This window comes from Stegostoma tigrinum, chromosome 41, assembly GCF_030684315.1.
Source record: "Stegostoma tigrinum isolate sSteTig4 chromosome 41, sSteTig4.hap1, whole genome shotgun sequence".
NCBI classification, from domain to species: domain Eukaryota; kingdom Metazoa; phylum Chordata; class Chondrichthyes; order Orectolobiformes; family Stegostomatidae; genus Stegostoma; species Stegostoma tigrinum.
Window position 1 is genome coordinate 2,109,289 of NC_081394.1, and position 143,293 is coordinate 2,252,581.

General features: G+C 52.3%; 1 protein-coding gene across 2 annotated transcripts; it reads left to right on the plus strand.

Annotated features, from left to right (window-relative positions):
• The first annotated feature begins 29,992 nt into the window (after positions 1–29,992).
• LOC125448449 (B-cell lymphoma 3 protein-like) lies at positions 29,993–84,534 on the plus strand. 2 transcript variants are annotated; one of them, XM_048523774.2, is made up of 9 exons: positions 29,993–30,610; positions 37,860–38,034; positions 46,359–46,467; positions 73,937–74,138; positions 78,062–78,150; positions 78,823–78,900; positions 80,152–80,319; positions 82,696–82,831; positions 83,809–84,534. In XM_048523774.2, exons 1-9 carry the CDS (start codon positions 30,031–30,033, stop codon positions 84,366–84,368), a joined length of 2,097 nt encoding a protein of 698 aa, XP_048379731.2. In that variant the 5' UTR covers positions 29,993–30,030; the 3' UTR covers positions 84,369–84,534. The 2 variants fall into 2 exon arrangements, with proteins under 2 accessions (XP_048379731.2, XP_059497240.1); XM_059641257.1 differs by having other exon boundaries at positions 82,696–82,798.
• Positions 84,535–143,293: the final 58,759 nt, after the last annotated feature.

Sequence of the window (143,293 nt, forward strand, 5' to 3'; positions counted from 1 at the left end):
TTTAGCTTTTATTAATAGAGGGATCAAGTTCCGGAACCAAGAGGTTATGGTGAAGCTGTACAAAACTCTGGTGAGGCCGCACTTGGAGTATTGTGTACAGTTCTGGTCACTGCACTATAAGAAGGATGTGGAAGCTTTGGAAAGGGTGCAGAGGAGATTTACGAGGATGTTGCCTGGTATGGAGGGAAGGTCTTACGATGAAAGGCTGAGGGACTTGAGGCTGTTTTCATTAGAGAGAAGAAGGTTGAGAGGTGACTTAACTGAAACATAAAATAATTACAGGGTTAGATAGGGTGGATAGGGAGAGCCTTTTTCCTAGAATGGTGGCGGCGAGCACGAGGGGGCATAGCTTTAAATTGAGGGGTGAAAGATATAGGACAGATATCAGAGATAGTTTCTTTACTCAGAGAGTAGTAAGGGAATGGAACGCTTTGCCTGCAACGGTAGTAGATTCGCCAACTTTAGGTACATTTAAGTCGTCATTGGACAAGCATATGGACGTACATGGAATAGTGTAGGTTAGATGGGCTTGAGATTGGTATGACAGGTCGGCACAACATTGAGGGTTGAAGGGCCTGTACTGTGCTGTAATGTCCTATGTTCTATGTTCTATCGTCATTGGCAGTGCTAGGGTGTTTCAATGCAGACAGAAGTCAGGAGACAATATATAAATGAGATAGTAGGCGGAATAATCCCGACTGGTACAGCAGAGAATCAGTAAATAATCTCATCGCAAAGGTCTGTCAGTGAGAGTCTCCTTAGTCAGAGCTGAAACTCATCACCTGAGCCCCTTTGTAAACTAGACTCAGGGGTGGGTCTGCAGAACTGCCCGTCCAGGGTCGGGAACGAGCTCACAGCTACCTGGGTTGGGGCTATACTCCCTGGAGGGCTGGAGGCTGAGGGGTGACCTTATAGAGGTTTATAAAATCATGAGGGGCATGGATAGGGTGAATAGACAAGGTCTTTACCCCAGGGTGGGGGAGTCCAAAACGAGAGGGGCATAGGTTTAAGGTGTGAGGGGAGAGATTTAAAAGGGACCTGAGGGGTAAAGTTTTCACACAGAGGGTGGTGCGTGTATGGAATGAGCTGCCAGAGGAAGTGATAGAAGGGCCTGAGGAAGGGTCACCAGAACTGACATGTTAACTCTGTTTTTCCCTTCGCAGATGCTGCCGGACCTGTTGAGCTTTTCCAGCAACCTCTGTTTTTGTTCCTGATTTACAGCGTCCACAGTTCTTTCGGTTTTAATGAAGGAACTAGTTCATATGTGCTCCCCCCACCCCCACCCCCCCAGTACTGGCTACTGGTTGCACTCTGGCGTTCAATAATAAATGAGGTTCCCTTGCGTTTGGGCTTTCTCAGTCGTGACCATAGAGTAGACAGGAAGAGACAGCTCCCAGCGGGCTGGGAATCAATGAGTGGAGGGAGAGGGTGGGTGTAGATTTAAGGTGGGGGTGTGCAGGAGGTTCCATGGGGAAACAATTTTGACCCAAAGGGTTTTGGGAATCTGTCTATAAGCGTGAGAGAGGCAGGAAGCTTCACCACATTGAAGAGGATGTGGAGGTGCCAGTGTTGGACTGGGATGGACAAAGTCAGAAGTCAGATGATGGCCAGGTTATAGTCCCATGGTTTGTTGGGAATCACGCAAGTTTCCGCAGCACTGGCTGTGTGATTTCAAATAAACCCGTCAGACTATCACCTGGTGTCGTGTGACTAGTGACGTTGAACAGGTATTGTGATGTGCCCTTGCAATGCTGAGGTTTACAAGAAGGAGTGGCTCAGTGGTTAGCGCTGCTGACTCACGGTGCCAGGGACCCACATTCAATCCCACCCTCGGGCGACTGTCTGTGTGGAGTTTGCACAGTCTTCCTGAGTCTGTGTAGGTTTCCTTTGCGTGCTTCGGTTTCCTCCCACAGTCCAAAGCTGTGCAGGTTAGGGTGGATTGGAGGTGCTAAATTACCCATAGTGCCCAGGGACATGCAGTTTAGGGTGGATTGGCCATGCTAAATTACCCATAGTGCCCAGGGATGTGCAGGTTAAGGTGGATTGGCCATGCTAAATCACCCATAGTGCCCAGGGATGTGCAGGTTAGGGCGGATTGGCCGTGCTAAATTACCCATAGTGCCCAGAGATGTGCAGGTTAGGGAGGATTGGCCATGCTAAATTACCCATAGTGCCCAGGGATGTGCAGGTTAGGGTGGATTGGCCATGGGAAATGCCAGGATAGTGTAGAGGGATGGCTCTGGGTGGAATGCTCCCTGGAAGGTAGGTTTGGGTTTGTTGGCCAAATGGCCTATTTGCATGCTGTGGGGGTTCTAGACATAGAACATAACAGCACAGCACAGGCCCTTCAGCCCTCGATGTTGTGCCGACCTGTCATACCGATCTGAAGCCCGTCTAACCTACACTATTCCATGTACGTCCATATGCTTATCCAATTCTATTATCCGATTCTATTTAAAAATAACTTGATAGTCTGTCTCCACAGCACAGTGGGGCTGCAGAGTGAGGGAGGGGCTTGATGGGGAGGGCTCACAGTCACACAATGTTGCTGGCCATCAGGATGTGTTTGAGCAGACATTGAGCTAGGGGATGGAGGGGAGAGGAAGCAGTGGTTCGTGAGACCACAATCAGACAAGAAAGGTGCTTTTGTGTATGTATTTACAAACGCAGTGTGAGTTGAATTCACACGAAAATGTGCGTTAATATAGCACTCTTAACACCTCAACCACTCCCAGCCCGAATGTGGTAGAAGAACTGAGGGTGAAGTGTTCAATGAAGTCAGTTTTTAGTTAATGCTGGGAGAGAGAGAGAGAGAGAGAGAGAGAGAGATGGAGGGAGCGAGGCACTGGGGATTACAGAGGGAGTTGCTGAGCTCAGCTCCCCCAACAGCTAAGGACATGGACCCCAGTAGAGGAGCAATGGGAATCAGGGGATGCTAGAGAGACCAGGATTGGAGGGGGTTACAGAGATAAGGAGGGGGTTTAGGGGCTGGAGGGGGTTACAGAGATAGGGAGGGGGTGTAGGGGCTGGTGGGGGTTACAGAGATAGGGAGGGGGTGTAGGGGCTGGAGGGGGTTACAGAGATAGGGAGGGGGTGTAGGGGCTGGAGGGGGTTACAGAGATAGGGAGGGGGTGTAGGGGCTGGAGGGGGTTACAGAGATAGGGAGGGGGTGTAAAATATCTGACCAATTTTTTAAATTCATTCATGCGATGAGGGCATCATTGGCCGGGCAGCATTTATTGCCCATCCCTAATTGCCCCAGAGGGCAGTTAAGAGTCAACTACATTGCTGTGGGTCTGGAGGCACATATGGGTCAGATCAGGCAGGATTGCAGTTTCCTTTCCTTCAGGACATTAGTGAATCAGATGGGTTTTTGCAACAATCGACAATGGATTCATGGTCATCATTAGCCTCTTCATTTCAGATATTTTATTGAATTTGAATTCCACCTCTGGCGGGATTCGAACCCAGTTTCCCAGAACATCATCTGGGTCTCTGGATTAACAGTCCAGCGATAATACCACTAGGCCACCGTTCCCAACGTTCTGTAGCAGATATTTATTCATCCCCACCACCAATAAATATCAGTTGGTAAACTAATGGCAGACTCATCATCCCTGTTGTGTTTGTGGGATCTTGCTGTGCTCATATCAGATGGGAAATTTCCTTACTTGCAAAGCTCTGAAAGTGCACTCTTGATTCCCTGAGGTGATGTGGTCGTTCAATCCTTTCTCTTTTTCCATCTGTCTCTCTCCCACTCTCTCTCTCGCTCTCTTTCTCACTCTCTCTCTCACTCTTTCTCATTCTCTCTCTCTCACACTCTTTCTCACTCTCTCACACCGTTCTCTCTCTCACTCTTTTCACTCTCTTTCTCACTTTCTCACTCTATCTCTCACTCTTCTCTCTCTCATTCACTCTCTTTTCACTCTTACTCTCTCGCTCTCTCACTCTCTCTCTTTCTCTCTCTCTCTTACTCTCTCACTCACTCTCTCTCTCTACTTTCTTTTTCTCTCCATCTCTACTTTCTGTCTCCTTTTCCTTCTCCCCAGCTCTGTTTCTTCCTGCTTCTGACATTTTTGACACAGTGAGATGAAGAATGGTTTGGGAGAGATAGGTTTCTCCATTCAACGAGGATGATTGGGCCCCGAATCTAAGGAATGATATCCTGGCATTGGAGATGGTCCAGAGAAGGTTCACTTGCCTTTCCTGGCGATGGAGGGTCTAATGATGAGAGATTGAAGAGTTTGGACCTGGACTGATCAGAGTTCAGAAGAATAGAAGAATAGAATTTGATTAAAATCTACGAGATTCACTGGTGGAATCGACAGGGTTGATGTAGAGAGTTTGCTTCCCCTTGTGGGAGAGTCTAGGTCCAGAGGGTATAATCTCAGAATAAGGGGGTCACACATTTAAGGCAGAGATGAGCAGGAAATGCTTCTCTCCGAGGGGAGTGTATCTGCGGAATTCTTTACCGCAGAGGGGCTGTTGAGGCTGGGTCATTCAGTATATTCGGGGCTCAGAGCAAGGGATTTTCATCAGTAAAAGGGGGAGGGGGGACAACAGGAGGAAAAGGGAGGAAAGGAGCTGAGCACGATCAGATCGGCAGCCACCAAATGACGGAACGGACCTGACGGGCCGAATGGTCCTGCATCTTACGGGCAACTGGAAACGATGTGCAGAGTGCACTTACATTTCCAGCGAAGTCCAGGGATATGCTAAAACATTGATGAAAAGGTAACTGAACTGCCCGTTCCTATCTCTTCTGGTCTTGACCCATGACACAGTATCTGAAAGAATGAACACACCAGCCACCCCTCCCCACCAAGTATCCAGTTTCGATTGAGCCTTCTGATTGTCCACTGAAGCATCAGAAATCTACCTGCGATTCTGTAACTTCTCCCAAGGACAGACAAAATGGAAAAGAGTTAGCGTCCAGTTCTTGAGGAGGAGTAGCTGGTCATGATTTCTTTGGATTAATGCGCCTCACTGTCTCTGCTGTAGACACTTTGGTTTGAGTATTTGTGCAAGAACATGAGAAGTAGAAGCAGGAGTGGGCTATCTAGCCCCTCGAGCCATCCCATAAGATCGTGGCTGATCTTCCATGGACTCAGCTCCACTCAGTCAGCCACTCGCCCTAACCCTTAATTCCTCTACTGTTCAAAAATCTATCAAAATACATTCAACGAGGGAGTCTCAATTGGGCAGGGAATTTCACAGATTCACAACCCTTTGCGTGAAGACATTCCTCCTCAACTCAGTCCTAAACCTGCTCCCCCTTTTACTTTGAGGCTATCCCTCTCCCAAGTTCTAGTTTCACTCGCCACTGGAAACAGCCTCCCCGCTTTCACAAAGAAACCTACAATACAGGAACAGGCCCTTTGGCCCTCCAAGCCTGCGCCGATCAAGATCCTCTGTCTGACCAGTCATGTATTTTCTAACGGTCTGTGTCCATTTGCTCCCTGCCCATCCATGTATTTGCCCAAATATATCTTAAAAGACACTAACGTGTCTGCGTCTACTACCTCCGCTGGCAACGCATTCCAGGCACCCACCACCCTCTGTGTAAAGAACTTTCCACGCATATCTCCCCTAAACTTTCCTCCTCTCACTTTGAACTCATGACCCCTAGTAATTGAGTCCCCAACTCTGGGAAAAAGCTTCTTGCTATCCACCCTGTCTATACCCCTCATGATTTTGTAGACCTCAATCAGGTCCCCCCTCAATCTCCGACTTTCTAATGAAAATAAGCCTAATGTATTCAACCTCTCTTCATAGCTAGCACCCTCCATACCAGGCAACATCCTGGTGAACCTCCTCTGCACCCTCTCCAAAGCATCCACATCCTTTTGGTAACTCTGCACCCTCTCCAAAGCATCCACATCCTTTTGGTAATGTGGCGACCAGAACTGTACACTGTACTCCAAATGTGGCCGAACCAAAGTCCTATACAACTGCAACATGACCTGCCAACTCTAGTACCCAATACCCTGCCCAATGAAGGAAGGCATGCCGTATGCCTTCTTGGCCACCCTATTGGCTTTCCATCTTATCTATTCCCCTCATAATTTTTTACGTTTCCACCCCCGTAGGGTGGGTTGGCCATGCTAAATTACCCATAGTGCACAGGGATGTGCAGGTTAGTGTGGGTTGGCCGTGCTAAATTACCCATAGTGCCCAGGGATGTGCAGGTTAGGGTGAGTTGGCCGTGCTAAATTACCCATAGTGCCCAGGGATGTGCAGGTTAGGGTGGGTTGGCCATGCTAAATTACTCCAAAGTATGTTTGCCAATCTGGGAGGTTTTTGACCCTTTCCTAGGCCCTCAGCCCTAACCTGCACATCCCTGGGCACTATGGGTAATTTAACACGGCCAATCCACCCTAACCTGCACATCCCTGGGCACTATGGGTAATTTAGCACAGCCAATCCACCCTAATTTGTACATCCCTGGGCACTATGGGTAATTTAACACAGCCAATCCACCCTAATTTGTACATCCCTGGGCACTATGGGTAATTTAACACGGCCAATCCACCCTAACCTGCACATCCCTGGGCACTATGGGTAATTTAGCACAGCCAATCCACCCTATCCCGCACATCCCTGGGCACTATGGGTAATTTAGCATGGCCAATCCACCCTAACCTGCTTATCCCTGGGCATTATGGGTAATTTAGCATGGACAATCCACCCTAACCTGCTTATCCCTGGGCACTATGGGTAATTTAGCATGGCCAATCCACCCTATCCCCCACATCCCTGGGCACTATGGGTAATTTAGCACGGCCAATCCACCCTAACCTGCACATCCCTGGGCACTATGGGTAATTTAGCACGGCCAATCCACCCTAACCTGCACATCCCTGGGCACTATGGGTAATTTAGCACAGCCAATCCACCCTAACCTGCACATCCCTGGGCACTATGGGTAATTTAGCACGGCCAAACCACCCTAACCTGCTTATCCCTGGGCACTATGGGTAATTTAGCACAGCCAATCCACCCTAACCTGCACATCCCTGGGCACTATGGGTAATTTAGCACGGCCAATCCACCCTCACATGCACATCCCTGAGCACGATGGGTAATTAAGCACGGCCAATCCACCCTATCCCGCACATCCCTGGGAACTATGGGTAATTTAGCATGGCCAATCCACCCTAACCTGCACATCCCTGGGCACTATGGGTAATTTAGCATGGCCAATCCACCCTAACCTGCTTATCCCTGGGCATTATGGGTAATTTAGCATGGCCAATCCACCCTAACCTGCTTATCCCTGGGCACTATGGGTAATTTAGCACAGCCAATCCACCCTAACCTGCACATCCCTGGGCACTATGGGTAATTTAGCACGGCCAATCCACCCTAACCTGCACATCCCTGGGCACTATGGGTAATTTAGCACAGCCAATCCACCCTAACCTGCACATCCCTGGGCACTATGGGTAATTTAGCACGGCCAATCCACCCTAACCTGCACATCCCTGGGCACTATGGGTAATTTAGCATGGCCAATCCACCCTAACCTGCTTATCCCTGGGCATTATGGGTAATTTAGCATGGCCAATCCACCCTAACCTGCTTATCCCTGGGCACTATGGGTAATTTAGCACAGCCAATCCACCCTAACCTGCACATCCCTGGGCACTATGGGTAATTTAGCACGGCCAATCCACCCTAACCAATGTTCCAGCACTTGCAGCAGCACTAACCACTGAGCCACAACCCTGTATTATAACGTGATACCTGAAATCTTTTGACTGAATCACTCATGATAGTTCTGTTCCCTTTAGGAGAGACTTGATTTCACTGGAGAGTGTGTGGAGGAGACTTCACCAGGATATTAGCTGTGCTGGAGAGCGATTAGTTACCAAGACAGCCTCGATAGCATTGGAGTGATTCGGCTTAGAGCAGAGAAGGGCAGAGCTGACTGAGGTGTACAAGGTTATGAGGGACATGGTGAGGTCATGTTGAACAGAATTCCACCCCTCAATGGAAGGATCAATACTCAAGGGGGCATCGATTTGAAGGTCCAAGACTGAAGTTTTAATGGAGTTTGAGGAATCGTGTTTGTTTTTCAAAGACACCCTCATGTCATGTCAGGAATCTTCACAACTCGCGAGGTTCACCAATCTGTTCGCCTCTCTCGATCTTGTTCCTTTCACAACCTGTAACTGCACGTTCCTCTCTGCTCTGTCCAGCAGCCCACCTGGCCCCCCATCGCACCCCCAGCTCACGCTTCAAATCCCTCAGTGAGATCTTCCTCTCAGCCTCCTACTCTCTAAGCAGAACGCTCCCAACTCCTTCAATCCTCTCTCATGACATTGTGATTCGACTTACCCAAAGGAAAGCTGCCCAGCAGGAGCTCAATATAGTTCAATAACATAGTGTAGTCTTAAGAGTTTCAGAGTCTTAGAGTCATACAGCACGGAAACAGACCCTTCGGCCCATCCAGTTCATGCTGAAAACAATCCGAAATTAAGCTAGTTCCCATCTGTCCGCTCCTGGCCCATATCCCTCCAAACCTTTCCTATTCATGGACTTATCTAAATGTCTTTCGAACGTTGTCACTGTACCCACACCCATCACTTCCTCTGGAAGTTCATTCTGCACATGAGCTGTTCTTTGTGTCAAAAAACATTTCCCCTCACTTCTTTTTAAAACCATTTTTTGTCTCACCTTAAAATTATGCCTCCAGTCTTGAAATCCCCCAACCTTAGGGAAATAACACCTGTCACACATTTATCTATACCTCTCATGATTTTATAAACTTCTAGAGGGTAACCTCACAACCTCCTACGATCCAGGGACAAAGATCCCAGCCGATCCACCTTCTCCTCATAATTCAAAACATCCATTCCCAGAAACATCCTGGTAAATCTTTTCTGAACCCTTTCCAGCCTAATAGTACCCTAACCTTGAGCAGGGAGACCAGAGCTGGGCACTGTGCTCCAGAAGAGACCTCATCAACGTCCCATAAAACCTCAACATGATGTCCCAACTCCGAAACTCAAATGTCTAAGTAATCCAAGTGTAATTTTTTTCCACTCTCCTTCAAATCCTTTCCAAACCCCCATCTCACCCCAAATCTAATCCATGGTTATTAAAACAAATATTTGGTGAGTAGGTTCTCCTCAAGCGAGATCCTTTATCAATTTATACTTTTCTGCTAGACATTCCCTATGCCAATATTCTCTGCTCCTGGGCTCCAAATCCCAGCCTCTGGGGTCAAAACACATCTGGCTGGGTCAACCTTCCCCCGAATGCCTCAGAGCAAGCAAGCTCAAATCAGCTTTGAACTCCCCTTCCCAACAATCCCAGCTTCTCAAGCCAATACATAAAGATAGCATAGTTGTTGGTCAAAGACAGAGGGATGAAGAGCCTGGTGAAGGTGGAGAGAGAGAGAGGGAGAGAGAGGGGCAGGTTGAGGAGGTGGAGGGCACGGACGTTTGTAAGAGGCAGGATAATTCTACAACGCAAGGCGAACAGACAGCTAAAGGCATGACCAGAAATGGTAGAGCGACGGGCTAGGAGATTGGGAAAATCCAAGAGATCCAGGGGAATGCTTGGAGGTCAAAGAGAGAGCGAGAGATATCAGAAAAAGGGGGCAGTGCAGCACATGAACAGGCCCATCAGCCTGGCAAAACTAGAGGGAGTTACAAAGATAGGAACAGGTTTGGGATCTGCAGGGGGTTACAGAGATAGGGAGAGGGTGTACAGGCTAGAGGAGGTCACAGGGATAGGGAGGGATGTAGGGGCTGGAGGGAGTTACAGAGATAGGGAGGGGTGCAGGGGCTGGAGGAGGTTACAGAGATAGGGAGGGGGTGTAGGGGCTGGAGGGGGTTACAGAGATAGGGAGGGGGTGTAGGGGCTGGACGGGGTTACAGAGATAGGGAGGGGGTGTAGGGGCTGGAGGGGTTACAGAGATAGGGAGGGGGTGTAGGGGCTGGAGAGGGTTACAGAGATAGGGAGGGGGTGTAGGGGCTGGAGGGGGTTACAGAGATAGGGAGGGGGTGTAAGGGCTGGAGGGGGTTACAGAGATAGGGAGAGGGTGTAGGGGCTGGAGGGGGTTACAGAGATAGGGAGGGGGTGTAGGGGCTGGAGGGGGTTATAGAGATAGGGAGGGGTTGTAGGGGCTGGATGTGGTTACAGAGATAGGGAGGGGGTGTAGGGGCTGGAGGGGGTTACAGAGATAGGGAGGGGGTGTAGGGGCTGGAGGGGGTTACAGAGATAGGGAGGGGGTGTAGGGGCTGGAGGGGTTTCTTTTTAATTAAGAACTTTACGGCCCTGACAATGACCTCATCACTCCCGAATCATGTCTCGGAGGTTTGAGTTATAAACAAAGGCTGGGACGTTTTTCACTGAGATGTTCAGGAAAGAATGAGGCTTGCAGGTAGAGTTGCTGTAATTGATTTTTCCCGAGGCTGGGGGATTTCAAGAACAGGAGGTACATTTTAAGGTGACAGGAAGAGAGATTTAAAAAAGACAGGAGGGTGATATTTTTACACAGAGGGTGGTTTGTGTTTGGAATGAGCTTCCTGAGGAAGTGGTGGGTGTGGGTACAGTAACAGCGTTTAAAAGACATTTGGATAAGGAAATGGATAGGAAGAGTTTAGAGGGATATGGGCCAGGAGCAGGGTGGTGGGACTGGTTTAGTTTGGGATTATGGACGAGGTGGATCGAAGGGCCTGTTTCTGCACTGTAGGACTCTATGACTCTTAAATATTGCCGTTGCATCCACTTCTACCAACTGTGTAACTCCCTCCACCCCATACACCCCCTCCCTATCTCTGTAACCCCCTCGGGCCCCTACACCCCCTCCCTGTTTCTGTAACCCCCCTCCAGCCCATACACCCCCTCCCTATCTCTGTAACCCCCTCCAGCCCCTACACCCCCTCCCTATCTCTGTAACCCCCTCCAGCCCATACACCCCCTCCCTATCTCTGTAACCCCCTCCAGCCCCTATACCCCCTCCTTATCTCTGTAACCCCCTCCAGCCCCTACACCCCCTCCCTATCTCTGTAACCCTATCCAGTCCCTACACCCCCTCCCTATCTCTGTAACCCCTTCCAGCCCCTACATCCCCTCCCTATCTCTGTAACCCCCTGCAGCCCCTACACTCCCTCCCTGTCTCTGTAACCCCCTCCAGCCCCTACACTCCCTCCCTATCTCTGTAACCCCCTCCAGCCCCTACACCCCCTCCTTATCTCTGTAACCTCCTCCAGCCCCTACACCCCCTCCCTATCTCTGTAACCCCCTCCAGCCCCTACACCCCCTCCATATCTCTATAACCCCCTCCAGCACCAACACCCCCTCCCTATCTCTGTAACCCCCTCCAGCCTCTACACCCCCTCCCTATCGCTGTAACCTCCTCCAGCCCCTACACCCCCTCCCTATCTCTGTAACTCCCTCCAGCCCCTACACCCCCTCCCTATCTCTGTAACCCCCTCCAGCACCAACACCCCCTCCCTATCTCTGTAACCCCCTCCAGCCCCTACACCCCCTCCCTATCTCTGTAACTCCCTCCAGCCCCTACATCCCCTCCCTATCTCTGTAACCCCCTCCAGCCCCTACACCCCCTCCCTATCTCTGTAACCCCCTCCAGCCCCAACATCCGCTCCCTATCTCTGTAACCCCCTCCAGCCCCTACACCCCCTACCTATCTCTGTAACCCCTGCCAGCCCCTACACCCCTCCCTATCTCTGTAACCACGTCCAGCCCCTACACCCCCTCCCTATCTCTGTAACCCCCTCCAGCCCCTACACCCCCTCCCTATCTCCTTAACCCCCTCCAGCCCCTACACGCCCTCCCTATCTCTGTAACCTCCTCCAGCCCCTACACCCCCTCCCTATCTCTGTAACTCCCTCCAGCCCCTACACCCCCTCCCTATCTCTGTAACCCCCTTCAGCCCCTACACTCCCTCCCTATCTCTAACCCCCTCCAGCCCCTACACCCCCTCCCTATCTCTGTAACCCCCTCCAGCCCCTACACCCCCTCCCTATCTCTGTAACTCCCTCCAGCCCCTACATCCCCTCCCTATCTCTGTATCCCCCTCCAGCCCCTACACCCCCTCCCTATCTCTGTCACCCCCTCCAGCCCCTACACCCCCTTTCTATCTCTGTAACCCCCTCCAGATCTCTCACCTGTTCCTACATTTGTAACTTCCTCAGGTACTTACCCTGCTCTCTGTGAAAAACCCTGCCTCTCACATCTCCTTTCAATGAGCCCCCTTTGACCTGAAAGCTCTGTGCACTCCAAACTGACTTCTCCGCTTGATTTTTTTTGTAAACCTCTGTCAACTCACCCCCTCATCCTTCAACATTCAAGCGAAAACAAACCAAGTTTGTCCGATCTCTCATCACATCCAATCCTTTCTGAACCGTCTACGTCCTGGCCAACCTGGAGATAGTGTGAACTGCTGTTCCTGGAGTCAGAGACAGCCCAGTGCGGAGCTGGAGGAACACAGCGTGGGGCTGGAGGATCACAGCGTGGGGCTGGAGGAACACAGTGTGGGGCTGGAGGAACAGAGTGCGGAGCTGGAGGAACACAGTGTGGGGCTGGAGGAACACAGTGTGGGGCTGGAGGAACAGAGTGCGGAGCTGGAGGAACACAGTATGGAGCTGGAGGAACACAGTGTGGAGCTGGAGGAACACAGTGTAGGGCTGGAGGAACACAGTGTGCGGCTGGAGGAACACAGTGTGGGGCTGGAGGAACACGGTAGGGAGCTGGAAGAACACAGTGTGGAGCTGGAGGAACACAGTGTGGGGCTGGAGGAACACAGTAGGGAGCTGGAGGAACATAGTAGGGAGCTGGAGGAACACAGTGTGGGGCTAGAGGTACACAGTGTGGAGCTGGAGGGAACAGAGCAGGGCCAGGCAACGTCAGAGGAGCATCTGAAGAAGGTTCCCAAACTGAAACGTCACCTTTCCTGCTCCTCTGCCTGGCCCCCTGTGCTCATCCTCCTGACTCTTTCCTGTATCCCCTCCAAACCGTCGCATCCCTCTGGTAGTGTGGCAAACAGAAGTGTACACCCTCTCCCAAATATGGCCTCACTATAGCTCTGTACCGCTGCAACATGACTTGCTGATTTTCAGACCTTCTGTCTTGCCCAATGAAAGCAAGATGAGAAGACATCCACTTGTGTTTATGGCCTAGGTCCCTGTGTCCCATGATTCTGACCTATTGCCTGGTGGATTTGCATGTTGCGTTCATTGGAATGGATGAGGCTTGACCTGGGGCTATGGCTGTGCTCTTCCTGAGGAGGGTCTTTGAATCTCTGTGACTTTCTCGGGGGGCGGGGAGTTGGGGGGGGTGGGGGGGGGGGTCAGACTTTTTTAAGTCTTGGAAGCAGGAGACGAGTGAAATTTCGAGTTGGTTTATTGTAGTCACGTACACCTGCGTACGTTGCAAAGATTTGTTTTGTGAGCAGTACAGGCAGATCATAGCAAATAAGGACATACAGCTCACAGGGGCGCTCAGACAGGGCACGGCATGCGGTTAACAAACCAGGAAGTACTGGAGGACAGGAGAGTGCATGGAGCTGATCCCTGGAAGGCATGCCTTGTTGAGAAAAGGTTTCCCAAGATGTTACCTGTGATGGAAGGTGTTGGAAGGAGAGGCAGAATAGGCTGGAGTGAGAGACGACGACAGAGTTTTAAATAAACGAGAGGGGCACAGATAAGGAGAGTAGCACATGTTGTTTCCTTAAGGTGGGGGATTTCAAGCCTAGACGGCTTATTTTTAAGGAGAGAGGACGAGATTTAAAAAAGGACATTGGGGCAAATATTTTACACAGAGGGTGGTCCGTGTGTGGAATGAGCTTCCTGAGGAAGTGGTCGGTGTGGGGAACAGATACAGCGTTTAAAAGACATTTGCATAAGGTCATGGGTGGGAAAGGTTTGGAGGGATACGGGCTTGAACAACAGGTGGGACATGTTTAGTTTGGGATTACGGTCAGTACAGACTGCTTGGGCCGAAGGGTCTGTTTCCGTGCTGTGTGGCTGTAGACTTATCAGCTAATTTTTCAGTCATATCCTAGAACACTGCCAGATCTCCTTGCAATGTCCTTTCATGCAGTGTAACCATCATTGGCCAGGGAGGAGAGTTTATTGTCCGTCCCTAACTGAGCAGAGAGCATGCGAAACTCAACCCCATTGTTGTGGGTCTGGAGTCACATGCGGGCCCAGAGTGGGGAAACATGGCACGGTGGTGCAATGGTTAGCAATGTTGCTTCATGGCGCTAGGGACCCGGGTTCGATTCTACCCTCCGGTGACTGTCTGTAGGGAGCTTGTACATTCTCCCCACGTCTGCGAGGGTTCCCTCTAGGTGCTCCAGTTTCCTCCCACAGTCCAAAGACATGCAGGTTAGAGTGGGATTGGCCTTGCTAAATTACCCATCGTGCCAAGGTGTGTGCAGGTTAAGGTGGATTGGCCATGTTAAATTACCCATAGTGCCCAGGGATGTGTGGGTTAGAGTGGATTGGCCGTGCTAAATTACCCATAGTGCCCAGGGATGTGCGGGTTAGGGTGGATTGGCCGTGCTAAATTACCCATAGTGCCCAGGGATGTGCAGGTTAGGGTGGATTGGCCGTGCTAAATTACCCATAGTGCCCAGGGATGTGCAGGTTAGGGTGGATTGGCCATGCTAAATTACCCATAGTGCCCAGGGATGTGCGGGTTAGGGTGGATTGGCCGTGCTAAATTACCCATAGTGCCCAGGGATGTGCAGGTTAGGGTGGGTTGGCCATGCTGAATTACCCATAGTGCCCAGGGATGTGCAGGTTGGGGTGGGTTGGCCATGCTAAATTACCCATAATGCCCAGGGATGTGCAGGTTAGGGTGGGTTGGCCATGGTAAATTGCTGACAGTGTCCTGGGATGTGTTGGTGCGCTAGCCATGGGAAATGTGGGGTTACAAAGGTTTGGTGGGATACCCTTCAGAGGGTTGGTGATGGGCCGAATGGCCTCTTTCCGCACAGTGTGAATTCGAGGACACCCTTCCCTCAAGGGGTTTGACTGACAATCGAACTTGGTTACGCACTCTGGAGTTTTAATGAATTTGAATTCCGTCATCGACCCGTGGCTAGATCCGAACCCAGATCCACAGAATGTAGGCCTAGAGCTCGAGATTGCTGAACCAGCCAGTTCTATCATCTACACTACCTCGCGCTGTCACCAACCCCAGCCATATCAGGCTCAATAGACAATATACAATAGGTGCTGGAGTAGGCCATTTGGCCCTTCGAGCCAGCACCACCATTCATTATAATCATGGCTGATCATCCACAATCAGTGTCCTGTTCCCGCCATATCCCCATAACCCTTGATTCCACTATCTTTAAGAGTTCTATCCATCTCTTTCTTGAAAGTATCCAGACAGTTGGCCGCCACTGCCTTCTGGGGCAGAGCATTCCACACATCCACCACTCTCTGGGTGAAGAAGATTTTCCTCAACTCTGTTCTCAACGGCCTACCCCATATTTTTAAACCGTGTCCTCTGGTTCGGGACTCCCCCATCAGCGGAAACATGCTTCCTGCCTCCAGAGTGTCCAAACCCTTAATAATCTTATACGTCTCAATCAGGTCCCCTCTCATCCGGCTAAACTCAAGCATATTCAAGCCCAGTTGCTGCAATTTTTCCAGGGAAGACGTGTGGTGCAGTGGGGGGAGGGGATGAACTGGGCTGGTTTAGGGATGCAGTGGGGGAAGGGGAGATTTTGAAACTGGTGAAGTCCACATTGATACCATATGGCTGCAGGGTTCCCAGGCGGAATATGAGTTGCTGTTCCTGCAACCTTCGGGTGGCATCATTGTGGCAGTGCAGGAGGCCCATGGGCCTCACTGCACCACACAACCAGCCCAGCTCTTCCCCCCCACCCACTGCATCCCAAAACCAGTCCAACCTGTCTCTGCCTCCCTAACCGGTTCTTCCTCTCACCCATCCCTTCCTCCCACCCCAAGCCGCACCCCCAGCTACCTACTAACCTCATCCCACCTCCTTGACCTGTCCGTCTTCCCTGGACTGACCTATCCCCTCCCTACCTCCCCACCTACACCCTCTCCACCTATCTTCTTTACTCTCCATCTTCGGTCCGCCTCCCCCTCTCTCCCTATTTATTCCAGTTCCCTCCCCCCATCCCCCTCTCTGATGAAGGGTCTAGGCCCGAAACGTCAGCTTTTGTGCTCCTGAGATGCTGCTTGGCCTGCTGTGTTCATCCAGCCTCACATTTTATTATCTTGGAATCTCCAGCATCTGCAGCTCCCATTATCTCTCATTTCAAGCTCCCATTGCTTATGATGCCTGTTGCAACAAGATGTAATTTCATGATGGCTTGGAGCTGTAGCAGGCCAGGCCAGGACCAGGTGGGCCCGGACTGCGAGAGGACTCTCTTGCAGTGGGCTGAAGCTGCGACCGCAGAGGGATGCAGGGGATCACACTCAACCTGTCCCACACCACGAGGATCAGCTTCCCCCCCCATCATCGCCCGGTAAAAGAGGTGACCGGATTGGAGAGGGTGTGGTGCGGATGTGTGAAGGAGCGAGCAAGGAGAACATTGGAGGAACTCGGCAGCTCTGTGGGCAGAGAAACAGAGTTAACATTTCGGGTCAGCTGGGACTCTCCTTCACAACTGAAAGGGCTGCCGTAGAGGGAGCTTTACTCTCAAACTAACCCCCTGCTGTGCCAGAGCTGGGAGTGTTTGATGGGGGGAATAGTGTAGAGGGAGCTTTACTCTGTATCTAACCCCATGCTATCCCTGTCCTGGGAGTGTTTGATAGGGGACAGTGTAGAGGGAATCTTACTCTATGTCTAACCCCGAGTTGTCCCTGTCCTGTGGGGGTTTGATGGGGGACAGTGTAGAGGTAGCTTTACTCTGTATCTAACCCCGAGCTGTCCCTGGGAGTGTTTGATAGGGGGGCAGTGCAGAGGGAGCTTTACTCTGTATCTAACCTGGTGCTATCCCTGTGTCTGGGAGTGTATGATGGGGGGGACAGTGTAGATGGAGCTTTACTCTGTTATTAGCCCCGTGCTGTCCCTGTCCTGGGGGTGTTTGATGGGGGGCACAGTGTAGAGTTGAGCCTGAGTATACCACAGGCTAAGAGCTCACTTCTGAACAGAACCGTGGTGGAACGGAGAGGGAATGGGCAGAATTCTGACCACATTGAGCTTACCGGAGCGTGGCTATATTGCGAGGAAAAGCTTCTTCTTCCATAAGGACACATAAAAGGTTACTCTGTCCCGCGTTTCCCGGCTGCTTCAGAGCCACATTTTGGCAGGCAGTCATACTCCGAAGGGATCGGCAGAGAGGAACAGGCCAGGATCTGATTAAACCAGATTCCCAATCTGTGAAATCTCCCCACCTCCCTCTGTATCCTCCTGGAAGACCGGGAGATCAGCCAGCTCAGGAGGGATTGGGCTGAAGGCTTTGTTCAGATGTCATTCCAATTCGGGAGACCCTGGCTCAGAAAGGATCGTTCTCACAGAGTGAGAGAGAGAGAGAGAGGACTGGGGAAAGTCCCCATGATCTGGATCCAAGATTTTCCGGAACTTGAATGCTTCTTTTGTGGCATGCCAGAGGACGGTAGTGTGCCACCCTTCCTTTAACCCTTACCACCCCCCCAACACCGAAACCCTCTCCACTTTCCTTCCCAACCACACTCTTCCCCTCTCCCCCCGACCCCCGAAAGCCCCTTGTATCCCAGCTCGTGCTCCCGAGCACCCTTCCTTGAAACCTCAGCGATGAGGGTGGGCTGCATCCAGCGAGGGAGTTTTGGGCCCAGTGTGAGAATTGGCGACTCGAGCGAAGGCTGCGTTGCTGCACTAGGCCCGAAAACCGTGTTGGAGCAGCGGTGGCTTCGGGTTTGGGCCCAGGTCACGGCCAGGCAGCGGAGGTGCAGAGAGGGCTCATGGTGGCGAGGGCATTGCTGGAGGGTCAAGTATCAGTTTTTGTCAAGGCAGCAGAAAAACGGTGCCAGGCCTCCAGGCCTAGGGCCCAGCGTTTAACAACTAGGACTGTATCCCTGGAGACGTGTAAAGCATTGAAACAGACTCTTCGGCCCAACCATCAACCCAAACTCAACTAGCCCCACCTGCCTGCTCCTGGCCCATATCCCTCCAAACCTTTGCCCACATATATATTGCCTTTCTGTTTTCTTTTGTTTCCTGCCATTATGTTTATTTCTGGTTTATATTTCTGTGTTTTAAATGGAGCCAAGAAGCAGCGACACTGTACTGAGAGTTTTCACCATGAGAAGGCACATGTGGCGATAAGTAAATTCAGTCAAATTGAGGAAGTCAGCCCTGCTCTCCTCTGGAGGCGTGAAAGCCAGGATTGAGGGCGCCAAGAGGTTTCTAAAAGGGAGAGGGGATGGCCTGGACTGTTAATCCAGAGACCCAGAAAATGTGCCAGATCCCTCACCGTTTTCAACAATTTACCCGAGACCCAGTGCTGCCTTCACAACAGATTTCTTCAGTAACTGTGAAAGCGAGGTGTCCTGACCCGAAACGTCAGCCTTCCTGCTCCTCTGACGCTGCCTGGCCCTGCTGTGTTCGTCCAGCTCCACATGCTGTGTTAGACTGTTTTCCATGTGGTTCTGAAACACTGGACCCGAGAGCAGTGAAAGGGGAGGCTTGCAAATTTGGCCGACTTCAACTTGACCGCCCTCCCCTCAAAACCCAAATAGACACGCACAATTCCCATCCATGCAGCTCAGAAATTGAGTCTTTGGCCCATCTTGTCCAACCAGGTTTCTCAACCTGGACTCATCCCATTTGCCGACATTTGGCCCATGCCCGTCTAAGCGTTCCTGAAATACCCCCACAGAGGCTGGTATCGTGTCACCAAGTCCCCCTTTATTTACAAATGGAGACCCCTTGGCACTGACCCAGCTCCCTCAGAGCAGGCTCTCAGAGCTGACCCTCCTGTTTCTATCTGTCGGCCAGGGCTCCCTGATTGGACCAGGTTAACAACACCCCCAAATCAGGGAACTCATATTCCAGGACGCCCACGTCATTTTAATCATGAGAATTTCTTATCCACGTCCCCATCCAGATGCCTTTTAAATGCTGTAACTGTACCAGCCCCCACCACTTCCTCTTGCAGCTCATTCCATACACGCACCACCCTCTGTGTGAAAAAGTTACCCCTCAGGTCCCTTCTAAATCTTTCCCCTCTCACCTTAAACCTGTGCCCCTCTAGTTTTGGGCTCCCCTACCCTGGGGAAAGACCTTGTCTATTCACCCTATCCATACCCCTCATGATTTTATAAACCTCTATAAGGTCACCCCTCAGCTCCCAACGCTCCAGGGAAAATAGCCCCAGCCTATCCAGCCTCTCCCTGTAGCTCAAACCCTCCAGACTCGGTAACATTCTTGTAAATCTTTTCTGGACCCTTTCCAGTTTAATAACCAGAATTGAACGCAGTATTCTAAAAGTGGCCCTAACCAATGTCCTGTACAGCCCCAACATGACCCTCCCAACTCCCTATACTCAATGCACTGACCAATAAAGGCAATCTCACAATTAAGACAGACAAAAAAGACAAATGATTTGCTCCACACATCGACAGGTTATGACTTTCGCTGGGGAGTATTCCAGATCTGAAAACAGTCATTGGACCCTAAAGTTTGCCTCTGCTTTCTCTCTCCACGGACCCAAAGAATTTCTCCAGTTTTCGGAAGGGAGACTGTTTAAAACAGGCGTTGGCGGTGCCAAGACAGAATCACAGAATCCCTACAGTGTGGAAGCAGGCCATATGGCCCATCGAGCCCACAATGTGCGCCCAGAAGGGCATACCCCCCACACTTCTACCCTATCCCTGTGATCCTGCATTTTTTTTCTCCTCCCAATGGCTAATCCCTGGACACTCTGGGGTGATTTAGTGTGGCCAATCCATCCTAACCTGCACATCTAAACTTTTCAAAGCTGCAATGAAAACTCAGCTCGCGGGACAGAAATCATGTCAGGGCCTCCTCTGAATTAGACAAAGGAGAACATTGACATGCACCAGTTCAATTGTCTCAAGGAGAGACCACAACCTGCCGTTGTGAACTGTGGTTATGTTTGGGGTGTGGAGCACCTGCAGATTTACTATAGAGTCACACAGTTATACAGCTTTGAACGCACCTTTTGTTCGAACCAGTCCAACATCATCCCAGACTAAATTACTAAAACAAAAGTTGCTGGAAAAGCTCGGCAGCATCTCTCAAGAGAAGAAGGTAGAGTTAACTCTCGGGATGCTCAGAACTGAGGAAGGGTCACCAGACTCGAAACATTACTTCTGATATTTTTTTCCTTCACAGATGTTGCCAGGCCTGCTGAGCTTTTCCAGAGACCTCTGTTTTCCTGATTTACAGCATCTGCAGTCCTTTCTATTTTTCCCAGAGGAAACTAGTCCCACCTGCCTGCTCCTGGCCCAAATCCCTCCAAACCTTCCCTACTCATCTACTTATCCAAATGTCTTTTTAACGATGTAACTGTACACACATTCACCACTTCCTCTGAAAGTTCATTCCACACACGAACCACTCTCTGGTATAAATTGTTGTCACTTTTTAAAATATCTTTCTCCTCTCACCGTAAAACTATGCCCCGAATTTTGAAACCCCCATCCGAGGGAAAAGACACCAGCCATTCCCCCTATCCATGCTCCTCATGATTTTATAAAGTGGCCTCTCAACCTCCTACACTCCAGTGAAAACAGTCCCAGCCTCTCCAGCCTCTCCCTGTAGCTCAAACCCTCCACACCTGGCAACATCCCGGTAAATCTCTCACGAACCCTCTCCAGTTTAATAATGTCCTTCCTGTAACAGGAAGACCAGAACTGGGCACCGTGCTCCAGAAGAGGCCTCACCCACGTCCTGTACAACCTCACCATGACGTCCCCAACTCCTACACTCAAAGGTCTGAGCAATGAAGGTAAGTGTGTCTTAACCCCCCTGTCTATATGTGAGACAAACTTCAAGGAATTATGTACCTGAACCCCTAGGTCTCTCTGTTCTACAATGCTACCCAATGCCCTGCTCTTAATTTCATAAATGTTGCCTCTGTTTCTTTTACCAAAATGCAAAAACCCACAATTATCCAAATTAAACTCCATCTGCCCTTCCTTGGCCCATTGAACCAAGGGACGAAGATCTTTTTGAAATCTTAGAGAACAGTCTTCTCTGTCAACGATGCCATCAATTTTCCTGTCATCCCCAAACTTACGACTCATGTCACTTATAATCTTATTCAAATCATTTATATAGAGATGACAAACAACAGTCAGCCCAGCACCCACCCCATGTGACACCAGGCTGCCCGGAGCCCTGGGTACCAGGAGCAGAAGTTCCAGGATGTTGACCCAGTCACAATGTGGATGTTTTTCCAAGTCACGGGGCAGAGCACGGAAGGGAGGGGGATTTTGGGAAGGTGGAATTAGCCCTTCCGAGTTTGTTCCCACTATTCTGAAATAACCATTAGCCTGAAATGGACTTCCTGTGGTGTGAGCAAATTCCTACGGCAGATTGGGAAGAGGGACGTGTCTAATTGGAACAAACATCATGTTTCCCAGTCCTCTCGAGATCAGAGACATCATGTAATTTTAAACATTCTAATCTGTGGCATTCTGCCAGATTCCGAAGAACTTTTCCTGAGGCCCGGGAGACTGCTGGAAAATAATGAAATCTTTCTGAGTCGTACTTACTGCCCCGGGGATGTGAACGTGACACTTCGAATAAGTTACAAATACTTGTTTCTGTAACAGGGATCTTGAACAGCCGGGAAAAATCCTGTGCAATTTCAGCTTCTGTTTTAGTCCGATGTCAGTGGGAGCTTTTCCCAATCATCATTTTACAACCGTTAGATAGTGCCCGCTCCCTCTGCCCTGACCCTCCAACAGTGCCCACTCCCTCAGCCCTGACCCTCCGACAGTGCCCACTCTCTCAGCGCTGACCCTCCAACAGTGCCCACTCCCTCAGCACTGACCCTCCGACAGTGCCCACTCCCTCAGCACTGACCCTCCGACAGTGCCCACTCCCTCAGCACTGATCCTCCGACAGTGCCCACTCCCTCAGCACTGACCCTCCGACAGTGCCCACTCCCTTAGCGCTGATCCTCCGACAGTGTGGCCTCCCTCAGCCCTGACCCACCGACAGTGCGGCTGTCCCACAGCACTGGCCCTCCAACAGTGCCTGCTCCCTCAGCACTGACCCTCCAACAGTGCCCGCTCCCTCAGCACTGACCCTCTGACAGTGCCCGCTCTCTCAGCGCTGACCCTCCGACAGTGCCCACTCCCTCAGCGCTGATCCTCCGACAGTGCAGCCTCCTTCAGCCCTGACCCACCGACAATGCGGCTGTCCCTCAGCACTCACCCTCCGACAGTGCCCACTCCCTCAGCGCTGACCCTCCAACAGTGCCCATTCCCTCAGCACTGACCCTCTGACAGTGCGGTTTTCCCTCAGTACTGACCCTCCGACAGTGCCCACTCCATCAGCACTGTCCCTCTGATAGTGCCCACTCCCTCAGCAATGACCCTCCAACAGTACGGTGCTCCCTCAGCGCTGACCCTCCAACAGTGCCCATTCCCTCAGCACTGACCCTCTGACAGTGCGGTTTTCCCTCAGTACTGACCCTCCGATAGTGCCCACTCCATCAGCACTGTCCCTCTGATAGTGCCCACTCCCTCAGCACTGACCCTCCGACGGTGCCCACTCCCTCAGCACTGACCCTCCAACAGTTCCCACTCCCTCAGCACTGACCGTCCAACAGTGCGGCACTCCCTCAGCACTGACCCTCCGTCAGTGCCCACTCCCTCAGCACTGACCACCCGACAGTGCCCACTCCCTCAGCACTGACCCTCCGACAGTGCCCACTCCCTCAGCACTGACCCTCCAACGGTGCCCACTCCCTCAGCACTGACCCTCCGACAGTGCCCACTCCCTCAGCACTGACCACCCGACAGTGCCCACTCCCTCAGCACTGACCCTCCGATAGTGCCCACTCCCTTAGCACTGACCCTCTGACAATGCAGCTTCTTTTTTTTCAGGTGCCATTGAGACGTCCAAGAATGTACGTTTCCTGACTGGGGCTGTTAATCTGGTCCAATCAGGGAGCCCTGGCTGACAGATAGAAACAGGAGAGTCAGAGGTTCACCTCACTCTGAGAGCTGCCTCTGAGGGAGCTGGGTCAGTGTCAAGGTCTCTCCCTGTGTAAATAAAAGGGGGACTTGGTGGCAGGGTACTAACCTCTGGGGGTATTTCAGAGGCCCAGGGGATTTGTCCACCTTAACGCGCTTTAAGGCTGTAAACTCCTCCTCTCTGGTAATGTGTATGCCGCCCAAAACATCCGCACTAGTTTCCCTTCTTTCCTTAGCATCCACAATTTTCTCCTCAGTGAAATTCTCCCCCATTTCCTGTGGTTCCGCACTTACATGGCCATGCGTATCTTAAGGGGACCTATTCTCTCCATCGCCACTCTTTTAACATAGCCTTAGAACCTCTTGAGATTATCTTTATCCTTATCTGCCAGATCCAGCTCATACCCTCTTTCTGCTTTTCTGATTTCCCTCTGAAGTGTGCTCCTACACTTTTTATAGTCACCTAGGGATTCACTTGAGCCTGATAGTTTAAACCCAATGTATGCCTTCTTCTTTTTCCTGACCAGACCTTCAATATCCCTCGTCTGCCAGCTTTTTCCTTCCCCCAAACAGGGACAACACTGTCCCTGGACACTTGATATCACATTTTTGAAAGCTTCCCATTTACCAATCATTCCTTTTCCTTCAAACAGACTCACCCAATCGATGGCTGCTAGATCCTGCCTAATAGCCCCCGAATTGGTCCTGCCCCAGTTTAGCACTTTAACCTGTGGGCCTGTCCTATCTTTTTCCATAATAACTGTGCTAAAACTAAGAGAGTTATGGTCATTGGACCCAAAGTGCTCTCTGACTGACACTTCAGACACTCGCCTGACCTCATTTCTGAAGAAGAGCTCCAACGTTGCACCCTCCTGAATCGGACCCTCTACATATTGATTTAGGAAATTCTCGCTTGAGAACTTGGAGCCTTCACCCAACGGAGGAGCAGTGCTCCAAAATAAACCTGGAATAACAAGGTGTAGAGCTGGATGAACACAGCAGGACAAGCAGCATCAGAGGAGCAGGAAAGGTGACGTTTCAGGCCCTAGACCCTTCTTCATCAGAAGAAGGCCCATTTCTGAAGAAGGGTCGAGGCCCGAAATGTCAGCTTTCCTGCTCCTCCGATGCTGCTCAGCCTGCTGTGCTCATCCAGCTCCACACCTTGTTATCTCAGATTCTACAGCCTCTGCAGTTCCTACTGTCTCTGAATCAATTTAGTTTCTCAGCTATTTCTTTGCTCCCCATTATAAATTGCCCTGTTTTTTTGTCTGTAAGGGAATTACATTCATTTCTATGAATTTTTTCTCTTCACATACCCACAGAACCTGTTGCAGTCAGCTCTTATTTACCCAAAAGCTTTCGCTCATTGTTTATTTTCCTCTCCTTAATCAATCTCTTAGTCCTTCTTTGCTAGTGACTGAACTGTTCCCAATCCCTATGATTAATCCTTTCTCTTGCCAATTTGTTGGTCTCTTTTGACAATGGATACCATCTCTAACTTCTCTTGTAAGCCATACTTTGGCCACTGTTCTCTTATGCCAAACAGCGATATATTCCCGCTCCATCACTCTTCAAATGTTTGCTGTTGCTTATTTCTTTCAATAACATTTCCCAATCCATCATGGACAATTCGCACCACTGTAGTTCCCCTCACTGAGATTCAGTGTTCTGGTCTCAGAATCAGCTAACAGGCTCTCCATCTTCAGGAAGAATTCAATATCATATTGTGACCGCACATCCCCAAGGGGGTCTCTCACAACTCCATCACCCGTGACTCCTTTCTCATTGAGTGATACCCAGTCGAAGATGGCCAATTTGTTCCTCAATGCATTGGCCCTGAAAACCATCCCATGTGCAGCGCGGTGGCTCAGTGGTTAGCACTGCAGCCTCATAGCGCCAGGGACCCGGGTTCGATTCATACCCTCAGGTGACTGTCTGTGTCGAGTTTGCACATTCTCCCTGTGTCTGTGTGGGTTCCCTCCGGGTGCTCCGGTTTCCTCCCACAGTCCAAAGATGTGCAGGTTAGGGTGGATTGGCCATGCTAAATTACCCATAGTTCCCAGGGATGTGCAGGTTAGGATGGACTGGCCATGCTAAATTACCCATAGTGCCCAGGGATGTGTGGGTTAGGGTGGATTGGCCGTGCTAAATTACCCATAGTGCCCAGGGATGTGCAGGTTAGGATGGACTGGCCATGCTAAATTACCCATAGTGCCCAGGGATGTGCAGGTTAGGGTGGATTGGCCGTGCTAAATTACCCATAGTGCCCAGGGATGTGCAGGTTAGGGTGGATTGGCCGTGCTAAATTACCCATAGTGCCCAGGGATGTGCAGGTTAGAGTGGATTGGCCGTGCTAAATTACCCATAGTGCCCAGGGATGTGTAGATTAGGTGGGTTACAAGGTGAGGGGTCTGAGTGGGATGCTGTGAGGGTCGGTGCAGACTTGTTGGGCCGAAGGGCCTGTTTCTGCACTGTAGGGATTCTTAGTATGTACTTCCTAGGAATCCCTTCTCCAGTATTGTGACTCATTCAGTTTGCCTGAGCGATACGGAGATTAAAGTCACTTGTAACTAAATGATCCTGTACTACACATCTCTCTGATTTCATGTTTCATTGCCATTCCCAACATCTCCAGATAAAGGTCTATCTACCAACCTCACTAATGTTTTTGTCACCCCTTGGTATCTCTCGATTCTACCCACACAGATCCTGCATTATCTGAGCATATATTTTATCTTAATATTATGCACACTCCCTCTTTTGCCAGTAACCCAAATGCCCCACATCTTCCTTTTTATCCTCAATCTGCATGTCCTGAATATTGAATCTCCCAGGATGTTCAGTTCCTATCCCTGGTCACCCTGCAGCTGCATAATGCCTGCTGTAATCAGCCCCGTTCGCATCTCTTCCACTTTGTTTTGAATGGTCAGTGTGCTCAGGCACAAAGCTGGAACGTTCATCATTTGCACATTTCTTGTTCCAGTCCCACCGTTTGTTTATCCCTTGTTTGATTCGGAACCAAGATCATGAGTGAGAGCGAGAGATCGAGAAACAGCCAACCGGGTATGGAGAAAGAGAGACAGAGAGGAAGAGAGAGAGACAGAGAGAGAGGGTGGGAAGAGAGATGGACAGGGGGGTATGGGCAAGAGAATGGGGAAGGGGGAGAGAGAGGGGGAGGAAGAGAGAGAGAAAAAGAGAGGGAGTGCAAGGGAGGGAGGGAGAGGGAGCGGATGCGGGGGGAGAGGGAGCACGAGGAAGAGAGATGGAGGGAGAGAGAGAGAAAGTAGTGGGGAGAGAGGGAATGAGGGATAGAGAGAGAGGAAGATAGAGAGAGGGAGAGGGGGAGAGAGAGAGAGAAAGGAGGGAGAGAGGAGGGGAAGAGAGAGAGGGGGAGGGAAGGAGAGAGAGAGGAAGAGAGAGCGAGTGAGAGAGTGAGAGTAAGAAAGAGAAGGGGGCTGCTGAGAGTCAGGGAGATGGAGATAGCTGCAACAAAAAACGGAATTTGCTGGAAAAGCTCAGCAAGTCTGGCAGTATCTGTGAAGAGAAAACTAGAGTTAATGTTTCCAGTTCTGAGGAAGGGTTACTGGACCCAAAAAGTTAACTCTGATGTTTTCCTTCGCAGACGCTGCCAGACCTGCTGAGCTTTTCCAGAAACTTTCAGTTTTTGTTCCTGATTTAGAGAATCCGCAGTTCTTTTGGTTTTTAGGGGAAAGCTGCAGTGGGTCAGGGAAAGATGAGGAGGGGAAAGAGAGACAGAAAGATGTAGTGAGGGATGGGAGAGAGAGAGAGACAGAGGCACAGTGAAGGCTAGAAGAAGGAGAGTCAAAGAAATAGAGAGAGAGAGATGGAAACAGAGAGAGATGGAGAGAGGGAGAGAGAGAAAGAGGTGTGAAGAGAGACACACAGTGACAGAAGGACAGTGGAGAGACGACAAGAGCGAATGACAGAAAAAGAAGTTGCAGGAATATCTGAGAGTGACATAAAGTGACAAAAACAGAGTTGAGAGAGAGAAAGGGATAGAGAGAGACATTGACTGTGTGTGTGTGTGTGAGAGAGAGAGTGAGACACAGAGCAAGAGAAAAAGGCTGACAGAGAAACAAGACATTGAGGAGGGAAAGAGAGAAAGCAACAGACAGTCAGGGAGAGGGACAGAGATAGATCGAGTGGGAAGAAAGACAGAAGGACAGTTTCAATGCTTCAACCAATGCGATTCTGTGTAATTTTCCATCTGATCAGCAGAGGGAGCAAGCGGACAGATCAGCCAAAGTACAGTCAATATTACTCTCAAATGCTGGCACAGGTAGCTGGGGAGGGAGCGGGTAAAGGGTTAATAACCCTCATTGGGTACAGGTTGCCCGGTGTCTGTAACTGGGGATGGAGCGGGTAAAGGGTTAATTACCCTCACTGGGAACAGGCTGCTCTGTGTCTGTAACTGGGGGAGGGAGCGGGTAAAGGGTTAATTACCCTCATTGGGTACAGGATGCCTTGTGTCTGTAACTGGGGAGGAGGTGGGTAAAGGGTTAATTACCCTCATTGGGTACAGGATGCCCTGTGTCTGTAACTGGGGAGGGAGCGGGTAAAGGGTTAATTACCCTCACTGGGAACAGGATGCCCTGTGTCTGTAACTGGGGAGGGAGCGGGTAAAGGGTTAATTACCCTCACTGGGAACAGGATGCCCAGTGTCTGTAACTGGAGAGGGAGCGGGTAAAGGGTTAATTACCCTCATTGGGTACAGGCTGCCCGGTGTCTGTAACTGGGGAGTGGCAGCAAAATGAGTTCCCAAAGAAACGTTCCCAAAGGCTATCTATAAATAATTGCAGGTCTGGGGAATTGGAAATCTGCCCTGTTCCTGGATCTGTTATCTCTTTCTGACTATATCAGCAAATATTCTACCTCTCTGAATCTGCCTTTGATCTGTTGACCATCAGAAGCCAGGAAAAAGAAGGCAGGGATCATTTGAGAGTTCCCGGAATTTGAACTGTCATTTAGATTTGTCTGGATGGGAGGAGTTTTGAACCGGGTACTGCAGGGCCTTCCTTCACCCACTGTAGGTCGGGGTTGGGCTCAGCAGATTCCTGCTGGTGCCTGGATAATCTTTCAGCTCCCGAATCCTCACTGCTTCCCGGGCAGAGGCAGCGAGCAATCTGGGGGTCAGTGTGCACCTAATCTGCACTTGATTCAGTCTCAGCCTGGATTCGGTCTGAAATCGACGGACTCAACCTGAACTCAGTGTGAACTTAGAGTAATTCTGAAGTCAAGAGCCTGGGCTCACTGCGGACTGGCTCTTGGCTCAATCTGGACTCAGTCTGAACTCAATGTGACGTCAACCTGGGGAGAGGCAGAATTCAAACAGTAGTCAGTCTGGATTTAATGTGGACTGTCCCTGCTGAGTCTGAATGCAATGTAAAGTCGCTCTGGAGTCTGATCTCAGTGTGGAGCTGGTCTGGACTCAAGAGAGCTGGGCAGGGGTGATAGAGAGAGAGAGAGAGAGAGAGCTAAATAAGGAGGAGAATGCAAGAGAGCTAATGTCACAAGAGACCATGATTGAGAGAGTGAATGAGAGAGAGAGAGAGTTCCCGAGTGGTCGAGAACAGGAAAAGTGAGGATATTTCCCCCTGGACTGGACCCTGATCCTGAACTGGGACAGGAAGGAAGAGACTGGGAGGGGGGGAAGGCTGGTGCTTTGCCGGGTGGGGGTGGGTGTGGGCTGGGAAGGAGTGATTCCTGAGAGCTGGGAGGTCGCTGCTCGCTAAATGAGCCTGCACCAACCTGCAATCTCCCAGAGCGTTCCTCAGGCAGGACCCTCCCACCCATTGCATGGGAGTGGGGGTAGAGACCGCGAAGGCGGGGGCAGGGGAGGGCTGAAGGAGACTCGGCGAACTATTCCCTCGGCTAACCCTCCCCTTTCCTGCTGCAACCAGCTCCAATAATAAATCAGCAGCGAATTGGGGAAGTCCCTCCGTGCTATTTTCTTTCATTTTAACTTCCGACGCGTTCATTGTGAATTTGTACTGAGTCTGTGTGTGTGTGTGTGTGTGTGAGAGAGAGAGAGAGACACGGAGAGTGAGAGCGAGAGAGAAAGAGAGAGAGAGAAAGAGAGAGATACACAGAAAGACAGAGAGAGAGAGAGAAAGAAAAGGAGGCAGAGAAAGAGAGAGAAACGGAGAGAGAGAGAGAAAGACAAAGTGAGAAACCGAAACAGAGTGAAAGAGAGAAAAAGAGAGTGAGAGAGACAGAGAGACACAGGGGCAGAGAAACAGACAGAGTGAAAGGGGCAGAGACAGAGAGAGAAAGAGAGACTTGGAGAGGAATAGAGAGACAGAGAGAAAGAAAACAGAGAGAGAGAGATAGAAATAAAGAAGGAGGGCAATACAGAGACAGAGAGATCTTCTGTGCAGCATTAACAAGAGCTGCAGGAGTCTGATTGAGAGCAGAGGAGAAAAGTGCCAGGATTCTTTGGGGTGGCAGTGCCAGGATACCCGGGGGGCAGTGCCAGGATACCCGGGGGACAGTGCCAGGATACCCTGGGAGGACTGTGCCAGGATACCCAGGGAGGACTGTGCCAGGATACCCTGGGAGGACTGTGCCAGGATACCTGGGAGGACAGTGCCAGGATACCCAGGGACGACTGTGCCAGGATACCCAGGGAACTGGTCAGACTGTTTCTTGACCCATGTTTCTCACATTCTCAGGCACGGTTCTGATATACCCGCCCATCGCTAGCTGAGCCAGTTTACTGGCCTGTGTGTGTGTGTGGGTGTGTGTGTGTGTGTGGGTGTGTGTGTGGGTGTGTGTGTGGGCAGAGGGAGCACACACGAATCGAGATCCCAGGCAAGTGGCTCCTCTCCCTGTACCCACCCCCCACCCCAGCCCCAGCCCAACCCCCTCCCCTAACCCTACCCCCACCCCTGCTCCCATGTGCGTAGACCCTTGCTGTTTGGTCCCCACTGCTGGACTGTTGGCACCCCCTGCAGCTGGGCACATGGAAGGGCATGAGGCCCCAGCCCCGCTAGACCTGAGGATGAGGCGGGTGGCAGGGGATCAGCAACAGCAGGAGGAGGAGGAGGCGGATGAGGGCGACTCCCACAGGCGGCTGGGCTGCAGGAGGAGGCTGAGGAGCCCCCAGGACAAGGGGCAGGCAGAACGCTTGGGTGGCGGAGGGGGCAAGGATGCCCCCCGAGCAGAATGGGCCCGCCCGACCACCCCAGAGGGAGCGGCCACCCAGCGGGCGGACAGGCTGGGCATCTCCCTGCCCCCCAGGAAGAGACCCTACCGCGAGGCGGACCAGGGGAAGTACCCCAAGCTGGAGGATAGGGAGAGCGTGCTGCCTCTTGCAGTCGAACAGCTGGAGCCCCCCAGGATGAAATCCGAGCCGGAAGAGTTGCCCATCTGCCGGAGCAGGCCGAGGACCCCGTTCCTGGTTCCCGCTGCCAATGGATACCCTCTAGTAGAGTCTGTCTACCTGCCCTACGCACTCCAGCTCCCATACTATCCAGGTAAGGAATGGTGTTGGCTTATCAGCTACGTGAGGCGGCACGACAGTGGTTGTGTTCCTGACAATTGTTGAGGTGGGGGGAGGGGGTTGGGTAGGGAAGCTCCTGTTTTGGGGGTGGAGTGGGGAGGGGAGCAGTTAGTCTCAATTGATCCAACCCCCTCCCCTCCCTTGGGAACATGACCCACTCAGTGCCCCCCCTTACCCCCACCCACTAGCCACCAGCCACCACCCTCCCTCCCTGCCTCCGACCATGAGAGAACAAAACATTTCCCTCTGCGATGCCACCACTGCCCACCAGCTGAACCCAGTCACAGCGCGGATATAGGCCCTTCGGCCCCACCACACTGCCCGTGCTGGCCAGGTTTCCTAGGCTGAGTTGGATCTCGCTGCCGTGGCCTCCAATGAGGGTTGGGTGCTGAGGGGTAAGTGGGGTGGGGGGAGGCAAGGGTTGGGGGGTGTCACTGATGAAGGGTCTGTGCCTCTGACACTCCCCCCACCCCCTTCCCAGACTGTGCACCGAGCCAGAGTGGCCCATCTTGTTATAATTCCATTACTGGTGAAATCGGCATCTCTGGTTGGGTCCAATATTTATTGCCCCATCCCTAATTGCCTCCCCCCGCCTTGAGAAGGTGGGGGTGACCCACAGTGCCCCTCAGGCTGGGAATTCCAGGATTTTGACCCAGCAAGGAGTGGGCGGCCTATTTCCAAACCAGGATGGGGAGTGGAGGGGAACTTGCAGGGGGCTGCTCTGTCCTGGATGGTGTTATTCTGTATTTGTCGGATGTCAGTGAGGACAGGGGAAAGGTTTCAGCTGGTATTTCAGGGCTAGGGTGAGAGTTTATCAGCGCCAGAGCTCAGGTCAAACCCTGCCCGCCCAACCTCGCGATCTCAGGGACCACAGGCTGAGGGGAGTGGGCGGAGAGGGCAATGAGAGAAACAAGATCAGAGGAGAAAGTGGTTGAGATAGAGAAACAAACTGAGAGAGTCAGGGACAGACAGAGAGAGAAAGAAGCAGAGACAGTGCAAATGAATGACAGGGAGTGGGTGAGAGAAAAAGTGAAAAAGAAAGAGACAGAGCAGGAAACATCGAGAGGGAGGAAACTCAGATTGGGAGACACAAATGCTTGGGGACAGAAACAGGGAAATGGACAGAGGGATAGAGAGAAGGAGGGAGTGACAGCGAGAGGGAGCGAGAGATAGAGGCAGGGAGGTGGAGAGAGAAAGAGAGGGAGTGATAGTGTGAGGAAGAGCAGGAGGGGAGAGAAAGAGAGGGAGTGACTGAGTGGGAGCAAGGGAGAGAGAAAGGGACAGAGAGAGAGGGAAAGGGAGTGACAGCGAGAGGGAGAGAGGGACAGAGGGAGGAAGAGAGAAAGAGAGGGAGACATTGGGTGGAGTAGAGAGTGGGAGCGTGATGAAGTGAGAGAGTGATGGAGAGAAGGGGAGATGAGAATGATGTGGTGATTGTAACAAAGTCAGCCAGGTTGACCTCATTAGAATATGAGTTCCCCACTTTGGAGTGTTGTTAATCTGTTCTAGTCAGGGAGCCCTGGCTGACAGACAGAAACAGTGGGGTCAGGGGTTCAGCTCACTCTGAGAGCTGGCCCTGAGGGAGCTGGGTCAGGGTTAGGGACTCTCCACGTGTAAATAAAGGGGGACTTGGTGGCAGGGTACCAGCCTCTGTGGGGGTATTTCAGTGGAGAGCAAGGGAAGGCCAGGTAATGAGAAAGAGAGAGAAAGCAGCAGAGCCCATTAGAGTGAGGGGAAAGGGTGGAAGGATAGAGAGAGGGAGCTGGAAAGTACAAAGTGGAGGCACTAAGAAGGATAGAGAGCAAGAAAGAGACAGAGAGAGAGAAAGAAAGGGAGAGGGGGACAGACAGAGACAGAGTAAAAGAGTGAGGGGGGAGACAGAGGGAGAAAGATAGAGAAACAAGGATGCTCAGGAGTGAGAGCTGCTGTAAAACTGCGATTCCCGTCGTTGAGTGAACGAATTGGGTAATGTCATAGTGTCCCAGTTAATCTCTCACATCATCCCAAACTATATTCACAGTTAGAATGGAGGGTACAGTGCTCCCTCAGCACTGACCCTCTGAGAGTGCCCACTCCCTCAGCACTGACCCTCTGAGAGTACCCACTCCCTCAGCACTGACACTCCGACAGTGCCCGCTCCCTCAGCACTGACCCTCTGAGAGTGCCCACTCCCTCAGCACTGACCCTCTGAGAGTGCCCACTCCCTCAGCACTGACCCTCGGACAGTGCCCACTCCCTCAGCACTGACCCTCTGAGAGTGCCCACTCCCTCAGCACTGACCCTCTGAGAGTGCCCACTCCCTCAGCACTGACCCTCTGAGAGTGCCCGCTCCCTCAGCACTGACCCTCTGAGAGTGCCCACTCCCTCAGCACTGACCCTCTGAGAGTGCCCACTCCCTCAGCACTGACCCTCGGACAGTGCCCACTCCCTCAGCACTGACCCTCGGACAGTGCCCATTCCCTCAGCACTGACCCTCCGACAGTGCCCGCTCCCTCAGCACTGACCCTCCGACAGTGCCCGCTCCCTCAGCACTGTGAGATGGTGGTTCCCGATTTGACAGTGTTCCCTGAGAGGGATGCTTACTCAGAGACATCTGACTGAGAGGGGAGAGTGACAGCTGCAGTACAGTGTCCTGGCCTGTGTATGTATCCCTGCTGACAGTGTTGGGCCCTGAGAGTAGGGTTTCCGCACTGGTGCACAGTGTGAACGCTCACGTTCCTGCCTTCCTCTGTGGCTTTGCAGGCACATGTGAAAGTTCAGATGGGTTTTTCCAACTTTTTGCTTGTGAGTTCCCCAAAGATTGAGACCCTTGTTTGAATTGCAGCCCGTCCTGACCACACAATATGCAGCCCGGCCCTGCTGAAATTATAATGCCTTCCAAATTCCCCTCGCGTTTGCTCAACAGATTTACTGTATGTACCTGCTTACAATCAAGTTAGCTGTTAGTGTTCAACTGCTGAGAGCTACATTCAGCTTGGACTGTGTTATCATGAACAGCATTCCCCCCAATCAAACAGTCCCAGGGACAGGGACAGCACGGGGCTAGATACAGGGAAAAGCTCCCTCTACACCGTCTCCGATCAAACACTCCCAGGAAAGGGACAGCACGGGGATAGATACAGGGAAAAGCTCCCTCTACACCGTCTCCGATCAAACACTCCCAGGACAGGGACAGCACGGGGATAGATACAGGGTAAGCTCTCTCTACACTGTCCCCCCAATCAAACAGTCCCAGGGACAGGGACAGCACAGGGCTAGATACAGAGTAAAGCTCCCTCTACACTGTCCCCATCAAACACTCCCAGGACAGGGGCAGCACGGGGCTAGATACAGGTTAAACCACGGGGTTAGATACAGAGTAAAGCTCCCTCTACACTGTCCCCCCCCCATCAAACACTCCCAGGGACAGGGACAGCATGGGGCTAGATACAGGGTAAAGCTCCCTTTACACTGTCCCCCCTGTCAAACACTCCCGGTATCATGACAGCACGGGGCTAGATACAGGGTAAAGCTCCCTCTACACTGCTCCCCCCCATCAAACACTCCCAGAGACAGGGACAGCACTGGGTTAGATACAGGGTAAAGCTCCCTCTACACTGCTCCCCCCCATCAAACACTCCCAGAGACAGGGACAGCACGGGGTTCGGTGCAGATGTTGGGGAGATCGCTGTTGACCGTCCCTGCCCTTCCTCTCTCGGCGTCACTCTGCTCCCTGTTACCACATTCGCTCGTCACTTCTGAGAAGCTGAGAGACCGGTTGGTTGTTTGTAGCTAAATGTTTGAGGCCACCCAGGTCCTGCTCTGAGTTTGTGGTGACATATGCAAATCTGAGTTAATTATCTGAGTTCCCATGTTGCCTTTCACAAAATTCATGCTGACAATTGGGAATTCAGTGATATCTGACTGAACACGATACTCCAGGAAATTATGCTCAACGAGCGAGATTGAGTCACAACATTTATGATATGAAATTTCTACAGCTTGCTACACCTCGCTCTCCAAACAGCACTGCCCCCAATCCTGTCATCCCACCGCTCGCTCACTTCTCATGTTGTGGATTTCCACTCCATTCGTTCAGGCCAAATCCCCTTTTGCATTTCTCCCCTGCTTTTGCTCATCCACGATTTGGATCTCCCTCCCAACCTCTCAATTCCCTCTAGCCCTTCGACACTATCCAGGACAGAGCAGCCCCCGCTCGATTGGTCCCCACATCCACAAACATTCACTCCCTCCCCGCCACCGACGCTCAGCAGTGTGTACCATCTACAAGATGCTCTGCAGAACCTCACCAAGGCCCCTCAGGCAGCACCTTCCAAACCCACGGCCACTTCCATTGGGAAGGACAAGGGGCAGCAGTAACATGGGAACGTCACCCCCTGCAAATTCCCCTCCGAGCCCCTCCCCCTCCTGACTTTACTATTGATAGAGTAGAATCCCTACAGTGTGGAAAGAAGCCGTTCAGCCCAACAAGTCCGCACCGACCCTTGGACTGTCCCACCCAGACCCATCCCCCTAAAACCCCCCAAACCTGGGCACTATGGGTAATTTAGCACGGCCAATCCACCCTAACCTGCACATCCCTGGGCACTATGGGTAATTTAGCATGGCCAACCCACCCTAACCTGCACATCCCTGGGCACTATGGGTAATTTAGCACGGCCAAACCACCTAACCTGCACATCCCTGGGCACTATGGGTAATTTAGCATGGCCAATCCACCCTAACCTGCACATCCCTGGGCACTATGGGTAATTTAGCACGGCCAACCCACCCTAACCTGCACATCCCTGGGCACTATGGGTAATTTAGCACGGCCAATCCACCCTAACCTGCACATCCCTGGGCACTATGGGTAATTTAGCATGGCCAACCCACCCTAACCTGCACATCCCTGGGCACTATGGGTAATTTAGCACGGCCAATCCACCTAACCTGCACATCCCTGGGCACTATGGGTAATTTAGCATGGCCAATCCACCCTAACCTGCACATCCCTGGGCACTATGGGTAATTTAGCACGGCCAATCCACCCTAACCTGCACATCCCTGGGCACTATGGGTAATTTAGCATGGCCAATCCACCCTAACCTGCACATCCCTGGGCACTATGGGTAATTTAGCACGGCCAATCCACCCTAACCTGCACACCCCTGGGCACTATGGGTAATTTAGCACAGCCAATCCACCTAACCTGCACATCCCTGGGCACTATGGGTAATTTAGCATGGCCAATCCACCCTAACTTGCACATCCCTGGGCACTATGGGTAATTTAGCATGGCCAATCTACTCTAAGTTGCACATCTTTGGACTGTGGGAGGAAACTGGAGCACCCGGAGCATGTGCAAACTCCATACAGACAGTCGCCCGAGGGTGTGATTGAACCCGGGTCCCTGACGCTGTGAGGCAGCTAACCACTGAGCCACTGTGCCGCCCTGGAAATATATCGCCATTCCTTCAGTGTCGCTGGCTCAAAATCCTGGAATTCCCTCCCTAAGGGACATGGATGTTGCCAAAATGCCATGTCCAAACATAGAAACATAGAAAATAGGAGTAGGCCATTCAGCCCTTCAAGCCATTCAATGATCATTCAACTCAGTCCGCCATTCCCTTCGATCTCTTTCTCCCCAAGAACCATCTCTAACTCCTTCTGAAAATTATTCAATGTTTTGGCCTCAACTGCTTTCTGTGGCAGAGAATTCTGGGTGAAGACATTTCTCCTCATCTCAGTCCTACCCAGTCTCCTTAAACCATCCCCCCCACCTCTCCCGTTTCCAGACTCTCCCAGTCATCGGGAACATCCTTCCCACGTTGACCCTCTCGAGTCCAGTTGGACTTTAATCGGTTTCCATGAGATCTAGCCCATCCCCAACCTCACACTCTTCTTATCTCCAGTGAATGGAGAAGTCTCTCTTCCTCCGTCAGCCCTGCCATTCCCAGAAATCAAACTGGGAAACCTTTCCTGCCCTTCCTCCATCTCCAGAACCCTTCTTCCTCAGGTAAGGTGACCGCACGCTGCACACAGAGTATTCCAGGGGCTGGCTTCACCAGTGATGTCCACGAACCATGAAGCAGCCTGTGTGTGGCAATGCTTCGCATTCTGCTCGCACGTTTGTTGTTGCAACACCTGAAGTTCAAATCCCTTGTCCTTACCAATGAATCCTTCCGGTTTCGCCCTCCCCATTTCCATCCGTCTCCTGTTGGTCCTTCAGCTTCCCAAAAGCCTCACTCCTCTCCAGAACCTGCCTGCCCCTCTTCGAATCGCACTCAGACCCCCATTTAAGGTGTTTCTGAAAGCCAACACCATTCACTGTGGTCTTTTACAACTGAGATATGGTCTGAGAGACAGCGGGAGCTGCCGATGCTGGAGTTAGAGATAACACAGTGTGGAGCTGGAGGAGCGGAGCAGGAAAGCTGACGTTTCGGGTCAGGAACCCATTTCAGAAGAAGGGTCCAGACCAGAGACGTCGGCTTTCCTGTTCCTCTGATGCTGCCTGGCCTGCTGTGTTCCTCCAGCTCCACACTGTGTTAGATGGGAGATATGGTCTCTTTGCTTTATCTTGTGGGAAAACTTGGTTTAATTACATTTCTTTTGAGTGCTTTCTGATGTTAAGAGGGTTACACAAATGTTTGCCACTTGTTGTTTACAGAGATACGTTAGTCAAATCATTCACACTGTCCCCCCATCAAACGCACCCAGGACAGGGACAGCACGGGGTTAGATACAGAGTAAAGCTCTCTCTACACTGTTCCCCCATCAAACGCACCCAGGACAGGGACAGCACGGGGTTAGATACAGAGTAAAGCTCTCTCTACACTGCCTCCCCCATCAAAGACTCCCAGAACAGGGACAGCATGGGGTTAGGTACAGAGTAAAGCTCCCTCTACACTGTTCCCCTACCAAGCACTCCCAGGACAGGGGTAGCATGGGGTTAGATACAGAGTAAAGCTCCCTCTACCCTGTTCTCCATCAACACTCCCAGGTCAGGGACAGCGTGGGGTTTGATGATGGGCAAGGAAATTAAGAAAGAGATTTGCATTCCTCTAGCGCCTCAGGGCTACCAAAGTGCTGTTACAAGCTCCCTGTCGTCCATGTTGGTCGTTGCCAGGCAACTGATTGGGCGTTTTGGGTTTGAGTGGTGGTCGGCGGTGGGTCCTCCTTCGTTGTTGACGTTGTGTTTCTCTCTTGCTTCCCCCCCCCCCCACCCCACCACCTTCTGTCAGGAGTGAGCCTGCCATCCTCATCCTTCCCCATCTGCCCCGTGCCGACGCACCCTCTGCCCCTTGGGGCTGTCCCCAGCGCTTACCACCCTGGAACGTGCTGCATTGTCCACTCGCAGGAGGAGATGCTGTCCTCTGACATCGCCATGGCCACCAGGCAGGATGAAGATGGGGACACGTGAGTCTGGGGTTCGGCCCCTTTCATGTCTGGGGTTGGGGTGGAGTCCTGAGGGAAATCACCAGACACACTTTTGACGGCTTTCCCACTCTGTGGAAGGCTGGGGTGGGGTGGCTGAGCGGTCAAGGATGGGGCAAATGCCAACTGGAACCTCGGCCTAGTCCTGGGCCTGAGGCCTGCTATGAAATACTTGCGGGATGGGTGGTTCTGTTCGAAAGTTCCTGACAGAGAAAGAGAGAGGGAGATTTGTGAAGCTCAGAACTAGTTCTATTCACCTGGGACCTGGGTGTCGCTGGCTGGGCCCAGCGTTAATTGCCCCCGTCCATAGTTGCCCTCTTGAGAAGGTGGGGATGAGCTGCCTTCATGAACCACCTGCAGCCCACCTGCTGTGGGTTGACCCACAATGTCCTCAGGGAGGGAATTTCAGGACTTTGATCCAACGATGCGGAAGGGACTGACCGCTAATTATTTGAGACCTCACGCCCTGTTCCCTCTCCCCCTTGCTCTGTCTCCGTGCCTTCCTTTCTCTCCATTGCTCCGTCTCCCTCCCTTTCCACACCTCTGCCAGTTTCTCCCTCTCTTTCTCTCCCCCTCCCTCTCTGTCTCTGTCTGTATTTCTCTCTCCTTCTCCCCTTCCCACTCTCTTAATCTTTCTCCAGCCCTTGACATCTCTGTTTCCTCTCTCTCTTAATCTTCTTTCACTCTCCAACTCCTATCTCTGTGTTTTTTTAACACGCTCTCTTTTTCTCTTACCCTCCACCTGTCTCTCTCCCCACTAGTCTATCTCTTTCTCCTCTGCTCTTTCTCCCTTTCGCTTTCTCTCTCTCCTTCTCTTCCCTGTCCCAACATCTCTTTCACCTTTCCCTTCTCTCTCTCTCGCTCTCGCTCTCTCTTTCTCTCTCTGTCTCTCTCTCTCGCTCTCTCTCTCTGTCTCTCTCTCTCTCTCTCCCTCTGTCTTTCTATCCTTCTCTGTTACACTCTACCTTCCAAAGAACAGAGTATACAAAATGCGGGCTCCCAGTTCCTGGGAACTTCCTTTGGATCATCAGGACAGGACCCTGTGAGATAGTAGTAGATGGGTGAAATGGATGCCGGGTAACAGTCGCCCACCTATTCGACTGCCCCGTGCCTCCTTCCGTGGCCTTGGAGAGAGGGATGCAGACAGTGAGAGAAGGATGGAGAACGTGCGGGAGAGAGGAATACGCCAGGAGGTGGGCTCGGGGCGGTGGCGGGGGATGGTGCTGAGGACAGGGACGCAGAGAGAGTGAGGAAATATTGCAGGGGTGGGGTGAATAACGGTGAGAAAGGTGAGAGATGGAGAGATAGAGAAATAGCGAGATGCACAGAGAAATGGGTAGATGAATGAAAAAGATGGACAGACTGATGTTTGTATACAAGATGTTTGTATGCACACTGCCCGGTGTACAGGCTGTGCCCGGTGTACAGGCTGTGCCTAGTGTACAGACACTGCCCAGTGTACAGGCTGTGCCCAGAGTACAGACACTGCCCAGTGTACAGGCTGTACCTGGTGCACGGACGGTGCCCGGTGTACAGGCTGTGCCCAGAGTACAGACACTGCCCAGTGTACAGACAGTGCCCGGAGTACAGGCTGTGCCCAGAGTACAGACACTGCCCAGTGTACAGGCTGTGCCCGGTGTACAGGCTGTGCCCGGTGTATGGACGGTGCCTGGTGTACAGGCTGCGCCTGGTGTACAGGCTGTGCCCGGTGTATGGACGGTGCCTGGTGTACAGGCTGTGCCCGGTGCACAGACGGTGCCCGGTGTACAGGCTGTGCCCAGAGTACAGACACTGCCTGGAGTACAGGCTGTGCCCAGAGTACAGACACTGCCCAGTGTACAGGCAGTGCCCGGTGTAAGGACTGTGCCCAGTGTACAAGCTGTGCCCGGTGTACAGGCTGTGCCCGGAGTACAGACACTGCCCGGAGTACAGGCTGTGCCCGGTGTGCAGGCAGTGCCCAGTGTACAGGCAGTGCCCAGTGTACGGACGGTGCCCGGAGTACAGGCACTGCCCAGTGTACAGGCAGTGCCTGGTGTACGGACGGTGCCCGGAGTACAGGCAGTGCCCGATGTATGGGCACTGCCTGGCAAATAGGCTGTGCCCAGCGTATACACAGCTCCCAGAGTACAGGCAGTGCCCAGAGAACCGGCAGCGCCCAGCTTGTAGACTCATTTCAATCCAGTCACCAAAACATGCTTTCATTCCTTCATTTGCTGAAACTAAACTGTGAAGAAATATTTGGCCTGACTCCAGGTTAGCTGCTCAGATGACAGATTGAGATTAAGGGAAGTGGAAATCTGTAATATTCCCCCCTCCCTGTCGTTTCTCTATTCAAGCCCAGAGCCCAGAACTACGGGGAAAAAATATTTGGTGTGAGGTTAGAATGCAAGATTGATTGAGCTAAAATGTTTGTGTTTAAGTGTGTGAGAGTTTGTGAGCGTATAAGTGAGTGAGAGAGTGTGAGTAAAAGTGGGGTGTAAGTGTGCAAATGTATGTGCGTTTCAGTGCCAGGAGGTGTATGTCTGTGTTTGAGAGTGTATGTGTGAGTCCGCCTGTCTGCTTGTACCATCTGTGTGTGTTTGCCTGTGTTTGAATGTGTATGTGTGATAGTCTGTGTGGGTGTCTGAGAGTGTGTGTGACAGTGTGTGTGTATATGTGTTTGTATGTGAGTGTGAGTGAGCGTGTGTGTGTATCTTGACAGTGTGTATGTTTGTGCATGTATCTGTGTGTGTGTGTGTGTGTGTGTGTGTGTGTGTGTGTGTGTGTGTGTGTGAGTGAGTCAGTATATGCAAGAGTGTGTGAGTGTGACTATGTGTCTGTGTGAGTGAGTGTCTGTGTGTGTGTGAGTGAGCGTGTGTGTGTGTGTGAGTGAGCATCTGTGTGTGTGAGCGTCTGTGTGTGTGAGTGAGTGTGTGTGTGTTCGTGTGTGTCTGTGCGTGAGTGTGAGTGTCTGTGTGTGTGAGTGAGTGTGTGTATGCAAGAGTGAGTGTGTGCGAGTGAGTGTGCATGTGTATGTGTATGAGTGAGCGTGTGTGTGTTTGTGTGTGTGTGTGAGTGAGTGTCTGTGTGTTTGTGTGAGTGAGTGTGTGTGTGTGTGTGAGTGTCTGTGTGTTTGTGTGTGAGTGTGTGTATACAAGTGTGTGTGTGTGTGTGTGTGTGTGTGTGTGAGAGAGAGAGAGAGAGTGTGTGTGTGTGTGTGAGAGAGAGTGTGTGTCCGTGTGTTTGTGTGTGTGTGTATACAAGAGTGTGTGTGTGTGTGTGTGTGAGAGAGTGTGTGTGTGTGTGTGTGTTTGTGTGTGTGTGTGAGAGTGTCTGTGTGTGTGTGTCTTTGTGTGTGTGTGTGTGTGTGTGTGAGAGAGTGTGTGTGTGTGAGAGAGTGTCTGTGTGTGTGTGTGAGAGAGTGTTTGTGTGTGTGTGTGTGTGTGTGTGAGAGTGTGTGTGTGTGTGAGAGAGTGTGTGTGTGTGTGAAAGTGTGTGTGTGTGTGTGTGTGTGAGAGTGTGTGTGTGTGTGAGAGAGTGTGTGTGTGTGTGAAAGTGTGTGTGTGTGTGAGTGTGTGTGTGTGTGAAAGTGTGTGTGTGTGTGAGAGTGTGTGTGTGTGAGAGTGTCTGTGTGTGTGTGTGAGTGTGTGTGAGAGTGTGTGTGTGTGTGAGAGAGTGTGTGTGTGTGTGTGAGTGTGTGTGAGAGTGTGTGTGTGAGAGAGTGTCTGTGTGTGTGTGTGTGTGTGAGAGAGTGTGTGTGTGTGTGAAAGTGTGTGTGTGTGTGTGTGTGAGAGAGTGTGTGTGTGTGTGTGTGAGTGTGTGTGAGAGTGTGTGTGTGTGTGTGTGTCTGTGTCTGTGTGTGTGTGTGTGTGAGAGAGTGTGTGTGTGTGTGAGAGTGTGTGTGTGTGTGTGTGAGAGTGTGTGTGTGTGTGTGTGTGTGTGTTTTCTCTGGTTTTCTGGCCTGGGGACTGTGTACTGCGTCCGATGCAGTTGTTGATAAGTGGATGTGCCTGCGCTGTGAGAGAATGGGGATTCCCCCTGCCTTACCCGACACCACAATGACACACAGCCCCACCGCACAGAGACAAAGCACAAACTGCCAGGCAGCCGCCAGTGACATCAGCTCTCTCCCTTTCTCTCTGCCTCACGTTAACCATTTCCTCATTTGCTGTGAGTGCGGTCAGCCTTTACCCGAAGCCAGGGTGGCTTCTCCAGACCAACAGCTCAGCTCTTGTCGCTGTACGAGCTTCGAGAAACAACACTTCCTCATAATTTCACCTCTTCTGTGTTGCTTGTTGGCTTCACTTTCTCAGTTAACTGGCCCAGCTTATCCCGTCCCCTAGCTTGCCCCATCGTCAATCTCTGTCTCTCTCTCTCTGTGAATGCTCCTTAGGACTGACCTCTTCGGACTGAGATTGTGTCGAGGTGGTGGGTGGTGGGGGGTTGTGCAGGGGTCAGAACTTGACCTTGTAGCGCTGGTGCGAACAAGCCCCCCTGCAGAAGGTGCCGTATAAATGCAGGTTGGTGTGGCGTTGCCCCCCCCCCCAAAAGCTGTGTCAAACTACCCCCTCCCCACCCCCCACTTGGTGTTAAATCTGTCGCTTGCACATGTGGTGCTTCAGTGCAAGGGAAGCGGAGAGAGACAGCAGAAAACCAGCCCTATTGAGTCAGCTCGGCTAAGAAGTAAGATTGTGGCTGATCTGGCCGTCCTCAGCTCCACTTTCCTGTCTTTTCCCCCAATTTAACCCGAAATTCCCCTCCTTACTGAGTCAGGCTTGAATATACTGAATGGCCCAGCTTTCACAACCCTCTGCTGTAAAACAGCTCACAGGTTCACTCTTTTCTCGGAGAAGAAATTCCTTGTCATCTCTGTCTTAAATGGGTGACCCCTTACTCTGAGAAAATGTCCGCTAGGTCTCAGACTCTCCCACACAGGGGGAAGCAGCCTCTCTCTGTGTATCTCCTTTCTCAAGCTGTCTCTTATACTTTTCAGTGAGGTCCCCTCTCAATCTCTAAACTCCAGTGAGCACAGGCCCAAAAGACTCAACCTCTTCTCATAAGACATCCCTCCATTCCAAGGATCGACCCACCAAACTTTCCCTGCACTGCATACAATGCCAGTCTATATTTCCTTAGATACGAGGCCCAAAACTTCTCTCAGTGTTCCAGCTAGGGTCCGGTAATGCCTTGCAGAGTTTCAGCCAGACATTCCAAACTTCTATATCCCGTTCCCTTTGGGATAAAGACCGACATTTCAATTGTATTCCCTATTCCCTGGAACGCCAGCTTGGATGAGGACTCCGAGACCGCTCTGTTCGGCGTCTTCCTGCAGTCTTTCTCTGTGTAAATAACACTCATCTGCTCTACTCTTCCTGCCAAAGTGCATCACCTCACAATCTGCTACAGCGGCTAAGTCTTTGACTGAACCAGTCGATGTCCCTCTGCAGATTCCATCTCGTCCTCAACGCTTGCCTTCCTGTCAACTTTTGTATCATTAGCGAGCTTTCTGATAATACGTTCACTTCTTTCGATTGTAACTAATTGAGTCCCCAGCACTAATCCTTGTGGCACTCTGCTCATTAACAGGCTCCCATCCTGAAAACACCTCTCTTTATCACAACACTGTCTGTTATTTTTTCGCCAATCCTCCCTCTCTGCCAATAGAAAACCCTCAAAACCATTCCTTTTCCTTTAATTATTATATTGAGTAATGTATGTTCCCTAGTGATACTTGCTAAGCTAACTTGCTGACAGTTTTCCTTCATTGCACTCCCTTTACAAATAAAGGTGTTCCATTGGCAGTTTTCCAACCCTTCGGACATTCTCCAGAGTCTGAGGTAGATTAAACACAGAAACAGAGAAAATAGGAGCAGGCCATTCGGCCCTTGTGGAATGCACCACCATTCCATATGATCATGCAATCCCATTCCTGCTTTCTCTCCATGATACCCTTTTGTCAGAAGGGCCGTGTCCAGCTCCCTATCTATCCTACTGGCCCCGACAGCTTCCTGTAGGAGAGAATTCCACAGGTTCACATCTATCTGAGCGAAGAAATTCTTCCTCATCTAAATCCTGAATGGCCTACCCCTTATTCTTAGACTGTGACCCCGAGTTCTGGGCTTCCCCAACATCAGGGAACATTCTTCCTGCATATGGTCCGTCCAGTACCATTGGAATTTTACATGTTTCTATGAGATCTCCCCGCATTCTTCTAAATTCCAGTGAGCACAGGCCCAGTCGATCCAGACTTTCCTCATATGTCAGTCCTGCAATCCCGGGAATCAGTCTGGTGAACCTTCTCTGGGCTCCCTCAGCAGTGAGAATGTCCTTGCTCAGGCTAAGAGACCAAACTACCTCACCAAGGCCCTGAATAACTACAGCAAGACCAGTGTATCCATTATTCATTCATAGGATGAGGATGTCGCTGGCCAGGCAGCATTTATTGCCCATCCCTAATTGCCCAGGGGGCAGTTAAGAGTCAACCACATTGCTGTGGGTCTGGAGTCACATGTAGGCCAAACCAGGTGAGGATGGCAGTTTCCTTTCCCAAAGGACATTAGTGAATCTGATGGGTTTTTCCCAACAATTGGCATTGGAGTCACGTCATCATTGCACACTTAATTGCCTAATATTTTGTTGAATTCAAAATTCTACCATGTACAGGTTTAGAAAAGGGTTGCCAGAAGATTCCTGGGTATCGGGATTAATGGCCCAGTGGCTGATATCATGAGGCAATCAGCGGACCAAAAGATACGGGGGCAGCGATAGGCCTTTCAGCCCATCAAGTCTGTTCTGCTCTGTTTCTCAGCCCCATTCTCCTCCCCGTAGTCCTCCATCCCCTCACGAACCTGTCTACCTCCGTCTCAAACACACTCAATGGCTTGCCCTTCCCAGTTCCCTCTGTGGGAATGGGTCTGACAGTTTCGCCCTCCTCGAGCTGAAGAAATCCCTCCTCATCTCAGTTCCACAGGGTCATCCCTTTACCCTGAGGCTCCGAGAACCTCTTATGACCTTCTCCATGTACATGCTTCCCTTGAGCTACTACCTTCAGAAAAGCCAGGATGTATCCCACCAGATCAAGGGGCCCAGGGCCCTTTCATTTCCCTAGAACTCTGCTATTGAGTGACAGCAGCGCAATTTTCACCTTGTGCCACGAGATTATCGGGTGATTTTCGAACAGAATTGATGTTTTCAATTGAGGCAAAACGAGGATTTATCAGATGGAAATGTTTTTGCTTTTGCCATTGCTCGATGTGAGGGAGATGAATGAAATGAAGCCATTTGACGACAGGGAGACAGAGAAAGACAGACGGGCCGCTGTTGCTGCATCGATACGGGTCAATGGTGGCAGGATTGGGTGCAGATTTGGTCACATTGTTTAAGGAGGCTGAATGGCCTCCAGTTCCTGTGTAACAGGCTGTAGGAGGTTGGGCTGAACGGCCTCCTGTTCCTGTGTAACAGACTGGAGGAGGATGGGGCTGAATGGCCTCCAGTTCCTGTGTAACAGGCTGTAGGAGGTTGGGCTGAACGGCCTCCTGTTCCTGTGTAACAGGCTGGAGGAGGATGGGGCTGAATGGCCTCCAGTTCCTGTGTAACAGGCTGGAGGTGAGGGCTGAATGGCCTCCTGTTCCTGTGTAACAGGCTGGAGGAGGGGGGCTGAATGGCCTCCAGTTCCTGTGTAACAGGCTGGAGGTGAGGGGTGAATGGCCTCCTGTTCCTGTGTAACAGGCTGGAGGAGGGGGGCTGAATGGCCTCCAGTTCCTGTGTAACAGGCTGGAGGAGGGGGGATGAATGGCCTCCTGTTCCTGTGTAACAGGCTGGAGGAAGAGGGCTGAATGGCCTCCAGTTCCCGTGTAACAGGCTGGAGGAGGAGGGGGCTGAATGGCCTCCTGTTCCTGTGTAACAGGCTGGAGGAGGACGGGGCTGAATGGCCTCCAGTTCCCGAGTAACAGGCTGGAGGTGGACGGGGCTGAATGGCCTCCAGTTCCCGTGTAACAGGCTGGAGGAGGATGGGGCTGAATGGCCTCCAGCTCCTGTGTAACAGGCTGGAGGAGGAGGGGCCTGAATGGCCTCCAGTTCCCGTGTAACAGGCTGGAGGAGTGGGGCTGAATGGCCTCCAGGTCCCGTGTAGAAGGCTGGAGAAGGGGGGCTGAATGGCCTCCTGTGTGACAGACAATGTGTGATCTTTGAGGGCCGAATGAAGCTGTGTCAGCTTTGATTTTATTGGAGAGTTTGATGTTTGGTGTTACACGGTTCGAGCTGTGGGCAGCAGCGGGTGTGAACCCAGCACCGATTTCACTCTGTGTTTGGCTTCTCTTTGTATTCAGGCCTCTGCACATTGCTGTGGTCCAGGAGGACAGGGCTATGGTGGAAAAGCTCATCCACCTCCTGCAGCTGGGGAGAAAGGACCTGGATATTTACAACAACCTGAGGCAGGTAGGAGAATGGATCCTGAAAAAACCGCGAGTGAAAGATTAACATGCACCCACATGACAGAGGCACATTGGAGAGAAACAGTGCGCGCGCGAGAGAGAGAAAAATACACATAACAGACACACACTGTCGAGAGAGAGAGAGATGAGACTGAGAGAGGCAAGTGACAGACACACGGAAGAGAGAGAAAAAAGAGATTAATGCATACACATGAGAGACAAGAGAGATAGAGAAGAGAGAGACACACACACATGAGTGAGGGAAGGAGGAGAGATTAACACACACACAGGAGAGGAAGAGATGAGAGAGAGAGACTGAGAAAGGAGAGAGAGAGGCATGAGAGAGAGTGAGAGAGACAAGAGTGAGATCAGTAGATTCGCCAACTTTAGGTACATTTAAGTCGTCATTGGACAAGCATATGGACGTACATGGAATAGTGTAGGTTAGATGGGCTTCAGATCGGTATGACAGGTCGGCACAAGGGCCGAAGGGTCTGTACTGTGCTGTAATGTTCTATTAACACGTACACATGAGAGAGAGTGAGAGGGAGAGAGAGAGAGAGAGACAGGAGAGACACGTGAGAGAGAGAGAGAGAGAGATGCGAGAGACAGAGAACGAGAGACAGATTGATACACACGTGAGAGAGAGGAGAAACAGGGATAGACACATGGAGGAGAGGGAGATATACACATGCAAAAGGACGGCAAATAGACAGGAGAGGGACACACAGGACAGAGAGAGGGAGAGACACACGCACGTCGAGAGAAAGTGTTCTGGTGCATTAAAAAGATCGTGTGTACAAGGGTACAGACTTAAGGCAATTTGCCAAAAGATGTGGTGATGTGAGAAATTAGTCTGTTTCACATGGTGAGTTAGTCAGTGTCGGGAACACACTGCCTGGTGATGTTTCAGAGATAGCAGGAACTCCAGGAGCTGGAGAATCTGAGGTAACAAGGTATGGAGCTGGATGAACTCCAGGAGCTGGAGAATCTGAGGTAACAAAATGTGGAGCAGGCCGAGCAGCATCAGAGGAGCAGGAAAGCTGACATTACAGGCCTAGACCCTTCATCAGAAATGAGGAAGGGGAAGGGGCATCTGAAATAAATAGGGAGAGAGGGGGAGGCAGGCAGAAGATGGATAGAGGAGAAGACAGGTGGAGAGGAGACAGACAGGTCAAAGAGGTGGGGATGGAGCCAGTAAAGGTGAGTGTAGGTGGGGAGGTGGGGAGGGGATAGGTCAGTCCAGGGAGGACGGACAGTTCAAGGGGGCGGGATGAGGCTGGTAAGAAGGAGATGGAGGTACGGCTTGAGGTGGGAGGAGGGGTTAGGTGAGAGGAAGAACAGGGTCGGGAGGCAGGGATGAACTGGGCTGGTTTTGGGATGCACTGGGGGGAGGGGAGATTTTGAAGCTTGTGAAGTCCACATTAATACCATTGGGCTGCAGGGTTCCCGAGCGGAATATGAGTTGCTGTTCCTGCAGCCTTCGGGTGGCATCATTGTGGCACTGCAGGAGGCCCATGATGGACATGTCATCTAAAGAATGGGAGGGGGAGTTAAAATGGTTTGCGACTGGGAGGTGCAGTTGTTTATTGCGAACCGAGCGGAGGTGTTCTGCAAAGCGGTCCCCAAGCCTCCCTTTGGTTTCCCCAATGTAGAGGAAGCCACACCGGGTACAATGGATATAGTATACCACATTGGCAGATGTGCAGGTGAACCTCTGCTTAATATGGAAAGTCATCTTTGGGTCTGGGATAGGGGTGAGGGAGGAGGTGTGGGGGCAAGTGTAGCATTTGCTGCGGTTACAGGGGAAGGTGCCAGGTGTGGTGGGGTTGGAGGAGAGTGTGGAGCGAACAAGGGAGTCATGGAGAGAGTGGTCTCTCCGGAAAGCCGACAGGGGTGGGGATGGAAAAATGTCATTGGTGAAGAAGTCGGATTGTAGATGGCGGAAGTGTAGGAGGATGATGCATTGTATCTGGAGGTTGGTGCGATGGTGTGTGAGAACGAGGGGGATCCTCTTTGGGCGGTTGTGGCAGGGGCGGGGTGTGAGCGACGTGTAGCGGGAAATGCGGGAGACGCGGTCAAGGGCGTTTTCGACCACTGCGAGGGGGATGTTGTAGTCCTTGAAAAATGAGGACATCTGGGATGTGGGGGAGTGGAATATCTCATCCTGGGAGCAGATGCGGCAGAGGCGAAGGAACTGGGATAAGGGGATGGAATTTTTGCAGGGGGGGTGGTTGGGAGGAGATGTATTCTAGGTAGCTGTGGGAGTCGGTGGACTTGAAATAATTATCCGTTTCTTGATGGTTGCCCGAGATGAAGACAAAGAGGTCCGGGAAGGTGAGAGACGTGTTAGAGATGGTCCAGGTGAACTTAAGTTTGGGATGGAAGGTGTTGAAGTGGATAAACTGTTCAAGCTCCTCATGGGACCACGAGACGGCACCAATACAGGAGGAAGAAGTGGGGTTTAGCACCAATTTAGGTGTGGAAAAGGGACTGTTCCACGTAACCTACAAAGAGGCAGGCATAGCTTGGGCCCATGTGGGTACCCATGGCCGCCTCCTTTGTCTGTAGGAAGTGGGAGGAATTGAAAGAGAAGTTGTTGAGGGTGAGGATGAGCTTGGCTAGGCGGATGAGGGTGTCAGTGGAGGGGGACTGGTCGGGTCTACGGGACAGGAAGAAGTGGAGGGCCTTAAGGCCATCTGCATGAGGAATGCAGGTGTATAGGGACTGGATGTCCATGGAGAAAATGAGGTGTTGGGGCCCGAGGAATTGGAAGTTCTGGAGGAGGTGGAGGGTATCGGTGGTGTCACAGACATAGGTAGGGAGTTCGTGGACCAAAGGGGAGAAAATGGAGTCCAGATAGGTGGAGATGACTTCGGTGGGGCAGGAGCAGGTGGAGACAATGGGTTGACCAGGACAGGCAGGTTTGTGGATTTTGGGAAGGAGATAGAAGCGGGTGGTGCAGGGTTGGGGAATAATAAGGTTGGAGGCTGTGGGTGGGTGGTCACCTGAGGTGATGAGGATGTGGATGGTTTGGGAGATGATGGTTTGGTGCTCGGGGGTGGGGCCATGATCACGGGGGTTATAAGAGGAGGTGTCGGAGAGTTGGCCTCGGCAGTGCAATGGGGGAAAGGTTCCGAGGGAGCATCGAATGTTTATTTGGGAAGGAACAGCGCGCGGGGTGGGGATGGACTTAAGGGGGATGTTGCGTCAGAATTCTCACTGGAGAGGTGGTGCAGACATGATGGGGCGAATGGCCTCTCTCACTGCACTGTCATGATTCTGTGTGTTCTTCAGTGACCTTCTGGAACAAGGTGGAGGAAATGAGATTTGTTTTACATAAAGAAAACAGTCTCCTTCCACCTGAGTAGTGAGTAAAACGACATTCACACCAAACTGGCTTGGTTAATGAGTAATGCATTGTCATGAGGTAGTGCCTGCTTCCACACAGATACACCCAACACAGGAATCCCAATTAACATTTGAGAGGGGCAGGTCAGGCTGTTCTCGCTGAGAAAACAGGAGCAAAGGGAAGCTCGAGTTTAATTTTACATTCGTTACATTTTAAGCCTTTCACAGCCAAGGCCAGGATCAGGACTTAGCCATTTTCTGAAAAGTTCTGGGAGGTTCAGGTCAGTGTCAAAGATGGCTGTTTGCAGCACCAACGCTGGATGAAGCAGAAACCGCGGGATACAGCTTGCAGGTCATTGAGGTAGTTTTCCATTTCGAACTCTTTGCGGAGAAACATGGAAAATAGGAGCAGGAACAGGCCATTCGGCCCCTTGAGAATGCAACACCATTCACGGCATGAACATGGCTGATCGTGCAATCTCAGTATCCCACACCCACTTTCTCTCCATGATCCCTTTAGTCTCAAGTGCCACGTTCGGCTCCCTCTTGAATATGTCTATCGAACTGGACCCAACAGCTTCCTGTGGGAGAGAATTCCATAGGCTCACAACTCTCTGAGTGAAGAAATTCGTCCTCGTCTCAGTCCTGCATGGCTTACTCCTTATTCTTAGACTGTGAGCCCCTAATTCTGGACCTCCCCAACATCAGGGAACATTCTTCCTGCATCTGGCCTGTCCAGTCCCATCGGGATTTTACATGTTTCTCTGAGATCCGCCCCCCCCCCCCGCCACCTCATTCTTCTAAATTCCAGCGGGTAGAAGCCCATTCGATCCAGACTTTCCTCATGCGTCAGTCCTACCGTCCAATCTGGTGAACCTTCGCTGGGCTCCCTCAATAGCAAGAACCTCAGACCAAAACTACACCCAATGCTCAAGGTGTGGCCTCACCAAGACCCTGTATAACTGCAACAAGACATCCTCAATCCGATACTCAAATCCTCTCGCTATGGAGGCCAGGATGCCATTAGCTTTCCTCGCCACCTGCTGTGCACCCATGCCAACTCTCAGCGACTGTGCCACCATGGCTCATTTCACCTCACCTTTTCCTAAACCTCAAGACAGAGGCGGGCGGTAGTGTGCGGAGGAGGCTCTATGGGACATTCCTAGGGGTCAGGGGCTTCGGGTAGGGAGACTGGGAAAGGCTGGGAGTGTAACCCTCAGAGCAGGGAGCATGAAGGGGAAGATCGAATTGAGATGTTCAAAACTCACTGTGATCGAGCGGATGTGAGAGGTGCAGTCCCCATGGTGCGGGAGGGCCAGTCTCCAGAGAGAGATGGATCGAAGGGAATCAGGAAAAGGCCCGGGGAGAGGGAAACTGAAAGAGGATAATTTTCCTTTGGGTACAGTGAGTTGTGACCCAGAATGCACGACCTGAAAGGGAGCAGGTTCAACAGGGAGGGAGCGATCAAAATGCAGGGAGTTGGAGAACGCTTTGGGAAAATTTGCAGGGGCTGCGGGGTGAGAAATTGGGACGGATCGGAGAGAATCTTGAAATACCAACTGACCTGAATCAGGAACGTCGCTGAGTAGATCACACTGCGTACAGAGAGAGAGAGAGGGTCGTGTTTTGCAGATTGGTATCAGGAGGGTGATAGGTGTGCAGATGATGGGCCGAAGGGATTTCTTCTGCACTGTTGAAGTTCTACAGGATACAAGTTATACCGCAGTTGGAGTACTGAGTACACCCTACTTTGAGAAAGATGGAAACACTTGCAGAGAGAGTGCAGAAGAGGATTGCAGGAATGGCGACAGAGAGGAGAAGATTCAGCGATAGATGGGAAAAGCTGGCACCGTTTACTTTAGGGAAGAAAACGCACTTGGATTGAGGAGATTTGAGACATTTCCAAACTATGAGTAGAGAGGGTGAAACTGTTCCTGTCCATCAAAGATGTAGAAGGCAGGGCTGCAGCTTTAAAGTAATCTGCATAGGAATTGCTCTGACCCTCCGACAGTGCCCACTCCCTCAGCACTGACCCTCCGACAGTGCCCACTCCCTCAGCACTGACCCTCCGACAGTGCCCACTCCGTCAGCACTGGCTCTCCGACAGAGAACACTCTCTCAGCACTGACCCTCCGACAGTGCCCCCTCCTCAGCACTGACCCTCCGACAGTGCAGCGCTCCCTCAGCACTGACCCTCCGACAGTGCAGCGCTCCCTCAGCACTGACCCTCCGACAGTGTGGCGCTCCCTCAGCACTGACCCTCCGACAGTGTGGCGCTCCCTCAGCACTGACCCTCCAACAGTGCGGTGCTCCCTCAGCACTGACCCTCCGACAGTGCAGCAATCCCTCAGCACTAACCCTGCGACAGTGCGACGGTCCCTCAGCACTAACCCTGTGACAGTGCGACGGTCCCTCAGCACTGACCCTCCGACAGCGTGGCTCTCCCTCAGTGGTGTTTGAAAGTTGCTGAACTGGTTTTGTGGAGTAAATATTGTGTTTATGTTTGCTGTTTCGCTGGAAAGGACAAAGAGTGAGAGGGAGGCAGGGAGACTTCCTGGAAAGATTTTGAGTGTTTGAGATATCAAGGTGTGGAGCTGGATGAACACAGCAGGCCAAGCAGCACCAGAGGAGCAGGAAAGCTGACGTTTCGGGCTTAGACCCTTCTTCAGAAAAGGTGTTTGATTCTGCTTTCAGGCACAGGTAGAAACCAGCCGCATTTCATTCGAGTCTCAAACTGAAGTGCGGATGCTTTGTTTTATTCCATGTCCTGCAGCACTGGCCAGGAAGTTTGCATTGGCAAGGGAGGAGGGAAAAGAGCAGAGAATGATCAAGGACAGCTGGGATGAGACCAAAATTTACAGCCCAGTCACTGAGCAAACGCAGCTGGTGCCAGAGTTTAGTTAGAGCAAAATAAAACAGCATTGTCTCGCTTCAGCCTGATCTCGGTTATCAGGAGGCTGTATCTTTCAGGGAAGCTCGCTGGGTTTTCCCCCAAAACGCAAAAACAGACATTTCCACCATCCATCAACTTCACCGCGCACACAGCTCAGACTCTGCCTGCAATTCTACCCCCACCCCAACCCCGCATCAAACACTGCCAGGGACAGGGACAGCACGGGGTTAGGTACAGAGTAAAGCTCTCTCTGCACTGTTCCCCAATTTGGAATTGTCATTCTCTTGTTGAAGGCCTTCCCCCTCCCGATCCCTGTAACCTCCTTCAGCCCCCTACACCCCCTCCCTATCTCTGTAACCCCCTCCAGCCCCTACACCCCCTCCCTATCTCTGTAACCCCCTCCAGCCCCTACATCCCCTCCCTATCTCTGTAAACCCCTCCAGCCCCTACACCCCCTCCCTATCCCTGTAACCTCCTTCAGCCCCCTACACCCCCTCCCTAACTCTGTAACCCCCTCTAGCCCCTACACCCCCTCCCTATCTCTGTAACCCCCTCCAGCCCCTACATCCCCTCCCTATCTCTGTAACCCACTCCAGCCCCTACACCCCCTCCCTCTGTAACTCCCTCCAGCTCCCACACCCCCTCCCTATCTCTGTCACCCTCTCCAGCCCCTACACCCTCTCCCTATCTCTGTAACCCCCTCCAGCCCCTACACCCCCTCCCTTTCTCTGTAACCCCCTTCAGCTCCTACACCCCCTCCCTATCTCTGTAACTCCTTCCAACCCCTACACCACCTCCTTATCTCTGTACCCCCCTCCAGCCTCTACACCCCCTCCCTTTCTCTGTAACCTCCTCCACCCCCTATACCCCCTCCCTATCTCTGTAACCCCCTCCAGCCCCTACATTCCCTCCCTATCTCTGTAACCCCCTCCAACCCCTACACCCCCTCCAACCCCTACACCCCCTCCCTTTCTCTGTAACCCCCTCCAGCCCCTACACCCCCTCCCTATCTCTGTAACTCCCTCCAATCCCAGCCTCTGGAGTATCCCCCAATTCTCATTGCTGGGCGGCTGTGCCTTCAGTTACCACTGTGTTGGAGGGGTGGGTGGAAACGTGCAGGCCGTGAGGACGCTCCCCACCCAACCAGCAACAATGCAGTCTGCCTCCCTCCCTCTTTTCCTCCCTTCCGGAGACACCCGAAGTCTCTCATGCACCAACCCAACTCTTTGGCTTGATGAGCCATGTTCAGTCGCCCCGGCCGAGGAACCAAACCCTTCGGCCATGCAATTTCCCACAATGCCCTGCTGGGTGGAGGAGGGCGAGTGGTGAAGGGGAGCCCAGGATCGGGGCCTTGTTGTCGTTGCCACAGATGATGGAGTGTATGTTGAGGGTGGTGTGTTTTTGATTAACTGAAGTCATCCTGTCCCCTGAGATTTGCTGGTGGTGTCCTGGGTCCTGCCTTTTCCTTTGTTTTCACTTCTTGCAGACGAGCAAGGGCTCATTTACGGCCTGGATACGTCCATGCCTCGATAAAGTATCTCTCTCTCTCTCTCCCACTGTCTCCTTCATTGTGGAGAGCTTTCCTTGCTCCTTTCAGCTTCTCTTTCGGCCAATTTCCTCCTCCTTCCTCACTGGTGCAGCCCGAGGATTTTATCGGAGGCAAGCCGATAGTGCTGACTGGAGCCAACGTGAGGTCCCTTTCCCACCTCTGCCTACCCCTTCCCGGGCTCGCGCGCACTGTAGGCTGAAGGGAGGGTGCGGGAGCGGGGCCTAGTTCTCCTCCAAAAGCCTGCCCTCTCTGCTTCTCTCTCGATCCTCTTTCAGCTCCGACCCTTCTCCAATGTCCCTCAGAGGGAGAGGATGTGAGACTACCGCTGATCGACTGGGGGAAGACCAGATAGATGCAATAAAAACAGCAGAGCCACTTTGCAGTCTCCCCTCCCCCCCAACCAACACTGGGGCCAAGGCTTCATCTCACTCTTGGGAGACTGAGCGGGGAGTCAGCTCGAGCAACCTGGGGTCTTGCAGATTTAGGAATGCACACCTCACTTTGTGTCAGCGTCAGCTCCCTGATCCTGGCCTTCCCTCGCTCCAAGGTACAGGTCATTGTGTCCTTGCTCCCTGTAATGTCCAGCCAATGAGCCACGCTCAGAATCCACAGGGATTGAGCCGGGGTCTATCCCACTCCCCCAGGGCCTGTCCTAATCCCCTGGGACTGTCTCCCTCCCACAGGCACTGTCCCACTCCAGCTCCTGATCCATTTTACCTATATCTCGTGAACTGTGTGTGCCCCAGTGTGTGCAACACCGTCGAGAAAGTTAGATTGATTTAGTGTGTGCGTCTGATCTTCTCTTTGTCACACTCAGGTTGTGTGCGTTTCTGTGTGTGTGTGTGTGTGTGTGTGTGTGTGTGTGTGTGTGTGTGTGTGTGTGTGTGAGAGAGTGCATATGTGTTTGTGTGTGTGTTTCTGTCTGTTTGCCTGTGTGTGTCTGTGTCTGTGTGTGTGAGTGCACGTGTGTGTCTGTGTGACAGTGTGTGTGTGTTACGAGTGTGTGTGTCTGTGTGTGTCCGTCTGCCTGTCTATTACTGTGTCAGTGTGAGTGTCTGTGAGTGAGTGTGTGTGCGTGTGTGTGTGTGTCTGTGTGTGTGTGTCTGTGTGTGTGTGTGTGTGTGTGTGTGTCTGTGTGTGTGTGTGAGAGAGTGTGAGTGTCTGTGTGTGTGTGTCTGTGTGTGTGTGTGTGTGTGTGTGTGTGTGAGTGTGTGTGTGTATGTATGTGTGTCTGTGTGAGTGTGTGTGTATGTGTGTGTGTGAGTGTGTGTGTGTGTCTGTGTGTGTGTGAGTGTCTGTGTGTGTCTGTGTGTGTCTGTGTGTGTGTGAGTGTGTGTGTGTGTGTGAGTGTGTGTGTGTGTGTCTGTGTGTGTGAGTGCACGTGTGTGTCTGTGTGACAGTGTGTGTGTCTGAGTGTGTGTGTGTGTGAGTGTGAGTGTGTATGTGTGTGTGTGTGTGCTTGTGTGTGTGTGAGTGTGTGTGTGTGTGAGTGTGTGTGTGTGTGTGTGTGTGTGTGTGTGTGTGAGTGTGTGTGAGTGTGTGTGTGTGTGTGTGTGTGAGTGTGTGTGTGAGTGTGTGTGTGTGTGTGTGTGTATGTGTGTGTGAGTGTGTGTGTGTGTGTGTGTGTGTGTATGTGTGTGTAGAGTTCTCTCAGTGCTTCATTCTGTCTCTATCTCAGTCCGTGTTTGTACCTCTCTCCCTGGCAGTGGGTATTCTCTCTCTCTCTCTCTCTCTCTCTCTCTCTCTCTCTCTGTACCTGTGAATCTCTCTGTTCTGTCACTCTGGCCGGGAGTACAGTCGGAGCGTCAGTGTGCGTATAGACTGTCCCCCCTCTCTGACACTCTGCCGTAGGGACAGTCCCCACCCAGCACCTGCCAACACTGGCCAGTTTCAGTCAAAGAATCTTCCTTCTCATAACAAACCATAACCATCTAAACTCAGGGTTGTGTCACTAGCACTGAAGGACCATCATAATATTGCAACCCTGCAGCAAAAAAAGAGGAAATATTAGTCATCTAGCTATACATCATGTAACTGCCCTATCCCAGGATGACTCAGACAGTCAGAGACCGTTTGGCCCTCAATAATTCAGATTGTGCTGTTTGCCCCTCATTGTAACATTCAATAACACTTCCCAAATCATCATTTGCTCACATCAAACTTCGAATTGGTTTCCCATTCGCTCCCTCTCCTTATCTCCTCCTCCATGACTTTATCATTTCTCCATCTCCTTCCCTCCGTCTCTGTCTCTCTCTCTCTCTCTCTGTCTTTCACATGGAATGAGAGCATCTGACAGAGATAGGGAGGGGGTGTAGGGGCTGGAGGAGGTTACAGGGATAGTGAGCGTGTGTAGGGGCTGGATGAAGTTACAGTGGTAGGGAGGGGGTGTCGGGGCTGGATGGGGTGACAGAGATAGGGAGGGTCTCACCAGCTGTGGGTGAAGGTGGAGCTGGGGCTGGGGTTAAGCTTATCTCAGAGTCAAATAGTGCCCTCCCCACCCCCACACCTGAAGCAGGAAGACAGGTAAATGCAGTGTGGTTAGGCTGGCCATGGAAAGGTTTCGGAGTGCGTTATTAAGGATGAGATTGTGGAGCACTCGAAAGTGCATGGTCAAACATAGCTGAGTCAGCACAGCTTTGTGAAGGGAAGGTCATGCCTGACGAATGTGTTAGAATTCTTTGAGGAGGTAACAAACAAGTTAGATAAGGGAGAGCCAGCAGACATGATCTATTTGTTTTTCCAGAAGGTCTTTGAGAAGGTGCCACACAGGAAGCTGCCAAATAAGAGCCCATGATGTTAGCAGGCAAGGTATTGGCACGGACAGAGGATTGACTGACTGGCAGAAGGCAGAGTACGGGGATAAAGGGGTCTTTCTCAGGATGGCAGCCAGTGACGAGTGGAGTTCTACGGGTGGTCAGGGGGACCACAGCTATTCACATCGCACATTAACGAGATGGACAAAGGAACTGAGGACATCGTTACTGAACTTTCAGATATCACCAAGAGAGGTGGAGGGGCAGATAGTGTTGGGGAAGTGAGGAGCTCCAGAAGGACTAGGACAGACTGGGAGAGAGGGCCAGGGATTGGCAGATGGAATACAATGTGGGAAATTGGGCCCCACACCTCAGGAAGGACATACTAGCCCTGGAGCGTGTCCAGCAGAGATTCACACGGATGATCCCTGGAATGGTAGGTTTAGTGTATGATGAACGGCTAAGGATCCTGGGATCGTACTCATTAGAGTTGGGAAGGTTGAGGGGAGATCTAATAGAAACTTACAAGATAATGTATGGTTTAGAAGGGGTGGACGCTAGGAAGCTTTTTCCGTTAGGCGGGGAGACTAGGACCCGTGGGCACAGCCTTAAAATTAGAGGGGGTAAATTTAAAACTGAAATGAGACAACATTTCTTCAGCCAGAGAGTGTTGGGCTTGTGGAATTCATTGCCGCAGAGTGCAGTGGAGGCTGGGATGTTGGATGCCTTCAAGGCAGAGATCGACAATTTCTTGATCTCAAAAGGAATCAAGGGCTATGGGGAGAGTGCAGGGAAGTGGTGTTGAAATGCCCATCAGCCATGATTTAAATGGCAGAGTGGACTTGATGGGCCGAATGGCCTTACTTCCACTCCTATGTCTTATGGTCTTATGGAAAGTGTGAGGTTATGCATCTAGGCAGGAAGAACGAGAAATCTGAAGCACAAAGGGATGTGGGAGTCCTAGTTCAGGATTGTCTTCGGGTTAATTTGATTGAATTTATTCTTGTCACGTACACCTAATTACAGTGAAAAGTTGTGTTCTGCGTGCAGTGGAGCAGATCGTTGCATGCAAAGATCATCAGGCGATGGAACAGAGCAGGGAATACCAAGTTATAGCTGTAGAGAAAGTGCACTGAAGGCAAGATGAACATATCATTTGAAATTTGAGAGGTGCATTCTGAACTCTGATAACAGCAGGGAGGAAGCTAAGAAATCCATCCTTACGCGTGTTTAAACATTTCTATCTTGTGCCGAGATTGGAAGATATTGGAGCCAGTGTGGGAGGGATATTGTCTTTTCAAGGTAGCTGGAGGTGTATGTGGAGTGAACGGGTTGCCTTCTGTGACGGTCTGGGCTGTGTTCACAACCTTCTGTAGTTTCTCTCAGTCCCTGCTTATGGTGTACCCAGATACATTCCTTTCTTTGGCGCCTCTGTGGACATTGCTAAGGGTCCCTGTGGACATGCCAAATTTCCTCACCCACCAGAGGAGGAGGAGGTGTTGTTGAAGATTTAGTGGAACCTGAGATAACAAGGTGTGGAGCTGGATGAACACAGCAGGCCAAGCAGCATCAGAGGAGCAGGAAAACTGGCCTCTTGGGTCTAGACCCTTATTCGGAAAGAAAAAAAATTTTGAAGAAGGGTCTAGGCCCAAAAGGTCAGCCTTCTTGCTCCTCTGATGCTGCTTGGCCTGCTGTGTTCATCCAGCTCCACACCTTGTTATCTCAGAGGCCTTGTTGAGCCTCCTTGACCATCACATCTATGGAGGGTAGTGCAGGAGAGTTTGTTGGTGGTTTTCATTCCGAGGAACTTGACCTGCAGATTCGGTTGGCAGTTGGGAAGGAAATGTTATCTTGGCATTCATTTCAAGAGGGCTGCAATACGAGGTCAGGGATGTATTTGCTGAGACTGTCTAACCATGTTTGGAGTATAGTGGGCCCTGTGTCTCAGGAAGGATGTGCTGACCTTATGAGAGTTTTATAAGAACGATCCCATGGATGAAGAGCTTGTCATATGAGGAGCAACTGAGGACTTTTGGTCTATACTCTTGTGGATTTTAGAAGGATGTGAACAATCTGAATGAAACTTACAGAATACTGAGGGGCCTGGATGGAGCGGACATGGAGAAGATGGTCCCACCAGTGGGAGAGACTGGGACCCGAGGGCACAGCCTCAGGGTGAAGGGACAGCCCTTTAGAGATGAGATGGGAGAGGAATTTCTTCAGCCAGAGGGGGGTGAATCTGTGGGACTCATTAACTCAGAGGGGGCTGGGGAAGGCAGGTCATTGAGTGTGTTTAAGACAGAGGTAGGTAGGTTGTCGATGGGTATTGGGTTTAAGGGTAATGGGGAGAAGGCAGAAAAGTGGGATTCAGAAACATATTAGCCATGATCGAAAGGCAGAGCTGAATCAGTGGGCTGAATGGCCTCATTCTCCAACATCTGATGGTCTTGTGGGATTCTCTGGGGTATTTGAGAGGGAAGCAGGACTGGGAGGAGGACAGGGGGCCGGATGACGGTGGGGATGGCGATGCCGAAAGCCAAAGCTAAAGATCAAGGGAGTGAGTTGTTGACTTTTGACCCAGTCCCCGCAGGATGTCACTTGCGGTTTCTGATAAAGGCCTATTCCAGTCCTCAGATAGTGAGGAACAGAAACCTGAGCGACAAAGCCAAACAAAATTGTTTATGAGACTTTTGCAATCAATTCCTCCAATAGCAACCCTTCCCCCCCTCCAAACAACTAAATCTCTCCACCGCTTCCACCCAGCTCTGAGTCCTGTTCCCGCAGTTAGACAGTGTGATATTGAAAGTTAATTACAGCTCGCAATGCTTGGAAATAGTATTGAGAAACCTGGCCTTGAAGCTCAGTTTCAATATGACTACGTCCATTCTCAGTGAATCCGCTAGCAGCCCCTTTCAAACCAAGTGTCTCGCTCAACAGGTTCAGCTCAGTTGATAAGATCTCAGCACCCTCTCCCCAGTTACAGCTCACAGGGCATCCTGTTCCCAGGAGGTCATTAACCCTTCACCCACCCTGCCCCATTACAGACACCGGGCATCCCGTTCCCAGGAGATCATTAACCCTTCACCCACCCTGCCCCATTACAGACACCGGGCGTCCCGTTCCCAGGAGGTCATGAACCCTTCACCCACCCTGACCCATTACAGACCCTGGGCATCTTGTCCCCAGGAGGTCATGAACCCTTCACCCACCCTGCCCCATTACAGACCCTGGGCATCTTGTCCCCAGGAGGTCATGAACCCTTCACCCACCCTGACCCATTACAGACACCGGGCATCCCGTTCCCAGGAGATCATTAACCCTTCACCCACCCTGCCCCATTACAGACACCGGGCGTCCCGTTCCCAGGAGGTCATGAACCCTTCACCCACCCTGACCCATTACAGACACCGGGCATCCCGTTCCCAGGAGATCATTAACCCTTCACCCACCCTGACCCATTACAGACCCTGGGCATCCTGTCCCCAGGAGGTCATTAACCCTTCACCCACCCTGACCCATTACAGACACCGGGCATCCCGTTCCCAGGAGGTCATTAACCCTTCACCCACCCTGCATCATTACAGACCCTGGGCATTCAGTTCCAGGAGATCATTAACCCTTCACCCACCCTGCCCCGTTATAGACACTGGGCATCCCGTTCCCAGGGGTCATTAACCCTTCACCCACTCTGCCCCATTACAGACCCTGGGCGTCCTGTTCCCAGGGGTCATTAACCCTTCACCCACTCTGCCCCATTACAGACCCTGGGCGTCCTGTTCCCAGGGGTCATTAACCCTTCACCCACCCTGCCCCATTACAGACCCTGGGCGTCCTGTCCCCAGAGAGTCATTAACCCTTTACCGCCTCTTCCCAGCTGCAGACAGTGGGCGTCCTGTTCCCAGGGGTCATTAACCCTTTACCTGCCTGCCCCCCATTTCAGGCACCGGGTAGCCTGTTCCCAGGGGTCATTAACCGTTTATTTGCCTCCCCCATTACAGGCACCGGGCAGCCTGTTCCCAGCTGAGATTAACGCTCTGCCCAGCTCTAACAACAGCTGATAGTGTGGCATCTGCAAATGAGGCAGAGAGCTGGCACAGCAATGCATCCGACCCAGGTCTGATCAGTTACTGGGTGAGCCCTCTGGGGATATAATGACACCAGGAAAGCTGCAGAGCACAGTCAAACCAGTGAGAAGTGTGGCGACAGTGGAACTGTTTCCCAGGAAGAGGGTATCTACGCAACAAGGCTTGTGCTATCACAAATCTGAAGGAAGCTCTTAGTTTGACAACTGTCTCTCCCCAGGGAGTGGACCATCCCACAACAGCCTAAACTACCTCATCCCTGCCCCCCCCGAGAAGCATCCCTCAGCACTGACCCTCCAACAGTGCCCACTCCCTCAGCACTGACCCTCCGACAGTGCCCACTCCCTCAGCACTGACCCTCCAACAGTGCCCACTCCCTCAGCACTGACCCTCCGAAAGTGCCCACTCCCTCAGCACTGGCCCTCCGACAGTGCCCACTCCCTCAGCACTGGCCCTCCGACAGTGCCCACTCCCTCAGCACTGACCCTCCAACAGTGACCACTCCCTCAGCACTGACCCTCTGACAGTGCCACTCCCTCAGCGCTGACCCTCCGACAGTGCACACTCCCTCAGCACTGACCCGCTGACAGTGCCCACTCCCTCAGCACTGACCCTCCGACAGTGTCCACTCCCTCAGCACTGACCCTCCGACAGTGCCCGCTCCCTCAGCACTGACCCTCCGACAGTTCGGCGCTCCCTCAGCACTGACCCTCTGACAGTGCAGCACTCCGTCAGCACTGATCCTCCGACAGTGCCCGCTCCCTCAGCACTGACCCTGCGACAGTGCAGCAAAATTGGATTAAGTATACTGGGTCTGGGGGCGGTTGAGATTTTTGGTGAATTCTGAGATTTTGTGTCTCTGATAGATGGTTCAGGTTACAATCAGCATGCAGGGGTGGGGAGAGAGTCTGCATTGCTCATTAATTGTTAAGATCTGGGGCACTTTGCTTTGAACAGCATCGGGGCAGATTCACCATGAACGTTCCTCCAGGCCTGCTAGCTGGTTATGAATTAACCAGCAGCTGGTTAATGTTTGAAGGGAGCAAGAGTTCCTGGAAACCTCCAGCTGAGGCAATTTCATTGGTGAGGTCACTTTTGGAAAACTGTGTACTATTCTGGTCTTAGTAGGAGCTGCCGATGCTGGAGAATCTGAGATAACAACGTGTGGAGCTGGATGAACACAGCAGGCCAAGCAGCATCAGAGGAGCAGGAAGGCTGACCTTTCAGGCCCAGACCCTTCTTCATTTCTGAAAAGTTAGCTTTCCTGCTCCTCTGATGCTGCTTGGCCTGCTGTGTTCATCCAGCTCCACACCTTGTTACCTCTACTATTCCGGTCCCCCTGCTGTGGGAAGGGTGGTTTTAAACGGGACAGTTTTCAGAAGAGATTTCTTCAGGATGTTGCCGAGAGTTTGAGGAGAGGCTGGATAGGCTGGGGCTATTATCCCTGGAGCGCCGGGGGCTGAGGGGTGACCTTATAAAGGTTTATAAACCATGAGGGGCATGGATAGGACGAATAGACAAGGTCTTTTCCCCCCAGGGTAGGGGAGTCCAAAACTAGAGGGACATAGGTTTAAGGTGAGAGGGGAAAGATTTAAAAGGGACCTGAGGGGTAACTTTTTCACGCAGAGGGTGGTGCGTGTATGGAATGAGCTGCCAGAGGAAGTGGTGGGGGCTGGTACAGTTACAGCATTTAAAAGGCATCTGGATGGGGAAATGGATAGGAAGGGTTTAGAGGGATATGGGACAAATGGTTGCTAATGGGGACTGGATTAATTTGGGATATCAGGTCAGCATGGACTGAAGGGCCTGTTTCCCTCCTGTATGACTGTCTGGTGAGTCCTGCTTGTGAATGGCCCTCTCCCCTCTCTGGCTCTTCACCCTCCCAATCCCCACCTCCAGACATTCCTGCAGATTCACCCCATCCAGAATTTACCCCGATTTCCAACCCCCCCCCCCTTTTTGAATGTTCCTGGTCCAACCACAGCACCTCACTGTCCCAGAAAACATATCCATTTCCCCCACCCCCTACAACCAGTCCTTTTCCTGAATCTCTCTCACTCTTGTCCCTGGGGAGACTGACTCTCCTGCCCCTGGGAACAGTGTCTCCCTTATCAACTCAACCCAAAACACCCCCTCCCCCCAGTGATTCTGATCACCCCAATTCAATATACCTCCCCACCCCCACTGAACCTGTGCCCACTCCCAGTCTCTCTGTTTGTGAAGAGGTGTCCCTGAGATCAGTCTGTGAGGCCGAATGCAGAGGGAAGGAGAGAAGGGGCCTAGAGGCTGAGGCTGGGGCAGGCGAAGGAGACCAGCGTGGGTGAAGATGAGAATGGACAGGCATGAGAGGTTGAGGTGATGGGTGGGGGGAAGATGTGAGTGTGAAAGTGTGTTTGTGTGTTTAAGTGAGTGTGTGTAAGTGTTTGTGTGAGCGTGTGTGTAAGTGAGTGTGAGCGTGTGTGCAGGTGATTGTGTGAGCTTGTGTGCAGGTGATTGTGTTTGTGTGTGTGTGTGTGTGTGTGTGTGTAAGTGATTGCGTGAGCGTGTGTGTGTGTGCATGTGATTGCGTGTGTGACTGCACACGTGTGTGTACAAGTGTATGTGTAGTGAGTGTATGCGTGTGTAAGTGAGTGTGTGTATGTGTATGTGTGTGTGTGCGAGTTAGTGTGTGTGTGCATGTGTGCGTGTGCAAGTGAGTGTGTGTATGTGAGTGTTTGGACCTGCCTGACACCAGCATTAGTCAGCGGGATCTGTTTCTAAGAATTGCTTTGTGAAGTTTTCCTGTAAGTCGGGGGATGGTTTTTACAGGAAAGATCAGCAGGATCCGTGCCAAAACTCCTGCTGTTAGGAACTTCTCTCCAGTGCCAATCGCTGGGAGACAATGTCTGTCCAGGACACCAACTTTGAACGCACCGCCTCAAAGCTCTCCTGTGCTTCAGTGAGCAGTGTGTGCAAGATAGTGAGCTGTGACAGCGAGAGATCCAGAGAGAAATGGAGGTGGAGACAGGCAAGGAAATGTTGGGAGGGAGAGAGAGGGAGAGAGAGAGAGAGAGAGAGAGAGAGATCGCTCAGGAGAAATGGGTGTAATCGAGAGAAAGAAAGGGAGACGGGGAGAGGTAGTGGCAGAGAGGAGGGAGAGAGACAGAATGGTGGAGATAGAGAGACATAGTCAGGGAGCTGGGGGAGGAAACGGGACAGAAGCAGAGACTCAGAGAGGGAGGGGTTGGGAGAGAAAGAGAGCGAGGGAAGAAGGAATGGCAAAGAGAGAGAGAGATGGAGAAAGAGAGCGCATGGAGAGTGTGATGGAGACAGATATACAGAAGTTGGATGCAGGGAGCAAGACATTGTGACAAGGGTGACGGAAAGAGTGTGTCATGGGGTAAACTGAGCCGCAGGATGAGATAGTCTCGGACACAGGGAGACAAGTGGAGAGCAGAGGTGCAAGGATCCAGTGAAGCCGGATCGAGTTAGTTTCTCAGCGCTGAAGTGAGGGCGACGATTTTGAGCTAACGGCGCTGTGCTCACTCGATTCTTACTTCAAAAGGATTTAGCATTCAGCGGAATCCACGACACGGTTAGCAGCGCAGATTGTCTCAGAGACCGGTGTCCGTACTCTGTCTGACGGCCACGTTCTAGTCATTCACTCAAACATAAACGTGTGCACTCAAATGCACACACACAGTCTCACTCACACACAATTGCTCACACGTGTACGAGACAAGTGTGCACACACGGAGTAACATACCTGATGGCGCGCACACACACACACACACACACACACACACACACATTGAGATGTACAAGCACACTCACACACACCCACACAAACACACACAAATGTGAACACTCACACTCATGCAGAAGCGCTGACACACACACACTCACACACACCCATAAGTAAATGCACACAATGTCACAAGATCTGTCACTATCACACTCACCCACACACTCACACTCACACACACACACTCACACACACTCTCACACTCACACACATACACACACCCACACATACACAAACACACACACACCGTCTCACACACACACACATGCACACACACACACAAACACACACAACCACGCACACACACACACACACACACACACACACACACACACACACACAAAAACACACACACAAAAACACACACCCCTCCCAATCTCTGTAACCCTCTCCAGCCCCTAAACCCCCTCCCGATCCCTGTAACCCCCTCCAGCCCCTACACCCCCTCCCTATCTCTGTGACCCCCTCCAGCCCCTACACCCCCTCCCTATCTCTGTAAACCCCTCCAGCCCCTACACCCCCTCCCTATCTCTGTAACCTCCTCCAGCGCCTACACCCCCTCCCTATCTCTGTAACCCCCTCCAGCCCCTACACCCCTTCCCTAACTCTGTAACCCCCTGCAGCCCCTACACCCCCTCCCTATCTCTGTAACCCCCACCAGCCCCTACACCCCCTCCCTATCTCTGTAACACCCTCCAGCCCCTAAACCCCCTCCCTATCTCTGTAACCCCCTCCAGCCCCTACACCCCCTCCCTATCTCTGTAACGTCCTCCAGCCCCTACACCCCCTCCCTATCACTGTAACCCCCTCCAGCCCCTACACCCCCTCCCTATCTCTGTAACCTCCTCCTGCCCCTACACCCCCTCCCCATCTCTGATCCCCTCCAGCCCCTACACCCCCTCCCTATCTCTGTAACCTCCTCCAGCCCCTACACCCCCTCCCTAACTCTGTAACCCCCTCCGGCCCCTACACCCCTTCCCTAACTCTGTAACCCCCTCCAGCCCCTACACCCCCTCCCTATCTCTGTAACCTCCTCCAGCCCCTACACCCCCTCCCTATCTCTGTAACCCCCTCCAGCTCCTACACCCCCTCCCTATCTCTGTAACCCCCTCCAGCCCCTACACCCCCTCCCCATCTCTGACCCCCTCCAGCCCCTACATCCCCTCCCTATCTCTGTAACCCCCTCCAGCCCCTTCACCCCCTCCCTTTTTCTGTCACTCCCTCCAGCCCCTACACCCCCTCCCTATCTCTGTAACCCCCTCTAGCCCCTACACCCCCTCCTTTTTTCTGTAACCCCCTCCAGCCCCTACACCCCCTCCCTATCTCTGTAACCCCCTCCAGCCCCTACACCCCCTCCCTATCTCTGTAACCCCCTCCAGCCCCTACACCCCCTCCCTATCTCTGTAACCCCCTCCAGCCCCTACACCCCCTCCCTATCTCTGTAACCCCTTCCAGCCCCTACACCCCCTCCCTTTTTCTGTAACCCCCTCCAGCCCCTACACCCCCTCCCTATTTCTGTAACCCCCTCCAGCCCCTACACCCCCTCCCTATCTCTGTAACCCCCTCCAGCCCCTACACCCCCTCCCTATCTCTGTAACCCCCTCCAGCCCCTACACCCCCTCCCTATCTCTGTAACCTCCTCCAGCCCCTACACCCCCTCCCTAACTCTGTAACGTCCTCCAGCCCCTACACCCCCTCCCTATCACTGTAACCCCCTCCAGCCTCTACACCCCCTCCCTATCTCTGTAACCTCCTCCTGCCCCTACACCCCCTCCCCATCTCTGACCCCCTCCAGCCCCTACACCCCCTCCCTATCTCTGTAACCTCCTCCAGCCCCTACACCCCCTCCCTATCTCTGTAACCCCCTCCAGCCCCTACACCCCCTCCCTATCTCTGTAACCCCCTCCAGCCCCTACACCCCCTCCCTATCTCTGTAACCCCCTCTAGCCCCTACACCCCCTCCCTTTTTCTGTAACCCCATCCAGCCCCTACACCCCCTCCCTATCTCTGTAACCCCCTCCAGCCCCTACACCCCCTCCCTATCTCTGTAACGTCCTCCAGCCCCTACACCCCCTCCCTATCACTGTAACCCCCTCCAGCCCCTACACCCCCTCCCCATCTCTGACCCCGTCCAGCCCCTACACCCCCTCCCTATCTCTGTAACCTCCTCCAGCCCCTACACCCCCTCCCTAACTCTGTAACCCCCTCCGGCCCCTACACCCCTTCCCTACCTCTGTAACCCCCTCCAGCCCCTACACCCCCTCCCTATCTCTGTAACCCCCTCCAGCCCCTACACCCCCTCCCTTTTTCTGTAACCCCCTCCAGCCCCCACACCCCCTCCCTATTTCTGTAACCCCCTCCAGCCCCTACACCCCCTCCCTATCTCTGTAACCCCCTCCAGCCCCTACACCCCCTCCCTTTTTCTGTAACCCCCTCCAGCCCCTACACCCCCTCCCTATCTCTGTAACCCCCTCCAGCCCCTACACCCCCTCCCTATTTCTGTAACCCCCTCCAGCCCCTACACCCCCTCTCTATCTCTGTAACCCCCTCCAGCCCCTACACCCCCTCCCTATCTCTGTGACCCCCTCCAGCCCCTTCACCCCCTCCCTATCTCTGTAACCCCCTCCAGCCCCTACACCCCCTCCCTATTTCTGTAACCCCCTCCAGCCCCTACACCCCCTCTCTATCTCTGTAACCCCCTCCAGCCCCTACACCCCCTCCCTATCTCTGTAACCCCCTCCAGCCCCTACACCCCCTCCCTATCTCTGTGACCCCCTCCAGCCCCTACACCCCCTCCCTATCTCTGTAACCCCCTCCAGCCCCTTCACCCCCTCCCTGTTTCTGTAACCCCCTCCAGCCCCTACACCCCCTCCCTGTTTCTGTAACCCCCTCCAGCCCCTACACCCCCTCCCTATCTCTGTAACCCCCTCCAGCCCCTACACCCCCTCCCTGTTTCTGTAACCCCCTCCAGCCCCTACACCCCCTCCCTGTTTCTGTAACCCCCTCCAGCCCCTACACCCCCTCCCTGTTTCTGTAACCCCCTCCAGCCCCTACACCCCCTCCCTGTTTCTGTAACCCCCTCCAGCCCCTACACCCCCTCCCTGTTTCTGTAACCCCCTCCAGCCCCTACACCCCCTCCCTGTTTCTGTAACCCCCTCCAGCCCCTACACCCCCTCCCTGTTTCTGTAACCCCCTCCAGCCCCTACACCCCCTCCCTATCTCTGTAACCCCCTCCAGCCCCTACACCCCCTCCCTGTTTCTGTAACCCCCTCCAGCCCCTACACCCGCTCCCTGTTTCTGTAACCCCCTCCAGCTCCCATCCACCCACCGGCCCCTGTGTACTCTCGCTTGCAGTGGCTTAGCCGAGAGGGTTTTTTATTGCATGTGGTGCGGGCGTGGGGGTCGCGGTACCATGTGGCAGCGGACGCGGGTGTCAGGGGTAGGGGCGAGCCAGGTCTGAAGTGTCCAAACTCTCTGTTGCCCTTGCTCTGAGCTCCAGAAAGTTCCCTTCCGAGCGAGAGGGAGGGCCGGCTATGGATGGTATTGGCGGGGGAGTGGGATACAGAAGGATTTAAACCGGCCGCTCGTTTTGCTCAAACGCCGATGCCCCGGCTTTCTTAAATGTGAAATTTTTGTTTCTCTGTGTGTGTGTGTGTGCCTGAAGAGAAGTTTTGGTATTCGTTCAGTTTGGTTTCTGGTGTTTCTCACAGTTGTCAAACGGGCCTTACTGTTTCACAATACCTACTGTGCACTTTCCCGTAAAGATTTAGCTGTCAGTAATGCTGGGTTGGTTATCACAGATAACATGCGTCAGAGATGGTTTAGATGGGACCGATATCTGCACCACTGTGGTCAACTGGAGTACATACCTACCACTGTATTTCCTGACACAGAGGTAGAGACATATCAAAAATACACCAACAGAGCCACCTTCAAGCCCGTCTGCTCAGAGACGAACACATCTCTCAAGTGCCCTCGTACAAAGAAAGACTCAAGCCGCAAACAAAAACAGAAATTGCTGGGGAAACGCAGCAGCGTCTGTGGAGAGAGAGAGAGAGAGAGAGAGAGAGAGAGAGAGAGCGTTAATATTTCGGGCCCGGTGACCCTACTTCAGCGCCCTACATCATTTCGTTTTTGTCCTCATCGATGTGATGTGGGCATCGGTGGCTAGGCCAGCATTTATTGCACCATCCCTAAATGCCCAGCATTTATTGCTCCCCCAAACCCAAATTGCCCAGCATTTATTGCTCCCCAAACCCTAATTGCCCAGCATTTATTGCTCCCCCTAAACCCTAAATGCCCAGCATTTATTTCTCCCCCAAACCCGAATTACCCAGCATTTATTGCTCCCCCAAACCCTAATTGCCCAGCATTTATTGCTCCCCTTAAACCCTAAATGCCCAGCATTTATTGCTCCCCCAAACCCGGAAGTCAGTGGTGAGTGGTGTTCCACAGGGCTCTGTCCTTGGGCCTCTTCTGTTTGTAATTTTTATTAATGACTTGGATGAGGGGATTGAAGGATGGGTCAGCAAGTTTGCAGATGACACAAAGGTTGGAGGTGTCGTTGGCTGTGTAGAGGGCTGTTGTAGGCTGCAGCGGGACATTGACAGGATGCAGAGATGGGCTGAGAGGTGGCAGATGGAGTTCAACCTGGATAAATGCGAGGTGATGCATTTTGGAAGGTCGAATTTGAAAGCTGAGTACAGGATTAAGGATAGGATTCTTGGCAGTGTGGAGGAACAGAGGGATCTTGGTGTGCAGATACATAGATCCCTTAAAATGGCCATCCAAGTGGACAGGGTCGTTGAGAAAGCATATGGTGTTTTGGCTTTCATTAACAGGGGGATTGAGTTTAAGAGTCGTGAGATCTTGTTGCAGCTCTATAAAACTTTGGTTAGACCGCACTTGGAATACTGCGTCCAGTTCTGGTCGCCCTATTATAGGAAAGGTGTGGATGCTGTGGAGAGGGTTCAGAGGAGGTTTACCAGGATGCTGCCTGGACTGGAGGGCTTATCTTATGAAGAGAGGTTGACTGAACTCGGTCTCTTTTCATTGGAGAAAAGGAGGAGGAGAGGGGACCTAATTGAGGTATACAAGATAATGAGAGGCATAGATAGAGTTGATAGCCAGAGACTATTTCCCAAGGCAGAAATGGTTAGCACGAGGGGTCGTAGTTTTAAGCTGGTTGGAGGAAAGTATAGAGGGGATGTCAGAGGCGGGTTCTTTACACAGGGTTGTGAGAGCATGGAATGCTTTGCCAGCAGCAGTTGTGGAAGCAAGGTCATTGGGGTCATTTAAGAGACTGCTGGACATGCATATGGTCAGAAATTTGAGGGTGCATACATGAGGATCAATGGTCGGCACAACATTGTGGGCTGAAGGGCCTGTTCTGTGCTGTACTGTTCTATGTTCTATGTTCTATGTACAGGTTAGGGTGGATTGGCCATACTAAACTACCCCTAGTGCCCAGGGATGTGCAGGTTAGGGTGGATTGGCCATGCAGGATTTCCCCACAGTATGTGGGTTAGGAAGTGGAGGTTAGGGATGGGATGCTCTTTGGAGGGTCAATATGGACCTGATGGGGTGAATGGCCTCTTTTCACACCTTAAGGTGTCTGTGCGTCTCTTGTCTGTCTTTCAACTTTTTTTCAGTTTTGAAGGATCCTGTTGAGTCTGCTCCCTTTCAGTCCCAGATCACATTGTCTCGCTGCATCGAGAGACAAATTCTCGTCCTCCCAACACCTCTCCTCTGGCCCTCTCCCTGACTCTCTCTCCAGTCTGTGTCCCTCTAGTGACTGACCCACATGCCCCAAGGAACAGCGTCACCCTCATCGATTCAATCGAATCCTGCCCTCAAATCCCCTAAACCCCAAACACACTCACCCCACACCCACTAGTGACTCTCAGTGCCCCAGCATCATGTTGAGGTTGTACAGGGCGTTGGTGAGGGCCTCTTATGGGGCACTGTGCCCTGTCCTGGTTGCCCCATTTTAGGAAGGGTATTATTAAACTGGAGAGGGTTCAGAAGAGATTTACCAGGATTTGCCAGGAATACGAGGGGATGAATAGCCTGGGGCTATGTTCCCTGGAGCGTTGGAGGCTGAAGGGTGTCCTTATAGAGGTTCATAAAATCATGAGGGGCATGTAGAGGGTGAGTGGTATGTCCCTTTTCCCTAGGGTGGGAGGTATAAAAACCGTGGGACATATTTTTTAAGGTGAGCCAGAAAGATTTAACAAAGGCGCGAGGGGCAATGTTTCACACAGAGAGTGGCCCATGTGTGGAATGAGCTTCCTCAGGAAGTGGTGGGTGTGGGGATAGTGACAGTGTTTAAAAGACATTTGGATAGGGACATGGGTCGGGAAAGTTTGGCGGGATATGGGCCAGGAACAGGCAGGTGGGACTGATTTAGTTTAGGATTATGGTCAGCATGGACGGGTTGGGCCGAAGGGCCTGTTTCCGTGCTGGAAGGACTCTATGCTTCAATCTCTCCCTAAACTTTGTTTGAACGAGGGGGGACAGCCCCAGACTCTTGCTCTTGGACTGAAGACCCTCATTCCTGGGATTGTTGGGATCGGTGTTCTTAGAAGACTGATCACATTAGAGCCTCCCGGTGAGAGCACCACATTTTTGGGAAAAGATGGTGCTGCAGTCCTTCCTGGTGAGATCCTTGAGATGATCTCAGACTGAAGTCTTCATGCGCTTCCTCTGAATAAACGACCATCAGGTTCACTAATGCCCCTTTAGGGGCATCCTTACCTGCCATCCTTACCTGGTCTGGGCCTACACGTGACTCCAGACCCACAGCCGTGTGGTCGACTCGTAACTGCCCCTGGGCAGGAAAAGCTGACACAGCCACAGACACAGGTTTCCCACCGTAACAATATAAAAATGTCAGATTGCAGTCCAAAAGGGGTTCAAACGTAACGGGAGGACAGGAAGGCGGGTGGGGAAGAAGGGGGTATGAAGGAGGTGAGACAGAGAGAAGGATTTGCTTTGGGAAGGTAGAATCCTGTGATATAATCCTCCTATAGCCTCATATCTCTGTAACCCCCTCCAACCCCAACACCCCCTCCCTATCTCTGTAACCCCCTCCAACCCCAACACTCCCTCCCTATCTCTGTAACCCCCTCCAGTCCCTACAACCCCTCCCTATCTGTGTAACCCCCCTCCAGCCCCTACACCCCTCCCCATCTCTGTAACCCCCTCCAGCCCCTACACCTCCTCCCTATCTCTGTAACCCCCTCCAGCCCCTACATCCCCTCCCTATCTCTGTAACCCCCTCCAGCCCCTACACCCCCTCCCTATCTCTGTAACCCCCTCCAGCCCCTACACCTCCTCCCTATCTCTGTAACCCCCTCCAGCCCCTACATCCCCTCCCTATCTCTGTAACCCCCTCCAGCCCCTACACCCCCTCCCTATCTCTGTAACCCCCTCCAGCCCCTACACCTCCTCCCTATCTCTGTAACCCCCTCCAGCCCCTACATCCCCTCCCTATCTCTGTAACCCCCTCCAGCCCCTACACCCCCTCCCTATCTCTGGAACCCCCCTCCAGCCCCTACACCCCCTCCAGTCCTGACACACCCTCCCTATCCCTGCAATCCCACCTGTGTGATCAGGAATCCCCTCTCCAGAACTGTTCATCTGTCCCTCTGTTCCGTTCAATCTCTCTCCCTCTTTCACTCGCACACCACCACCCCCCCCACCCACCCCACCCTGCCCACCGTTCTCTGTCTGTCTGTCTCTCTCTATCTGGCCTCCAGTAAGGAATCCCTTAATCCTGACCTGACCAACCCCGTGCTATTCAGCTGTCCCGAGTATTTCCTCAGGAGCAGACCTGGGAATTGTTCCCCCGATGCGCTTGGCAATGCTGTAAACCAGTGGTTGGCGTCACACAAAAGCGGCTGAGGGTGGCATTGCTGGAAGAGGGATGTGGGTCAGCGAGGAAAGGCAGGAGGGCCCTGGGTCCTTGGGAAAGCTGTGCTTGTTCGTAATCAACAGGATGTCACAGCTCATGCCATACAAAAACAAAGCATTAAAAATTCCCTCGTGGTAATTATAAAGCAACAAAGTTCGAAAACAATACGAATAATTTGCTCGTAAAAAGTCGAGGTACTTTCATCAATTAGAGAGGACTGGATGACAGACAGAGATCCAGTTTCTCATTGGCTGGTTCAGGAGGGTTTGGGTGTCAATGTCAAAATTCCTGTCCAGACCAGGCCATTCGGAGGAATGACGGGACACTGCCCGCATCCGATAGTAACGCCAAATCCCAAAGCATAGAGCTCTGTCAGTAACACACACTCCCAGGGTCAGTGCTGAGGGAGTGGGCACTGTCGGAGGGTCAGTGCTGAGGGAGCGGGCACTGTCGGAGGGTCAGTGCTGAGGGAGTGGGCACTGTTGGAGGGTCAGTGCTGAGGGAGTGGGCACTGTGGGAGGGTCAGTGCTGAGGGAGCGGGCACTGTCGGAGGGTCAGTGCTGAGGGAGTGGGCACTGTGGGAGGGTCAGTGCTGAGGGAGCGGGCACTGTCGGAGGGTCAGTGCTGAGGGAGCGGGCACTGTCGGAGGGTCAGTGCTGAGGGAGCGGGCACTGTCGGAGGGTCAGTGCTGAGGGAGCGGGCACTGTCGGAGGTTCAGTGCTGAGGGAGCGCCACACTGTTGGAGGGTCAGTGCTGAGGGAGTGGGCACTGTCGGAGGGTCAGTGCTGAGGGAGCGCCGCACTGTTGGAGGGTCAGTGCTGAGGGAGCGGGCACTGTCAGAGGGTCACTGCTGAGGGAGCGGGCACTGTCGCAGGGTCAGTGCTGAGGGAGTGGGCACTGTTAGAGGGTTAGTGCTGAGGGAGTGGGCACTGTGGAGGGTCAGTGCTGAGGGAGCACTACACTGTTGAGGGTCAGTTCTGAGGAAGCGGGCACTGTCGGAGGGTCAGTGCTGAGGGAGCGGGCACTGTCAGAGGGTCAGCGCTGACGGAGCACTCCCTGCGCCCTGTTTATCAAGGGGGAAGTTTGCACTGATGGGCCTAGTGTATAACACGTCTCTCTCTCTCTCTCCCTCTCTGTCCCTCATAGACTCCTTTACACTTGGCAGTCATCACCAAACAGCCCACCATCATCAGCCAGCTGATGGCCAATGGGGCCTCAAGCACATCACTTGACCGTAACGGGCAAACAGCAGCGCATTTGGCCTGTGAGCACAGCAGCCTGGAATGCCTGCGGGCACTCCTGGCCGGAGGCCATGAGCGGGTGGACCTGGAAATCCGGAATTACGAAGGTAAATGCGTTGGCCGCCCCTCCGTCCCCAACGCCCGCGTCCTCTAACCCTTACCCACCGCAGCCACAGCTCACACTGTCTCTCCGGCCGCCGGTTGTGTCGGCCTCGTGCGCCGAGTGGTTTACAGCCAAGGGGGTCATGTCAGGATCGGGACTGGGTGGTGGGGGTGCAAACGGCTGTGTGGAAGGGAAAGGGTTAATGCGCATGTCAGGATCCCAAAAGCTGGCCTCAAAAAGTTGAACCGAGGGAATCCAATAGATTTTTGAGGTTCTGAACTGTTCCGCTGTGTTGAGGGAGTCGGGGTCTCGCGTTTTCTGGGAAGGGGTGAGGGGGAACTGCGAATTGCGAGTCCAGGAGCTCGGAGGCTTTAATCGGGGTGTTATAGGAAGAGCGCCAGGCTTAAGATTCGGATCTGCAGTGGTGGGATATAATGGTGGGGCACATACAAGGGGCTGAATGCCCATCCTAAGTTGACAGACAATTTGCAGCACTCAATGCCCACAGATATACGCCCCCCCCCCCCCCGCTCTGGTGGGCAGGAGACTATCAACTGAGAGGCAAAAGGTACGACTGGGAATCACTCCCTCAGCACTGATCCTCCGACAGTGCCCACTCCCTCAGCACTGATCCTCCGACAGTGCCCACTCCCTCAGCACTGACCCTCCAACAGTGCCCACTCCCTCAGCACTGATCTTCTGACAGAGCAGCACTCCCTCAGCACTGACCCTCCGACAGTGCCCACTCCCTCAGCACTGACCCTCCAACAGTGCCCACTCCCTCAGCACTGATCTTCTGACAGAGCAGCACTCCCTCAGCACTGACCCTCCGACAGTGCCCACTCCCTCAGCACTGACCCTCCAACAGTGCGGCACTCCCTCAGCACTGATCTTCTGACAGAGCAGCACTCCCTCAGCACTGACTCTCTCACAGTGCCCACTCCCTCAGCACTGACCCTCCGACAGTGCAGTGCTCACTCAGCACTGACCCTCCTTCAGTGCCCACTCCCCAGCACTGACCCTCCCAGGGATACAAGTCTCCTGTGAATCTTGACTGGGATATGAACCTGGCCGCTCCTGAGCAGGTGGGTGTGAGTCAGCGCTGTTTAGGCCAGGAGTCACTGTGGGATCTTACTCTGCTGTGACGTTTGTAGATTTCACTCGGAGCTGGCATTGCATTTCTAGTGACCAGTTCCCCTTCCTCTCATTTTCACCAGAAATTGTTGAGAATCCTGTTCTAACCAGAGAGCTGAGGCTGAACAGCTGCTTGACAGGTTTTCGTCACTTTTCACAGTAAACGCTTTCGTGGTTTCCTCAGTATTATTGTCATTTCGATTTTTTTCTGCAGAACTTACCGTAAAATAACTTCAAACCAATCATCCCGAGAGAAACATCGGCTCCAACTGCCACAGAGACAAACATGTAAACACACACTCATACACACCCTGGGAGAATCACCCAGGCAGAAACACACGCACACACGCACACACACACACACACACACACACACACACACACACACACACACACACACACACAGGCATATTGACACACGCACACACACACACACACTCACACAGACATCCTGTCTCACACACACAGACATACTCTCTCTCACACTTGCGCACACACACACTCACACACACACAGAGATACTCTCTCTCACATACTCTCTCACACACACATTCTCTCTCTCACACACACACACGCACACGTGCACACACACTGATATACTCTCTCTCACATGCTCACACACACACATTCTCTCCCTCTCTCTCACACACACACACAAGCGCGCACACACACACACACACACACACACACACACACACACACACACATGCTCACACACTCTCACTCACACACACACTCACTCACACGCACACACTCTCACTCGCACACTCTCTCTCACTCACACTCTCTCACTCACTCACACACACACAATCTCTCTCTCTCTCACACACAGAGACGCATATACACTCACACTCTCACAAACACATATACACATACACATGCACACATTCTCTTTCTCTCACATGCACGCTTGCAGGCACGCATACACACACACACTCTCACTCGCACACTCTCTCTCACTCACAGTCTCTCACTCACTCACACACACAAAATCTCTCTCTCTCTCACGCACAGAGACGCATATACACTCACACTCTCACAAACACATATACACATACACATGCACATATTCTCTTTCTCTCACACGCGTGCTCGCATGCATGCACACAGACATACACACACACAGACACACGACACACACACACAGACATACACACACACACACACACACACACACACACACAAGCGCAGACACAGACAATGAGACCACCGCTGATCCATTTCCTCCACACCCTCTGTGCCTGCCTTGTCCCTTTTTGCCCAAAATCTGTTCACTCTCAGTTTTGAAAGCACTGAATGGCTGAACCTCCCTGACGCTGTGAGGGGCAGAATTCCTGAGATTCACTACTCTCGGAGTGAGGAAAATATTTCTCCTCATCTCAGATTAAAAAAATCACTCTCGTCACGCCGAGACTGTGATGTCCCAGCCCTTGGCTCTGGACTGTTGTCCTGGAAACATTCTCTGAGTTAGCAGGCCCGGGGAATTTTGCCCCTTACAGTCTGAGGGGTGGGCAGCTCAATGCATCAACCTCGGTCCGTTCACCCAGTTACTCCCAGGCAGACAGCTGCTCACGGTTAAACTTCTGGGAACACAGAAGTGTTAAACAGACATCATCTTACGGAGGTTCGCACCTGCATGTAATTGCAGACTAGTCTCGTGGAGTTTCTCCTGAGGCCCAGACTCCAACTATAGCGCCTTCCCTACAGGAAACACGCTGATGCCAACCCAAACATCAAGACCCAGGTCAAAGGGCACATTCAAGTCAAAGTTGGGGCCTACATTTCAGTCAGTGGTGAGGCCTATATTTCAGTCAATGGCAGGGCCTGTAGCCTCGTTAATGGTGAGGCCTGTAGCTTAGTTATGGTGAACCCTGTAGCCTAGTCAATGGTGAGGCCTACATTTCAGTCAATGGCAGGGCTTGTAGCTTAGTTATGGTGAGGCCTGTAGCCTAGTTAATGGTGAGGCCTGTAGCCTTGTTAATCGTGAGGCCTGTAGCTTAGTTAATGGTGAGGCCTACATTCTAGGTAATGTTAAGGCCCACAGTCTTACTAAGCATGAAGCCTACATTCTGGTCAGTGGCAAGGCCTACAATCTCAGTAATGGTGAGGCCTGTAGCTTAGTTAATGACGACGTGTACGTTCCAGTCCGTGGTGATTGAGCCTAAATCTGAGTGCGCGGTGAGGTGCCTACCTTGGAGGATTTTCTCCGATACTCTGAAGATTGGCACGCTAGGTGGGTTGGCCATGCCACATTGTCCTCACTGTCTGTGGACGAGCAGGCTGGTTGTGTTAACTATGTTAAATGGATAGGGTGGGGGGGGGGGGGGCCCTGTGTTTGGGTGGGACGCTATTCAGAGGGGTCAGTGCAGACTCGACAGGCCAACAGCCTTTGTCCGCTCTGGAGGGATTCTATGAATCTATGTCACGATGGCAGGAATGGTCTAGTCAATGGTGAGGCCTACATTCTGGCGAATAGTAAGATATTAATGTTCAGTAGTGATGGCAGGTATAATCGATGTTGGTGGTGAGGCCTACAATTTGGTTCGAGTGAGGTTTACCTTTCGTTAAAAATACGTGAAAAACATACACTTACTCATCAAGCTCACTTCCTCTTTTCTTCAACCCTATTCCCCCCGACCCCTCAGCGTTTCTGGTTATTAATTACCGATGCAAGGCTGGAAGGTACACCTTGACATGACCGAACCATGCTCAGAAATCCCTATGGAAACCAAAGCGGCCCGTCCTGGCACTCTCAGTCTCACCCTGGCCTGTTTCTGTCCCTCTCTGCCGCAGGTTACACTCCCTTACATGTCTCAGTGATCAGCTACCAAAAGGAAATCGTTGAATTTCTCCTGGACCAGGGCGCCGACATCGACGCTGTGGTAAGCCCGGTGGGAACTGCCCTCTCCCCACACCCCACACCCGCCCTCCACCCGACCAAACCCACCCCCCCATCCCCCACCGCCCTGGTCTGCTATGGCTTTGCGCTCCTGGTCAAGGCGGCAAGGCAATGGGCCCAAGCCTGGCAAATGTCAATAGGCATTTCCCAAGAGAAGGCACCTCGTTGAATTACTGCCCCGTCCGCAGTTGCCCCCCGGAGAATCTTTGAACCACTGATGCTCTCTTGGCGCAGGCTCACCCCCACAGCAAGGTTCATCCAGGGGGCAAGTGGGGAGGGTATTCCATTACGATCCTGCCTTGTCGATGGTGGGACGGGGCTTTGGGGGGAGCCAGGAGGGGAGTTACTTGCTGCAGGATTCCCAGCCTCTGACCTGCTCCTGTAGCCACTGTGTTAATCCGGTGGGTCCCAGTTGAGTTTCTGGTCAATGGTAACCCCCAGGATGTGGATAGTGGGGGATTTGGTGATGGGAACACCATTGAATGTCAAGGGGCAGTGGTTAGATTGTCTCTTATTGGCGATGGTCATAGCCTGGCATTTGTGTGGCGCGATTGTCTCTTGTCAGAGACCAGGCCACGTGGGGGAGTTTAATGGATTCTCTCAAACTCTCAAAGACATGTTCTCCTGAAAGTGTGGGTGTTCTGCTTTCCTGCAGGATATTAAGAGCGGGAAGACACCACTGGTTCACGCAGTCGAGAATAATTCCATAGACATGGTCACGCTTCTCCTGCAGGTAAAGGAATTACACAAAGTGGGGCAGTGCCTGCTCCCTCAGCACTGACCCTCCGACAGTGCCCGCTCCCTCAGCACTGACCCTCCCACAGTGCCCACTCCCTCAGCACTGACCGTCCGACAGTGCCCACTCCCTCGGCACTGACCCTCCGACAGTGCCCACTCCCTCAGCACTGACCCTCTGACAGTGCCCGCTCCCTAGGCACTGACTCTCCGACAGTGCCCGCTCCCTCAGCACTGACCCTCCGACAGTGCCCGCTCCCTCAGCACTGACCCTCCGACAGTGCCCACTCCCTCAGCACTGACCCTCCGACAGTGCCCGCTCCCTCAGCACTGACCCTCCGACAGTGCGGCACTCCCTCAGCACTCACCCTCTGACAGTGCCCGCTCCCTCAGCACTGACCCTCCGACAGCGCCCGCTCCCTCAGCACTGACCCTCCGACAGCGCCCGCTCCCTCAGCACTGACCCTCCGACAGCGCCCGCTCCCTCAGCACTGACCCTCCGACAATGTGGCACTCCCTCAGCACTGACCCTCCGACAGTGCCCGCTCCCACAGCACTGACCCTCTGACAATGCCCGCTCCCTCAGCACTGACCCTCTGACAGTGCCCACTCGCTCAGCACTGACCCTCCGACAGTGCCCACTCCCTCAGCACTGACCCTCTGACACAGAGGAACAGCAGGAGAGAGGGAGAGGAAGGGAAGTGTCAGCGGTGGAGCAGGGTGGAGAGTGAGGGTGTATGAGATGTGGAGGCAGGAAAGAGGGAGAAAGGAGGACATGGGGAGAGAGAATGAGGATGGAGTGTCAGAGAGCGAGCAAGGGAGTGTGAGAGTGTGATGGAGTGTGTGAGAGAGGGTGGGAGGGAGAGCAAGGGATTGTGACAGGTGTATGGAGGGAGAGCACAGGATTGCGGGAGAGGGACAGAGGGACAGCATGGAATTGTGAGAGGAGGATGGTGGGAGAGTGAAGGATTGTGAGATTGGGTGGGAGGGAGAGCGAGGGAGTGTGGGGGGGGGACGGAGCGAGTGTGAGGGGGTGTGAGAGGGGCACAGAGGGAGAGCGTGGGATTGTGAGAGAGGGATGGAGGGAGAGCAAGGGAGTGTGAGAGAGGGATGGAGGGAGAGTGTGGGAGTGTAAGAGGGGGATGGAGTGTGAGAGAGGGAGCTAGTTTCTGAACATATCCCTCGTTGACCTTACTGCCTGCTCACGGCTGTCCTGTCTCTCTCTCTTTCGCTCTCTCTGTGTCACCAGCATGGGGCCAATGTGAACCTACAGACATATTCGGGGAACACGGCTCTGCATTGCTGTAGCGGACGGGGCTTCCTGGAGATTGTGAAGGTTTTGCTGAAGAATGGAGCTGACAGCAGCGTTAAAAACTGTCACAATGACACCTCCCTCATGGTAGCCAAGAACAAAAAGGTGAGGGCCTGAGCTGGAAGCTTGGAATGATTTGTCCCTCTCTCTCTCTCTCTCTCTCTCTCTCTCCGTCCCAGGGGCTGCATACCAGAGCGCAGCACACTCAACGGGCTGAATGGTACCCTCCTGCTCCATTGGCACTGCACTGTTGGTCAGCTTAACCCGGAAACCCCACTGGTCCCGGTCACCGAGGGTTCGCTGTCGATTCGTGTTAACAACAAAACCAGCGCATCCCCCTGGCCCCCAGCTTCAGGGGAGGAGGTCTGCTGCCCTGCCCCTGCCTGGGACCACACGTGACTCCAGGCCCCTTCAGCCACATGGATAACTTGTATCCGGCCCAGCCAGGCCACCCAGTTCCAGGGGTCAGTTCAGGACTGATGTGTCGCGCCCCCTTCCTCTCACTCGTTCTCCCTCCGTTCCTCTCTCCCACTCCCTCCTACTCCCTCCCTCCCACTCTCTCCCTCCCTCTCCCTCCCTCCCACTCTCTCTCCCACTCCCTCCCTTCCTCCCACTCCCTCCCTCACTTCCTCTCACTCACTCTCCCTCCGTTACTGTATCCCACTCCCTCTCTCCCACTCCCTCCCTCCCACTCTCTCTCCCTCTCCCTCCCTCCCTCTCTCCCACTCCCTCCCTTCCTCCCAATCGCTCTCCCTCCGTTCCTCTATCCCACTCCCTCTCTCCCGATCCCTCCTACTCCCTCCCACTCTCTCCCTCCCTCTCCCTCCCTTCCTCTCTCCCACTCCCTCCCTTCCTCTTTCTCACTCCCTCCCTTCCTCCCACTGCCTCCCTCAATTCCTCTCCCTCACTCTCCCTCCGTTCCTCTAATCCACTCCCTCCCTCCCACTCCCTCCTACTCCCTCCCTCCCTCTCTCCCTCCCTCTCCCTCCCTCCCACTCTCTCCCTCCCTTTCCCTCCCTCCCTCCCTCCCACTCCCTCCCTTGCTTTCAATCGCTCTCCCTCCGTTCCTCTATCCCACTCCGTCTCTCCCAATCCCTCCTACTCCCTCCCACCCACTCTCTCTCTCCCTCTCCCTCCCTTCCTACCACTCCCTCCCTTCCTCCCACTCCCTCCCTCACTTCCTCTCACTCACTCTCCCTCCATTCCTCTAACCCACTCCCTCCCTCCCACTCCCTCCTACTCCCTCCCTCCCTCTCTCCCACTCCCTCCCTTCCTCCCACTCCCCTCCTTTCACTTGCTCTCCCTCCATCCCTCTATCCCCACTCCCTCTCTCCCACTCCCATCCTTCCTCCCACTCCCTCCCTCTCCCTCCCTCCCTTCCTCCCACTCCCTTCCTCTCACTCGCTTTCCCTCCGTTCCTCTAACCCACTCCGTCCCTCCCACTCCCTCCTACTCCCTCCCTCCCACTCTCTCCCTCCCTCCCCCTCCCTCCCTCCCCCTCCCTCCCTCTCCCTCCCTCCCTCTCCCTCCCTCTCTTCCTCCCACTCCCTTTCACTCTCTCCCTCCCACTCTCCCACTCCTTCCCTTTCTCTTGCACTCCGTCTGTTCCTCTATCCCACTCCCTCTATCCCATGCCCTTTCTCCCACTTCCTCCTTCCCTCTCTCCCACTCACTCTCTCCCCCCCGCTCTCACCCCCATTCTCTCCCCCCACTCTCTCCACCCGACCCTCCCTCACTCTCTCTCCCCCCACTATCTCCCTCCCACTATCTCCCTCCCACTCCCTCCCTCCCACTCCCCCCTCTCTCTCCCACTCCCTGCCTCTGTCTCTCTCTCTCCCTCAGCCTTAATCTCCCTTTCTCTCACTCTCTCTCTGTTTCCCTCTCCCTTTACCTCTCCTTCCCTCACTCTCTCTCCATCTTCCTCACTCCCTTCCTTCCTCTCACTCTCCCTCTACCCTCCATTCCCTCACTCTCACCCTCTTCGCTCCTCTCATCCCTGCCTGTCATGCTCCCGCTCTCGCTCTCACTCTCTCTCACTTTCCGTCGCTCCCTTTACTCTCCTTCTCAATCTCACTCTCCTTCCACCTTTCACTAGCCCCCAACTCCCTGGATCCCCACCCCCACCAACTCTTTCTCTCTCTCTGCTTCTGGATTCCCTCCACCACTCCTTCCCTCTCCTCACCCCTCTGTCTCTCCCCACACACACCAGAGTAAGCTTCAGAAGATGCAGGGTGGGGTCGAAACAGATTTGAGGGGTCGAATGGCTTCCTCATTTGCACATTTCAGTGGGGCCGTGTCCCTGAAATGCTCTCAGCGTCCAATACACACCCACCCCGCCCCCAAAACTCCTGGTGTCTGAGGTGGGGTGATGGGGGTCAGAAAGGTGGGAGGTTGGGTTGGGTGGGGGATGGGCGTGCTCTGGTTTGCCGGGGCTCGGGTGCCCGGCCTTCCTGACTTCGTGGGGCTGCTACTTCCCTCCAGGTCATTGATGTTCTCCGTGGGAAGGCGTGTCGGACCCTTCCGCAGCTTCCTCCCGGTCAGCGGACTCCATGCAGCGTGATAAAGGAGTGTCTCTCTCCAGGAAGTGAGTCAAGCTCACCGCTGTCCAGCGCGCACGGTCAGTATTGACAATAGGAGCGCCGCCAGGGGTGGGGCTGATGGTGGGGTTGTTGAGGGGGTTTGGCAGGGGCCGGTGGTGTTGGAGCAGGGATGGGGGAAGGGTCCGCCGGTAAATTATACAGCTCCCCTTGGTACACCGCACCCCTCCCACAGACAGCCCACTGTGACCCCCAACCCCCTCAGCCCAAATAAAATGGTTAAGGCATCCCATGACCGATTTCGCTTTCTCAGACTGGCAGGTAGGCCTCGCCGTTCAGCCTGAATGTAGGCCTTGCCGTTCACCCCAAATGTGGGCCCTGCCGTTCACCCTGAACGTAGGCCCCGCCGTTCACCCCGAATGTAGGCCTCACTATTCACCCAGACTATAGCCCTCACCATCAACTAAAATCTAGACTTCATCATTAACTAGAATTGCAGGCTCACTATTGTTCCAGAGTAGGCCATTGCCTTGACCCTCACGTAGGCCTCACCATTAAGTCTAGTCTTGGCCTCATAACTATTAAGGATGGAATCAATAACATTTCCAGCCAAACACTGGTCTGGGGGTGGGGGTTAACTGTGGGACGTTGAAATATGTCGATTGTGTGTTGAGCTCCAGCTCTGGGAATGAGGCTAAAGTCAAGAGTTTGCGGCGTTGACAAGATTCCAGCCCTCCCCGTTGAGAAATGGGTTGTAAGAGGGACCTGAGATTGAGGAACGATGGACAATGCCTGGCACGCAAGGGGAATGGGATCGTGTGTTGCAGTGCGGCTTCTTGGGGGAAATTCGAGGGAGCGGGTGGATTGTTAGGCCTGAGGCTAGCCCGGAGTGGGACTAGATGAGCCAAGTGGCCTCGAACCTGCCTAATTTCTGGTGTGGTGTTGGAGTTAGTGGGAAGAAAGCGGGAAGCAGGGAGTGGGTTTGAGCCGGGCCCTGTCATGTCACGGGTGGCCTCAGGCCGGAATTGTTGCTGACGGTTTTTGGTCTGGCCTGCAGCTGTGCATTGCCCCTCGCCCGGGGCCTACGTGAAGGTATCACCGCAGCCGATGGACACCTCCAGCCCCCCTCTCTCGCACCGGCCCCCCGAGGCCCAGGTGTCCTCCTGGAGGAGGTCGCCCCCAGCCGGTGTCGCCACGAGGAGCCAGCCCGAGACGGCGGCAGAACATGTTCGGGCACTGGCTCCTTTCGGGCCGGGCGAGGGGGCAGATTGCCGGGCCCGATTCGACACCCCGAGGGCGGGGTCCGGCCCTGGGCGCTATCCACCGCAGCCTTGGGGGCTGTGCTGCCCGGTGGTGGGCAGGGCCTCTCCGTCTGCCTTCCGGATGATGAGGGAGGAGGCGCTGAGATTCACAGCTCTCCGGCCTGCCTCCCTGCACCTACTTGCTCCTCCTGGGCCCGAGGCAGATGCCCACTTACCTCACCCTCCCTACCGAGAGCCAGCAAAGCACTTCAGGGGGGTGTGGCTCGATCTACAGAACGGACCCTGCAGCCAAAATGGCGACTCCATGAACGTCAACGGCGATTCTGACGCTGTGGTGGGGAAAGGCGAGAGCTGACACAAAGCCAAGGACTAATGAACTGTGCTGTAAATATTATTGATTGCATTGGACTATCTGCTAGTGTCATCCATGGCAAATGCAGATGGCGGCCTGGTGGGCTCCACGGCCCTTGATGTACAAACTCCTGCGAGTGGACGCAGTTTTATCTCTCCCGAAATAAATTATATAGCTATCATTCCACATCACCGGGCTCTCCTCAACAGTTATTTCCAGGTCAGACAAGGCCACTCGGCCCCACCAGCTCTGGATGCTGGAAGCTAGGGTCGGTAGGGGCTGGGAAGCAGGCCGGGGCCAGGCACGATCCCGGGGAGTGGGAGGAGTCAGCATTTCGGCCGAAAAGCCTTCGCCAGGGCCGCCCTATCCACTCTCACCCTGCTTTCCTGGCTCTGCATTTATGGGATCCCGCTCTGCCCCTTCTACACAGCACCTGACCCAGGCCCGGCCCACCCTATCCACCCCCCTGACTGATCGCCCCTACCCTGCACACCCCAGGGCACTATGAGTAATTTAGCATGGCCAATCCACCCTAACCTGCACGTCCCTGGGCACTATGGGTAATTTAGCACAGCCAATCCACCCTAACCTGCACATCCCTGGGCACTATGGGTAATTTAGCATGGCCAATTCACCCTAACCTGCACATCCCTGGGCACTATGGGTAATTTAGCACGGCCAATTCACCCTAACCTGCACATCCCTGGGCACTATGGGTAATTTAGCACGGCCAATTCACCCTAACCTGCACATCCCTGGGCACTATGGGTAATTTAGCACGGCCAATTCACCCTAACCTGCACATCCCTGGGCACTATGGGTAATTTAGCACGGCCAATTCACCCTAACCTGCACATCCCTGGGCACTATGGGTAATTTAGCACGGCCAATTCACCCTAACCTGCACATCCCTGGGCACTATGGGTAATTTAGCAAGGCCAATCCACCCTAACCTGCACATCCTTGGGCACTATGGGTAATTTAACACGGCCAATCCACCCTAACCTGCACATCCCTGGGCACTCTGGGTAATTTAGCAAGGCCAATCCACCCTAACCTGCACATCCTTGGGCACTATGGGTAATTTAACACGGCCAATCCACCCTAACCTGCACAACCCTGGGCACTATGGGTAATTTAGCATGGCCAATCCACCCTAACCGGCACATCCCTGGGCACTATGGGTAATTTAGCATGGCCAATCCACCCTAACCGGCACATCCCTGGGCACTATGGGTAATTTAGCACGGCCAATCCACCCTAACCTGCACACCCCTGGGCACTATGGGTAATTTAGCACAGCCAATCCACCCTAACCCGCACATCCCTGGGCACTATGGGTAATTTAGCACGGCCAATCCACCGTAACCTGAACATCCCAGGGCACTATGGGTAATTTAGCATGTGCAATCCAACCTAACCTGCACATCCCTGGGCACTATGGGTAATTTAGCACAGCCAATTCACCCTAACCTGCACATCCCTGGGCACTATGGGTAATTTAGCACGGCCAATTCACCCTAACCTGCACATACCTGGGCACTATGGGTAATTTAGCAAGGCCAATCCACCCTAACCTGCACATCCTTGGGCACTATGGGTAATTTAACACGGCCAATCCACCCTAACCTGCACAGCCCTGGGCACTATGGGTAATTTAACACGGCCAATCCACCCTAACCTGCACAACCCTGGGCACTATGGGTAATTTAGCATGGCCAATCCACCCTAACCGGCACATCCCTGGGCACTATGGGTAATTTAGCATGGCCAATCCACCCTAACCGGCACATCCCTGGGCACTATGGGTAATTTAGCACGGCCAATCCACCCTAACCTGCACACCCCTGGGCACTATGGGTAATTTAGCACAGCCAATCCACCCTAACCCGCACATCCCTGGGCACTATGGGTAATTTAGCACGGCCAATCCACCGTAACCTGAACATCCCAGGGCACTATGGGTAATTTAGCATGTGCAATCCAACCTAACCTGCACATCCCTGGGCACTATGGGTAATTTAGCACGGCCAATCCACCCTAACCCACACATCCCTGGGCACCATGGGTAATTTAGCACAGCCAATCCACCCTAACCCGCACATCCCTGGGCACTATGGGTAATTTAGCACGGCCAATCCACCCTAACCTGAACATCCCTGGGCACTATGGGTAGTTTAGCATGGCCAATCCAACCTAACCTGCACATCCCTGGGCACTATGGGTAATTTAGCACAGCCAATCCACCCTAACCCGCACATCCCTGGGCACTATGGGTAATTTAGCACGGCCAATCCACCCTAACCTGCACATCTCTGGGCACTATGGGTAATTTAGCATGGCCAATCCACCCTAACCTGCACATACCTGGGCACTATGGGTAATTTAGCACAGCCAATCCACCCTAACCTGCACATCCCTGGGCACTATGGGTAATTTAGCATGGCCAATCCACCCTAACCTGAACATCCCTGGGCACTATGGGTAGTTTAGCATGGCCAATCCAACCTAACCTGCACATCCCTGGGCACTATGGGTAATTTAGCACGGCCAATCCACCCTAACCTGCACATCCCTGGGCACTATGGGTAATTTAGCATGGCCAATCCACCCTAACCTGCACATCCCTGGGCACTATGGGTAATTTAGCACGGCCAATCCACCCTAACCTGCACATCCCTGGGCACTATGGGTAATTTAGCACGGCCAATCCACCCTAACCTGCACATCCCTGGGCACTATGGGTAATTTAGCACGGCCAATCCACCCTAACCTGCACATCCCTGGGCACTATGGGTAATTTAGCAAGGCCAATCCACCCTAACCTGCACATCCCTGGGCACTATGGGTAATTTAGCACGGCCAATACACCCTAACCTGAACATCTTTGGACTGTTGGAGGAAACCGGAGTACCTGGAGGAAACCCATACAGTCACAGGGAGAATGCGCAAACTCTACACAGACAGTCGCCCGAGGGTGGGATCAAACCTGGGTCCCTGGTGCTGAGAGGCAACAGTGCTAAACCCTGAGCCACAAACCCCCGAAAATATCCCCAGTTTATTCAGCCCCTTCCTGTAGCTCAAACCCTCCAAACCTGGCAACATCCTTGTAAGTTCTTTTCTGAACCCTTTCAAGTTTAATAACATCCTCTCTGTAGCAGGGAGACCAGAAATGCACACAATATTCCAGAAGTGTCCAGCTGGTACATTCTCATGAGGCCTACATTTTGGGTGATTGGTAAAGGTTAGCGTTACGTTTAGAGTTGCCAACAGGGAGAAACTGCTCCCAGTTGTGAGAGGAACCAGAACAAGAAGGGCATAGCGTGAAAGGGCGAGGTGAGGGCGTGGGAATAACATTTTCACCCAGTGAGAGGTTAGGGCATTGGGAATGCGTCGGGGGGCAGGCTCAGCTGAGGCGCTGGAGAGGGGCATCGGACGGTCATTTCGATAGGAGCACCCTGCATGGATCTGGGGAATAAAGAACTCCGTGATAAAGCCAGTGCAGCCACGATGGGCTGAATGGCCTCGTCTGTTACATATCGATTCTGTAGTTCCTCTCCAACATCGGTCAGACCTTTGAGTGTAGGAGTTGGGGACGTCATGTTGAGGTTGTACAGGACGTTGGAGATGCCTCTTCTGGAGCACGGTGCCCAGCTGTGGTCTCCCAGTTACAGGAAGGATATTATTAAACTGGAGAGGGTTTGGGAGAGATTTACCGGGATGTTGCTGCGAATGGAGGATGTGAGACACAGAGCGAGGCTGGGACTTCTCTCGCTGGAGTGTGGGTGGTCAAGAGGTTTATAAAACCACGAGGAGCATAGACAGGATGTTTTTTTCCTAGGGTGGAGGGGCGGTTTCAAGACTAGGAGGGCATATTTTTAAGGTAAGAGGCGAAAGATTTTAAAGAGGCATGCGGGGGAGTGTATTTTTAACGCAGTTTGTGTGTGGAATGAACTTCCAGAGGAAGTGGTGGGAGTGGGGACAGCTACAGCGGTTAAAACACATTTGGATAAGTACATAAATAGGAAAGGTTTGGGGGGGATATGGGCCACGAGCAGGGCAGGTGGGGCTAGTTTAGTTTGGGATTATGGTCAGCATGGACTGGTTGGGCCGAAGGACCCATTTCTGCCTCTATAATTGTCCCCCAGAGTGAACCTTTCTGACACAGCACTCCTAATGTGCCTCAGAGCTGCGTGTGAATGAAATATCTACCAGAGCATATAGCGTCCCCTTTTTAACTTTTCGACCACAAGCTCAGAAATAGAAGGAACTGCGGATGCTGGAGAATCCGAGATAACAAGGTGATGGGTCTCGGCCTGAAACGGCAGCTTTCCTGCTCCTCTGATGCTGCTGGGCCTGCTGTGTTCATCCAGCTCCACACCGTGTTATCTCACAAGTTATCTTGTACAAGTTAATTGTTCTGCAATGATAGCTGAAAGGTACTAGGGGCAAGAAAAAGATGTTATTCCACAAAATCCATCGACTAATATTGGGACGGGGGAACTACGGGGATGGAAGCGATCAGACCTTTTCAGGACCTGGTGACGGGGCTGGGGGCAACACAGTTGCTTGCGGATTTCTCCCGATAACGTGGAAACTCCAAGTCGGATTGGGCACGTGCGACGGTTTCTACAGCTGAATAGTTGCAGGTTGTGCCCTCAGCATCACCAAGCAGACCAAGTTTCCGGGAGTGAGCGGGTGAGGGCTCATCCTCGGACTGCGATGGTGTAGGGTCAGAGCAGCTTGGCTCAGTCTCGCGGTCATTCCTGTTGTTAGTGTCTGTCTCTCTGATGTGCGAGGCCAGAAATCACACGACGTCAGGTTATAGCCCAATAGGTTTATTTGAAAACACAGGCTTTTGGATCGTGGCCCTTTCTTCAGGTAAAGACTTCTCCTGTTATGGGGCTGCACTCCTAAAGCTTGTGTTTTCAAATAAACGTTGGACTATATCCTAGTGGGATAAGATTTCTGGCCTCGCCCGTCCAGCCCAACCCTGACACCTCGTCATCTCTTGCCTGTGAGCCAGCCAATTGTTAGTTGGGGGTCCGATGAACGAGCCACCCCCCCAGCACTGTCATTGAACCATGAGTCCATCAGATATGGGAGCAACATTAGGCCGCTCGGCCCATCAAGGGTTTCAATTCGATCATGGATGATACGTTCCTCAACCCCATTCTCCAGCCTTCTCTCTCCATCCCCTCACCAATTAGGAACCTACCTATCTCTGTCTTAAACACAATCAATGACCTGCCCTCCCCAGTCCCTGCTCCATGGGAATGTGTCCCACAGATTTACCCCTCCTCCAGCTGAAGAAATTCCTCCCCCCATCTCAGCTCGAAAGGGCCCTCCCCTCACCCTGAGGCTGTTCCCTCAGGTCCCAGTCTCTCCCACTGGTGGAGACCATTTTCTCCACGTCCGCTCCATCCAGGCCCCTCAGTATTCTCTCAGTTTCAATCAGATACTCCCTCCTCCTTCTCAACTCTGCAGAGCCAGGCTCCCCATAAGACAAGCCATGGGGTCTCTCTTGTAAACCTCTACCCAACACCAGCCCCTCCCCACCAACCCCACCACTCAAGGCAGGCCCATCCTTCCTCAGAGACAGGGCCCAAGATTGCTCACAATATTCTAGCCGCGGTCCAACCAGAGCCGTATACAGGCTCAGCGGTACACCTCTGCTCTTGTAACCCAGCCCTCGTGGAACAAACTCATTTGCGTAGCTGCCAACTGAACCTGCACGTTATCGCACAAAGAAAATCTTGAACAAGGACACTTAAGTCACAACGTCCTTCAGCTTTTGGAAGCCTTTCCCCGCTCAGAAAATGGCCTCTATTCTCCCGAGCGCGCAGCCTGGTACTTTCTCACGCCGTGTTCCGTCGGGCCCCTTTCTTGAATTACTCTCCCAGGCAGCTAAATGCTCCGAAATACTGACCGAATCGTCTGTTAGTTTCAAAACTGCAGCTGCGGACCTTGGGAGATCCATTGTCCGTGAGCGCGATGGCTCTCCCATCTCCTGTCAAACAGTTCAGAACCTGTGACCCTAGTGAGGCTCGGTCAGAAGCCTGTTTCGCTGACTGTGAGAGAAGCGCGGGACGCAGTTTGGCCCGCGAGAGAGGTTGCGTGGCTTTGGATCCCAACAGTTACAAGCGCAGTGATGGTGCAAACTGATGTGTCCAACATCAAGATGTGGCCAGCTGAGAAAGCGTGGGTGGGTGTTATTGTTAGGAGGCAGTGTCTGTGTTTGGCTATCATCTCATCAGCGTCCGAGTCTTCATTTCTGCCAGCTCCAGCGAGATGCCACCACCAGGCCCCCTCCCCTCCCATGTCCACCTTCCGCAGGCACTGTTCCCTCCACGAGACTTCCTTCACCCCCACAGCCCTACGGCACCTTCCCCAGTAACCAGCGAAGGTGCAACACCTGCCCATTTACCTCCTCCCTCCCCAGTATCCAAGGGCCCAAACATACCTTCCATACGAAGCAACACTTCACCTGCACTTCCTGAATCTGGTCTCCTGCATTCGCTGCTCACAGTGTGGTCTCCTCTATGTTGGGGAAACAAGGCGGAGACTTGGCGACTGCTTCACAGAGCATCTACTTTCTGCTCGCAAAAACGGCCCTGAACTACCTGTTGCCTGCCTCTTCAATGCCCCACCCTGCTCCCTGCAAACATCTCCGTCTCTGGCTTGCTAGAGTGTTCCTGTGCAGCTCAGCACAAGCTGGAGGAACAACAGAGATAGTAGGAACTGCGGATGCTGGAGAATCCGAGATAACAAGGTGTAGAGCTGGATGAACGCAGCATGCCGAGCAGGAAAGCTGACGTTTCGGGAGGGCCTAGGCCCGAAACGTCAGCCTTCCTGCCCCTAAGATGCTGCTTGGCCTTTTGTGTTCATCCAGCTCCACACTGTGTTATCAATGGAGGAACAACACCTCATTTTCCTCTTGAACAGCCTACAGCCCCCCAGACTCAATACCGAGCTCAATCATTTTAGGAAGCGAAAGATCTGCGGATGCTGTAAATCAGGAACAGAAGCAGAAGTTACTGGAAAAACTCAGCAGGCCCGGCAGCATCTGTGAAGGGAAAAAAAAATCAGTGTTAACGTATCAGGTCCAGTGACCCTTCCTCAGAACTGATGGTGACAATTTTAGGGCCTAAACTCTCCCGTGTCCCAGTCCCCCACCCCACACACCAGGCCTTGTTACCACGCAGCCTGCCGCTACACACCCCTGTTGTTAGTCACTAACAGTCCCCATCAATACCTTTAAACTGTCCGAGTCAGATCATTATCTACTCCTTTGTCTTTTCAGCTGTTCTTCTATCACTTTTGGCTCTATCTCCACCCCGCTATCATTTACCCCTGACGGCTCCCTGTCTTCCGAATATAAACAGACATTTTCCCAGCTACCATCAGAAAGGGCCACTGGACCTGAAACGTTAACTCTGATTTCTCTCCAAAGACTCTGCCGAACCTGCTGAGCTTTTTCCAGCAACTTCTGTTTTTGCTGTCCTGGTTGTGAATGAAGTATTTGGAGGACAGGGGCGGCACAGGTTTAGGAACGGAGTAAGGAGAGCAGGCAAAGCCGAAACTCCTGGAAAAGCACAGCAGAATCTCAGGGCTGTTGTGTTCAGAGATGGGCAGGACAGCGGGACTGTTAGTGGCTGCCAGTGGGGAGGCGTAAGTGGCTGGCATTTTGGTTTCAGGGAAAGTGATCTCGGACATGCCCCTGTCGGACAATCATGCTCTGGAAGAGGCTATCTCTCCCCAGTCCTGAAGCCTTTCCTCCCCGCTCCATGGGTGCTCCCTCCTCCTCGGCACGTCAACAGGACCTCACCCAGTCTAAGTTGGAAGGAAGGAGGAATTGACAATCCTAAATTGGAGCCAGGAGGATGCAATGCATGGGCTCAAAGTGAAATAAAGAACATTGAACAGCACAGCACAGTACAGGCCCTTCGCCCACGATGTTGTGCTGAAATTTTACCCTGAACCTAAGGTCTATCTAACCTCCACCCCTACCTTATACTATCATCCGTATGCCTATCTAAAAGCTGCTTAAATGCCCCTATTGAGGCCGGCTCCGCTACCCTCTCTGGCAATGCACTACACGCCTCTACCACTCTCTGAGAAAAGAACCTACCTCTGACGTCTCCCTGATATCTACCTCCACTTGCTTTAAAACTATGCTCCCTTGTAATAGCTACCTCCACCCTAGAAAAAAGTATCTGGCTGTCCACTCTATCTATACCTCTGATCATTTTGTACACCTCTATCAAGTCACCTCTCATCCTTCGTCGTTCTAAAGAGAAAAGCCCTAGCTCTCTCAACCTTTCCTCGTAAGACATTCCCCCCCCCCCATTCCAGGTAAATCTCCTCTGCACTAAAGAGGAAAAATATCTGGTAGGGAATGTTAATCATAATATCATGTTCAGTTTGAGAGTGAGAGACCTGATCAGAAACTAAACATAAATAAAGGTCATTGTGGAGTTTTAGGGCAGAATTCCCAAGGAAGGGATTTAGCAGAAAAAAGTGACTGATGGTCTATGTCAGAAGTTTAAGAAAATAAATTCAGCAGTGCACAAGAATGATTCTTAGAAGCAAACATGATGAACTAAATAAAGTAAGAATAGTATCAAATTTATAATGTGGTTAGTGGTGAGTGAAAGGATTGTGAAACATTTTAAAAAGAAAAAAAAACTATGACTAATGGAATAAAACGTCTGGTTCTGACCACCCAGTGACAGGAAGGATATTATGAAGCTGGAGAAGGTTTGGAAGAGATTTACCAGGATGTTGCCGGGTATGGAAGGTTTGAGTCATAAAGAAAAGCTGGATAGGCTGGGAGTTTTTTTTACTGGTGTGTAGGAGTTTGAGAGTTGACCTCGCAGATGTTTATAAAATCATGAGGGGTACAGATAGGGTCTTTTCCCTAGCGTGGGGGAATTTCAAGACTTGGGGAGCAGGACATATTTTAAGGTGAGCAGAGGGATATTTAGAAAAAGACATGAGGGGAATTTTTTTTACACTGAGAGTGGTTCAAATGTGGAATGAGCTTCCTGAGGAAGTGGTGGGTGTGGGTACAGTTACCGCGTTTAAAAGACATTTGGATAGAGAAAGGTTTGGAGGGATATGGGCTGGGAGCAGGCAGGTGGAACTAGTTTAGTTTGGGATTACGTTCAGCACGGACTGGTTGGGCCAAAAGGTCTGTTTCCCTGCTGTGTGACTCAGTGACCCTTTAACTAGCAAGCAATGTCAAAGCAGACTGTAAGACCATCTTTGTATATTTAAAAAGGGAGGCCAAAGCGACCGTTGGCATCTGAGAAAATGGGGCTGGGGAAATAATATTGGGGAACAAGGAAATGGCAAGAGACATGAAGAAATCGCAGTTGAAGATGCTAATAGCATTCCAAAAATAATCAGTAAGGCTGAAGGGAGGGAGGAAATCGATACACTAACAATTCCTGCAGAAAAAGTGGTAGAGAACCTATTGGAATAAAGGCAATTATGTCCCTTTTCATGAGGAGTTGCACAGTAGGATGTTAAAATAAGTTGCGACAGACACAAAAAATGCACTGGGCGTAATTTTCCAAGAATTGTTCGATTCTGGAAAAGTCCCAGAGGATTGGAAAACTGCCAGTGCAACACCGTTATTCAAATAAGGAGGGGAGACAACTCGCTGACAGCTATAGACCTGCTGGATTTAACAGGAAAAAGCCGGTCGTTGCTCAAGAAGGTGAAAAGCATTATATTCCTTGCAATGACGGGAACACAACCAGCTGTCCTGGACTTCCCACCCGTACTGCTCGTAAACAAAGCTTTTCACTGCATTTCGGCACACGTGACAGTAAAATCAATCAAAAGACAAACCAGAATGAATGGGGAAACAGCAGAGTATTTAGAAATGCATCATTTGATCAGGCACGGAGGGATGCCTGATAAATGTGCACATTTCTTCAAAAACCGAGGGATCCGCGGACTCTGTAAATCAGGAACAATAACAGGAAGTGGCTGGAAAAGCTCAGCAGGAAGGGTTACCAGACCCGAAACGCTAACTCTGATCTTTCCCTTCGCAGACCTGCTGAGCTTTTCCAAAAACTTCCTGTATTTTGTACACATTTCATTGAGGAGGTATTCATACTGGTCCTATAGTGTGGAAGCAGGCCTTTGGCCCATCGAGTCCACACTGGCCCTCTGAAGAGCAGCCAACCCGGTGTTTCCCATTGGCTAACCCTCCCATCTTTGGACTGGGAGAGGAAACGGGGGGAGAAAGGAAACCACGTGTGACAGGGTGAGGATGTGCAAAAGCTCTGCACAGCCAGTTACCTGAGGCCGGAATCGAACCTGGGTCCCTGGTGCTGTGAGGTGGCAGTGCTAACCGCAGAACCACCGTGCCATCCCCCAAGTAGAATATTAACATACGTAGAGGATTGGCTAACTAATAGAAAACAAAGAATGAGGATAAAGGTGTATCAGAGATAATGGGAACTGCAGAATCCAAGATAACTAAGTGTGGAGCTGGATGAACACAGCTGGACAAGAAGCATCTTAGGATCTGCAGTTCCTGCTATCTCTGATATAATTTTAGCCCCACTTTTCATCTTCCTCCATTTGGAGAATATTCAGCTCCTCCGTTCTTTCTAATGGGTGTCACCTCACATTATGGGCCAAGTGTTTTGATGAGCCTTGCTGAGTCCCTCTTTGAGTCATCCTCACCACTTGGCTATCCACCTATTTTTCTATCAGCTATCAGCTCAGCGCTAGTGCCTTCTTCCTCTTTATAAAGCAAAGAATTTTTGTGCCCCTGTTTGCAATCCCTGTGGAACTCCACTAGTTCCTGGTTTTCCCGCTCAAAATGGCCCCTTTATCCACATAACAAGGTGTGGGGCCGGATGAACATAGCAGGCCAAGCAGCATCAGAGGAGCAGGAAAGCTGATGTTTCGGGCCTAGGCCCTTCTTCAGAAATAAGGGAGGGGGAAGAGGGTTCTGAAATAAATAGGGAGAGAGGGGGAGGCAGACCGAACATGGATAGAGGAGAAGAGGAGGGGATGGAGCCAGTAGAGGTGACTGTAGGTGGGGAGGTAGGGAGGAGATAGGTCAGCCCAGGGAGGACAGACGAGTCAAAGGGGCAGGATAAGGTTAGGAGGTAGGAGATGGGGGTAGGGCTCGAGGTGGGAGAAGGGAATAGGTGGGAGGAAGGACAGGTTAGGGAGGTGGGGATGAGCTGGGCTGGCTTTGGGATGCAGTGAGGGGCAGGGACGAGCTGGGCTGGTTTTGGGATGCAGTGGGTGAAGGGGACGAGCTGGGCTGGTTTTGGGATGCAGTCGGGTGGGGGAAGGGGAGATTTTGAAGCTGGTGAAGTCCACATTGATACCATTGGGCTGCAGGGTTCCCAAGAGGAATATGAGTTGCTGTTCCTGTAACCTTCGGGTGGCATCATTGTGGCACTGCAGGAGGCCCAGGATGGACATGTCATCTGAGGAATGAGAGGGGGGAGTTAAAATGGTTCGTGACTGGGAGGTGCAGTTGTTTATTGCGAACCGAGCAGAGGTGTTCTGCAAAGCGGTCCCCAAGCCTCCGCTTGGTTTCCCCAATGTAGAGGAAGCCACACCTGGTACAGCGTATACAGTGTACCACATTGGCAGATGTGCAGGTGAATGTCTGCTTGATATGGATGTTGAACTGGCCGTGCCGAAAATGCCCCGTTGTGTGTTCAGAGGTGCGCAGGCCGGATGTGGGTTAACTGCAGGAAACATGGGATTGCGCGGAGAGGATGGGATGCTCTTCGGAGAGTGGGTGCAGAGTCGGCGGGCCGAATGGCCTCCTCACACGCAGTAGGTATTCCATGATTCAGAGGGATTTGGCCATTCTCATCCGTGAATCACAAGATGAAAATTAGTCTCCACGTTCAGCAGCTTGTATGTGAGGAAGGCAAATGGAGTTCAAGATGAATGCTAAAACTACGCAAGACATTTAGGCCAAGATCAGATGATTTGGTATGATTTTGGTCCCCTCATCTGAGAAAAAGTGTGCTAGCATTGGAGACAGTCCAGAGAAAATTCAACGGGCTTATCCCAGTTAATGGAGGGACTGTCTTATTGGGGGGGGCGGCGATTGAGTTGTTTCGCCCTTGGTTAGCTGAAAAATGAGAGACAACTTCCCTCATGCGTACAAGATTGTCAGAAGGACTCGATGGGGCAGGCGCAGATAGGTAGCTCGGCAGACCCTCAGCTGAAACCCTGTGGAAGTTCCTTTCGGCCCCAAATCTGAGGGAAAAGAGATCGGCGTTAGAAGAGGCTCATTTGGCTCATTTTTGGGAAGAGGGTGAGTGACTCGGGCCTCAACTCAATGGAGTTTATGAGAATGAAACAGACAAACCTTATTGAAACAGACAAGAGGGGGCTTGACGGGGTGGATGTGGAAAGATTATTCCACCTCGCGAGTTTTGAGAAGATTTGTAGCTCAGGTTGAGGTTCTGGATGTGAGTTTGCTCGCTGAGCTGGAAGGTTAGTTTTCAGACATTTCGTCACCATTCTAGGTAACATCATCAGTGAGACTCCGACGAAGCGCTGGTGTTATGTCCCGCTTTCTATTTATCTGGTTAGGTTTCCTTGGGTTGGTGATGTCATTTCCTGTTCTTTTTCTCAGGGGATGGTAGATTGGCTCCAAATCAATGTGTTTGTTGATGGAGTTCCGGTGGGAATGCCATGCTTCTAGGAATTCTCGTGCGTGTCTCTGTTTGGCTTGTCCTAGGATGGATGTGTTGTCCCAATCAAAGTGGTGTCCTTCCTCATCTGTGTGTAAGGATACTAGTGACAGTGGGTCATGGCGTTTTGTGGCTAGTTGATGTTCATCAACAATGAACACACGGCTTCACATACAGGTATTCCCGCTCATTCCCCACGCTGCTCCCGGACACACGGGCTCAGCAACAACAAGTTTGGCCGCGTTTCACTGGGATGCACCTCTCTCACGCCGCTTCCGGGACTTGGGATTTCCCATGCAGCATTCCGACACTTTCCCCACGCTGCTCCTGCACACACGGCTTCACACACGGTATTCCCGCTCGATCCCCGCGCTGCTCCCGGACACATGGCTACACGCACGGTATTCCTGCTTGATCCCCGTGCTGTTCCCGGACACGTAGCTTCACACACGGTATTCCCGCTTGTTCCCTGCTCTGCTCCCGGACACACAGCTTCACACACGGTATTCCCGCTCATTTCCCACACTGCTCCCGGACATGTAGCTTCACGCACGGTATTCCCGCTCGTTCCCCGTGCTGCTCCCAAACACACAGCTTCACGCACGGTATTCCCACTCGATCCCCGTGCTGCTCCCAGACACACAGCTTCACGCACGGTATTCCTGTTCAATCCCCGCGCTGCTCCCAGATACACAGCTTCACGCATGGTATTCCCGCTCGATCCCTGCACTGCTCCCAGACACACAGCTTCACACACGGTATTCCCATTTGATCCCCGTGCTGCTCCCGGTCACACAGCTTCACGCACGGTATTCCCGGTCGTTCCCCGCGCTGCTCCCGGTCACACAGCTTCACGCATGGTATTCCCGGTCATTCCCCGCGCTGCTCCCGGTCACACAGCTTCACGCACGGTATTCCCGGTCATTCCCCGCGCTGCTCCCGCACAGTGATGCAATAGAAGGGAGAACATGGGTACCCAAGCTGTGATGCACTCAAATGGAAAGCTTTCTATGGAGCATCTACAAATGTTCGTGAGGGACCTCATGCACATTCTGCATTTCCTTAGCCTTCTGACAAAGCAGGGGTGTTGTTGTACCTTTTTGACCATCACATCAACGTGTGTGGTCCAGGGACGGATTGTTGGTGATGGTCACTCTGAGGAACATGACTCTCTGGACCCTCTCCGTCTCTGCTTCATTGATGTCATTAGAGAATGTGTCCTCTTTGCTTCCTGAAGAATGATAAAATCAGGCAGCACTGGTCCTTCGGCCCATTGAGACTATCGCCACTCTCCGAAGAGCATCCCATCCTCTCCGCGCAATCCCATGTTTCCTGCAGTTAACCCACATCCGGCCTGCGCACCTCTGAACACACAACGGGGCATTTTCGGCACGGCCAGTTCAACATCCTTATCAAGCAGACATTCACCTGCACATCTGCCAATGTGGTATACTGTATCCGCCGTACCAGGTGTGGCTTCCTCTACATTGGGGAAACCAAGCGGAGGCTTGGAGACCGCTTTGCAGAACACCTCTGCTCGGTTCGCAATAAACAACTGCACCTCCCAGTCGTGAACCATTTTAACTCCCCCTCTCATTCCTCAGATGACATGTCCATCCTGGGCCTCCTGCAGTGCCACAATGATGCCACCCGAAGGTTGCAGGAACAGCAACTCATATTCCTCTTGGGAACCCTGCAGCCCAATGGTATCAATGTGGACTTCACAAGCTTCAAAATCTCCCCTTCCCCCACCCGACTGCATCCCAAAACCAGCCCAGCTCGTCCCCTTCACCCACTGCATCCCAAAACCAGCCCAGCTCGTCCCTGCCCCTCACTGCATCCCAAATCCAGCCCAGCTCATCCCCACCTCCCTAACCTGTCCTTCCTCCCACCTATTCCCTTCTCCCACCTCGAGCCCCACCCCCATCTCCTACCTCCTAACCTTATCCTGCCCCTTTGACTCGTCTGTCCTCCCTGGACTGACCTATCTCCTCCCTACCTCCCCACCTACACTCACCTCTACTGGCTCCATCCCCTCCTCTTCTCCTCTGTTTCCCTTGAATGCCATGACATTCCCACGTGCTTTTCCTGAATTTTTTTTTAAAGGTTGTGAGGTTTTGAAGTTTGACCATTCTCCCTAGCAGAGCATTCCAGACACTCACCACTCTCTGAGCAAAACCGTTTTCCCTCAGGTCTCCTCAAAAAACCTCCTTCACCTTAAAATGATGCTCCCCTTCCTGTCAACTAATGGGAAAAGCTGCTTCCACCCTGTCAATGCCCCACATAATGTTATACCCCTCTGTCAGATCCATCTCCCTTCAGCGCTCCCTGCTCCAAAGAAAACAACCTGAGCTTACCCAGCCTCTCTTCATCACTAAACTGCTCCATCCCAGGGCACCATCCTGACATTCGGAAAGACATTTCCGAAATGACTGCCAGACTACTCGGACCTCTTGGCATCAGGGTAGCCCACAAACCCACCAACACACTAAAACAGCAGCTAATGAACTTAAAAGACCCTATACAGACAACAAGCAAAACGAACGTCATCTACAAAATACCTTGCAAGAACTGTGACAAACACTACATTGGACAAACTGGCAGAAAGCTAGCCACCAGGATAAATGAACATCAACTAGCCACAAAACGACATGACCCACTATCACTCGTATCCTTACATACAGATGAGGAAGGACACCACTTTGATTGGGACAACACATCCATCCTAGGACAAGCCAAACAGAGACACACACAAGAATTCCTAGAAGCATGGCATTGCAACTGGAACTCCATCAACAAACACATTGATTTGGAGCCCATCTACCATCCCCTGAGAAAAAGAACAGGAAATGACATCACCAACACAGGAAATGACACCACCAACCCTAGGAAACCTAACCAGATAAATAGAAAGTGGGACATAACACCAGTGCTTCGTCGGAGGCTCACTGATGATGTTACCTAGAATGGTGACGAAACGTCTGAAAACTAACCTTCCAGCTCAGCGAGCAAACTCACATCCACAAACCAGGTTATAGTCCAACGAGTTCATTTGAAATCACAAGCTTTATAATGCTGTGGGACTATAACCTGGCATCGTGTGACATTGGACTTTGTCTGCCCCGGCCCAACACCAGCAGCTCCTCAGCACAGCTCCAGTGGAGAGGGAGGGAGGGAATTCATCTCCTTCCTGATGGACAAACAAGCTGGTGTCTGTGACTGAGGAAGGGGTTTAAAGGGTTAGACACCAAACGGTGTGTGTGTGTGTGTATGTGTGTGTGTGTGTGTGTGTGTGTGTGTGTGTGTGTGTGTGTGTGTGTGTGTGTGTGTGGAAGTGTTAACTCCCTCCCCACGGATGAGAATGACTGTAAATGTGAGGGTTAATTCTCTCAGTTTGGGTCGGGCTGGCTGTGTGTGTCAGCAGAGTGAGTTATGTGTTAAGATGAAATGCTCAATCTCTTGTACAAAGTGACTGAAGATTACATCACCAGAGATTGGCGTTCTTACAATTCAGTTCGAGCGCTGAGGCTTGTTCCGATAAACTCAAATGAGGCAAGATTCCAGGGAACAGATACGGCTCAGAATGTCTCGATAAATATCATGAAGGCTGGAGATAAATGGTTAATATTGCAGGATTTTATATCTGGGCCTGGACTGGCACAGAGTCGGACAATTGATAGTGAGCCTCAGGAAATGCAGTTATTGCAAATGAACCCAGCCCAAACACAATGTCCCAGATTGATCATCTGTGCATTTCGCAAATATGGGACTTTCCTCTTACACAGTCCTCAGAAACACTCTCAGAGCAAGCACTGTGCTTAGCTCCCTCTACATTGTTCCCCATCAAACACTCCCAGAAGAAGGGACAGCACAGTGTTAGATACAGAGTACAGCTCCCTCTACAATGTCCCCCCAATCAAACGCTCGCAGGGAGAGCACGGGGTTAGATACAGAGTACAGCTCCCTCTACACTGTTCCCCATCAAACACTCCCAGGACAGGAACAGCACAGGGTTAGTTACAAAGTATCGTGACCTCTACACTGTCCCCCCATCAAACAATCCCAGGGCAGGGAGAGCACGGGGTTAGATACAGAGTACAGCTCCCTCTACACTGTTCCCCATCAAACACTCCCAGGGACAGGGACAGCATGGGGTTAGATACAGAGTAAAGCTCCTACTACACTGTCACCCCCATCAAACACTCCAAGGGACACGGACAGCACGGGGTTAGATGCAGAGTAAAGCTCCTACTACACTGTCCCCCATCAAACACTCCCAGGGACAGGGACAGCACAGGGTTAGATATGAGGGAAAATGTGAGGTTATGTGGTCTGGCAGACGAGTAAAGGATCTGAATATCATTTAAACGAGGGTTGGCTGCAGAAAGCTACAGAGCTGAGCCATTTGGGAATCCGTGTCCACGACCATTGAAAATCAAGAATCCAAAATTCGCAACGAACAGAGAAAGCGAATAGAAAATTGCTCTTTATTTCAAAAGGTTTGGAGTACAAAAGTAGGAATGAAACTATCAAAGACAATGGACACAGATCTCCAAGGCGGAAAAATGCCATTCAGTCTGTGCCAGTCAAAATGAACCACCTGATGATCCTGATCCCGCTTCCCAGCGCTTTGCGCATTGCCTTGGCATCAGAATTGCATGTCCTAATACCGCTTCGCTGTGTTGAGGGTTCCCCTGCTTCTCCCACCCTCACGGGCAGTGAGCTCCACATTCTGGGTAGAGAGGTTTCTCCCTGCATTTTGTCTAAACCTCCTGTCCCTTAATTGTATATCAATTTCCCCCACCCCACCACCTCCCCCCTCACACCCTCTCGTCATTGATCCCTCCACTGAGGGGAACTGTGGCTTCCTTCCTGCCCTGTCTCTGCCCCTCATCATCCTATACATCTCAGCCATGCCCCTTCTCACTCTCCTCTGTTCTGAGGAAAGCAACCCCATTTTCTGAAGAAGAGTCCCGACCCGAAGCATCAGCTTTCCTGCTCCTCTGATGCTGCCTGGTCTACTGGGTTCCTCCTGCTCACACTCTGTTACCTCAGCTTCTCTTTGCAACGGGAACTCTCCATCCCAGGCAACATCCTGGTAAATCTCCGTCTGTGCCCTCTCCAGTGCAATCACATCCCTCCTCTAATGTGCATCCCTGAGCTGCATGCAGTACTCCGAGATCCAATTCCCAGCTCTGACCTCTGTGTCTAGACCTTCAGCTTCCTGACCCACAGACCACCATCAGTGAGAATAGGGAACTGTATCTCCTTCACATTAACACACAGTATTGGACCCCCTCCCCAAGGATGGATGCTCAGGCCCCTACTGTACTCGCTGTACAGACCACGACTGTGTAGCCAAATTCCAAATGAATGCCCTCTGCAAATTTGCTGATGACAACATTGTTGCCGGGCAAATTTCAAACATTGACAAGTCAGAACACAGGAAGGAGATGGAGGGGCTCAGTGTCACGGTGCATTCTCTCCCAATAACGCAAAAAGCAAAAACTTATGGTTAACACTGCTGCCTCACGGTACGAAAGACCCGGGTTTGATCCCACCCTCAGGCGACTGTCTGTGTGGAGTTTGCACATTCTCCCCGTGTCTGCGTGGGTTTCCTCCAGGTGCTCCGGTTTCCTCCCAACAGTCCAAAGATGAGCAAGTTAGAGTGGTTTGGCTGTGCTAAATTACCCATGGTGCCCAGGGATGTGCGGGTTAGGGTAGGATTGGCCGTGCTAAATTACCCATAGTGCCCAGGGATGTGCGGGTTAGGGTAGGATTGGCCATGCTAAATTACCCATAGTGCCCAGGGATGTGCAGGTTAGAGTGGATTGGCCATGCTAAATTACCCATAGTGCCCAGGGATGTGCAGGTTAGGGTGGATTGGTCATGCTAAATTACCCATAGTGCCCAGGTTTGTGTGGGTTAGGGTGGATTGGCCGTGCTAAATTACCCATAGTGCCCAGGGATGAGCAGGTTCAGGTGGATTGGCCGTGCTAAATTACCCATAGTGCACAGGGATGTGCAGGTTAGGGTGGATTGGCCGTGCTAAATTACCCATAGTGCACAGGGATGTGCAGGTTAGGGTGGATTGGCCGTGCTAACTTACCCATAGTGCCCAGGGATGTGCAGGTTAGGGTGGATTGGCCATGCTAGATTACCCATAGTGCCCAGGGATGTGCAGGTTAGGGTGGATTGGCCGTGCTAAATTACCCATAGTGCCCAGGGATGTGCAGGTTAGGGTGGATTGGCCATGCTAAATTACCCATAGTGCCCAGGGATGTGCAGGTTAGGGTGGATTGGCCATGCTAAATTACCCATAGTGCCCAGGGATGTGCAGGTTAGAGTGGATTGGCCATGCTAAATTACCCATAGTGCCCAGGGATGTGCAGGTTAGGGTGGATTGGCCATGCTAAATTACCCATAGTGCCCAGGGATGTGCAGGTTAGGGTGGATTGGCCATGCTAAATTACCCATAGTGCCCAGGGATGTGCAGGTTAGGGTGGATTGGCCGTGCTAAATTACCCATAGTGCCCAGGGATGTGCAGGTTAGGGTGGATTGGCCGTGTTAAATTACCCATAGTGCCCAGGGATGTGCAGGTTAGGGTGGGTTGGCCATGCTAAATTACCCATAGTGCCCAGGGATGTGCAGGTTAGGGTGGATTGGCCATGCTAATTTACCCATAATACCCGGGAATGTCTATCTTAGGTGGGTCCCTGGGCATGAGTCTGGGTGGGATGCTCCAAGGGTTGTGGGGACTTGTTGGGCTGAAGGCCTGTTTCCACACTGTAGGATTATATATGATGATGATGATGATGACTCCAAACTCTACAGATGCACCATTGAAATGTAACGTTTCGGGTCTGGTGACCCTTCCTCAGTTAACTCTTTTTTTGCCTCCATGGTTGAATAACTAATGCTGTGAGCAGGCTGGTCACTGACTGTCAATAGGGGGGAACTGACTGGTCACTGACTGTCAATAGGGGGGAACTGACTGGTCACTGACTGTCAATAGGGGGGAACTGACTGGTCACTGACTGTCAATAGGGGGGAACTGACTGGTCACTGACTGTCAATAGGGGGGAACTGACTGGTCACTGACTGTCAATAGGGGGGAACTGACTGGTCACTGACTGTCAATAGGGGGGAACTGACTGGTCACTGACTGTCAATAGGGGGGAACTGACTGGTCACTGACTGTCAATAGGGGGGAACTGGCTGGTCACTGACTGTCAATAGGGGGGAACTGACTGGTCACTGACTGTCAATAGGGGGGAACTGGCTGGTCACTGACTGTCAATAGGGGGGAACTGACTGGTCACTGACTGTCAATAGGGGGGAACTGACTGGTCACTGACTGTCAATAGGGGGGAACTGACTGGTCACTGACTGTCAATAGGGGGGAACTGACTGGTCACTGACTGTCAATAGGGGGGAACTGGCTGGTCACTGACTGTCAATAGGGGGGAACTGACTGGTCACTGACTGTCAATAGGGGGGAACTGGCTGGTCACTGACTGTCAATAGGGGGGAACTGGCTGGTCACTGACTGTCAATAGGGGGGAACTGACTGGTCACTGACTGTCAATAGGGGGGAACTGACTGGTCACTGACTGTCAATAGGGGGGAACTGACTGGTCACTGACTGTCAATAGGGGGGAACTGACTGGTCACTGACTGTCAATAGGGGGGAACTGACTGGTCACTGACTGTCAATAGGGGGGAACTGACTGGTCACTGACTGTCAATAGGGGGGAACTGGCTGGTCACTGACTGTCAATAGGGGGGAACTGACTGGTCACTGACTGTCAATAGGGGGGAACTGGCTGGTCACTGACTGTCAATAGGGGGGAACTGACTGGTCACTGACTGTCAATAGGGGGGAACTGACTGGTCACTGACTGTCAATAGGGGGGAACTGACTGGTCACTGACTGTCAATAGGGGGGAACTGACTGGTCACTGACTGTCAATAGGGGGGAACTGGCTGGTCACTGACTGTCAATAGGGGGGAACTGACTGGTCACTGACTGTCAATAGGGGGGAACTGGCTGGTCACTGACTGTCAATAGGGGGGAACTGACTGGTCACTGACTGTCAATAGGGGGGAACTGACTGGTCACTGACTGTCAATAGGGGGGAACGCAGAGAGTCATTTGTTTGTGCAGCTACTCAGTTACATTATCAAAGATGGTTTGATTTGATGATTTATCTTATTGCAGTCACATGTGAATATAAAGACCTTGGGGGGAGCAGGTTCATAGTTCCTTGAAAGTGGAGTCGCAGGTAGACAGGGCGGTGAGGAAGGTGTTCGGTACGCTCGCCTTTACTGGTCAGTGCATTAGTAATGGCCTGGTACAGCAACTGCTCTGCCCAGGACTGTAAACTACAGAAGGGCGGTGGGCACAGCCCACACCATCATGGAAGCCAACCTTCCATCTATGGGCTCCAATGACACAGCTCACTGCCGGGGAAATGCTGCCAACATCACCAAAGACCCATCGCACCCCTGTAATACTCTCTTCCACCACCTTCCATCAGGCAGAAGGTACAGAAGCTTGAACACGCACACCGACAGATTCAAGGGCAGCTTCTTCCCTGCCATTGTTAGATTGCTGATTGGACCGCTCTAAATTCAAATAATATTGATCTTGCTTTGTGTAACACCTGAGCAATGTAACCCTGTATGCCTCGCTCTGTCTCAGTACCTTCTGAGCTGTATGCTCTTGTTTTCTCTGATCTGCCTCTACTGCTCACAAAACAAAGCTTTTCGCTCTACTTAGGTATAGAATCGTAGAGATGTACAGCATGGAAACAGACTCTTCGGTTCAACTTGTCCATGCTGACCAGATTTCCAAAATTAATCCAGTCCCATTTGCTGGCATTTGTCCCATTTCCCACTAAACCCTTCCTATTCATGTCCACATCCAGATGCCTTTTAAATGCTGTAATTGTACCAGCCCCCACCACTTCCTCTGGCAGCTCCTTCCATACACGCACCACCCTGTGTGTGAAAATTTGCCCCTCAGGTCCCTTTTAAATCTTTCCGCTCTCACTTAAACCTATGCCCCTCTAGTTTTGGGCTCCCCTAGCGTGGGGGAAAAGACCTTGTCTGTTCATCGCCTCCATGCCCCTCATGATTTTATAAACCTCTATAAGGTCACCTCTCAGCCCCTGACACTCCAGGGAAAATAGCCCCAGCCTATCCAGCCCCTCCCTGTAGCTCAAACCCTCCGACCCTGGCAACATCCCTGTAAATCTTTTCTGAGCCCTTTCAAGTTTCACAACATCCTTCCTGTAGCAGGGAGACCGGGATTGAACACAGTATTCCAAAAGTGGCCCTAACCAATGTCCTGTACAGCCCCAACATGACTCTCCCAGCTCCCTATACTCAATGCACTGACCAATAAAGGCGAGCGTACCGAACACCTTCCTCACCGCCCTGTCTACCTGCGACTCCACTTTCAAGGAAATATGAACCTGCCCCCCCCCAAGGTCTTTATATTCACATGTGACTGCAATAAGATAAATCATCAAATCAAACCATCTTTGATAATGTAACTGAGTAGCTGCACAAACAAATGACTCTCTGCGTTCCCCCCTATTGACAGTCAGTGACCAGTCAGTTCCCCCCTATTGACAGTCAGTGACCAGTCAGTTCCCCCCTATTGACAGTCAGTGACCAGTCAGTTCCCCCCTATTGACAGTCAGTGACCAGCCAGTTCCCCCCTATTGACAGTCAGTGACCAGTCAGTTCCCCCCTATTGACAGTCAGTGACCAGTCAGTTCCCCCCTATTGACAGTCAGTGACCAGTCAGTTCCCCCCTATTGACAGTCAGTGACCAGCCAGTTCCCCCCTATTGACAGTCAGTGACCAGTCAGTTCCCCCCTATTGACAGTCAGTGACCAGTCAGTTCCCCCCTATTGACAGTCAGTGACCAGTCAGTTCCCCCCTATTGACAGTCAGTGACCAGTCAGTTCCCCCCTATTGACAGTCAGTGACCAGCCAGTTCCCCCCTATTGACAGTCAGTGACCAGTCAGTTCCCCCCTATTGACAGTCAGTGACCAGTCAGTTCCCCCCTATTGACAGTCAGTGACCAGTCAGTTCCCCCCTATTGACAGTCAGTGACCAGCCAGTTCCCCCCTATTGACAGTCAGTGACCAGTCAGTTCCCCCCTATTGACAGTCAGTGACCAGTCAGTTCCCCCCTATTGACAGTCAGTGACCAGTCAGTTCCCCCCTATTGACAGTCAGTGACCAGCCAGTTCCCCCCTATTGACAGTCAGTGACCAGTCAGTTCCCCCCTATTGACAGTCAGTGACCAGTCAGTTCCCCCCTATTGACAGTCAGTGACCAGCCAGTTCCCCCCTATTGACAGTCAGTGACCAGTCAGTTCCCCCCTATTGACAGTCAGTGACCAGTCAGTTCCCCCCTATTGACAGTCAGTGACCAGTCAGTTCCCCCCTATTGACAGTCAGTGACCAGCCAGTTCCCCCCTATTGACAGTCAGTGACCAGTCAGTTCCCCCCTATTGACAGTCAGTGACCAGTCAGTTCCCCCCTATTGACAGTCAGTGACCAGTCAGTTCCCCCCTATTGACAGTCAGTGACCAGCCAGTTCCCCCCTATTGACAGTCAGTGACCAGCCAGTTCCCCCCTATTGACAGTCAGTGACCAGCCAGTTCCCCCCTATTGACAGTCAGTGACCAGTCAGTTCCCCCCTATTGACAGTCAGTGACCAGTCAGTTCCCCCCTATTGACAGTCAGTGACCAGCCAGCCTGCTCACAGCATTAGTTATTCAACCATGGAGGCAAAAAAAGAGTTAACTGAGGAAGGGTCACCAGACCCGAAACATTAACTCTGTGTTTCTTTCCTTCACAGATGCTGCCAGACCTGCTGAGTGTTTCCAACGACTTCTGTGCTGTGCTCCTGATTTACAGCAAAGAACATAGAACATGGAACATTACAGCACAGTACAGGCCCTTCAGTCCTCGATGTTGTGCCGACCTGTCATACCGATCTCAAGCCCATCTAACCTACACTATTCCATGTACGTCCATATGCTTATCCAATGACGACTTAAATGTACCTAAAGTTGGCGCATCCGTGGCTCTTTCAGGTTTTAATTAAGCGATACACCCCATTCATGTTCATCTCTGAAGGTCGTACACTCTCCCTCAGTGTAAAGTGGCTTTGGAAAACTGTAGACAGCCGACTTCATGTGACCGATGAAATCACTGTGCACGGTCTGTTTCAAACGTCAGCCACATCTTCGAGTAAAGCTAACAAGGGATAGTTCTGTCAAAATTGAAGAGACAGAGAGAGACCCTACAGCCGCAACTCAGGAGGCAAATAAAAAAAAAGACGCTGAGGTCACACTGTAGCTGGAATGGAGCAGCGTTGAGTTGCATCGATAAGACAGTGTTGCTGCGAAACTCTCCCAGAAATTTGCACAACTCCACATTTGTCTCCTTGGATTCAGAACCTCGAAGGAAAGCACCCCTTTGCCACCGCATATCCTCCCAGCTCAGGGACTTATGGATGTCCTCTGTCTGTCAGGGATCTCCCACTTATTATGCGCATCCCCTGGTAGAATTCCATTTGTGACTTTTCCACCCACTCGGCCACATCACCCTGCTGTCCCTAACTGGCCCGGTGTTTCTATTATCTGCAGAATCCCCAACCCTGCCTCCCACGCGTCTGGTTATATCATCTGAATGCACTGCAAAACAGCAAGGGAGCTGGCACTGAGCACGATGGAACACCCTCTGGAAGCCGCTCTCTATTCTTAAGAACAGCCATTGGTCATCATCCTTTCTTTCCTGCCACTGGACCGATATTTGACCCAATGCAGGGCATGTTGGGGTGGCTCAGTGGTTAGCGCTGCAGCCTCATATCACCAGGGGCTCGAGTTCGATTCCACGCACGGGCGACTGAATGTGTGGAGTTTGCACGTTCTTCCCGTGTCTGCGTGGCTTTCCTCCCACAGTCCGAAGATGTGCCGGTCTGTTTGTGATTTATCTGCAGGAGATGCAGGGATGGAATTGGGTCTGGTGGGAGGGTTGATGCGGACTCAATAGCCTGATTCCATACTATAGGGATTTGAACTTACCACATTTCCAGAGTCCCATCACCTTTAACGTTGGAACATTACAGCGCAGTACAGGCCCTTCGGCCCTCGATGTGGCACCGACCTGTAAAACCAATCTGAAGCCCATCTAATTTTTAGGTGGATCGGCCATGCTAAATTGCTCATAGTGTTCAGGGGTGTGTGGGGGATGAGTCTGGGTGGGATGCTCCAAGGCGCGGTGTGGACTTGTTGGGCCGAAGGGCCTGTTTCCACACCGTAGGGAATCTAATCTAATCTACACCATTCCATTATCATCCATATGTCTATCCAATGATCATTTAAATGCCCTTAAAATTGGCGAGACTACTGCTGTTGCTGGCAGGGCATTCAGCGCCCTTACTAATCTCATTTTTTGACTCATCTGGCTTGAGGGACTTAGTCAAATAAGAACATGGGAAATAGGAGCAACAGTGGGCCATCTGGCCCATTGGTCCTGCTCTGCCATCCCAAAAGATCATGGCTGATCTCTTCGTGGACTCAGCTCCATTTACTCACTCTCTCACCATCACCTTTAATTCTTCTACTGTTCAAACATCTTTGCCTTTAAAATGAGGAAGCCTCAACTGCTTCAATGGACGGGGAATTCCATAGATCCTCTACCCTTTGGGCAAAGAAAATCCTCCTCAACTCAGTCTTAAATCTGCTCCCCCTTTATTTTGGGGCTATCCCCCCTTCGTTCTAGTTTCATTCGCCAGTGGAAACAGCCTTCCTGCTTCCATTCATTCTATTTCCTTTGTAATGTTAGGTGGTTGGATGAGGGAACAGATGCTTCCCTGAAATCCATGTTGGCCACATCTACTGGACCGCCCTCATCGATCCTCCCGACTTCCACAAAATAATTGAATAGACTCACCTTTCTCCTGAAGAAAACTATGCCAAACATTCCCGATCGGGCTGTCAAAGAACTGCAGATGCTGGAGAAGCTCAGCAGGCCTGGAAGTATCTGTGGAGTGAGGGAAAGAGAGAGAGAGAGAGAGAAGAGCTGACATTTCGAGTCTGGTCACCCTCCTTCAGGACTGACCTGAGGTCCATTTCTTGGTCCACAGGTGCTGCCAGACCTTCTGCTTCTGTTTCCTTAAAATTAATAGTTAATCTTACAATCACAATTGGTTTTAGTGATTTGCTCACTGCCGAGATCAGCCTATTTGGCCCTTTTTTTTTGCAAGCTTCTTGAATAATTGTGCAGAATGCACCAACATCCTCTCTTCCTGCTTTTGGGGAGGATCGGAAAATGCTCCTCAGATTATTTCCTCTGCAGGTTCCTTTAACACCCTGGGATGAAATTCATCCTCTTCAATATTCAACCACATTGTTGTACCTCCTCTTGGGACAAGAGAGAGGGAGATTTACGCTGCATCGTAAGATGGAGGTGCGGGAAGTAGGCCATTCAGCCCATCGAGTCTGCTCTGCCTCTCAATGAGGTCGTGGCTGATCTGAACATCCTGAAGAATTTTCCTCCCGTTTCCCCGTAATCCTTGATTCCCGCCCAACTCTTCACTGATTAAAACAATCTGCCTTCGCTTCACGAATACTGAATGAGCCAGCCACATCCTTCCTCTGAATTCCAGAAATACAATCCCTCCGAGAGAAGAAATTCCTTCTTATCTCTGACTTAAATCGGTGACCCATTATTCTTAGACGAAGCCTCTCTGGTCCTGGGCTCTCCCGCATAGGGTTCAACAATCTCTTCCACATCGACCCTGTCAAGACCCCCCTCGACAAATCACACGTGTTTCAGCAAGATCTCTTCTCACATTTCTAAACTCCAATGAGTAGAGACTCAAACTTTCCTCATAAAACAGTCCTTCCATCCCTGGGAAGAACCAGATTATCCATCTCTGCACGACCTCCAATCCCAGGACATCATTCCCTAGATACAGGAACCAAATCTCTTCACAGTGTTCCAGCTGGGTTCTGACTATCTGACTACAGAGTAAAGCTCCCTCTACACTGTCCCCCCCATCAAACACTCCAAGGGACAGGGACAGCATGGGGTTAGACACAGGGTAAAGCTACCTCTGCACTGTCTCACCCGTCAAACACTCCCAGGGACAGGTACAGCACGGGGTTAGATACAGAGTAAAGCTCCCTCTAATCTGTCCTCCCATCACACACTCCCAGGACAGGGACAGCACGGTGTTAGATACAGTGTAAAGCTCCCTCTACACTGTCCCCCCATCAAACACTCCCAGGAACAGGGACAGCACGGGGTTAGATATAGAGTAAAGCTCCCTCTACACTGTCCCCCGTCAAACACTCCCAGGACAGGGACAGCACGGGGAGGGATAGAAGGGAAAATGGGACGTGACGGACTTTGTTTGGAAGAGTAGTAGAGCTGAATATCATTGAAACGCAGAAGTCTGTGGACCAGGGCGCTCTGGTTATTCTCACATAAATCATTGTAAGTTTGCATCCAAGTTTAGCAGGTCGTAGGGAAAGTCAAACATAACTTTGGCCTGTGTTTCAAAAGGAATGGAAGAGACAAAGGCAACAGTTTATCGTAAAACAATTCAATATTCAGCTCCACTACTCTTCCAAACAAAGTCCATCACGTCCCATTTTCCCTTCTATCCCTCCCCGTGCTGTCCCTGTCCTGGGAGTGTTTGATGGGGGACAGTGTAGAGGGAGCTTTACTCTGTATCTAGCCACGTGCTGTCCCTGTCCTGGGAGTGTTTGATGGGGGACAGTGTAGAGGGAGCTTTACTCTGTATCTAACCCCGTGCTGTCCCTGTCCCTGTCCCTAGGAGTGTGTGATGGGGAGACAGTGTAGAGGAAGCTTTACCCTGTATCTAACCCCGTGCTGTCCCTGTCCTGGGAGTGTTTGATGGGGGACAGTGTAGAGGGAGCTTTACTCTGTATCTAACCCCGTGCTGTCCCTGTCCCTAGGAGTGTGTGATGGGGAGACAGTGTAGAGGGAGCTTTACTCTGTATCTAACCCCGTGCTGTCCCTGTCCCTAGGAGTGTGTGATGGGGATACAGTGTAGAGGGAGCTTTACTCTGTATCTAACCCCGTGCTGTCGGAGCAGAGAGGCAGTCGGGAAGGTCGGTGTGTGCTATTTCAGTCGGTGTGTTTTCGGCCCCAGGAGCTACATGGTAGGGCCTCCCTCCCACCCTCCTCCTCTAACCTAATTAAGAGTCCACAGACTCACAGCAAACACACAAGGGCTGAGGGAAACGCCTGGTGAGTGAATCTTTGGCTCAGGTTTCTTCAGCGAAGAGGTTCAGTGACGAGTTGAAGAGGGTAAAGACATGACTGCCAAGCTGATTCAGTGTGCTGCGAGCATGATGTGGGAGGTCGGGGACACTGATGATGTTTCTGGCTCCTATAACTGTGGTAAGTGTGTACACATTCAGCTGCTGAAGGAGCATGTTGCAGCCCTGAAGGAAGAACGAGATGACCTCAGGCTCATCCAAGAGAACGAGAATTTCCTGGACAGGACCTTCAGAGAGGTCATTACGCCGAGGATACCAGAAGAGAGAAGGGAGATGTCGATGAGGAAGGGTGAGATGAATGAAGTACAAGAGACCCTGGGGGAAGTACCTCACGTGAACAGGTTGACACTTGGAAACTGTGTCAGAGATAATGGGAACTGCAGATGCTGGAGAATCCAAGATAATAAAGTGTGAAGCTGGATGAACACAGCAGGCCAAGCAACATCTCAGGAGCACAAAAACTGACGTTTCGGGCCTAGACCCTTCATCAGAGAGGGGGATGGGGTGAGGGTTCTGGAATAAATAGGGAGAGAGGGGGAGGCGGACCAAAGATGGAGAGAAAAGAAGATAGGTGGAGAGGAGAGTATAGGTGGGGAGGTAGGGAGGGGATCGGTCAGCCCAGGGAAGACAGACAGGTCAAGGAGGTGGGATGAGGTTAGTAGGTAGGAAATGGAGGTGCGGCTTTGGTTGGGAGGAAGGGATGGGTGAGAGGAAGAACAGGTTAGGGAGGCAGAGACAGGTTGGACTGGTTTTGGGATGCAGTGGGGGGAGGGGAAGAGCTGGGCTCTTGAAACTGTTGAGACAGACGACACTGCCAGTCCGAGAGGCAGACAGGTCTGCGAGTCAAAAATTGGCATGGAGGCAGAGGTGAGGAGTCAGACATCACGGAGAGCTGTGGTAATAGGGGACTCCATTGTGAGAGGGACTGACAGGGGTTTCTGCAGCAACAGGCGAGATTTGAGGATGGTGTGTTGCCTTCCTGGTGTCAGGATCCAGGACGTCACTGATAGAGCGCAGAGAATCCTTAAGGGCGAAGGTGAAGACCCAGAGGTGATGGTGCATGTTGGCACTAATGACATCGGGAAGAAGAGGAGGGACATTCTACAGCGGGACTTCGGAAGAAGGCTGAAAAGCAGGACTTCCAGGGTGGTTATCTCCGGTTTGCTTCCAGTTCCTCGGGCTGGAGAGGGCAGGAACAGAGAGATAATGGACTTGAACATGTGGCTGAGGGACTGGTGTCGGAAGCAAGGATTTAAATTCTTGGATCACTGGGATATGTTTTGGGGTAAGAATAAATTGTACAGGAGGGACGGTTTGCATCTTAATAATCGGGGGACCAGCCTTCTGGCAGGCAGGTTTGCCACCGCAACACAGGTGTGTTTAAACTCAGTAGTCGGGGGGAGTGAACAATCTGGAAATTGAAGAATGAAGTTAAAGGGAAAGTGAGAATAAGAGAAGTTAAGAATCAATGGAACAGAAAACTCAAGAAGGGATCGTACAGTATGGCCAAGTGAAATAGGGATTGATAGGAAGGGTGAGGGGAGAAACAAATTAAAAATATTATATATGAATGCACAAAGCAAAAGAAATAAGGTGGATGAGCTTGAGGCTCAGTTGGAAATTGGCAAGTATGATGTTGTGGGGATAACTGAGACGTGGCTTCAAGTGGACAGGGCCTGGCAAATGAATATTCAAGGCTATAGGTGCTATCGAAAGGGCAGACTGATGGGCAGAGGGTGTGGGGTGTCCCTGTTGGTGAGGAATGATATTCGGTCCCTTGCGAGGGGGGACATAGAGTCAGGAGATGTAGAGTCAGTATGGATAGAGCTGATAAATTCTAAGGGTAGAAAGACCCTAATGGGAGTTATCTACAGGCCCCCAAACAGTAGTCAGGAGGTAGGGTGCAGGTTGAATCAAGAGTTCAAATTGGCCTGTCACAAAGGTATCACTGCAGTTGTTATGGGAGATTTCAACATGCGGGTATACTGGGAGAATCAGGATGGTACTGGACCTCAAGAAAGGGAGTTTGTGGAGTGCCTCCAAGATGGATTCTTAGAACAGCTTGTACTGGAGCCTACCAGGGAGGAGGCAATTCTGCATCTGGTGTTGTGCAATGAACCGGATTTGATCAGGGACCTCAAAGTAAAGGAGCTATTAGGAGGTAGTGACCATAATATGATAAGTTTTAATCTGCAGTTTGAGAGGGAGAAGGGAGAATCGGAAGTGTCAGTATTACAGTTGAATAAAGGGAACTATGGAGCTATGAGGGAGGAGCTGGCCAAAGTTCAGTGGTACAATACCCGAGCAGGGATGACAGTAGAACAACGGCAGGTATTTCTGGAAATAATGCAGAAGGTGCAGGATCAGTTCATTCCAAAGAGGAAGAAAGATCCTAAGGGGAGGCAGGGGCGGCCGTGGCTGACAAGGGAAGTTAAGGACTGTATAAAAATAAAAGAGAAGTATAACATTAGCAAAGATGAGTGGGAAGCCGAAGGACGGGGAAGCTTTTAAAGAGCAACAGCGGATAACTAAAAGGGCAATACACAGAGAAAAAATGAGCTATGAAGGAAAACTGGCCAAAAATATAAAGGAGGATAGTAAAAGCTTTGTTAGGTATGTGAAAAGAAAAAAAATGGTTACGACTAAAATTGGGCCCTTGAAGTCAGAAACGGGTGAATTTATTCTGGGGAACAAGGAAATGGCAGAAGAGTTGAATAGGTACTTTGGATCTGTCTTCACAAGCAATCTCCCAGATGTAATAGTGGCTGAAGGATCGAGGGTAATGGATGAACTGAAGGGAACTTATATTAGGCAGGAAATGGTGTTGGACAGACTGTTAGGTCTGAAGGCTGATAAGTCCCTGAGACCTGATGGTCTGCATCCCAGTGTACTTAAGGAGGCGGCTCTAGAAATTGTGGACGCGTTGGTAATTATTTTCCAAGGTTCTATAGATTCAGGATCAGTTCCTGCGGATTGGAGGGTGGCGAGTGTTGTCCCACTTTTCAAGGAAGGAGGGAGAGAGAAAACAGGAAATTACAGACCGGTTAGCCTGACGTCAGTGGTGGGAAAGATGCTGGAGTCAATTAGAAAGATGAAATTACGAATCATTTGGATAGCAGTAACAGGACAGGTCAGAGTCAGCATGGATTTACGAAGGGGAAATTGTGCTTGACTAATCTTCTGGAATTTTTTGAGGATGTATCTATGAAGATGGATAAAGGAGAGCCAGTGGATATAGTGTACCTGGACTTTCAGAAAGCTTTTGATAAAGTCCCGCATAGGAGATTGGTGAGCAAAATTAGGGCACATGGTATTGGGGGCAAAATACTGAGTTGGACTGAAAATTGCTGACTGATAGGAAGCAAAGAGTAGTGATAAACGGGTCCCTTTCGGAATGGCAGGGGGTGACCAGTGGGGTACCACAAGGATCGGTGCTGGGACTGCAGCTGTTTACAATATACATTAATGATATAGACGAACGCATTAAAACTAATATTAGCAAATTTGCTGATGACACAAAGCTGGGTGGCAGTGTGAAATGTGAGGTGGATGTTATTAGAATACAGGATGACTTGGACAGGCTAGGTGAGTGGATGGATGCATGGCAGATGCAGTTTAATGTGGATAAATGTGCGGTTATACACTTTGGTGGCAAGAACAGGAAGGCAGATCACTATCTAAATGGAGTCAGGTTAGGTAAAGGGGAAGCACAATGAGATCTAGGTGTTCTTGTACATCAGTCAATGAAAGCAAGTATGCAGGTACAGCAGGCAGTGAAGAAAGCTAATGGCATGCTGGCCTTCATAACAAGAGGAATTGAGTATAGGAGCAAAGAGGTCCTTCTGCAGCTGTACAGGGCCCTGGTGAGACCGCACCTGGAGTATTGTGTGGAGTTTTGGTCCCTAAATTTGAGGAAGGACATTCTTGCTATTGAGGGAGTGCAGCGTAGGTTCACAAGGTCAATTCCCGGAATGGCGCAACTATCATATGTTGAAAGATTGGAGCGACTGGGCTTGTATACACTTGAGTTTAAAAGGATGAGAGGAGATCTCATTGAGACGTATAAGATTATTAAGGGATTGGACACTCTGGAGGCAGGAAGCATGTTTCCGCTGATGGATGAGTCCAGAAACAGAGGACACAGTTTAAAAATAAGGGGTAGGCCATTTAGAACAGAGTTGAGGAAAATCTTCTTCACCCAGAGAGTGGTGGATATGTGGAATGCTCTGCCCCAGAAGGCAGTGGAGGCCAACTCTCTGGATATTTTCAAGAAAGAGATGGATAGAGGTCTTAAAGATAGTGGGATCAAGGGTTATGGGGATACTGATTATGGATGATCAGCCGTTATCATAATGAATGGTGGTGCTGGCTAGGAGGGCCGAATGGCCTACTCCTGCACCTATTGTCTATTGTCTGTCCCTGTCCTGGGAGTGTTTGATGGGGAACAGTGTAGAGGGAGCTGTACTCTGTATCTAAGCACAGTGCTTGCTCTGAGAGTGTTTCTGAGGACTGTGTAAGAGGAAAGTCCCATATTTGCGAAATGCACAGATGATCAATCTGGCACATTGTGTTTGGGCTGGGTTCATTTGCAATAACTGCCTTTCCTGAGGCTCACTATCAATTGTCCGACTCTGTGCCAGTCCAGGCCCAGATATAAAATCCTGCAATATTAACCATTTATCTCCAGCCTTCATGATATTTATCGAGGCATTCTGAGCCGTATCTGTTCCCTGGAATCTTGCCTCATTTGAGTTTATCGGAACAAGCCTCAGCGCTCGAACTGAATTGTAAGAACGCCAATCTCTGGTGATGTAATCTTCAGTCACTTTGTACAAGAGATTGAGCATTTCATCTTAGCACATAACTCACTCTGCTGACACACACAGCCAGCCCGACCCAAACTGAGAGAATTAACCCTCACATTTACAGTCATTCTCATCCGTGGGGAGGGAGTTAACACTTCCAGTCATCATCCTGCACACACACACACACACACACAGACACACACACACACACACACACACACTCTCTCGCTCTCTCACACACACATACACACTCTCTCTCTCTCACAGACACACACACACACACACACACACACTCTCTCTCGCTCTCTCTCACACACACACACACACACACATACACACTCTCTCTCTCTCACAGACACACACACACGCGCGCGCGCACACACACACACACGCACACACACTCTCGCACACACTCTCACACACAATCACACACACAGCCAGCCGACCCAAACTGAGAGAATTAACCCTCACATTTACAGTCATTCTCATCCTTGGGGAGGGAGTTAACACTTCCAGTCATCATCCTGCACACACACACACACACACACAGACACACACACACACACACACACACACACACACACACTCTCTCTCGCTCTCTCTCACACACACACACACACACACACTCTCTCTCGCTCTCTCTCACACACACACACACATACACACTCTCTCTCTCTCACAGACACACACACACGCGCGCGCGCACACACACACACACTCTCGCACACACTCTCACACACAATCACACACACAGCCAGCCGACCCAAACTGAGAGAATTAACCCTCACATTTACAGTCATTCTCATCCTTGGGGAGGGAGTTAACACTTCCAGTCATCATCCTGCACACACACACACACACACACACACACACACACAAACACGCGCGCGTGCACACACACACACTCTCTCGCACACTCAAAAACACACTCACACACTCAGATACACACACAGATACACAGACACACGCACACACACACAGACATAGACACACTGACACACACAAAGAGCAGACAGGTCAATTACATGGAGGTGATTAAACTTTTATATCCCCCTCCACAGTTAGAAACATCGACTGAAATCTTTACCTGGGACTGTGGCTTATCGCTCAGATTTCCTGCCGATTATTTTCGGTTGACGTGTTTGTAACTGTCGCATGTAAGCAAACATAAAATACTATCGTATTCTCTCCCACCTGAGCTGACTGAGTGCGTGACGCACTTCTCAAAGGGTGCTGTTGTGTTGGAGCTAAACATAACAACATGAATGTGTAAATCTATGTGCCTGAGGTGTGTAATTCTAGGACTAAAGATCTGAATAACTCGTAAATACTAAAAGGACTACATCCCAGCTTCTTACTGAGATTATGATTGTTCCGACTACACGATGGCTCACACACAGACACCTCTGAGCAGTTAGAATGTTAACCAGGAAAGTGAATACCCCCTTAGCCACTCTCCCTGTGATTACTGACACTGAGTGACACGTTCGCTGAGAGGGAATCTGAAGCTGATGTCTCAGCAGTTACACGGAGTAAGTAATTTGATTCCTGTGAAGCTCTCTGACAATAAAAGCACTTTTTCCGCTCAGTATCACACACCAAACATCAAGTGAAACCTCTGCTGTGCTGTGCATCACATCTTCACATGAGAATCCTCCCAAGGGGCTTGAGTAATGAACAGAATGTTTCAGTTCCAGCCAGTGATGTTTCATTGCTGCAAACACTCTCACACTCAGTCAACACCACAATACCCTCTCAAACAAAGGCACGGACCATGGTGAGCTTTCTGCATGGGCTAGTGTGGAGGGAGCTTTACTCTGTACCTAACCCCGTCCTGTCCCTGTGCTGGGAGTGTTTGATGGTCGCGGGTTAGTGTAGAGGGAGACTTTGCTCTGTTTCTAGCTCCATGCTGTGCCGATCCCTGGGATTGTTTGATGGTGGGGTCAGAGTAGGGGGAGCTTTAATCTATATCTAACCCTGTGCTTTCCCTGTCCTGTGAGTGTTTGATGGTGGGGGTCAGTGTAGAGGGAGCTTTACTCAATATCTAACCCTGTGCTTTCCATGTCCTGGGAGTGTTTTACAGGGGATAGTGTAGAGAGAGCTTTACTCTGTATCTAACCCTGTGCTGTCCCTGTCCTGGGGGTATTTGATGTGGGGGGACAGTGTAGAGAGAGCTTTACCCTGTATCTAACCCCGTGCTGTCCCTGTCCTGGGAGTGTTTGATGGGGGACAGTGTAGACGGAGCAGATGTTTTACTGTGTATTTGCCAGTGTAATTACAGGAACTATCCCACAGGATCAGAGAAAGCGTTTTTCTAAGAAGCTGATGTTTCCAGTTGGGATGGAATCAGTTCAAATCTGGATTCCACATTCCCGAAGGAACATGGAGAGTTTCTCAGGATCACTGCTTCCAAAAGCAACTGCTCCGAGAGAAGGGTCAGAACGCTTCAGCGACAATTCTCCAAACTCCAGCCGATTCCAGAGTGAATCCACTCGATCACAGGGGAACTCAGTCCCTGGTACACATCCCCGCGTTTGCACGCCAGGATCCCGTTTCGCGCAACTCCAGCCTGGATCGAAATCCAGGAGCATAGCCGGGCTTGTGTGAAACAGCCAGTGCTAACGTTAAAGACTGGAATTAAAGGAGGAATTTAGCTACTCTGGGTGTTGGGGAGGAATGACAGATTCCCCCGGGAGGGAGTTACAGACTGGGATCTGATCGAGGGGGTTCGGGGTGGTTTATATACAGAATAACAGATACCCCACCCCCGGGGAGGGAGTTGCAGACTGGAATCTGATCGAGGGGGTTCGGGGGGGGTTTATATACAGAATAACAGATACCCCCCGGGGAGGGAGTTACAGACTGGGATCTGATCGAGGGGGTTCGGGGTGGTTTATATACAGAATAACAGATACTCCGGGAGGGAGTTACAGACTGGAATCTGATCGAGGGGGTTCGGGGGGGGGTTTATATACAGAATAACAGATACCCCCCGGGGAGGGAGTTACAGACTGGAATCTGATCGAGGGGGTTCGGGGGGTTTATATACAGAATAACAGATACCCCCCGGGGAGGGAGTTACAGACTGGAATCTGATTGAGAGGGTTCGGGGGGGTTTATATACAGAATAACAGATACCCCCCGGGAGGGAGTTACAGACTGGAATCTGATCGAGGGGGTTCGGGGGGTTTATATACAGAATAACAGATACCCCCCGGGGAGGGAGTTACAGACTGGAATCTGATCGAGGGGGTTCGGTGGGGTTTATACACAGAATAACAGATACCCCCCCGGGGAGGGAGTTACAGACTGGAATCTGATCGAGGGGGTTCGGTGGGGTTTATACACAGAATAACAGATACCCCCCCCGGGAGGGAGTTACAGACTGGAATCTGATCGAGGGGGTTCGGGGGGTTTATACACAGAATAACAGATACCCCCCCGGGGAGGGAGTTACAGACTGGAATCTGATCGAGGGGGTTCGGGGGGTTTATATACAGAATAACAGATACCCAGGGAGGGAGTTACAGACTGGAATCTGATCGAGGGGGTTCGGGGGGTTTATATACAGAATAACAGATACCCCCCGGGAGGGAGTTACAGACTGGAATCTGATCGAGGGGGTTCGGGGGGTTTATATACAGAATAACAGATACCCGGGGAGGGAGTTACAGACTGGAATCTGATCGAGGGGGTTCGGGGGGGTTTATATACAGAATAACAGATACCCCCCGGGAGGGAGTTACAGATTGGAATCTGATCGAGGGGGTTCAGGGGGGTTTATATACAGAATAACAGATACCCCCTGGGAGGGAGTTACAGACTGGAATCCGATCGAGGGGTTCGGGGGGTTTATATACAGAATAACAGATACCCCCCGGGAGGGAGTTACAGACTGGGATCTGATCGAGGGGGTTCCGGGGGGGGGGGGTTTACATACAGAATAACAGATACCCCCCGGGAGGGAGTTACAGACTGGAATCTGATCGAGGTGGTTCAGGGGGGTTTACATACAGAATAACAGATACCCCCCCGGGAGGGAGTTACAGACTGGAATCTGATCGAGGGGGTTCGGGGGGGGGGGGGTTTCTATACAGAATAACAGATACCCCCCCCCCCGGGAGGCAGTTACAGACTGGGATCTGATCGAGGGGTTCGGGGGAGGGTTTATATACAGAATAACAGATGCCCCGGGAGGGAGTTACTGACTGGAATCTGCTCGAGGGGGTTCGGGGGGGGTTTATATACAGAATAACAGATACCCCCCGGGAGGGAGTTACAGACTGGAATCTGATCGAGGGGGTTCGGGGGGGGGGGGGTTTCTATACAGAATAACAGATACCCCCCCCCCCGGGAGGCAGTTACAGACTGGGATCTGATCGAGGGGTTCGGGGGAGGGTTTATATACAGAATAACAGATGCCCCGGGAGGGAGTTACTGACTGGAATCTGCTCGAGGGGGTTCGGGGGGGGTTTATATACAGAATAACAGATACCCCCCGGGAGGGAGTTACAGACTGGAATCTGATTGAGGGGGTTCGGGGTGGTTTATACACAGAATAACAGATACCCCCCCCCCCCCGGGGAGGGAGTTACAGACTGGAATCTGATCGAGGGGGTTCAGCGGGGTTTATATACAGAATAACAGATACCCCCCAGGAGGGAGTTACAGACTGGAATCTGATCGAGGGGGTTCGGGGTGGTTTATACACAGAATAACCGATACCCCCCCCCCGGGGAGGGAGTTACAGACTGGAATCTGATCGAGGGGGTTCAGCGGGGTTTACGTACAGAATAATAGATACCCCCCCGGTAGGGAGTTACAGACTGGAATCTGATCGAGGGGTTTGTGTGTAGAATAACAGATACCGCACTAAATGTCACACAAGAAAGCGGGAAATGTGATTGGGTTTTTGCAGGACACCGATCAGTTCGTGACAGCAGTGCTCATGCCAGAGAGAGTGAGACAGGGAGAGGAGGAGGCGCCTCGAGGGATGGAGAAGGTATGGCAGTGCACACTCTCTGAATTGACATACGGTTGTTGATAAGCTCTTTGAGCCATGTTGAATCGCTGTCGAAACCTTCAGCCTACTTCCACTTCTGGGTCTGATTACTCGAGGTACTGAAAGTGAAGGTGCCGCGATATCTCCCCGCCTTCCCCAGTTGCAGTTTCCATTTCTCTAACTCTCCTACTGCAGCCCCCAAGGACACTAGCCTGACCATGCCCAGCAGTTCCAGATCTCGGGACCAGTCCCTTCGGATTCCCTGGGAACGCCGGGTCCTGCCACGCACCCCCCGAATGTTCGGGGTGCCCTGCACGGGTCGCTTCTCGCTGGCCGCCAGCCCTGAGACGAAGCGCTGGGCTGTACCTAGGCCAGTCCCCGGGCCTAGGCCAGACAGCTGTGCAGTCCCATCTCTGAGATAACAGAGTGTGGAGCTGGATGAACACAGCAGGCCAAACTGATGAAGGGTCTAGGCCCGAAACGTCAGCTTTTGTGCTCCTCTGATGCTGCTTGACCTGCTGTGTTCATCCAGCTCCACACTTTGTTATCTCAGATTCTTCAGCACCTGCAGCTCCCATCATCTCTGTCCCACCTCTGACCCTGCTTTATAAAGGGGCTCAGGTGATGAGTTCCCGTCTAACACCCACGAAGCACAGGATCCGCAATAAGAGATTCCTCGCGGTTATCGGGAATCGAATTCCCAAATCCAGGAATTTTGCAGGTGGAAAATTCAAAGAGGGCATAAAGTAAATCTTATGGGCTGTTGAAGTTTGGTGCCTATAGATAAGGTTGGAACAAGCAATTTTCTTGTGATGTTTTCGGCAAATGCATCCCACTTTGATCAGTTGTTTAATTGGACGAAGACACGTCATTCCCATGTTCTGATTGGTGCGGGCAACATGGGAATGGGTTATGTTGGCATTCCCAATTGACCAATGGTGAGAGACACTGGGGAACGGTGCCATGTGGTCTGGGCATCTGTGGGACCGAGGATTGTAATATGGGCCTCTGGATGGGTTAGGGCTCCATTTTCATCACTGTTGGGCCCAGCATGTATTGCCCCCCGTCCTTAGTTGCCCTCCCCTTGAGAAGGTGGCCACCAGCCTCTTACCCCGCTCTCTCCAGCCTCTTGCCCCTCTCTCCAGCCTCTTGCCCCTCTCTCTCCAGCCTCTTGCCCCTCTCTCCAGCCTCTTGCCCCTCTCTCTCCAGCCTCTTACCCCTCTCTCCAGCCTCTTACCCCTCTATCCAGCCTCTTGCCCCTCTCTCTCCAGCCTCTTATCCCTCTCTCCAGCTTCTTGCCCCTCTCTCTCCAGCCTCTTGCCCCTCTCTCTCCAGCCTCTTGCCCCTCTTGCTCCAGCCTCTTGCCCCTCTCTCCAGCCTCTTGCCCCTCTCTCTCCAGCCTCTTACCCCTCTCTCCAGCCTCTTACCCCTCTATCCAGCCTCTTGCCCCTCTCTCTCCAGCCTCTTATCCCTCTCTCCAGCTTCTTGCCCCTCTCTCTCCAGCCTCTTGCCCCTCTCTCTCCAGCCTCTTGCCCCTCTTGCTCCAGCCTATTGCCCCTCTCTCTCCAGCCTCTTACCCCCCTCTCTCCAGCCTCTTACCCCTCTCTCTCCAGCCTCTTACCCCTCTCTCTCCAGCCTCTTACCCCTCTCTCCAGCCTCTTACCCCTCTCTCTCCAGCCTCTTACCCCTCTCTCCAGCCTCTTACCCCTCTCTCTCCAGCCTCTTACCCCTCTCTCCAGCTTCTTGCCCCTCTCTCTCCAGCCTCTTACCCCACTCTCTCCAGCCTCTTACCCCTCTCTCTCCAGCCTCTTACCCCTCTCTCTCTCTCCAGCTTCTTACCCCTCTCTCCAGCCTCTTGCCCCTCTCTCTCCAGCCTCTTGCCCCTCTTGCTCCAGCCTATTGCCCCTCTCTCTCCAGCCTCTTGCCCCCCTCTCTCCAGCCTCTTACCCCTCTCTCTCCAGCCTCTTACCCCTCTCTCCAGCCTCTTATCCCTCTCTCTCCAGCCTCTTACCCCTCTCTCTCCAGCCTCTTACCCCTCTCTCCAGCCTCTTATCCCTCTCTCTCCAGCCTCTTACCCCTCTCTCTCCAGCCTCTTACCCCTCTCTCCAGCCTCTTATCCCTCTCTCTCCAGCCTCTTATCCCTCTCTCTCCAGCCTCTTACCCCTCTCTCCAGCCTCTTATCCCTCTCTCTCCAGCCTCTTACCCCTCTCTCTCCAGCCTCTTACCCCTCTCTCCAGCCTCTTATCCCTCTCTCTCCAGCCTCTTACCCCTCTCTCTCCAGCCTCTTGCCCCTCTCTCTCCAGCCTCTTGCCCCTCTCTCTCCAGCCTCTCTCTCTCTCTCTCCAGCCTCTTGCCCCTCTCTCTCCAGCCTCTTACCTCTCTCTCCAGCCTCTTACCCCTCTCTCCAGCCTCTCTCTCTCTCTCTCCAGCCTCTTACCCCTCTCTCCAGCCTCTTACCCCTCTCTCTCCAGCCTCTTACCCCTCTCTCCAGCTTCTTGCCCCTCTCTCTCCAGCCTCTTACCCCCCTCTCTCCAGCCTCTTACCCCTCTCTCTCCAGCCTCTTACCCCTCTCTCTCTCTCCAGCTTCTTACCCCTCTCTCCAGCCTCTTGCCCCTCTCTCTCCAGCCTCTTGCCCCTCTTGCTCCAGCCTATTGCCCCTCTCTCTCCAGCCTCTTACCCCCCTCTCTCCAGCCTCTTACCCCTCTCTCTCCAGCCTCTTACCCCTCTCTCCAGCCTCTTATCCCTCTCTCTCCAGCCTCTTACCCCTCTCTCTCCAGCCTCTTACCCCTCTCTCCAGCCTCTTATCCCTCTCTCTCCAGCCTCTTACCCCTCTCTCTCCAGCCTCTTACCCCTCTCTCCAGCCTCTTATCCCTCTCTCTCCAGCCTCTTATCCCTCTCTCTCCAGCCTCTTACCCCTCTCTCCAGCCTCTTATCCCTCTCTCTCCAGCCTCTTACCCCTCTCTCTCCAGCCTCTTACCCCTCTCTCCAGCCTCTTATCCCTCTCTCTCCAGCCTCTTACCCCTCTCTCTCCAGCCTCTTGCCCCTCTCTCTCCAGCCTCTTACCCCTCTCTCTCCAGCCTCTCTCTCTCTCTCTCTCCAGCCTCTTACCCCTCTCTCTCCAGCCTCTTGCCCCTCTCTCTCCAGCCTCTTACCCCTCTCTCTCCAGCCTCTTACCCCTCTCTCCAGCCTCTTACCCCTCTCTCTCCAGCCTCTTACCCCTCTCTGTCCAGCCTCTTACCCCTCTCTCTCCAGCCTCTCTCTCTCTCTCTGCAGCCTCTTACCCCTCTCTCTCCAGCCTCTTACCCCTCTCTCCAGCCTCTTACCCCTCTCTCTCCAGCCTCTTACCCCTCTCTCCAGCTTCTTACCCCTCTCTCTCCAGTCTCTCTCTCTGCAGCCTCTTACCCCTCTCTCCAGCCTCTCTCTCTCTCTCCAGCCTCTTACCCCTCTCTCTCCAGCCTCTCTCTCTCTCTCTCCAGCCTCTTACCCCTCTCTCTCCAGCCTCTCTCTCTCTCTCTCCAGCCTCTTGCCCCTCTCTCTCCAGCCTCTCTCTCTCTCTCTCCAGCCTCTTACCCCTCTCTCTCCAGCCTCTTACCCCTCTCTCTCCAGCCTCTCTCTCTCTCTCTCTGCAGCCTCTTACCCCTCTCTCTCCAGCCTCTTACCCCTCTCTCCAGCCTCTTACCCCTCTCTCCAGCTTCTTACCCCTCTCTCTCTCTGCAGCCTCTTACCCCTCTCTCCAGCCTCTCTCTCTCTCCAGCCTCTTACCCCTCTCTCTCCAGCCTCTCTCTCTCTCTCTCTCTCTCCAGCCTCTTACCCCTCTCTCTCCAGCCTCTCTCTCTCTCTCTCCAGCCTCTTGCCCCTCTATCCCTCACTCTGATCCCAGATTTGTAATGAACACTGACACCTACTGGCTGTAACCATTGTTGCAGCTTCACGCAGGCTCTGCATTTAAAGGGACAGGCAGATCATTAGGACAACAGCTCAGAGGAAGGGGAGGGCACACGTCAGGGGAAGTGAGGCTGTCAGAGACGAACAGCATTGCACCCAGATGTGCACGTTCAGCTTTCTTGTTCTAACCACGCCCCCCAGAAGTTTGACTTTTCTATCCCTGGAGAGAGAGAGAAAAAAACTCTCCCTAAATTTTCCCATTCTCCAGAATTAGTTTAACAGCCTCAAGTTGGTCAATTCCCCAGGATACCAGCCACTGCATGTTCCAAGTGAAGACCTCCCAGTAGAACAGCTCCCTTCTGGTGACAGTGCCCATCAACGGAAGGCCATTCCACCCAGATCCACATATTTATCTCCCTTATAATAAAATGTGGGGCCGGATGAACACAGCAGGCCAAGCAGCATCTCAGGAGCACAAAAGCTGACGTTTTGGGCCTAGACCCTTCATCAGAGAGGGGGATGGGGAGAGGGTTCTGGAATAAGGAGGGAGCGAGGGGGAGGCGGACCGAAGATGGACAGAGGAGAAGGGAGGTGGCGAAGAGTATAGCTGGGGAGGTGGGGAGGGGATAGGTCAGTCCAGGGAAGACGAACACGTCAAGGAGGCGGGATGAGGTTGGTAGGTGGGAAATGGAGGTGCGGCTTGAGGTGGGAGGAGGGATGGGTGAGAGGAAGAACAGGTTAGGGAGGCGGAGACGAGCTGGGCTGGTTCAGGGATGCAGTGGGGGGAGGGCAGATTTGAAAGCTGGTGAAGTTCACATTGATACCATTGGGCTGCAGGGTTCCCAAGCGGAATATGAGTTGCTGTTCCTGCAACCTATGGGTCACATCATTATGGCACTGCAGGAGGACCATCGTGGACATGTCGTCTGAGGAATGGGAGGGGGAGTTGAAATGGTTCGTGACTGGGAGGTGCAGTTGTTTATTGCGAACCGAGCGGAGGTGTTCTGCAAAGTGGCCCCCAAGCCTCCGCTTGGTTTCCCCAATGTAGAGGAAGCCACACCGAGTGCAATGGATACAGTATACCGCATTGGCAGATGTGCAGGTGAACCTCTGCTTAATATGGAAAGGCATCTTGGGGCCTGGGATAGGGCTGAGGGAGGAGGTGTGGGGGCAAGTGTAGCATTTCCTGCTGTTGCAGGGGAAGGTGCCGGGTGTGGTGGGGTTGGAGGGCAGTGTGGAGCGAACAAGGGAGTCACGGAGAGAGTGGTCCTTCCGGAAAGCAGACAGGGGTGGGGATGGAAAAATGTCTTTGGTGGTGGGGTCGGATTGTAGATGGCGGAAGTGTCGGAGGATGATGCATTGTATCCGGAGGTTGGTAGGGTGGTATGTGAGAACGAGGGGGATCCTCTGGGGGCCATTGTGGCGGGGACGGGGCATGAGGGATGTGTTGCGGGAAATGCGGGAGACGCGGTCAAGGGCGTTCTCGACCACTGCGGGGGCAAAGTTGCGGTCCTTGAAGAACGAGGACATCTGGGATGTGTGGGAGTGGAATGCCTCATCCTGGGAGCAGATGCGGCGGAGGAATTGGGAATAGGGGATGGAATTTTTGCAGGAGGGTGGGTTGGTGGAGGTGTATTCTAGGTAGCTGTGGGAGTCGGTGGGCTTGAAATGGACATCAGTTTCTAGCTGGTTGCCTGAGATGGAGACAGAGAGGTCCAGGAAGGTGAGGGATGTGTTGGAGATGGCCCAGGTGAACTTGAGGTTGGGGTGGAAGGTGTTGGTGAAGTGGATGAACTGTTATCTCCCTGACTTGGTTTACTTTGGGCTCTGAGATTATTATCTTGGGGGTAAATTCACTCCAAACTGTCCAAAATCTTGCAGCAGAGCCTCATTTCTTGCAGTGGCAATGCAAGTGGCAACATGTACATCATAAAACTGGCGATTCCACCCCCACTCTCTCTCCATTTTCCACTCCGGTTCCAAGAAGATGTTCTTAATCGTTTCAGTCTGAGTGAATGTCTGCTGTGTGTGTACTACTGTGTGTGTGTGTGTGTGTGTGTGTGTGTGTGTGTGTGTGTGTGTGTGTGTGTGTGTGTGTGTGTGTGTGTGTGTTTGTGAGTGTGTGTGTGTGTGTGTGTGTGTCTGTGTGGGTGTCTGTGTATTTGTGTCTGTGTAACTGTGTCTGTGTAACTGTGTGTGTCTGTGTATCAGTGTGTGTGTGTGAGAGAGAGAGAGACCACGCCTGTGTGTGTGTGTGAGCGTGCGTGTGCCTGTGTGTGTCTGTGCGTGCGTGTGCCTGTGTGTGTGTGAGCGTGCGTGTGCCTGTGTGTGCCTGTGCGTGCGTGTGCCTGTGTGTGTGTGAGCGTGCGTGTGCCTGTGTGTGCCTGTGCGTGCGTGTGCCTGTGTGTGTGTGTGTGCGTGTGAGAGTGTGTGTGTGTGCCTGTGCGTGCGTGTGCCTGTGTGTGTGTGTGTGCGTGTGAGAGTGTGTGTGTGTGCCTGTGCGTGCGTGTGCCTGTGTGTGTGTGAGCGTGCGTGTGCCTGTGTGTGCGTGAGCGTGCGTGTGCCTGTGTGTGCCTGTGCGTGCGTGTGCCTGTGTGTGTGTGAGCGTGCGTGTGCCTGTGTGTGTCTGTGCGTGCGTGTGCCTGTGTGCCTGTGCGTGCGTGTGCCTGTGTGTGCCTGTGTGTGCGTGTGCCTGTGTGTGTGTGAGCGTGCGTGTGCCTGTGTGTGTCTGTGCGTGCGTGTGCCTGTGTGTGTGTGAGCGTGCGTGTGCCTGTGTGTGCCTGTGCGTGCGTGTGCCTGTGTGTGTCTGTGCGTGCGTGTGCCTGTGTGTGTGTGAGCGTGCGTGTGCCTGTGTGTGCCTGTGCGTGCGTGTGCCTGTGTGTGTGTGAGCGTGCGTGTGCCTGTGTGTGCCTGTGCGTGCGTGTGCCTGTGTGTGTGTGAGCGTGCGTGTGCCTGTGTGTGCCTGTGCGTGCGTGTGCCTGTGTGTGTGTGAGCGTGCGTGTGCCTGTGTGTGTGTGAGCGTGCGTGTGCCTGTGCGTGCGTGTGCCTGTGTGTGCCTGTGCGTGCGTGTGCCTGTGTGTGTCTGTGCGTGCGTGTGCCTGTGTGTGTGTGAGCGTGCGTGTGCCTGTGCGTGCGTGTGCCTGTGTGTGTCTGTGCGTGCGTGTGCCTGTGTGTGTGTGAGCGTGCGTGTGCCTGTGTGTGTCTGTGCGTGCGTGTGCCTGTGTGTGCCTGTGCGTGCGTGTGCCTGTGTGTGCCTGTGCGTGCGTGTGCCTGTGTGTGTGTGAGCGTGCGTGTGCCTGTGTGTGCCTGTGCGTGCGTGTGCCTGTGTGTGTGTGTGAGCGTGCGTGTGCCTGTGTGTGCCTGTGCGTGCGTGTGCCTGTGTGTGTGTGAGCGTGCGTGTGCCTGTGTGTGTGTGAGCGTGCGTGTGCCTGTGTGTGTCTGTGCGTGCGTGTGCCTGTGTGTGTGTGAGCGTGCGTGTGCCTGTGTGTGTCTGTGCGTGCGTGTGCCTGTGTGTGCCTGTGCGTGCGTGTGCCTGTGTGTGCCTGTGCGTGCGTGTGCCTGTGTGTGTGTGAGCGTGCGTGTGCCTGTGTGTGCCTGTGTGTGCGTGTGCCTGTGTGTGTGTGTGAGCGTGCGTGTGCCTGTGTGTGCCTGTGCGTGCGTGTGCCTGTGTGTGTGTGAGCGTGCGTGTGCCTGTGTGTGTCTGTGCGTGCGTGTGCCTGTGTGTGTGTGAGCGTGCGTGTGCCTGTGTGTGCCTGTGCGTGCGTGTGCCTGTGTGTGCCTGTGCGTGCGTGTGCCTGTGTGTGTGTGAGCGTGCGTGTGCCTGTGTGTGCCTGTGCGTGCGTGTGCCTGTGTGTGTGTGAGCGTGCGTGTGCCTGTGTGTGTCTGTGCGTGCGTGTGCCTGTGTGTGTGTGAGCGTGCGTGTGCCTGTGTGTGCCTGTGCGTGCGTGTGCCTGTGTGTGCCTGTGCGTGCGTGTGCCTGTGTGTGTGTGAGCGTGCGTGTGCCTGTGTGTGTCTGTGCGTGCGTGTGCCTGTGTGCCTGTGCGTGCGTGTGCCTGTGTGTGAGAGAGAGAGAAAATGTATCTCTGTGTGTGAATGTGTATGTTCCTGAATCTGTTGCTCCTTGTTGTTGTAACTCTTGCCCGATGGTAGAGAGTATAACCTGGGGGAGAGGGGTCTGTGCTGACGCTTTCACAAGGCAGTGGGAAGTGTAGGTGGAATCGGTGGATGGAAAGTTGCTCTGTGTGAAGGACTGGGCTGGAAGGGATGATATTCCAGAGAGTATTGGAAATGCAGGGAGAGGGATCAGCGACAACTGCTCAAAAAAACATGGAAATTTGGAGACAGGAATACAAAAACAATGGGGAAAGGATTGCTGGGAAAACATGTGGAGAGAAAACTGATCAAAAACACCAGTCCGAAAGGAGGGTCACAGCAGCTGCAATGTTAACTCTGCACTCTCTCCCTCTCACTCTCTGTCTCGTTCTCTCTTTCTGTCTCACTGTTTCTTTCTCTGTCTCTCTCTCACTGTCTCTCTCTGTCTCACTGTTTCTTTCTCTCTCTCTCTCTCTCTCACTGTCTCTCTCTCTCTCTGTCTCACTGTTTCTTTCTCTCTCTCACTGTCTCTCTCTGTCTCACTGTTTCTTTCTCTCTCTCTCTCTCTCACTGTCTCTCTCTCTCTCTCTGTCTCACTGTTTCTTTCTCTGTCTCTCTCTCTCTCACTGTCTCTCTCTCTCTGTGTCCGTGTGTCTCTTTCTCTCTCTCTCTGTCTCACTGTTTCTCTCTCTCACTCTCTCTGACTCTCTGTCTGTCTGTCTCTCTCTCTCTCTATCTCACTGTTTCTTTCTCTGTCTCTCTCTCTCAGTCTCTCTCTCTGTCTCGCTGTTTCTTTCTCTCTCTCTCACTGTCTCTCTCTCTCTGTGTCCATGTGTCTCTTTCTCACTCTCTCTGTCTCACTGTTTCTCTCTCTCACTCTCTCTGACTCTCTGTCTGTCTGTCTCTCTCTCTCTCAGATAACAAGCACGAGGAGAGGTGGGGGGCAAAAGCCGACCAGAGATGGACTTGAGCGGGTTACAGAGATAGGGAGGGGGTGTAGGGGCTGGAGGGGGTTACAGAGATAGGGAGGGGGTATAGGGGCTGGAGGGGGTTACAGAGATAGGGAGGGGGTGTAGGAGCTGGAGGAGGTTACAGAGATAGGGAGGGGGTGTAGGGGCTGGAGGGGGTTACTGAGATAGGGAGGGGGTGTAGGGGCTGGAGGGGGTTACAGAGATAGGGAGGGGGTGTAGGGGCTGGAGGGGATTACAGAGATAGGGAGGGGGTGTAGGGGCTGGATGTGGTTACAGAGATAGGGAGGGGGTATAGGGGCTGGAGGGGGTTACAGAGATAGGGAGGGGGTGTAGAAGCTGGAGGGGGTTACAGAGATAGGGAGGGTGTGTAGGGGCTGGAGGGGGTCACAGAGATAGGGAGGGGGTGTAGGGGCTGGAGGGGGTTACAGAGATAGGGAGGGGGTGTAGGGGCTGGAGGGGGTTACAGAGATAGGGAGGGGTGTAGGGGCTGGAGGGTGTTACAGAGATAGGGAGGGGATGTGGGGACTGGAGAGGGTTACAGGGATAGGGAGGGGGTATAGGGGCTGCAGAAGGTGACAGACATAGGGAGGGGGTGTAGGGGCTGCAGGAGGTGACAGACATAGGGAGGGGGTGTAGTGGCTGGAGGAGGTTACAGAGATAGGGAGGGGGTATAGGGGCTGGAGGGGGTTACAGAGATAGGGAGGGGGTGTAGGAGCTGGAGGAGGTTACAGAGATAGGGAGGGGGTGTAGGGGCTGGAGGGGGTTACTGAGATAGGGAGGGGGTGTAGGGGCTGGAGGGGGTTACAGAGATAGGGAGGGGGTGTAGGGGCTGGAGGGGATTACAGAGATAGGGAGGGGGTGTAGGGGCTGGATGTGGTTACAGAGATAGGGAGGGGGTATAGGGGCTGGAGGGGGTTACAGAGATAGGGAGGGGGTGTAGAAGCTGGAGGGGGTTACAGAGATAGGGAGGGTGTGTAGGGGCTGGAGGGGGTCACAGAGATAGGGAGGGGGTGTAGGGGCTGGAGGGGGTTACAGAGATAGGGAGGGGGTGTAGGGGCTGGAGGGGGTTACAGAGATAGGGAGGGGGTGTAGGGGCTGGAGGGGGTTACAGAGATAGGGAGGGGGTGTAGGGGCTGGAGGGGTTACAGAGATAGGGAGGGGGTGTAGGGGCTGGAGGGGGTTACAGAGATAGGGAGGGGGTGTAGGGGCTGGAGGGGGTTACAGAGATAGGGAGGGGGTGTATGGGCTGGAGGGGGTTACAGAGATAGGGAGGGGGTGTAGGGGCTGGAGGGGTTACAGAGACGGGGAGGCGGGGTAAAGTCTGGAGGGGGTTCCTGGGATATTTGCGGGGCGGGATTTAGGGACACAGTTCTGTCGGTCCCAGTGTGACTGGTGCAGCTGACCTGTGATTTCTCCTGCTCATTGTCGCCCCCATCTGCTCCCGGCCGCACTGCAGTTGTCTGTGTGATGTTAGGTTTAAAGGGGCCGAGCGCTCAGTGCGGCTGCAGTAAGTGGAATGTCCCGCAGGGGGAGCAGTGTGTCATAACTTTGAAAAGAATAGTTCTGCTATTTGATCATTTGAAATGCTGCTTTAACAGAGAACAGAGGGATGATGTGAGAAATTCCAAGGCACTAGATCGTGTCCTGGTATGATCAAGTGGTCATTCTGAAAACCAATATTATCGAACCCACATGACAGAGGCTGTTCTGCCCATCTAGCTCATCCTGGCCCTCTGAAGGGCAGCCCACTCATGCAACTGCCCATCCTAACCTTGTTACCACCCATCTCTTACATGGCTAACCCTCCTAGCCTGCAGATCCCTGGACCATTTTACAATGGCTATCCAAATAGCCTCTGCACAAGCACAAATTGCTGGAAATGCTCAGCAGGTCTGGCAGCATCTGTGAAGAGAAATCAGAGTTAAGGTTGCGGGTCCGGTGACCCTCCTTTAACCCCCTCCTACAGTCCCTACACCACCACCCCTTTCCCCAACTTCTGCAATATCCTCCATGCCATCCCACATCACCTGCGCATCATTGGGCTGTGGGAGGAAATCGGAGCCCACCGAGGAAACCCCACACTGGCTCACGGATTGGGAGAGGGAGCCAGACACTGAGCTGCACTCACTAACAACATCAAATTTTCCCTGTGGATATGGACAGGAAGAGTGTGCCTATGCAAGTTGCCGGGAGCAGGATCCACAGTTTAGTTTAGTTGAGAAAATGGGATAATCTCCCGAAAGCAGTGGCTGGCAGTCCTCTCCCGCACGCTGATATGTCTGTGTCTCACACTCCAGCTCATCGATTCTGAGCGGAATTTCCTCAAGTAGCTCACATAGATTCAATCACTGTGGATGACACCAGCATCCAGCTGCTCCCACATACTACAGCAGCAATGCTCCACCTACCCAACTGTCTCTGACTGCCTTCATTAATTAATGTGGATGTTAAACATTTTACAAAGCATAGAGATGTACAAGAGGGACACACACTCTTCAGAAGAAGGGTCTAGACCCGAAACATCAGCTTTCCTGCTCCTCTGATGCTGCTTGGCCTGCTGTGTTCATCCAGCTCCACACCTTGTCATCTCAGATTCTTCAGCCCAACTGATCCAGGCTGTTTGTTACAAGTTTCCTGCTCCTGGGACTGGGGGAGGGACAGACTGCAGGGAAGGGTGAGCAAGTTGAGCTCAATTCTATGGTGTTACACATGGCATGGGTGGAAGGAGTGAAGAGAAATGTAATATTTGTAAGGGATGATATAGTTAGGTATTAGATGCCATTCTCAGGGTTAGGTCACACAGAATACATGGAGAACTATCCATTTGGTTACAGAACTGCCTCGAAGGTAGAAGACAGAGGGTGTTAGAGGGTTGTTATTCAGACTGGAGACCTGTGACCAGCGGTGTGCCACATGGATCGGTGCTGGGTCCACGGCTTTTTGTCATTTATATAAACGATTTGGATGCGAACATAGGAGGTATGGTTAGAAAGTTTGCAGATGACACCAAAATTGAACGTGTAGTGGACAGTGAAGAAGGTTACCCTCAGAGTACAACAGGTCTCTGATCAGATGGGCCGAAGGGCCGAGGAGTGGCAGATGGAGGTTAATTGAGATAAATGTGAGGTGCTGCATTTTGGAAAGGCACATCAGAGCAGGACTTATACACTTCATGGTAAGTTCCTGGGGAGTGCCACTGAACAAAGAGACCCTTGGGGGGAGGGCAGGTTCATAGTTCCTTGAAAGTGGAGTCGCAGGTAGACAGGGCGGTGAGGAAGGTGTTCGGTACACTTGCCTTTATTGGTCAGTGCATTGAGTATAGGAGTTGGGAGGGTCATGTTGAGGCTGTACAGGACATTGGTTAGGGCCACTTTTGGAATACTGTGTTCAATCCCGGTCTCCCTGCTACAGGAAGGATGTTGTGAAACTTGAAAGGGTTCAGAAAAGATTTACAGGGATGTTGCCAGGGTCGGAGGGTTTGAGCTACAGGGAGGGGCTGGATAGGCTGGAGCTATTTTCCCTGGAGTGTCGGGGGCTGAGGGGTGACCTTATAGAGGTTTATAAAACCATGAGGGGCATGGATAGGGTGAATAGACAAGGTCTTTTCCCCCCAGGGTAGGGGAGCCCAAAACTAGAGGGGCATAGGTTTAAGGTGAGAGGGGAAAGATTGAAAAGGGACCTGAGGGGTAACTTTTTCACACAGAGGGTGGTGCGTGTATGGAATGAGCTGCCAGTGGAAGTGGTGGGGGCTGGTACAGTTACAGCATTTAAAAGGCACCTGGATGGGGCATGGATAGGAAGGGGTTAGAGGGATATGGGCCGAATGCTGGGGAATGGGACTGGATTAATTTCGGATATCAGGGTCGGCACGGAGGAGTTGGGCCGAAGGGCCTGTTTCCATCCTGAAGACATCTATGACTCGCGGACTGGAACAGAGTCATAAGAATTACACATTTCACAGAAGAGGTTGACAGATCAGAAATGAATAAATTTGCACCAGCCATTGAGAGGAAGACACCAGTGATAAAGCTGAGGCCAAGCATCTGATGAATCGATGAACAACCAGAAACATTGTCTGAAAGACTGGCCAGAATGTATACTCTCTCTGGGGTACAATTACAATGCGGGATATTCAGTAGACCATAACATGTGGGACAGAAGTGGGCTATTCAGCCCATCGAATCTGCTCTACCATTCAATAAGATCGCGGCTGACCTGAACACCCTCAATTCCCATTCCCTGCCTTTCCCCCATAATCCTCGATTCCTCCGTACTCATTACAAACCTATCTCAGCCTTGTATGTACTGAATGACCCAGCCGTCTGCGGTAAGATTCACCCCATCACCAACTTCCCCCCCACCCACCCCCACACCACCAACAGTAGAAATTCCTCCTCCTCATTCTCCTCTCCAGCTTAAATGGGTGAATCCGTTTGTTCTGGAGCTTTCCGCAGTCTTTCTCCATTTAAGTAAGGCTCAGTTCCTCTCCTCTTCCTGCCAAAGTGCCTCACCTCACGTTATATTCCGTCAGCCAAGCTTCTGCTCCCTGGCTGAGATGGTCAGTGTCCCTCTGCAGATTCTGTGTCAGGTCCCAGCCTTCATTGTCATGGCTCTCCACTGCTACAGGTAGCCACCCTGAAAACACACCCCCTCTCCAGCTTGTCCCAACCCTCTGTCAGTCAATGCTTATCCCGTCCTCTACTCGCACTGTCTCCAACACCATGGCTCTTAGAGCATTGAACAGCCTCATGTGTGGTACCTTGGCAAACACCTTCTGGAAAGTTCCGATAGATGACTCTTGGAGGCGTTTGCCAGTTACTATATTTTAGTCTCATTAGAGCTGAATATTGATACTTAAGCAGGGGCCAGGATTTCTGCTTACGGACTCAAGATGAAGCGAACTTAACCTTGGACCACAGTAACTGGAACAAGGGACAAATTATATCCCCACTGCCTGCAGGACTGCATCGCTCAGAGTAACGATGTTGAGGGGCTGAATGGCCTCTATTGGACCTGGTGTGGCCCACTTAGGGGCTCAATGACCACCACACTCGCTATGTTCAGGGCCGAATGGGCTGAATGGCCTCTTGTTCCAGTGTAACAGGCTCGAGGAGGGGGAGGGGTGCACTGAATAGCTTCCTGTTCCTGTGTAACAGTTTAAAGGAAGGGGCTGAATGGCCTCAGAAGCAGATTGCAAATCAACTGTAAGATTGGAGCTGGGTTCTTTGGTGGGGGTGGGTAGATGATTTAGAGGCTGTAAGGTGTGTGAGGTTGGGGCTTTGGGGTTGGGGAGATGACATAGAGGCTGAAATGTGTGTGAGGGTGAGGCATTGGGGTGCGGGGGTGATACAGAGGCTGTAAGGTGTGTGAGGGAGGGGTAGTATGGTGGGGAGTGTGCTATAGAGGCTGTAAGGTGTATGCGGGAGGGGTATTAGGCTGGGGAGTGTGCTATAGAGGCTGTAAGGTGTGTGAGGGAGGGGTATTAGGGTGGAAGGAGTGATATAGAGGCTGAAAGGTGTGTGAGGGTGGGGCATTAGGGTGGGGAGTGTGCTATAGAGGCTGTAAGGTGTGTGAGGGTTGGGTATAGGGTGGACAGTGTGATATAGAGGCTGTAAGATGTGTGAGGGTGGGGCATTGGGGTGGAAGGGTGATATAGAGGCTGTAAGGTGTGTGAGGGAGGGGTATTAGGGTGGGAGGAGTGATATAGAGGCTGAAAAGTGTGTGAGGGTGGAGTATTAGGGTGGGGAGTGTGATATAGAGCCTGTAAGGTGTGTGAGGGAGTGGTATTAGGGTGGGGAGTGTGATATAGAGGTTGTAAGGTGTGTGAGGGTGGGGTATTAGGGTGGGGGGGAGTGATATAGAGGCTGTAAGGTGTGTGAGGGAGGGGTATTAGGGTGAGGAGTGTGATATAGAGGCTGTGAGGTGTGTGAGGGAGGGGTATTTGGGTGGGGAGTGTACTATAGCGGCTGTAAGGTGTGTGAGGGTGGGGTATTAGGGTGGGGGGTGATATAGGGGCTGTAAGGTGTGTGAGGGAGGGGTATTAGGGTGGGGGGATTGATATAGAGGCTGTAAGCTGTGTGAGGGAGGGGTATTAGTGTGGGGAGTGTGATTTAGAGTCTGTAAGGTGTGTGAGGGAGGGGTATTAGGGTGGGGAGTGTGCTATAGAGGCTGTAAGGTGTGTGAGGGAGGGGTATTAGGGTGGGGAGTGTGCTATAGAGGCTGTAAGGTGGGTGAGGGTGGGGTATTAGGGTGGGGTGTGTGATATAGAGGCTGTAAGGTGTGTGAGGGAGGGGTATTGGGGTGAGGAGTGTGATATAGAGGCTGTGAGGTGTGTGAGGGAGGGGTATTTGGGTGGGGAGTGTACTATAGCGCTGTAAGGTGTGTGAGGGAGGGGTATTAGGGTGGGGGTATTGATATAGAGGCTGTAAGCTGTGTGAGGGAGGGGTATTAGGGTGGGGAGTGTGCTATAGAGGCTGTAAGGTGTGTGAGGGTGGGGTATTAGGGTGGGGAGTGTGCTATAGAGGCTGTAAGGTGTGTGAGGGAGGGGTATTATGGTGGGGGTGAGTTTGCAGAGTAGGGTTGGTGAATTGAAAGGCATGTTTACTGAGATCTGCTGTGTGACCTGTTGACGTGAGATGGTTAGGCTTCAGATAGAGCCAGCTCACAGGAAGTTAATCTCAGGGCTCTTGGCTCTGACAACCAGTTTCAAACTGAATGGCTTCACTTATCAAAGGCTACAATCAGATGTAGCACTTTGTCGAAAGACTGTCCCTGAGCAGCTCGAAGTTTATACCATCATATTCTCACACTATCATGCACAGATAGTGCATTTCAACATCTCAGAGAGAGAGCTTTACTCTGTATCTAACCCCCTGCTGTCCCTGTCCTGGGAGTGTTTGATGGGGGACAGTGTAGAGAGAGCTTTACTCTGTATCTAACCCGTGCTGTCCCTGTCCTGGGAGTGTTTGATGGTGGGGGACAGTGCAGAGGGAGCTTTACTCTGTATCTAACCCCGTGCTGCCACTGTCCTGGGAGTGTTTGATGGGGGGACAGTGTAGAGGGAGCTTTACTCTGTCTCTAACCCCCTGCTGTCCCTGCCCTAGGCGAGTCTGATGCAGGGGCGGTGTAGAGAGAGCTTTACTCTGTATCTAACGCCATGCTGTCCCTGTCTCTGGGCGTGTTTGATGGGGGACGGTGTAGAGAGAGCTTTACTCTGTATTTAGAATCTCATCAGAATGAAGGGTTTAGACAATATGCTGCTGTACTAAAAATAACATGCATGTTTGAAGGTTCATTTTAAATTTCAATTGAGGTCCTCATTACTGCAACCATTCAGGAAACTATGACTGACATATTGGCCAATTTCATGATCGCACACTGATAAAAGATATTTCGCTTCAACGCTGATCATTTCTGAAGCAACCCCAGCCGAAGTTTGTACCAACTTGAAAGGTTCTCACCGTTGAAAGACCTGTCAGAAAAGGTCAAGCCTTCAAATGGACCCAGAAATTAAAACTAAGGCGCTCTGCAAGCTGGAAATAATTATTGTTCATCATTGTGGCAATGCCAGGGGAAGCACTGGCCGAGTGGCGTCGTCGCTGGCTTGCTCATCCCAACACCCACATAACGTTCCGGAGGGCCTGGGTTCGAATCCCACCACAGCAGATGGTGGAATTTGAATTCAATAAAAAGATCTGGAATTAAGAGTCTAATGATGACCATGAGACTGTTGTTGGTTGTCAGGCAAAGCCCATCTGGTTCACTAATGCCCCTAAAGAACATAGAACTGTACAGACCCTTCGGCCTACGATGTTGTGCCAAACCTTTACCCGAAACCTAAGGTCTGTCTAACCCCCACCCCTACCTTATGCTGTCACCCATATGCCTATCTAATAGATGCTTAAATGCCCCAATGAGGCCGACTCCACTCCCCGCTCCAACAATGCATCCCACACCCTGACCACTCTCTGAGTAAAAAACCTACCTCTGAGGTCTCCCCTATATCTACGGCTACTCACTCTAAAACTATGCCCCCTCGTATTATCTACACCCAACCTAGGAAAAACTCTCTGGCTGTCCACTCTATGTATACCACTGATCATTTTGTACACCTCTAGGGAAGGAAACTGCCGTCCTTACCTGGTCTGTGACTCCAGACCCACAGCGATATCAGTGAGGTGGTTAGGGATGACCAATAAATGTTGAACAGTCAGACATGCCCTAGTACAACCCTGGTTGGTGGGCACAGCCTACGAACAGATCCAGGCACCCAGCAATGACAGGTCTACCTCAGCCTCCATTCCCCGGGGGTGAGGGGGGGCGCTGATTGACCAGAAAGCCCTTCCACTTGCTTGCCCCTATCGCGCGTGTGCGGGACCATGAGGTCACACATCCACTGAGGTTAGGTGAGGGAATCCCCCCACCCCCCCTGCCCCCCGCTGTCTCCCACTGCTAGCTGACGTTACTTTGGCCTTGTGCCTTCGGACATGGGACCAGAATTAGGCCACTCCTATGAGGAGGAGCATTAACCCCAAAAGCAAAGGTGATATCTGCCTTTGTTACACCAAGTGGCCGACATCAACATCGAGTGATGCTATCTGCGTGTGCAAAATGTTTGGGCGACATTCCGAAGACCCGTGAATCAAGTTGTAGCTTGGGAACCAAACTGTGTAGCTTATTTAAACAATCATGTAATATACAGGAACCATGAGACCATTGGTCATTGGAGCAGAAGTAGGCCCCTCAACGAGACCATGGCTTATCTGACCATCATCAAATTCATTTTCCTCCTTTTTCCCTTGACCCTTGATTCCTGCTTACTGACTAAAAATCTCTCACTCTCAGACTTGAATACACTCAATGACCCAGCCTCGACAGCCCCCTGCAGGAAAGAATTCCACAGGTTCACTCCCCTCAGAGAGAAGAAATTCCTCCTCATCTCTGTCTTCGATGTGTGACCCCTTATTTTGAGATGATGCCCTTCTGCACCTAATCCCTCCCAAACAAATTGGGGGTCAACCTCTCCACATCTATCCTGTCAAGTCCCTTCTAAGAATCATGCATATTACAATAAGTCAGCCTCTTTACTTTTCGAAACTCAAGTGAGCACGGGCCCAAGTTATCAACCTTTCCCTCAATATGCAGTCCCTCCATTCCCAGGATCAGCTGAATGAACCTTCTCTGGCCTGCCTCCAATACTGGATACAACTCGCAGCTTTCCAGCTGGGGTCTGGAAGTGCCTTGTACAGTTTCAACCAGACATTCCCAACTTCTATATCCCATTTCCTTTGAGATAAAGGCTGATGTTTCAATTGTACTCCCTATTACCCGCTGAACTAGAATGCCAGCTTTCGTGATTCCTGGATGAGTATTCCCAGACTGCTCTGTTCTGCGGTGTCCTGCAGTCTTTCTCCGTTTGAATAACATTCAGCTGCTCTACTCTTCCTGCCAAAATGCATCACCTGCAATCTGCCACAGTGGCTAGGTCTGCAGATTCCATCTCATACTCAGCACTAGCCTTTCCACCAGCTCATTAGACATCTGTAAATTTGCCTTCGACAACAGGAAAGCAACACAAATGAAAGGCAACTTTCGCATTAGTTACAGAAGTAATAAGCATTGCCAAGAGAATATCAGGAGAAGCGAAGACAGCCTGGCTCAGAAAAATCACAGCACAAAGCTGAACAGGGAGAGGGTAAGTCAAGATTTAATAAAGTTCCCTATTCCAAACACGAAATGGGAAACTTTGAGATGTGTGGGAGAGTGTGGGATTTATCAAAAGCCTGTACCTGATTCGAGCAGAAAGGCTGTACCTTGAAGAAATTAGCTCCAAAAAGAAGCCAAGCCACCTCTGAGAGATGGAAGGCAATCCTCACATCTGAAGTGCTGTCAGCTGCATCAATACCTCTCCTTCTGCCTCCTTTCTCTTCAAAAATGTCCTGCTCCAATCCTTTAGCAAAGGTGCAGACAAAACAAGCTGGGAGACAGAGACAGAAATACTCCGAACACCAAAGGGAGAGGAAAGGGCTGCAACCCGACATTTAAAAAGTGACAGATTTATGTATTCCAAGCGCTGCACTGTCGGAGGGTCAGTGCTGAGGGAGCGCCGCACTGTCGGAGGGTCAGTGCTGAGGGAGTGGGCACTGTCGGAGGGTCAGTGCTGAGGGAGTGGGCACTGGCGAAGGGTCAGTGCTGAGGGAGCACCGCACTGTTGGAGGGTCAGTGCTGAGGGAGTGGGCACTGTCGGAGGGTCAGTGCTGAGGGAGCTGGCGCTGTCGGAGGGTCAGTGCTGAGGGAGTGGGCACTGTCAGAGGGTCAGTGCTGAGGGAGCTGGCGCTGTCGGAGGCTCAGTGCTGAGGGAGTGGGCACTGTCGGAGGGTCAGTGCTGAGGGAGGGGGCACTGTCGGAGGGTCAGTGCTGAGGGAGTGGGCACTGTCGGAGTGTCAGTGCTGAGGGAGCGGGCACTGTCAGAGGGTCAGTGCTGAGGGAGTGGGCACTGTCGGAGGGTCAGGCTAAGGGAGTGGGCACTGTCGGAGGATCAGTGCTGAGGGCATGGGCACTGTCGGAGGGTCAGTGCTGAGGGAGTGGGCCCTGTTGGAGGGTCAGTGCTGAGGGAGTGGGCACTGTTGGAGGGTCAGTGATGAGGGAGCGGGCACTGTGGAAGGGTCAGTGCTGAGGGAGCACTGCACTGCTGGAGGGTCAGTGCTGAGGGAATGGGCACTGTTGGAGGGTCAGTGCTGAGGGAGTGGGGACTGTCGGAGGGTCAGTGCTGAGGGAGCACTGCACTGCTGGAGGGTCAGTGCTGAGGGAGAGCCACACTGTTGGAGGGTCAGTGCTGAGGGAGCGGGCTCTGTCGGAGGGTCAGTGCTGGGGGAGCGGGCACTGTCGGAGGGTCAGTGCTGAGGGAGTGGGCGCTGTCGGAGGGTCAGTGCTGAGGGAGTGGGCACTGTCGGAGTGTCAGTGCTGAGGGAGCGGGCACTGTCGGAGGGTCAGCGCTGAGGGAGTGGGCACTGTCGGAGGGTCAGGCTAAGGGAGTGGGCACTGTCGGAAGATCAGTGCTGAGGGCGTGGGCACTGTCGGAGGGTCAGTGCTGAGGGAGTGGGCCCTGTCAGAGGGTCAGTGCTGAGGGAGTGGGCACTGTTGGAGGGTCAGTGCTGAGGGAGTGGGCACTGTCGGAGGGTCAGTGCTGAGGGAATGGGCACTGTTGGAGGGTCAGTGCTGAGGGAGTGGGGACTGTCGGAGGGTCAGTGCTGAGGGAGCACTGCACTGCTGGAGGGTCAGTGCTGAGGGAGAGCCACACTGTTGGAGGGTCAGTGCTGAGGGAGCGGGCTCTGTCGGAGGGTCAGTGCTGAGGGAGCGGGCACTGTCGGAGGGTCAGTGCTGAGGGAGTGGGCGCTGTCGGAGGGTCAGTGCTGAGGGAGTGGGCACTGTCGGAGTGTCAGCGCTGAGGGAGTGGGCACTGTCGGAGGGTCAGCGCTGAGGGAGTGGGCACTGTCGGAGGGTCAGGCTAAGGGAGTGGGCACTGTCGGAAGATCAGTGCTGAGGGCGTGGGCACTGTCGGAGGGTCAGTGCTGAGGGAGTGGGCCCTGTCAGAGGGTCAGTGCTGAGGGAGTGGGCACTGTGGAAGGGTCAGTGCTGAGGGAGTGGGCACTGTTGGAGGGTCAGTGCTGAGGGAGTGGGCACTGGCGGTGGGTCAGTGCTGAGGGAGTGGGCACTGTCGGTGGGTCAGTGCTGAGGCAGTGGGCACTGTCGGAGGGTCAGTGCTGAGGGAGTGGGCACTGTCGGACCATTCCTGCAGCTCCTGCTGACCCTGAATGGTCTTTATTAAATTCTCCTGTGGTGTCTGATTTGCATGGGTGCTGGGGGGACGTCCCTGTGAACCTCCCAACCATGAGTAGTGTCAGCACAGCAGATCATCCCGTTTTGACCAAACCGCTGCTTGGGGGAGTTTGCTGCGCCCAGAAATTTTCTCCCTGGCCTTACAGCTGGCTGTCCAAAGCTGATGGCTTGACCTGTTCATTGTCATTTAACTTTCGTGAGAAGTATAAAATTTAACCTGGCATGTCTCCATTTGTGCATCCCTGCTCTGCTTCACTGACCCTTCCTGCAGACTCACCGCACACTGTCAATTAACA

Bases quoted from the DNA above. Each gene is read 5' to 3' on its own strand.
- LOC125448449 (XM_048523774.2), top strand. From the start codon at position 30,031: ATGTGCGTAGACCCTTGCTGTTTGGTCCCCACTGCTGGACTGTTGGCA. The intron at 46,468-73,936 runs GTAGGAGAATGG...TGTCCCTCATAG, and splicing joins TTTACAACAACCTGAGGCAG to ACTCCTTTACACTTGGCAGT. The intron at 82,832-83,808 runs GTCAGTATTGAC...TCTGGCCTGCAG, and splicing joins ACCGCTGTCCAGCGCGCACG to CTGTGCATTGCCCCTCGCCC.